The sequence below is a fragment of the Rhineura floridana genome, chromosome 1 (assembly GCF_030035675.1).
Source record: "Rhineura floridana isolate rRhiFlo1 chromosome 1, rRhiFlo1.hap2, whole genome shotgun sequence".
In the NCBI taxonomy this organism is placed as follows: Eukaryota; Metazoa; Chordata; class Lepidosauria; order Squamata; family Rhineuridae; genus Rhineura; species Rhineura floridana.
In genome coordinates this window covers 79,069,035-79,213,213 of record NC_084480.1, presented here as the reverse complement: position 1 = coordinate 79,213,213, position 144,179 = coordinate 79,069,035, and the positions used below count along the sequence as shown (strand labels likewise).

At 41.2% G+C, this 144,179-nt stretch overlaps 1 protein-coding gene across 3 annotated transcripts; it reads right to left on the bottom strand.

Annotated features, from left to right (window-relative positions):
* Positions 1-28,858: 28,858 nt before the first annotated feature.
* On the bottom strand, positions 28,859-143,795 carry HSD17B4 (hydroxysteroid 17-beta dehydrogenase 4). 3 transcript variants are annotated; one of them, XM_061624666.1, is made up of 26 exons: positions 143,405-143,795; positions 135,976-136,029; positions 125,880-125,987; positions 123,053-123,112; positions 120,050-120,071; positions 119,909-119,955; positions 118,857-118,941; positions 117,915-118,102; positions 112,001-112,092; positions 110,810-110,834; positions 109,944-110,072; positions 101,072-101,178; positions 99,577-99,813; positions 94,584-94,635; positions 93,538-93,609; positions 89,566-89,669; positions 88,676-88,741; positions 72,037-72,106; positions 68,976-69,082; positions 68,134-68,220; positions 64,517-64,594; positions 62,660-62,798; positions 50,761-50,888; positions 41,540-41,635; positions 37,529-37,732; positions 28,859-29,148 (listed from the first exon to the last, which is right to left on the bottom strand). In XM_061624666.1, exons 1-25 carry the CDS (start codon positions 143,460-143,462, stop codon positions 37,673-37,675), a joined length of 2,271 nt encoding a protein of 756 aa, XP_061480650.1. In that variant the 5' UTR covers positions 143,463-143,795; the 3' UTR covers positions 28,859-29,148; positions 37,529-37,672. The 3 variants fall into 3 exon arrangements, with proteins under 3 accessions (XP_061480650.1, XP_061480659.1, XP_061480669.1); XM_061624675.1 differs by lacking the exon at positions 135,976-136,029; XM_061624685.1 differs by lacking the exons at positions 28,859-29,148; positions 37,529-37,732; positions 41,540-41,635 and adding an exon at positions 46,238-46,653 and having other exon boundaries at positions 143,405-143,784.
* Between the last annotated feature and the right edge of the window lie 384 nt (positions 143,796-144,179).

Here is a 144,179-nt window from a genome sequence, read left to right as displayed (position 1 = left end):
TTGTCTCCAAAGTGAAGAATTTCCAACCACTATGAAACAGAGAGAGAAAAAAAATGAATATAAACTAATCAGTAAGAGGTGGTAAAAAGAGGGGGGAAACCCTTAATCTTAGCATTGGGCAACCTGTAAAAAGTAGTAAAGAATTGTTTTGGAGAAAATATTTCCTTCGATTGAACTTATGTGTTCCAGACTTTAATTCTAAGCTACAGATTGATGCCTGCGACTACTCTTCTTTCCTTCTGTTTCATCAAAGCCATTTTTCACTATTATTGTCAGTACAACCAATCAATAGTCATTCGTATTAATCACTTGACCGTTTTGTGTGTGTGGTTTTGTTCCCAGTGCTCATCCACCCAGGATTAAGTCAAGCAATACCTTTTAGGTTTTAGACCGTCTTTCTTTCTTTCTTTCTTTCTTTCTTTCTTTCTTTCTTTCTTTCTTTCTTTCTTTCTTCTTTGGTGGGAGGTTTGACATTCAGAATCAAACACAGGGCCAAACTAGTGATGTGACACACTGTCACTCTCTTAATCTATCTATATAACTTTAAATATATATAGGCATCACATGGCCCAAGTTGGATCAGGGCCCAGGCCATTAATGCTTTGTCCTGCTTCGATCCACAACCTTCTTAGCAGCCCCTGCGCCAGCTATTTGCAATGGGAGCAATGGTCCCAATCCTGGCTCATGCACCCTACCTTGTGTAATCTATTTATTTTTTAAGAAATGCATTAGAGTTATGAATAATGTCATATCTACATTTGGCCCACATGTTGTCATTTCACAACTTATGTCACATGTGTAAAAAGCCTGTTTAATCTCCTCCCCTTTTTGTGATATATTGCGCAGTTTCAACTAATACTAAATCCTTCCTTTGTCATTGGTACTTTACCCTTTTTAAAAGATGTGTTGTTTCTTGAATTATGAAGCAATGCTGGAAAGGAAGCTATCATGATGACCTCCTGTACTTCAGAATTTACTGCTGATCCCTGTCCATGGAAAGGAGCACAGCTTGAAAGATTACTTTTAAAAAGTAATAAATTACAGTTACAATTACATGGCCCAAAAAAATAGTAATTACCATTACAATTATAATTGCTCTGAAAGTAACTGATTACTTTACTTTTTCTCAAACGTAATCACTACAATTACATTGCAGATGTTTGCATGTCAAACCAAGTGCAACCCCCCTACTCAGCCAGTAAGCATAATCTCTCTCACTTAACCACCTCCCAGACCCTGCCCTGCTACCAAGTAAGGGACACTCACCCAAGCAAACATTTTCCCCTGAGATGCAAAAAAGTTAAAATACTGCAAATGCAGCACAGTAGCCACAGAGGGTGGTGAAGGCCACTTTGTGTGCCAAGTGCAAGCACAGTATTCACACAACACACACGTTGTCATCTTTCACCTCCACAGTTCTATATCTCCATTCTGCTGCTGCCTCCTTCTCCTTTATCCATGTTGTTGCCCACCGGCTCCTTTTCCCTCCACTCCATTCTTCGCCACCACCATACATTTTTTTAAACAATTGTTTTCTCCACCCCATCTCACTCTCCACCTCCTCTCTCATAGCCTCCTACCCACCCACAGAGCATGAAGGAAGAGCGATGCTGCACAGAAGCCCAGTTTGAGGCACATGATTTTCATCCACAAATCAGAGGAGCAGAAGACTTCCCCTGCTTCCCCCCGCCAAGTAATGCCCAAAAGTAATGCTGGAAACATTACAATTACTCCACAAAAGTAATAAAATTACTCCTAGTTCTATTACAATCAAAGTGTAAAGGAATGATTCTGCATGACTCCACAGTATGTCCATTTGAAACAGATGGAGGCAGTCTCAGAAATGGGGGAGTGTATCCACACTAGGGATGGGGTTCGCTGCCCAGTTCAGATCCACTTGTATTCTGATAGTCCATCACTCAAGCCCAATCCACCTTTTTTTTTGTTTCCGCTTGCTTTTGCACTTGCCGATTTGATCCGCTGTTGTTGTTTTTGGTGACAAAAATATTATGTAATTTTTAACATAAATGCTTATGTAAATCCATGGAAGTTAATGAATAGCGATTGTAATTACAAATATAATTTTGTCAAATCAGGGGGATTGAAAAAAAGCAGTGCCGATGACAGCTGTGGCCCACTGCAAGAAATCAGTGCCAGTCCAAAAAGACAGCGGACTGTCGGATTCAGTCAAAATCCGGTACTAAATCCAATTTAGCAGATATTTTTCCCCATTCCTAATTCACACCTACCCAATGACATTGTGGATGGACATATATGAAGTTCACAAGCACCTTCTTCATTCACCTGGGCCATATGCAGGGATGAAAGGTGTGGACAACCTAACCAAGGGGAGGGTTTTCAAATGTGCATCAAGTAACCACACCCACCACTGTGGACAACAGGATCCAGAATCAATCTAGATTGAAAGCAGCATGTTAAGGACAAGCATGAATGATTCCAGATTGAGAAAAAATACATATTTGGGCTGCAAACGGGTTAGTATGCACATAGCCTAGCAATTTGGGGTGGGTGGTGGAATTCACCTTACTGACAGCACAACTACAAACACTGATGGGTAAATATTCAGATGTCCACACACAAACTGACAATTTTGTAAATAGTGGCTTTCCAGATCATAAATTTGTTTAGTGGACAAGGAAAGCATGCAAAACAGAGAGCTATGTATACTCCAGCTTTCTTCTAAGAGAGCTGGATTTATGGTGAATATTATTGTTTTAGAATGTGATCATTTCCAACTACAGAAGTTTTGAAATGAGCGTAGTGAGATGCCAGCATAAATGAAAAGTTAATAGCTTTCCACCTAGAGCAGCTGTGTAACTCAAGAGCTTCAGCCCACTGTAAATATAACAGCTGGTCCAGTCAGCATTCATTTGCAAAATGGCTTCCATCATGTCAAGTAATGCTAATATAAGGGTTCATATAGAGAACACATTAACATTTTATGTAGAATGAACAGCAGCTTCAACAGAGATTTGAAGAAATGTATGCTTTCCTCAAAGTCACAGGTATTAGAAACATTCCTCATCTCTTTTTTTTATTATTTCTGTCCTCCATCACCCCAAAGTGTATTACAATACAGTATTATTGCAATTCTTCCTAAGCTGATAGCTTAAGACAATTGAACAAGATACAGCTCATTCAATTATTTCTCTAACCAGAAATGAGCAACCTATTGTATGTCTGGGGTTTATTTTGATTTTCTTCAAATTACGCTATGACATTATGGTATGTACACAACCTTCATTTAGAGCAATGCATGCTACCTGAAAAATACAAACCAAAAATGGAGAGATGCTTAGTTACAGAAAATATTTCTTTAAAAAAGATGGGATGATTGAGATACCTTATTGGATGCACTAGTAATTTAAAGAAATTTAAACATTTTCATTTCATGGAACTACTAAATGAATATTCAGATTATTAAAATGCTCTTACACATTCCCTTTAGATTTCAGATCAGTGGATCAGCTTATTGAATTAGATCACATTCTAGAGTTAATGAAACAGATAAAACTAATCCAGTTAGATGTGGCTCAATAAACCAATGCATTGTGTCTGTCTGTTTTTGTTAGATTTGTATCTTGCCTTTCTACCAAATGGTGCTCTAGGTGGCTAACAGGAGTAATACAAAAACAAGTGCTTTCCCTAAAACATGTGCTTTCCCTAAAACATATTATTCTTTCCTAAAGACGTGTTACAATGGGATATTTTCCCCCAGTCTAAGAGTCATCTCAAACCTTCTTGTTGATTTCCTTCTTGGTTTGTGCTTAGTAGGCAGGATGTAACAGGAAGCTTCCCTTTTCTTTCTTTTACTCAAACCTGAATTGTCACAGCAACGCACTCCCCGTCCAACTGCAGTAACTCATCTAGAGTGTGCATCCAGGTCTCACTTAGGCAGATGCTGAGCATGGTTTGTTCCAAGGGCAGCTGAAATTGCCATAAAACGCTGTCTCTTCTTACCAGCACCACGTTGTTTACTCCAAGTGACCATGGGAAAGCCATGGCTTTCAAGTCTCTGTTTACAGCTTTGCAAAATAATATTGGCAGCTTATGGTAGAGCAATGATTATTGTTTCCACCTCATTAGCAAATCATTTCTTCTTTGTTATAATGGTGGCTTGTCCTCAGGGTTCCCCAGCTCTCCTGTAGATTGTACCTTGCTTGAATAATACAGAACTAAAGTTTTGTCAAGTACCCTTTGCCATGGAGTAACTCAGCCTTTGCCAACCTGGTGCCCTACAGAAGTTCTGGACTTCAATTTCCATCAGGCCTGGTCAGCATGTCCAACAGTCAGGAATGATGGTAGTTGAAGTCCAAAACATCTAAAGGACACTAGGTTGGTGAGAGCTGGAGTAACTTGCTCATACTTAATGGCATTTGAGGATTGTATAATCTGGACCTGTATAGGAAATCAATATGGTGAACCTTGTTCTAAAGTATGGAACTAGATTAAATAATCCTCTGGAAACTTTCAGTATGTGGTTGTAATGGTAATTTAAATTAACTGATAGCAAGGCTATCAACGACTACTAGCCATGATGGTCAGAGGCATGGTCAGAGGCAGCATGCTTCTAACTACCAGTTGCTGGAAACTGCAGGTAAGAAGAATGCTCTTGCACTCAGGTCCTACTTACAGTCTTCCCATAGGCATCTGGTTGGCCATTGCTAGAACTGGATGATGGACTAGATGGGCCACTGGCCTGACACAGCAGGATCTTCTTATGTTCTTATAAAAATGTGTAGCATTTTTATTCCAAGTGCGTTTTTGTGATTTCCTCACTAAGCGGGATTCACAAGTTCCACCTCTTAAAGAAGATATTAGAGCAAGTGAAAGAGGATTAGATGAGTTAAAGAGTTTTAAGGCAGGTATGCACTGGATCTTGAAATAAACTATATAGAGGAAAACATAATGCAAATATGAAAAGGTAGCATCCTAGAAGATCTTTCATCTTAAAAAATGTCATGGGAAATCATTATTATGCCTTCATTATTATGCATCCTTCATCAGACAAAGCCAGCAGAGTTCAAGGCTGGTCTCATTTTCATTGCTTCTAAAGGGAGAAATTCCAGCCAGCATCTCTGCATAAGATGTGAGTATCACACTTCACTCCTTATGATTTGCTTCCATTACACTCTCCATTCATCTGTCAGACCTAGAATGTAATTCTAACCGGAAAAGACTGAAAGGTGTGCACATGTGCACACACAACCCATTACTGAAGGAACTGAAAACTAGGATCTTCAGTTGTGTACATTCTGATTTCATGCAGCAGAACCTGTCACTAAATAGTTGAAAACACTTCCTGGACAGTATCGGACATTTATAAAGCAACAGCTGCAGGGCTGTGAATAGCCACTAGTATTTGTATTCATGGATGAGGATGAGGATGAGGATGATAATACTTTCACATCAGTTTTCTTCTTCAATGTATGATCGGAGCATCTGCCCCCCAGGAGCAACCAGCCTTCCAACCAGTACTCTGCCTGATTGGGGAAAATGGGCTCTCTTCTGTCTTTCTTTGAACAAGAAATCTTGTGCACCTCCAGGACAAGTGCTGTTGAAAAATTGTTTCATATTTCAGTACACAACAGCCACAGGGAACCAAAAAAACAAATCAAAACAAAACTTGCCACTTTTGACTTCCAGACACTTCATTGCATGGCAAGACTGATGTGTGTATCTACCACTTCACTCTGGATTCTGTTTTTGGCACACCTACAGCAAATTACACTTTTTGAGCTTTCACAGCCGATCACTGAAGCCAACTCCTGACTTTGCTGGCAGATGCAATGCCTGTGAACAATTAATGGCACCAGCAGCCAAAACAGGTAAGGTATTTCTCATGGATGCTCAGATGGAAAGCTTGCCTCTTCAAAGGCCTCTCTGCAAACAGACAGACAGCTTTCATGCTGCCACACCAGGTAGTTACAGCTGAGAGCCAAATTACTGTTTGGCCATGATCAAATGCTTGGGGAGGGCTGGTGGGATTTTTGACCATTCTTCATCTTTTTTGGACCCCCCTCCAAAAAAAACCACATCACAATACATTTTTAAAGTCCTTCCAGTATCAAAAGCAATTTGCCATATGGCATGCGGGAAAGGAGCAAAATTCCAGAGCTATCTTGAACATATGCAGGTCTGTTGCCAGCTGTTGGCCAGGTCAGGCACCAGCTGAGGGTCCCAGAGGCTCAGAAGATGCCCTCAGGAGAAGCCCAGGAGGAGGGCGGTGAGTGGTATTGCTGTTGCCACAACAGCAGCAACAGAAGAAAAAGAAATACTGTGCAGTGGTATGGGGGGGCATCAGCAGCACCATGCTGAGGGCCTCCTGAAGTGTGTTGCTGGCCCTGAGCATGTGAAATTAGTTAGACGTGAGACAAGGTATTATATCAGCTGTCATTGTGCAATTGCATAAACAGGCTGGTCTAACTCTCACTTCTAAACTCCCAAACTTGACACAGAAGATCTTAAGATCATGTTTCTATGCATAACTCTGTTAAATCAACTATGTCCTGCTCAGAATAGACCCACTGAAATTAATAAACCTAAGTTAGTCATGTGCACTAAATCCAGTGGGTCTACTTCAAAGCATAAAATTAAGGAAGACAATTTCAATACCATTACATTATTCACCATTATTTTCTATCCTTATATACTTTTAGGTATCAAAATATATAAAATGACTATCACGAGGTAGCCAAGGACAGCCCCACCCCACCTTGGTCTTGCTAGATTCAGCAGAGCTGGATGTAAAAATGGACTGGCTGGACGGGATGCAATGGAGGAATAGCCTCCACCATCTCCCACATACAGAAGAAGGCAATGGTAAACCACCTCTGAATACTGCTTACCATGAAAAGCCTATTTGTAGGGTCGTCATAAGTCAGGATTGACTTGAAGGCCATTTCCATCCATCCATCCATCTCCCACATATGAGGCAATGGGCATGCTGGGGAGATAGAGAGGCAAGCAGCAGCAAATGAGTTTAGGGGAAATCTTACCACAGCCTCAGTGGCAGCAAGGACAAGAGAAAAGCATATAACATGGATACAGCTAAAATAGAGGACTGTGTGTGGAGTAACTACAGTCTTGGGCACTTTGAGATGCCCTGAGTATATAATTTTGGATAGTGGTTAATACTGTACAATGAAGCTGCACATGAACCTTATGATGAGAAGAATTCCAGACCTCCTTTGTAAAGGAATAGAGAACTCAGCAAGCCTCTATAATACTGAGTAGACTTAGGGCTCTGAAAGAATCATGTAAAGCTGCAGCATTTTTCAGATGCTATAACTAACGGCAATGACCAAGATGTTGTGAGCAGCCTGTCTAATCACAGATCTTTATTTGTTCCATTTCAACCACAATTTAAACAGTACATACCTTGCTTTAGAGAACCTGTTCTTCACCATCTTCAAAAATCACACACAAACAGCTCTGATGTCATCGAATACAATATGTATATGTGTGGCAGCTCAAGACATTTTGCTGCCTAAAAGCCCCACCACTGCCACGGGGCCAAAAGTCTTACAAAATCATTCAGACACCAGTTGCTGCCTTAATATGTCCCCACATGATGCTGCCGCCTAAACCAGTTACTTTACCTTGCTGCATGGCATGGCCAGTCCTATGTATACACTGACTATACAGTAGCCTGTTTACATTATAAATATGTTATTGCAAACTCTAAATTAATACGTATTTCTGGATTTTACTTCCCCAAACAGAGTGAAAACATTTGTTTCCTGTTAAGCTTTATTGTTGGCTGGCTATGAGCTTTGGTTTTCTGAGTACAAGCAAGAGAAAAGCAGATTAGCTACTAACTCCATCATTGCTACAGGTCTGCATAATGTATCAGACAGTTTATGCTGTTCCTGTTTGTCCAGCTCCTCGAATCAAATGAAATGTGTGATGGCTAGTGTTTGAGCTAGTCAATGTCATGTGAAGGACTATTATTCATTCTCACATATCTCTTGAGCAATGCACTAGTATACTTTGTGGTGAACATGTTGGCAGTGGTGATGAAGCTTCTAGAACTAGATGTGGCAGGAGACACATGGCTGTTGCTATAAAAATCCACCTTGTGTCTCTTCTTGTCTTTGCTAAGAACACAAGAAAAGCCAGGTAAGATTAGACCAAGGGCCTGTCTAGCACACCACAGACCTACAGTTGCCTCTGGAAAGCCCACAGCAGAGGGCAATAGTGTTATCCCAACATTGCCTCCTCTGAATCTGGAGATAGCATATAGCAAAGATTACCGTATATTCCGGCGTATAAGACGACTGGGTGTATAAGACGACCCCCAACTTTTGAGAAGATTTTCCTGGGTTAAAAAGTCGTCTTATACGCCGGAATATACGGTAATTTCTAGAGCTACAAAGTGTGTGTGGCATCACAATGCTACAAATACTCCAGGCCTAACAAGTTCCGTCAAGGAAGTAGAGTGAAGCCAGGAAGCATGGTGATACCAAATCACACCTTTCGTAGTATTCATTTGTTTTATTTACCTGCTCTTCATTGTTCACAGAATCCTAGAGTGAGGGACAACATTAAAATACAGCAAAAGAATATTACATTTAAATACATCTTAATATTAAAAAAATCAAAGAATATACTAACAGAATAAGAACATAAGAAGAGCTTGCTGGATCAGGCCAGTGGCCCATCTAGTCCAGCATCCTGTTCTCACAATGGCCAACCAGGTGCCTGGGGGAAGCCCGCAAGCAGGACCCCAGTGCAAGAATACTCTCCACTCCTGAGGCATCCGGCAACTGGTTTTCAGAAGCATACTGCCTCTGACTAGGGTGGCAGAGCACAGCCATCATGGCTAGTAGCCATTGATAGCCCTGTCCTCCATGAATTTGTCTAATCTTCTTTTAAAGCCATCCAAGCTGGTGGCCATTACTGCATCCTGTGGGAGCAAATTCCATAGTTTAACTATGCGCTGAGTAAAGAAGTACTTCCTTTTGTCTGTCCTGAATCTTCCAACATTCAGCTTCTTTGAATGTCCACGAGTTCTAGTATTATGAGAGAGGGAGAAAAACTTTTCTCTATCCACTTTCTTAATGTCATGCATAATTTTATACACTTCTATCATGTCTCCTCTGACCCGCCTTTTCTCTAAACTAAAAAGCACCAAATGCTGCAACCTTTCCTCATAAGGGAGTCGCTCCATCCCCCTGATCATTCTGGTTGCCCTCTTCTGAACCTTTTCCAACTCTATAATATCCTTTTTGAGATGAAGCGACCAGAACTGTACACAGTATTCCAAATGCAGCCGCACCATAGATTTATACAACGGCATTATGATATCGGCTGTTTTATTTTCAATACCTTTCCTAATTATCCCTAGCATGGAATTTGCCTTTTTCACAGCTGCCGCACACTAGGTCGACATTTCCATCGTGCTGTTCACTACAACCCCGAGGTCTCTCTCCTGGTCGGTCACCACCAGTTCAGACCCCATGAGCGTATATGTGAAATTAAGATTTTTTGCTCCAATATGCATAATTTTACACTTGTTTATATTGAATTGCATTCGCCAATTTTCCGCCCATTCACTCAGTTTGGAGAGGTCTTTTTGGAGCTCTTCGCCATCCCTTTTTGTTTTAACAACCCTGAACAATTTAGTGTCGTCAGCAAACTTGACCACTTCACTGCTTACTCCTAATTCTAGGTCATTAATGAACAAGTTGAAAAGTACAGGTCCCAATACCGATCCTTGAGGGACTCCACTTTTGACAGCCCTCCATTGGGAGAACTGTCCATTTATTCCTACTCTCTGCTTGCTGCTTCTTAACCAATTCCTTATCCACAAGAGGACCTCTCCTCTTATTCCATGACTGCTAAGCTTCCTCAGAAGTCTTTGGTGAGGTACCTTGTCAAAAGCTTTTTGAAAGTCTAAGTACACTATGTCCACTGGATCACCTCTATCTATATGCTTGTTGACACTCTCAAAGAATTCTAATAGGTTACTGAGACAGGACTTTCCCTTGCAGAAGCCATGCTGGCTCTGCTTCAGCAAGGCTTGTTCTTCTATGTGCTTAGTTAATCTAGCTTTAATAATACTTTCTACCAGTTTTCCAGGGACAGAAGTTAAGCTAACTGACCTGTAATTTCCGGGATCCCCCCTGGATCCCTTTTTGAAGATTGGCGTTACATTTGCCACTTTCCAGTCCTCAGGCATGGAGAAGGACCTGAGGGACAAGTTACATATTTTAGTTAGCAGATCAGCAATTTCACATTTGAGTTCTTTGAGAACTCTCAGGTGGATGCCATCCGGGCCTGGTCATTTGTCAGTTTTTATATTGTCTATTGAGCCTAGAACTTCCTCTCTCGTTGCCACTATTTGTCTCAGTTCCTCAGAATCCCTTCCTGCAAGTGTTAGTTCAGGTTCAGGGATCTGCTCTATATCTTCCACTGTGAAGACAGATGCAAAAAATTCATTTAGCTTCTTTGCAATCTCCTTATCGTTCTTTAGTACACCTTTGACTCCCTTATCATCCAAGGGTCCAGTCGCCTCCCTAGATGGTCTCCTGCTTTGAATGTATTTATAGAAGTTTTTGTTGTTGGTTTTTATGTTCTTAGCAATGTGATCCACAAATTCTTTTTTGGCATCCGTTATTGTCTTCTTGCATTTCTTTTGTCAGAGTTTGTGTTCCTTTTTATTTTCTTCATTTGGACAAGACTTCCATTTTCTGAAGGAAGACTTTTTGCCTCTAAGAGCTTCCTTGACTTTGCTCATTAACCATGCTGGCATCTTCTTGGCCCTGATGGTACCTTTTCTGATCTGTGGTATGCACTCCAGTTAAGCTTCTAATATAGTGTTTTTAAACAACTTCCAAGCATTTTTGAGTGATGTGACCCTCTGGACTTTGTTTTTCAGCTTTCTTTTTACCAATCCCCTCATTTTTGTGAAGTTTCCTCTTTGAAGTCGAATGTGACTGTGTTGGATTTTCTTGGCAATTGGCCATTTACATGTATGTTTAATTTAATAGCACTATGGTCACTGCTCCCAATCAGTTCAACAACACTTACATCTCGCACCAGGTCCCAGTCCCCACTGAGGGTTAAGTCCAGGGTTGCCGTCCTTCTGGTCGGTTCCATGACCAACTGGTCTAGGGAATAGTCATTTAGAATATCTAGAAATTTTGCTGGAGCACATATGCAGCCAGTCTATGTCCGGGTAGTTGAAGTCACCCATTACTACCACATTTCCTAGTTTGGATGCTTCCTCAATTTCATATCTCATCTCAAGGTCTCCCTGAGCATTTTGATCAGGGGGACGATAGAGCGTTCCCAGTATTAAGTCCCTCCTGGGGCATGGTATCACCACCCACAACGATTCTGTGGAGGAATCCGCCTCTTTGGCGGTTTCGAGCTTGCTGGATTCAATGCCTTCTCTCACGTATAGAGCGACTCCGCCTCCAATACGTCCTTCCCTGTCCTTCCAATATAGTTTATATCCAGGGATAACCGTATCCCACTGGTTTTCTCCATTCCACCAGGTCTCCGTTATGCTTACTATATCAATGCCCTCCTCTAAGACCAAGCACTCCAGTTCGCCCATCTTGGTTTGGAGGCTTCTAGCATTAGAGTACAGACACTTGTAAGCAGTGTCTCTCTTCAAGTGTCTTTGGCACTTTTGGTTTGGCCTGTGGTAATTTTGCCCTTCTGAATTGATACCCTGTGCCCCTGCTCTCACAATGCCTACTTCTAGGCCTAACCCTTTTAAAATTTCATCATTTCTTTGGTCTTTATCCCAGGGGGGAGGTTTATTCCGAACCGGACCTTCCTCAGCTCCTGTCGGGTTTTCCCCCTCAGTCAGTTTAAAAGCTGCTCTGCCACCTTTTTAATTTTAAGTGCCAGCAGTCTGGTTTCATTCTGGTTCAAGTGGAGCCCATCCCTTTTGTACAGGCCCGGCTTGTCCCAAAATATTCTCCAGTGCCTAACAAATCCAAACCCCTCCTCCTGACACCATCATCTCATCCACACATTGAAACTACAAAGCTGTGCCTGGCTGACTGGTCCTGTGCGTGGAACCAGTAGCATTTTAGAGAAAGCCACCTTGGAGGTCCTGGCTTTCAGCATCCTACCTAGCAACCTAAATTTTGCTTCCAGGACCTCATGGCTACATTTCCCATTTCACTGGTGCCAACGTGCACCACGACCACTGACTCCTCCCCAGCACTGTCTACCAAACTATCTAAATGATGGGCGATATCCGCAACCTTCACACCAGGCAGGCAAATCACCTTGCGGTCTGCACACCCATCACACACTCCACTGTCTATGTTCCTAATGATCGAATTGCCCACTAGAAGGATCCCTCCACCCTCCAGAGATATATCCTTGGCACAAGAGGATAGCTGCTCATCCGCCAAGGAATGGGTCCCTTCTAAGGCATCGTTTCCCTCTTCCTCGGCTGGATGCTCTCCTTCCCTGAGACCATCATCCTCCATGATAGCAGGAGAGCTATCATCCTTGGAGTGGGAAACAGCTATAATATCCCTGAAGGCCTCCTCCACACACCTCTCTGCTTCTCTCAGCTTTTCCAGGTCAGCCACCTTGGCCTCAAGGAAATAAAGTCATTCCCGGAGAGCCAGGAGCTCATTGCACCGAGAGCACACCCACGACTTCTGTCCAACAGGCAGATAGTCGTACATGCTGCAGGCAGTGCAAAACACTGGAAAGCCCCCACACCCCTGCTGGCTTCTTACCTGCATAGTTTTGTTTAAGGTTTATTAAGTTAATGAGTTGGAAACTGCGGTTTAGTTGAGTTCAGGGAACAGATGGGCAGAGTGGGGGGCAAGGGTTCTCTGAATGTATATGTGTGGCTGGTCCCTCCCAGCTACTCTGCCAGCCAATGATGTGTTAATTGAGGCTGATGGCTCAACTGTCAACTGGGGCAACTCCTTAGGATTATCTCAGGCTTCCTTCCTTTGAAGGCAGGCAGGGAGGCTTCCTTCCTTAGAGAGAGGGGGGCTGTTTAAGGACTTTGACTAGTGGTACTAAGAAAGGTTAACTAGCTTTAACTCTATTGTTATTTTATTTGCTGACAACAACCACTTTTATCAGTGCAAATTCCCCTGTAGTTGTAAGTGGTGCCTTGCACTCTGGCCTGGACAAACTAGACTAGCTTTTGGCTGCTTTTAATCTAAGCAGGGGGCTGAGACTTCCAGGCAAGTCTTTTTTGTTTTCCCACCTAGAACAGCTTGACCTTTTTTTAACCTAGGGAAACAGAGCTTGTGGTTGTGTTTAAGGAAGGCTAAAGCTGCCCTTTTTAGCAAAGACTGAGCTGACTCTCTCCCTGTATGTATTGGTGGAGTTTCCTTTTTCCCCTTCTCTCCAACTGGAATTTAGCCTTCTTTATAGTGTCCCCTGAAGCTTTCCTGCTAGGGTGGTGTTGAAAACTAGCTTTCTATAGGCTTCCTACCCCTAGGATCTGTCTCCTAAGATATAGGTTCTTTCAGGATTTGGCTCCTAGCTCATGGTGACCCCAGGCTGCCCTTATTACTTATTACTCTGAGCTGTTTTAATTCAATTAAATAATGAAATAAATGGGTGCTACTTACCCTCTTTTCACTCTGCTGCTTAACGTGCCTTGACGCTTGTCAGCTGGGGGCTCCCTCTAACTCATGGAGCAGTCAGCCACATGAGGAGTACCACTTTAGCCAAATACTTGAGTAATGGGAATAACCATGTTTTTACCTGATGTCAGAACTACATTGGTGTCAATGCTGGCTGTACTTGAGAGGGAAGGTTATGCCAAAGTTGGAGGCCACTACTGAGCATACCCTCTTATGGGTTGCTACATACTATATCTCAGAGAGCGGTGATATCCATGAGAAGAGCAGTTCTCCCAATGATTTCAAAGTCTGGGCAGGTGTATAAAGGAGCAGATGGTTTTTCAGGCTTTATATATCAAAACAAGAACTTTAATTCCTTCTTTGAAGTATATTGGCAGCCAATGCAGAGTTTTCAACACCAGGGTTATATCTTGATTGTGTGCTGTCCCCGCAAGCAGTCTCACTGCAGCAGTCTGCACTAAGTGCACCTTCCAAACCAGACCTAAAGACAGTATTCACTAATAGGCAAAAAAAACCCTTGCGGTTTAAGAATGTACCTATAGCCCACAGATATTTCTATCAAACTTTAAAAAGCCGGGAAATTGGGCAGCTATAGTGAATGCACCAGGGGAGTAGGACACCTGATCTCCTCTCTGAGATATTGGACTGCCCTACAAAGTTGTCAAAATGCAAACACCATTTGGGTTGGTCTTTCACAGTCCAATCCACTTGCTGTGTAGTTTGGAAGAATTTGGTAACGTGCCTCTGAGCATATGATAAGCGGTGGCAACACCTGCAATCAGCCCAAATAATAGAAAGAAGACATGTGCTGTGCTGATCTTGTTTTAGCAGGAACAAAGCAACATTATTAAGACAGTTGATATAGTTCAGATGGTCACTTCAAATATGTCTGATTTCCTTTGCAATTTCAGTGTAGTTTCCTATAGTAAATCATTCTCTTTTGCTTGTGTTTCTGTGAATATGTGAAGTACAGCAACACTAAAAAAAAAAGCTCCAAAAACAATTGTGGAATAATGGCACTCGCTGTTCTGCAGAATAGTTTCCAATGGACATGAGGAGTGTCTCAGTTTGCACAAGAATACAGTGGGAGGTGAAATATATTCTAGCAAAATTCTAGGTGTGCTCTATGTTTTTAATTGACTGTGCCCACCTTGCCTTAGATGAAGTGGTTTAAACGTAGCAGGCTGAAAACATGCATCCTCTTTTTTCCAACAGCTAGAGTCATTGCTGAAGTAGCAACGTCTTGTAATCTGTCTGATTTTACATCAGACTGCAGTTTCAGTTTCAACTGTTAATGCACCCAAAATAGAAATAGAACATAACCTCCAATTTGAAACACAAAAGGCTGAGGGCAGTGGGACTACCAGGAGGGCCCTTTCTGGCAGTCTTAACACCGAAGAAGGTCTATAGGGAAGAATGTGATCTTGCAGGTATTTGTGGCCTACATTATTTAGGTCTTTAAGCACTAACTTGAGCACCTTGAATTAGCCGGGAAACTAACTGGCAACCAGTGCAGCTGTTTTCAAAGAGGACTTATATGAATTCTAAATGGAACCCCCACCAGTAATCTGGCTGCTGCATTTTGGACCAGTTAAAGTTTCTGAATCATCTTCAAGATCAGACCCACATAAAGCTCAACGCAATAATGCAGTCTGGAATTCATTAGAGCATGGAATTCAGTGGCCATCATCTCTGTCCAAAAATGGCTTTATGTGGTGAATGAGCTGGAGCCAAAAAGACCACCTGAGTCTTCAGTGACAATGTTGGATCCAGGATTACCCCCAAGCTATAGACCTGCTCCTTCCGGTGAGTACAGCCCCATCCAGAAGAGGCCTCCTCCCCATGTCCCAGACTAGTGAACTCAGAACATAGAATACTTTTTTTTCAGGATTCAGCTTCAATTTATTGTAGACCACCACCACCCCAACATTAAACAAATAATGGAAGCAATTTTTCTTTTGTTTCCAAGGCACCCCATGGAACAAAATAAAAACTTGCTGGAATGTTATTATCCCAAACATCTTCCTTGCCTGCCAGGAATTACCAGCACCAAAATCCTAACTGAAAGGGAGTGAGAACTGCATTAATTTGTTCATGTTTTAGCAGATTTTTGTAAGAAATCACAAAAATTAAGCTATAAACAAAACTACCATAATCTCATAATTACTGGATGTGGATTTGGAAAGATATAACATAATGTATTGTATGCTTCACACTGAGTCATTAATGTGACATTGTTTCTGCTGTGCTGCTAAGAAAAAAACCTATGCCAGTGCAAAGGCTGAGGTCCAAAGAACTAGAGAACTTAAGAACGCCTGGTGGATAAAGAAAGCTCAAGAAATCCAGCATTTTGCAGATGCTCATGATGCACGGGGCTTTTTTAATGCCACAAAGGCCATCTATGGACCAACAAATTATGGTACAAATCCCTTACGTTCAATAGATAGTACCAAACTTCTGCTTACGGTGATATGATCAAATCACTGGTTCTGATTCGAACAGATAATGGAATTAGCATATGGATCAGTAAAACTGTGAGTAGATATAATTGCTGTAATTGCTTAATACATAGTAGGCAAGCATATTATCACCTAAAATTTATCTCTAAAGGACATCTCCAGAGAGCATCTCTAAGTAAGTCATTTTAACACTATAAGAATTCACGATGAGATTTCTTGGATTTCCCTGCCTCTCTCTCTCTTCCCTCTCCCCATCCGTGAAGGATTACATTTAACTATTTTTCAGAATTGAGGATATCATTTTAGACATATGTTGTAGTCATTATCTTGGATGAAATATTTAAGAAAATTATGAAATCAATGCAATGCAAACACAATGGAGCAATTCTCTAGCATACAGCAACATATGTAAAACATTCAAATATTAAAATTCTTTTTGAAATATAAGGCCTTTGTTGCCTTGTTGTGGCCATTGCTTGCAAGGTTTAGCTAGGTACATAATATGATAAGCAGGAAGCCAGTGTGATGAAATTGGTAGAGTTCTGGACTTTAACTTAGACAGATGAAAGTGCAAGAGACTGAATCTCCTAGGATGGCTGAGGACAAGTTGATGTGTCCCAACCGTAGCTAGCTTTTGATAGTATGATAATGACACACACAATATCCTGAGCTCTTGGTCAGAAGGATAAATTTTTATTTCTTTATAAAAATATTTATATACTACCATCTCTCGAAACATCAGAGCAGTGTACAGCAACATGAAAGATTTGAAAGCAATATAAAACAATCATTAAAATGACTGGTTACTTAAGAGACATTTTAAGCAGCTTCATCACCCTATTGGCACTCAAAGGGTTCAAGAGATGCCTGAAAGTCAAAAGCAAGGATGTCTGTTGAATCCCAGAATACTCCTTTTGGGGGCCTTTCACCAACTTCCGCCAGCTCTCCATCTGCAAGACTGGGCTTCCCCAGTGGACCCCTGGCTGAGCTGGAAAGGTCCCTGTGGAACAGCGGTTCTGTCAGGATGAGGGGCTTGTGCCGGTGGAGCCCAGCAGTGCCAGGAGCCTGACGACTCAATCAGGGGTCCACCACATCCAACCAGAGCTTGGAAAAGTTACTTTTTTGAACTACAACTCCCATCAGCCCAATCCAGTGGCCATGCTGGCTGGGGCTGATGGGACTTGTAGTTCAAAAAAGTAACTTTTCCAAGCTCTGTATCCAACTCCCTCCAACCTAGTGCAAATACAAGTTGGATTGCACCCAAAATCTCTCAAGAAACAAAACCTTATACTTCCAGAAATATCCCTATCTCTCTCAAGTCTGTACCCTATCTGTCAACTGTCATTCAGTCAACTATAAACACCACCCCATTCTCTCAACCAATCACACACAGCATTCATCAGTGTTCCATTTCATTCACTCCTCCCTTGGTTAACTACTTACCATATACAACCTCTTACCATATCTAATACCAACCTCTACCATAAACAGTAAGTTGTTGTTGTGCCTTCAACTCGATTACAACTTATGGCAACCCTATGAATTGGCAACCTCCAATAGCATCTGTTATAAACTACCCTGTTGAGATCTTGTAAGTTCAGGTCTGTCACTTCCTTTATGGAATCAATCCATCTCTTGTTTGGCCTTTCTCTTTTTCTACTCCCTTCTGTTTTTCCCAGCATTATTGCCTTTTCTAGCGAATCATGTCTTCTCGTGATGTGTCCAAAGTATGATAACCTCAGTTTCATCATTTTAGCTTCTAGTAACAGTTCTGGTTTAATTTGTTCGAACACCCAATTATTTGTCTTTTTTGCAGTCCATGGTATGCACAAAGCTCTCCTCCAATACCACATTTCAAATGAGTGGATTTTTCTCTTATCCACTTTTTTCACTGTCCAACTTTCACATCCATACATAGAGATCGGGAATACCATGGTCTGAATTATCCTGTCTTTAGTGTTCAGTGATACATCTTTGCATTTGAGGACCTTTTCTAGTTCTCTCACAGCTGCCCTCCGCAGTCCTAGCTGCCTTCTAATTTCTTGACTATTGTCTCCATTTTGGTTATTGCAGAGCTTGGAAAAGTTACTTTTTTGAACTACAACTCCCATCAGCCCAATCCAGTGGCCATGCTGGCTGGGGCTGGTGGAAGTTGTAGTTAAAAAAAGTAACTTTTCCAAGCTCTGGGTTATTGGTATTGGTTTTGGTATTGATAATCCTTGACAAATTCAATGTCCTCATTGTCAACATTAAAGTTACATAAATCTTCTGTTGTCATTACTTTAGTCTTTTTGACATTCAGCTGTAGTCCTGCTTTTGTGCTTTCCCCTTTAACTTTCATCAGCATTCATTTCAAATCATTACTGGTTTCTCTCAGTAGTATGGTATCGTCTGCATATCTTAACTTATTGATATTTCTCCCTCCAATTTTCACACCTTCTTCATCTTAATCCAATCCCGCTTTCCAGATGATATGTCCTGCGTATAGATTAAGCCAATAGGGTGATAAAATACACCCGTCTTACACCCTTTCGGATTGGGAACCAATCAGTTTCTCCATATTCTGTCCTTACAATAGCCTCTTGTCCAGAGTATAGGTTGCGCATCAGGACAATCAGATGCTGTAGCACCCCCATTTCTTTTAAAGCGTTCCATAGTTTTTCATGATCTACACAATCAAAGGTTTTGCTGTAATCTATAAATTTCTTCTGAAATTCCTTGGTCTGTTACATTATCCAACATATGCTTGCAGTATGATCTCTGGTGCCTTTTCCCTTTCTAAATCCAGCTTGGACATCTGGCATTTTTCGCTCCATATATGGTAAGAGCCCTTGTTGCAGAATCTTGAGCATTACTTTATTTGCATGGGATATTAAGGTAATGGTTCGATAATTACTGCATTCTCTGGAATATCCTTTCTTTGGAATTGAGATGTATATTGAACACTTCCAGTATGTGGACCATTGTTTAGTTTTACATATATCTTGACAAATTTTTGTCAAAATTTGGACAGATTCAGTCTCAGTAGTTTGTAGCAACTCTATTGGTATGCCATCTGTTCCTGGTGATTTGTTTCTTCCAAGTATTTTAAGAGCAGCTTTCACCTCACATTTTAAAATTTCTGGTTCTTCATCATACGGCTCCTCTGTGAATGAATTTGTCATCCTGGCTTCTCTTTTATAGAGTTCTTCAGTGTATTGCTTCTGTCCTCCTTTTATTTCATCTTGGTCAGTCAGTGTGTTCCCCTGTTGATTATTCAACATCCCTACTCTTGGTTTAAATTTCCCTTTCATTTCTCTAATCGTTTGGAATAGGGCTCTTGTTCTACCCTTTTTGTTGTCCTCTTCTATTTCTATACAATAACTATTGTAATAGTTCTCTTTGTCCCTATGTACTAGTAGATGTATTATTGCATTTAGGGTTCTGAACGTGTTTCTCCTTTTGCTTTTGCTTTCCTTCTCTCTTTAACCATTTTAAGAGTTTCTTCAGTCATCCATTGAGGTCTTTCTTTTTAACTATTGTCTTTTTGAATTCTTCCCTGATGATGTCTCTGACTTCACTCCATAGTTCTTCTGATTGTCTGTCAACTAAGTTTAAAGCCTCAAATCTGTTCCTTATTTGATCTTTATATTCTTCTGGCATGTTATTTAAATTGTATTTTGGCATTATGATTGCTTTGTTCTTCTTCTTTAGCTTTACTCTGATTTTTGATATGACCAGTTCATGATCTGTACCACAGTCTGCTCCTGGTCTTTTTTTCTCAGAAAGTATGGAACTTCTCCATCTTCTGCTACCAATTATATAATCAATTTGATTCCTATATTGAACATTTGGTGATGTCCACGTGTACCTTCGTCTTTTCGGTTGCTCAAAAAATGTGTTCGCAAGAAACAAATTATTGGCTTCACAGAATTCAGCAAGTCTTTCTTCCTCATTTCTGTCTCCTAAGCCCATTTTCCCACAATTCCTAGTTCTTCTCTGTTCCCTACTTTTGCATTCCACTCCCCCATGATTATCAGCATGTCTTGTTTTGGTGTGTGATCAATTTCTTCCTGTACTTCTGCGTAAAATCTCTCCAATTCCTCTTCTTCTGTGTTTGCTGTTGGAGCACAAACTTGGATGATGGTTGATAGGTTTCCCGTTTAATCTCATTGATATCACTCTCTCAGAACTTGCGTTGTAGCTCCTAATTGCTTTTGCTACATCACTTCTCACTATTAAAGCAACCCCATTTCTGCTTAATTTCTCATTTCCTGCATAAAATATTTTGTAGTTGCCCGATTGAAAATGTCCCATTCCCGTCCATTTTAATTCACTCACGCCAAGTATGGTAATGTTGATACGTTCCATTTCTTGCTTGACAATTTCTAACTTTCTCTGGTTCATGCTTCTCACATTCCATGTTCCTATTGTGTGTGTCGTACAACTCTGGACTCTCCTTTTGGATCTGTGCGCACCAGCCTTTGGGCTTCCTTCTGGCTTTGACCCAGCTGCATCATTAGTCACAGCGCTACTCGTACTTGTCCTGTGTTCTTCCCCAGTAGCTCGGTGAGTGCTTTCTTACCTGGGGGGTCTCATCTTCCAGCACTATCTCGTGTTGCATTTTGGATACTCTGTTCATAGGGTTTTCGTGTTAAGAGGTATTCAGAGGTGGTTTACCATTGCCTTCCTCTGAGTTTGGATGCATCTTAGTCTGGTGTCTCAGCTTTGACCATTCCACCTTGGTGCCCCTGCTAGGAGTCTAGCCTCTTGGTCTAGACTCCTGACGGCATTGCTCTCAGCTTCTTCAACTCTCTCAAACCCCCTCATCATGTTAAGGTGTGTATCCTAGAGGGGGATAAACAGTATAATATATGTGTATTGACGCATCACACACACACAGCTCTGGGCCATTAAAAAAAAATTGAATGCAGTGTTTCCACAGTTTCTGGATACAAACAGCTCAGATGGTGAAATATTCTGGTCTGAATAACATTGGAAGCTGCCTTATACTATGTCAGACCGTTGGCCTGCCTAGCTCAGTACTGTCAACAATGAATGGCATTGGCTCTCCAGCATTTCAGTCAGGAATCTTTTCCAACCCTACCTAGAGATACCAGAGACTGAACCAGGGACCTTCTGCGTGCAAAGCAGTTGCTCTACCACTAAGCTACGGCCCCTTCTAGAATAACATGAGAACCAGTAAAATTTCATGGCCTACCTGTCACAGAGCCGTAACAATGACATTTAGCAGTAAGGATTAGGTTCCATTTCAGCCATCATTCTCGTATAGCATTAGGCCCTGTCTACACTATACACTTAAAATGGTGCTATACCATTTGAAACAGTCATGGCTTTCCTCAAAGAATCCCGGATAGTATAGTTTGTGAAAGGTGCTGAGAGTTGTTCAGAGACCCCTATTCCCCTCACAGAGTTACAATTCCCAGAGCCAACAGGCCAAGCAATGGTCTCCTAGTACTACTTTTTTGGCAATAATCCTACATGTAGGAGGGGAACTACCATAATACAGTGCCTCCAACTCCCACCCCCCATGAGTCCTCCAGAAGGACACAAAAACCACTGAGACCAAGGAGAACCAACAGGGTTTCACTCCCTGTGTCTCTCCCAATGAAGATCATCAATCAAGGGAACTGTTTCAAAAAACAGGCCTGAAACCAGGCTTAAAAGGGTCTAGGTAATCCAGGCATACCTGCAGAATTTTGAATAAATCCATGCCACAAAAAGGAGATTAATGTAAGCCAATCTTCTCACTGATAAACAGTCTCCCATCTTTTGTAAAATGGCTGGAGATATCGCATTTCAAGTGACACAGTCCCTTTTTCTGGAAGTCATTTCTTTTGTCAAGTCCCAGACCTATATTTCCAAAGTATGCCCAAAGTTAATTCACTGTTTAATTAATTCCTCTGATTTCACATATCAATGCTTGTTCAGCTAATTAGAATTACAGACTGAGTGTATATTTGCATAATTTTTTTCCATTATCAAAAAGGAACCAAATAATATATCATCTTAAGGTGCAGCATTTTTCTCTGACTCAATTAAAAAGGAAAGATACTCTATTTCTGATTAACACAGTAACCAATATTTATAGCATGGAATATATTAATTACTGATAACATTCATGTTCTGTTGCCTTCTCAGAAGAATGTAACTGAAAACTAATTACACTGTAGAATAATCTCTTATCAACTTCACACATTTCTCTGTGTAAACCACCACAGTCACTGCCATAGACAATGAGGGTGGTCGGTGCCATCAGAAGCATGAATGAAAGCTGTCCCTATTACATATGCACAACACAATGAAAAAAAGTTTTGAGTCTAATTCAGTTTTAGTGATGCTCGCTGCTTGATAATGACTGCATCTTCAAAGTGCATCTCTAAATGCTGCATAGCCAGAGCATCTCTCTCACTTTTTTTTTTAAAGTGCAAGGGAAGTGGTTGGGTGTTGCTCAGTCTCCTCACTCTTGTCCCTGAAACATGAGTAAAATAATCCAGACCCCTGTTGGACTTTTGTCTGTCAGTAGTCCCATAATTCATTGGAATTAATTAAAAATCAGCCATGTTCATGAAGTGCCTATAATCCTATTACTGACCTTGCCCCATACTCTGACCTTCGTCTTCTGCAGTTTAAAAGTTTTTTTAAAATGCTATTTTTTATGCATGACTGATTTTTAATTAATTTAAGAAAATTAACCTTGGTGTCTATGATAGCACAGGCATGCTTAGTAAGAACCAACTGTCAATGTCCTAAAAGCCAGACTGTTTGGCTTGGCTAATCGAGGGTCACACCCATACCAGACATTTATTCCACTTTAAACAGTCATGGCTTCCCTTTGAGAAGTGTCGTTTGTAAAGGGTGCTGAGAGTTGTTAGGAGAGTCCTGTTCCTCTGACAGGGCTCCAGTGGCTAGAGGGGTTAAACAGTCAACCCCTCTTCCCAGAGAATTCTGGGGTTTGTAGCTCTGTGATGGGAAAAGGGTGTCTCCTAGCAACTCTCAGCATGTGTCACAAACTATACTTCCCAGGATTCTTTGGAGGAAGCCATAACTGTTTAAAGTGAAATAAATGTCTGGTATAGATGTGGACAGGGACAGCTTTGGTTTACATTTGGGTGGGAGACTACATGTGTCTGCTGTGGAATAAAAAGGTGAAGCTAACCCCCCCAAATAATGATACTGTTAACAATGTTTTCCTTTTGGAATGGAATGGAAAGGGGTTTTCCCTCTGGCCAGTGCCTATCCACCCAATCTCCTCCCCTCCCCCTTCTCCTCCCCTTCCTTCCTACCCCTACCACCTCTAACCTACACCTTCCTTCCTCCCCTTCCCCTTCCTCCCCTCCCTTCCCCCTCCCCCTACTTGCCCCTCCCCCAGGTCAGCTCACCTATCCTAAGCGTGATTGCCCAGGAGTAAATCCTACTGAACTCAATAAGCTTGCAAATGATCAAACGTGCCCTCTCCCTTTCCCCTCCCTCTCCCTTCCTCCTTCTTGTTCTCTTTCCCCATGGTCAGTTTAACATTTCCTAAGCATGATTGCACTGGAATAAATTGCATTGAACTCAATAAGTATGCAAATGATCAATCCATTCTCAACAAATCTGCACAGGATCCCATTTCTTGCCCGGATTAAAAAGTAGAGAAATTTACTAATAGGCAAAACAACAACAATAACAAAACAACCTTGCAGTTTAAGAAAGTACCTATAGCCAACAGATATTTCTATCAAACTTTAACAAACAGGGAAATTGGGCAGCTATAGTGAATGCACCAGGGGAGTAGGAGACCTGACCTCCTCTCTGAGATATTGGACTGCCCTACAAATTTGTCAAAATGCAAACACAATTTGGGTTGGTCTTTCACAGTCCAATCCACTTCCTGTGTAGCTTGGAAGAATTGGTAACATGTGCCTCTAGCATAGTGGTGGCAACACCTGCAGTCAGAACTGCATCTCCAAAGATGGAGAATTACATTTTTGGCATGTTGGTATTCTTCTCACTTTGCTTCTTTCCTGTGTTAGTACTGTTTCTACAGAGAATCTAACTCAGAAAATTATATTTCACTCATTTTTCATCCTAGAAATCTGTGTCAAACTTATTTTTATTCATTTCAAAGCCTTGTTATTGGTCAATGTCATCTGACAGTGAAGACAGCCTTTTGTGTTTCAAACTGGAGATTATGCTCTATTTCTATTTTGGGTGCATTAACAGTTGAATCTGAAACTGCAGCTTTGATATAAAATTAGACTGATTACAATATATTGCTACTTCAGCAATGACTCTAGCTATTGGAAAAAACAAACTTGGCCTGCCCAAGATGCATGTGTTCAGCCTGCTATGCTTAAACTACTCCACTTAAGGAAGGGTGGGCATGGTCAATTAAAAACATAGAGCACACCTATAAACTTGCTAGAATATATTTCACCTCCCACTGTTTTATCTTGTGCAAACGGAGACACTCCTTGTGTCTACTGGAGACTATTCTGCAGAATAGTCAATGCCATTATTCCACAATTGTTTTTGGAGTTTTTTAGTGTAAATTATGCAAAGTGTTGCTGTACTTCACATATTCACAGAAACAGAAGCAAGAGAAAATAATTTACCATAGGAAACTTCCCTAAAATTGCAAACTAAATCAAACATATTTAAAGTGAATATTTAAACTACATTAACTGTCTTAATATTGTTGGTTTCTCCCTGTTAAAACAATATCAGCACAGCACAGCACATAGCTTGTTTCTGTTATTTGGGCTGATTGCAGGTGTTGCCAACAGTCACCATATGCTCAGAGGTACGTTACCAAATTCTTCCAAGCTACACAGGAAGTAAATTGGACTGTGAAAGACCAACCCAAATTGTGTTTGCATTTTGACAAATTTGTAGGGCAGTCCAATATCTCAGAGAGAAGGGCAGGTCTCCTGCTCCCCTGGTGCATTCACTATAGCTGCCCAATTTCTCTGCTTTTTAAAGTTGGATAGAAAGACATGTGTTGGCTATAGATACATTTTCAAACTGCAAGGTTGTTTTTTTTTTGCCTATTAGTGAGTTTCAACTACACTTGAAACTGCAGAGAGAAAAAAGGAAGGAGGTACAAAGGTATGTTCAAAAATAGCTGAGTCCACTTGGGAAGCCACATTACTATTCACACAAACAAGTTGCCAGGTGGGAGCAGTCTTCAAGCAACTGAGTTTCAAATTGACTATAGCAACTGTGGTAAGTGAATTGGGACACACATGCTATCCTTGCAATACAGGTATAATTTTAAGAAAAAGCATAGATCCCTTGCAAGAAATGAGTACACTGTGTATAAACTGAAACCAGATAAAGAAAGTCAGTGTAGTCATAGTGTCAGACTAAAACCAGGGAGATCCAGATTCTAATCCCCACTCAGGCCATGAATTTCACTGGATCAGTCACTACCTCTCAGCCTAACCTACATCATAGGATTGAAGTAATATAAAATGGGGGGAGAAAGTTCACTTTCCTAGAGGAATGCAGAATATAAATGGAACGAATGAATAAATAAATGAGGAGTGAATGACGATGAATAAACTGGACATATAGGAACTTTGAGCACCTTGAGGACATTTTGTTTTGTTGCAACAAGACTGATTTTCTGGAGTTAGTAATCAGAGTAATAATAATAACTGCAGGAGCAATAATCATCATCATGGCTCTTTCGGAGTAAATATGACTGCCATCTATTTTCACGGTTGTGCCAACACCAGTATTTCATCCTAAAGCACCCTTTCTCTATATGTTTTGAACTACAACCCCTATCAGCACTAGATAGCACAGTTGACACTGTGGTCCAGGTAGGGCTGATGGGAGTTATAGTCCAAAACATCTGGAGATCATCAGGTTGGGGAAAGATATAATATCATGGCGTTTGCCGACTTCATAAGTGCTGCCCACAACCTCAATTATCCTTTAGCTACAATGCACATAAATGAAAGCTGCAAATAATACAACCATGCATCAGGATTGGAAGCCTGCACATGTCACTTGAATCACCACTACTTTCTGGAGATTGTAAGTAAAGGACCTGAATGGAATGTTTTAGAGAGAGAGGACTTTTGTATGCATTCTGAGAGCTTGACAGTTGGTGAATCTAAAATTGGAGAGCTAACAAAGTTCTTTAGGTTTTTTTTAAAAAAATGGTTATACTTCCTGACAGAGGCTGATTCCTTTTGTACTGCCTACATTCTTCCTTAAGATGAATCTTTCTAATGCAAGAATGGCCATCCAATAGTGTGACATACAACTGACACACTAGCTCTAGGGATATTTGCTAATTTGTACACTTGAGTTGGGTTCAGTCAAAAGTTCTCTAGTCAACATACTTGCTGTGGGAAAAATAAAATTGTGCTATGGCCACTACTAATAGCAGGTCCCAGTCCTGAGCAACTGCTGGAAAAATTCTCTTCCTTCTATAGAAATTTGGTGAAATAGTCCCACAATTTTCTCCCGCCCACCAAATAGGATGGAGAAGTGTGAGAGGCCATTTCCACACAACTCTAAAACTAACTAAACTATACATTAAACAGAAAAAAAATATTATTCTGCTGTTTTCCTTCACCATCACTTTCCACCAGTCTATTGAAGTTGGGGCAGGAAGCTGTATTTTTTGCTGTTGCTGTCCTAGACATTCTCTCTCTGTCTCAAAATCAGTAAACTTCATCATAATAAGGCTGTTTCCCAATGACTCAAGCATTACGTTTATTCATTTGTTGCCCTATAACCATGTTCCCAGGGTGGTTTACAAGATAAAAACAAATTAAAATACACAAAGTAATTCAATAAACTGTTTTTAAAAAAGCAGCCCAGATAAAATCAATATAATGAAGAAAAAGCAAAAAGCTTTGGAAAGCACAAAGGTCTTTGCCTGGTGCCGAAATTACATCTAGGTAGATGTTAGGCAAGCCTCTCTGGAGAAAGCATTCCAGAGTCGAGTGATACCACTGACAAAGCCTTTCCCCAGTTGCCACATTTCATCTGGTGTGGATATCCAGAAAAGGGCCTCTGAAGGAGATCTAAAGATCCAGGCCCCATCTGCACTATACGTGTAAAGCACTATGGTACCACTTTAATAGCCATGGCTTCCTCCAAAGAATCATGAGAACTGTCATTTGTTAAGGGTTCTGAACGTGGTTAGAAGACCTCTATTCCCCTCACTGGTTTTACAATCACCGTCTCTTCCCAGGCAGCTGTGGGACTTGTAACTCTGTGGGGAATAGGGGCCTTCTAACAATGTTCAGCACCTTAATACCCAGGATTTTGGGGGGAAGCCATGGATGTTAAAGTGGTATCGTAGTGCTTTAAATGTATAGTGCAGATGGGGCCCCAACCAGTAGCATAGAGACACAGCAGATCCTTCGAAGTACCCTGGTCCCTACCCTAGCCATGAAGGGCTTTGAAAGGTCAAAAACAGCACGTTGAATTAGGCCCAGAAACAGAACAAGTCATTTTGAACCCACTTTGTTACCCTGAACTTAACAACAACAACTTTTTAAATGGATAATTATGACCAATGAAACCTGTTACCAGGAGTGTAGTCATCTGCGGTCACAGGGGGTCATAGACCCCTTACTTTTTTAGAAGCAGGGTCCCAGCCAGGTCCCTGTGTATGAGCCAATCAGCATGAAAGGGGAGCATGTCAGCTACTGAGAAGAGTCCTTGTCCTTTTGCACTGATTGGAACCAAACAGAGTGAAAGGAGGTGAGTCAGCCACTAAGAAGACTCTTCCTAGTAGCTAACACACAGCCTCCCCTTTCATGCTGATTGGCTCCTAGGTCATCTGTTGTGGTGGAGTGTGGACTCACAGATGATATTGAGACCAAGGGAGACGACGGAAAGTGGAAAGGGGTGTGTGGTTGTGAGGGGGCATGGTCTGACTTATCATGAAGGGACCCTGCACTTCTGCGTTTGCCAGTACATTATTGCCTATTACACAAGATTATAAAGGTGTGCTAGTGTATTATAAACACAAAAGTTCAAATGTAGTACAAGGCAAGTGAGGAAAAAACAAACAACCATGCATGACACAAAGACGCAAAGATAAACTGACTTGAGCTCTTACTCTTTCCCCCTCTTAGAGTGTTATTCATATATTAAAAGGCAGGAGTCAATGAAAATATTTACACCATCCTGAAATATTAAAAATAAAAAGGTATATGTTATATTGATTGTTGTATCAGTGGAGGGAAGAGAACTGAAGCAAGGCCACCACCAGCTCTCCTAAGAAGGCGACTATCACTCAGCAGCAGGAGGGAAGAGGAGGGATGCAGGGCCTCTCCAAAAGCACAGCTGAGAGACAAGCAACTTTGGGTGCCTTCTCTTCTTCAACGTTTCCATCCGAGCTAATCATGAGAGCAACTTGTTCCTATGAACTTGAACCTGAGCATACTTATTTCGTTCTCCCAATCCACTTTTGTTTTGTTTCATGTCTTTTCACATTACAAGTCTGAGGACAGGGGGCTGTGTATGTGTGCATATAACAAAATTATTTGGAAAAAAGTAGTGGGAGATTTCATGTGTGTGATGCGTACAACACAAGATCTAATCTGCAAAAAGTGCTCAGATGAGCCCCGCAAAGGATGATAGTAGCAACAGCATCATATGTGGAACTGGGGCATTTTGCTCTTGAAGAAAGAATGTCATGGTAAGGCAAAGAGAGAGAACACAAATCCCAGACAGGGAACATTAAAAAAAGAAGCGACACTCTGCTCTTCCAAAATTTAATTACCTCAGGAATGGCGATTGACATGCACTGCAATCAAATTCTTATACCAGACCAACAATTGTTCAGTGTGTACCACTACAGGAAGATTCTCCTTAAAAGCATCTGGAAATGCTAACAGGACTGGGGAATCAAGTGTAAAATTAAAATGCTGGTGTTCTTTCTAAGGCTGGGTGATTCTAATAGAAAGAAAGAAATCCTAACCATATGGCAAGATTGTTTCTTTATACATCAGTCCTAAATAAATCTATTTGGAAGTAAGTCCCCATGAAGGTTTGTTGTCCTGTGGGTATCCAGTTCTGCTGAGTTATAGGATGATCTTGCAGAGAAGAGCAAGCTTTCCTCACACCTGTATTCATAGGAGAAATGTAACATGTGAGCCAGTAGCTAATATTCATTATGTCAATCACAGAGCACCTCTGCTTCCTAGAGCTGATGTAATAGGTTGCCTGCTTGTCTGTTCTTTTTCCAAGAATAGCTTGGTGGTGACTGTAATAACAGCAAAGAAGAAAAAAAAGAAAAGAATAATACGAGCTTTCAATTCTTTCAAAAGATAACCAAGGCTACTTTCCCACAAATGAAATTGGTCCAAACACAGACCAGCTTCCCCGACCAATTTCCTGCCATTCATATTGGTAAACACTTGGAAAGATGCCAATCAATAAAGGGCAAGAGAAATAAATGTATGTGTTGAACTTTTGCTGTCTTACATATCTACAGGGTGTACAATACAATATTGGGTTAGGCCACACAATATTGGGTCATTTTAAGGCAGCTTATAAGCATGTAGATTTATCTCAAGATGAACCGTGAATTTTCACAGGCTGGGGAGGAACAGGGGTGGCAAATGTGAATGAGAGGACATATGAAAGCTGTATTTTCTTGTAATAAGTTCTTATTCTTATTATATTTATTGTCCAGTATTCAGCAGTAGGACCTAAGGTGGGTTACAGCAATTTAAAATCCAGTATTAAAAACAATTAAAACTCATTACATTACAGGAATAGGTTGGGTCCTGAAAATATATTGGACACTAAGAGCTTATTCACATGGGAATATTACTTTGTACTAAAAATGCTGTTTTGACCTCCATTTTCTATTTGCACCCTCCATAGTAAGATCTCAATGCCAGCTGCAAACACAGTGTTTTGTATTTACACTGAGGGGAAGGATCAATCACACAGTTTCCTAATACCCTCTAATTTAACATTTCCACTTCCTTTGGTTACTTGACAACCAAGCATGCTCAGTTTGTTCTACCAGTTAGTTTCATTTAAAAAAAAAACAACCCGGAAGTGCAATTCTTTGTATTTTCACTGGTACAATGCAGCTGAAAAACAAATCTTTATGTGAGCAGTGTTATGCTTTTGTGCACAAGTTGGGGGGGGGGAGAAAAACCAGACATTGTTTGCAGCAACATAAAAAAAAGCTTGCAGAATGGGGGACAGCAGTTATTTGTCAGTCCGCAGGAAATGAAATGAACGAAGGGAAGAGGAGGGAGTGGGCATGGAGAGGGGAACGATTGACACACCCACCTAAAAGCATCCGAGCATAGCATTGGCAAGCACTAGAGATACGGAATGAAGACTTTTTTCCTTCCCCTTTTGTATTATCAGAGCACTGGATTAGTACAGATTTACAGGGGGGAAACGGCATGATAGCTTCTGTTCGCCAGTAAAGTCATGTGAACCATGCAAATTAAAAGGGGACAAGAGTAGCACCAAACACACACTAAACCACCATGTAGATGAGCCCTAACACTTGCCACCAAAGCCTCCCAGTTCTGAGTGGTCAGACAGGTATTATTTATTTATTAATTTTGTTTCATTTATGAATCACTTCCTATGAAACATCTAATACAGATACTACATGTGATAAAAATCTCCATTTGTTGAAAAACAAAAGTCTTCAATAGGCACCAGAAAAGACAACAGAGATGGCAATAGTCTAAATATGTAATGGAAGGCATGCTGCCGCACTAAAGGCCTGATTCCTACATCACATGGACCAGACACCTTGATGAGATGCTATCTGCAGGATGTCCTCTCCTGCAGAGTGCAATGATCAGTTATGTATATAAAGGGTGAGATGATCTTTTAGGTATGTCAAGGAGTTTCAGATTCTACCAGCTTAGAAAATCATTCATCTCATTTAAGAACATAAGAAGAGCCTGCTGGATCAGGCCAGTGGCCCATCTAGTCCAGCATCCTGTTCTCACAGTGGCCAACCAGGTGCCTGGGGGAAGCCCACAAGCAGAACCCCAGTGCAAGGACACTCTCCCCTCCTGAGGCTTCTGGCAACTGGTTTTCAGAAGCATGCTGCCTCTGACTAGGGTGGCAGAGCACAGCCATCACGGCTAGTAGCCATTGATAGCCCTGTCCTCCATGAATTTGTCTAATCTTCTTTTAAAGCCATCCAAGCTGGTGGCCATTACTGCATCCTGTGGGAGCAAATTCCATAGTTTAACTATACGCTGAGTAAAGAAGTACTTCCTTTTGTCTGTCCTGAATCTTCCAACATTCAGCTTCTTTGAATGTCCATGAGTTCTAGTATTATGAGAGAGGGAGAAGAACTTTTCTCTATCCACTTTCTCAATGCCATGCATAATTTTATACACTTCTATCATGTCTCCTCTGACCCGCCTTTTCTCTAAACTAAAAAGCCCAAAATGCTGCAACCTTTCCTCGTAAGGGAGTCGCTCCATCCCCTTGATCATTCTGGTTGCCCTCTTCTGAACTTTTTCCAACTCTAGAATATCCTTTTTGAGATGAGGCGACCAGAACTGTACACAGTATTTCAAATGCAGCCGCACCATAGATTTATACAACGGCATTATGATATCGGCTGTTTTATTTTCAATACCTTTCCTAATTATCCCTAGCATGGAATTTGCCTTTTTCACAGCTGCCGCACACTAGGTCGACATTTCCATCGTGCTGTTCACTACAACCCCGAGGTCTCTCTCCTGGTCGGTCGCTGCCAGTTCAGACCCCATGAGCGTATATGTGAAATTAAGATTTTTTGCTCCAATATGCATAATTTTACACTTGTTTATATTGAATTGCATTTGCCATTTTTCCGCCCATTCACTCAGTTTGGAGAGGTCTTTTTGGAGCTCTTCGCCATCCCTTTTTGTTTTAACAACCCTGAACAATTTAGTATCGTCAGCAAACTTGGCCACTTCACTGCTCACTCCTAATTCTAGGTCATTAATGAACAAGTTGAAAAGTACAGGTCCCAATACCGATCCTTGAGGGACTCCACTTTCGACAGCCCTCCATTGGGAGAACTGTCCGTTTATTCCTACTCTCTGCTTTCTGCTTCTTAACCAATTCCTTATCCACAAGAGGACCTCTCCTCTTATTCCATGACTGCTAAGCTTCCTCAGAAGTCTTTGGTGAGGTACCTTGTCAAAAGCTTTTTGAAAGTCTAAGTACACTATGTCCACTGGATGCTTGTTGACACTCTCAAAGAATTCTAATAGGTTACTGAGACAGGACTTTCCCTTGCAGAAGCCATGCTGGCTCTGCTTCAGCAAGGCTTGTTCTTCTATGTGCTTAGTTAATCTAGCTTTAATAATACTTTCTACCAGTTTTCCAGGGACAGAAGTTAAGCTAACTGACCTGTAATTTCCGGGATCCCCCCTGGATCCCTTTTTGAAGATTGGCGTTACATTTGCCACTTTCCAGTCCTCAGTCACGGAGGAGGACCCAAGGGACAAGTTGCATATTTTAGTTTGCAGATCAGCAATTTCACATTTGAGTTCTTTGAGAACTCTCAGGTGGATGCCATCCGGGCCTGGTGATTTGTCAGTTTTTATATTGTCCATTATGCCTAGAACTTCCTCTCTCGTTGCCACTATTTGTCTCAGTTCCTCAGAATCCCTTCCTGCTAATGTTAGTTCAGGTTCAGGGATCTGCCCTATATCTTCCACTGTGAAGACAGATGCAAAGAATTCATTTAGCTTTTCTGCAATCTCCTTATCGTTCTTTAGTACACCTTTGACTCCCTTATCATCCAAGGGTCCAATCGCCTCCCTAGATGGTCTTCTGCTTTGAATGTATTTATAGAATTTTTTGTTGTTGGTTTTTATGTTCTTACAATGTGCTCCTCAAATTCTTTTTTGGCATCCTTATTGTGTTCTTGCATTTTTTTGCCAGAGTTTGTGTTCTTTTTTATTTTCTTCATTCGGACAAGACTTCCATTTTCTGAAGGAAGACTTTTTGCCTCTAAGAGCTTCCTTGACTTTGCTCATTAACCATGCTGGCATCTTCTTGGCCCTGATGGTACCTTTTCTGATCTGCGGTATGCACTCCAGTTAAGCTTCTAATATAGTGTTTTTAAACAACTTCCAAGCATTTTTGAGTGATGTGACCCTCTGGACTTTGTTCTTCAGCTTACTTTTTACCAATCCCCTAATTTTTGTGAAGTTCCTCTTTTGAAGTCAAATGTGACAGTGTTGGATTTTCTTGGCAATTGGCCATTTAAATGTATGTTTAATTTAATAGTACTATGGTCACTGCTCCCAATCGGTTCAACAACACTTACATCTCGCACCAGGTCCCAGTCCTCACTGAGGATTAAGTCCAGGGTTGCCGTCCCTCTGGTCGGTTCCATGACCAACTGGTCTAGGGAATAGTCATTTAGAATATCTAGAAATTTTGCTTCTTTGTCATGACTGGAACACATATGCGACCAGTCTATGTCCGGGTAGTTGAAGTCACCCATTACTACCACATTTCCTAGTTTGGATGCTTCCTCAATTTCATATCTCATCTCCAGGTCTCCAGCATTTTGATCAGGGGGACGATAGATCGTTCCCAGTATTAAATCCCTCCTGGGGCATGGTATCACCACCCACAATGATTCTGTGGAGGAGTCCGCCTCTTTGGGGGTTTCGAGCTTGCTGGATTCAATGCCTTCTTTCACGTATAGAGCGACTCCGCCTCCAATACGTCCTTCCCTGTCCTTCCGATATAGTTTATATCCAGGGATAACCGTATCCCACTGGTTTTCCCCATTCCACCAGGTCTCCGTTATGCTCACTATATCAATGCTCTCCTCTAAGACCAAGCACTCCAGTTCTTCCATCTTGGTTCGGAGGCTCCTAGCATTAGAGTACAGGTACTTGTAAGCAGTGTCTCTCTTCAAGTGTCTTTGGCACTTGTGGTTTGGCCTGTGGTAATTTTGCCCTTCTGAATTGATATCCTGTGCCCCTGCTCTCACAATGCCTACTTCTAGGCCTAACCCTTTTAAAATTTCATAATTTCTTTGGTCTTTATCCCAGGGGGGAGGTTTATCCCGAACCGGACCTTCCTCAGCTCCTGTTGGGTTTCCCCCCTCAGTCAGTTTAAAAGCTGCTCTGCCACCTTTTTAATTTTAAGTGCCAGCAGTCTGGTTCCATTCTGGTTCAAGTGGAACCCGTCCCTTTTGTACAGGCCCGGCTTGTCCCAAAATGTTCCCCAGTGCCTAACAAATCCAAACCCTTCTACCCGACACCATTGTCTCATCCACGCATTGAGACTGCAAAGCTGGGCCTGTCTGGCTGGTCCTGCATGTGGAACTGGTAGCATTTCAGAGAAAGCCACCTTGGAGGTCCTGGCTTTCAGCATCCTACCTAGCAACCTAAATTTTGCTTCCAGGACCTCACGGCTGCATTTCCCCATGTCATTGGTGCCAACGTGCACCACGACCACTGACTCCTCCCCAGCACTGTCTACCAGTGTTTCCTTCTGTCTATCCTGTGTTTCCTTCTGAAAGGAGGCACAACACAACTGACAATAAACACAAATATCAAAATTATAGTCCATAAACACAATATATGTCTAAACAGTCAATCCATCCAGTATTGTGCTAAATGCAAAATGATTTATGAACTAATAAATATGAAGCAACAAATCAGGGCAGAAAAGGAGGGACTCCATCTGTGCAAAGCTACTTGTTTAAACTAAACTGCAGCAGCGTAAAACACATGCTGTTCCACATAGTTTGTTATTCATGTATTAAACCCATTCATGCATTATTCATGTGCAGTGAATACCTATGCTGGTGATAGTGCAGGGCCACACTTTTAGTCCTGTCCCCACCATTGGGTCTTTTTTCTGTAACTACCTTGTGTTGGTGCATGGTTGTCTGCAGAGAAATTCAAATGCATGAGCACCTACTAGCTGCAGGACCTGGGCGCCGTCAAAACACCCACACAATCAAACAAATTATTGCACTGAGTTATTGGCACTGAATAAGTTAAATCCATCTCATCTGGGATCCAGCATTTCTGGAATTTTTCCTTTTGAGAAAAAATTTCGTAATTATGGCACCCTAGGCTTTAAATGCAATTTCAAGGATGTTATTTCTTCAGCTTTGAATTGTGCTTTCATTAAAAAACCAACAACAACCATTTGAACTACTTTACAATCATTTTTACTTTCTATAGCCACTTTCTTTTTTAAGCCTCGGAAATGCCTGTGACATTGTGTGTGCGTGTTATTCTACATGAAGGAAGAAATGGGAATCACTGGGCAAACAGCAAACCCATCACAGAGCATGTTGTGAGCCTGTCTTTTTTCACTTCGCTCTCTCTTTTACTAAAGAGGGTGGCTGCATGATCAAGTATGCTAGCCATGTTTCCCTTGAGAACTTGTATCCTTCAAATTCACTTCAGCACTGCTTGACAAGCACACATCCAGGGGAGTATTTGGGGAAACATTAGGGCCTAGATACATGTGCTAATTATGTCACTTGCCCAGTATCTTTCTTCCCCCTTTATTTAATTACAGGCATGGGGGTGCTGCTCATTGGTAACATAGCAAGCTGAATAGTGAGGCTTAACCCTTTGCCCTGCCAAGATCTTGGAATCATAGAACATTAGAGTTGGAAGGGGTCTATAAGGCCATCAAGTCCAACCCCCTGCTCAATGCAGGAATCCAAGTGAAAGCATAACTGACAGATGACTGTCCAGCCACATTGTCCACAGTGAAAATCACCCCCTTTCCACATGGCTACAGTTAGGCTTGAGGGAGTAAGACCCCCATGGGTGACATCACTGTCCTCACTGCAAGAGTAATGGGCTGCATAGCTTGCATAGGTCCTATGCTGGACCCTGACAACTACATAGACCAGGAGAGGATCAACGTCTTCTCATACCAAAACTGCAGGGATACAAAATTCTGAAAAAGCACTCCAGTTTCTAGAATTATAGCCATCTCCTAGATAGTTCTTAACATTGTCCTGAAATCTAAGGTCGCTTCCAGATGAGCTGTGTATTGAGTATTCATTCTGATTCGTTTGCACAAAGTTTGCAAGGCAGTTATATAACACCAGCCATTTATCGATCATGCATTCTGATTTGTGAGGAAGTTATACAATGTTGTGTCAAAAAATTGTTATCACACACTTTTCAGTGCCTTTCCCCATTACTTTCCTTACTACAAAAAGTCAGATTTTTTTAAACCAGGCTTGCTGTGCAATTCACTTTAATTATGAAACCTGAGTCATGTAACTTTTAATTATGTGCTCTACTGAAGACCTTCCTCTTTCAACAAGCCTTTTTAGTAGAGACCTTATCCCAGTCTGCATCTGTGTTGGAATTGCTTTTAAAGATGTTTTTAAAGCTTGTTTTTTTAAAAGATGTTTTGTTTTAATATATTTTAATGTCTGTTTTTATGAGGTTTTATTGTGTTTTTAGTGTTTTTGTTTGCCATCCTGAGCTCCTACTGGGAGGAAGGGCAGAATATAAATCTAATAAAAAATAATAATTTGCAGTATCTGTCATCAGCTTCACTTGACAATTAAGACACCATGAACATGTCAGCAATACTAATCTAAGGAAAACAGAGACCTGGAGGGCTAATGGAGCTCTGTTGCAGGGCAACATCGTTGAGCACTACCAACAATTAAAGCAAAGCAAGAAACTGTCAAAGAGTCTGCAGAAGTGATGCTTAAAGATACTTGCTCTGATAAATCCCCTGCTATCATAAGACTTCAGGCTCCAAGACAGAAATTCATGCTACATTTCATCAAGAAGAGATGTAAAAGGCCAGGTCAGTAGTAAAGTGGAAAATTAATGTCAAACTAGCCACAAAATGGTATGTTTGACCATAAATATCAAGAACTCCCTCCTGAGAGCTCTAACACTAGATCATATTGAACAAACAGGACCACAAAGCCTGTGGGTTTAAGAATATGAGGAAAAACAAATTTCAGAGTGGCATCATAATAAGCAAATTGGGACATTTAGCCTTGTGAAGCATGCAGTTCACATTTTGTATCTTTTTTTTATTATACACTTGTCCTTAAACTCTCTGTATTATAAATTTACCACCTGGAGTCATGCAGTCTCAAAATGTCCAGAACAAGTTATAGTTGAGAAACTGGTGGCATAAACTGGCATATATACTGGGATTGTTAACCTCTGTTTGCTATTTCAGAGAACATTTCAGTGACTATAGCCTACAACTGGGCTCCTGCTGGGAGGAACGGTGGGATATAAATCAAATAATAAATAACTAAATAAGATAAACTTATGTGATTTGGTAGTGAACATGAAGATGCAATACAGTTTGAAGCAAGTGTGCAAACTTCCCCTGTAGGATAGACAGGAGATTCCCCCTCCCCAAAAACCCCCACACATACCAAAAAACAGTATAGAAACAGTACAACATTATGGATTATGTCTCACACATGTCTTTTCTAAGCTTATTGGATTACACAGAAATATCCTTTAAGTGTACCTTTTTTATCCTTGGGTAAAAGAAGCAGAATCTCAGAACTTTGGCTCAGGTGGCTTTAAGCTGCATGAAGTTAACCTGCTTATCACAGGATCTTCACTTGGAAACACTCATTGAAATTCCATACAAGTGATCTAGAAGTTTCCTCTAAAAGTGGAATTGCAGTCTCAAAAGCGACTCTAGCAGTTTGCTCAGAATCTTGAGAATCTATGAGAAAGTTAAACAAAAACCCTTCAAATTCTACGATGCTGAAGTCAGTTCCTAGTTCCCAGTTCTTTATTTGCTTGAAAGTTCAAAGGGCATCTGCTGGGTGCAGGGCATGGATAAGGGCATCTATGCACAACCAAAATGGACAAAAAGAGGCAGAAAAAAAATAAGTAACGGGGGGTGCCCACCCCAAAATGTGCTCTGGGCCAGGACAAATCATACATCCCAGGAAAGGGGAGAATGTCTTATACAAGGTGCCACTGCTTTCCACCTGGCCCAGAGGTTCTGTTGGGTGCAGGACACATATAAGGGCATTTATGCACAACCAAAAGAGACAAAAAGCACAGGAAAAAAAGTATTTGGGGATGTTCACTGCAACATCTTCTCTGGGCCAAGACAAAACACTCCAGAAAATGATAGATGTCCCCTATGATACTCCAGTGATTATGGCCAGTGCTTATGATCTATGCAGAATTTTTAATGTTTAATTTTTGTGTTGGTCTTCACTGTTTCTTACCTTGCTATAGCTCAATTATTATTATTTTAAAAAGCCATTGATGTTGGTGACAGAATGACCCGTGGCAGGGTCAACAAACAGTGATGTCTTGAAGAAGATATAATTTCAAGAAGACACTCGTAACGTATGCATGGATGGCATCTCATAGAACACACTCTCCCAGATGCATGGAAGTATTATTTGTGGTGCCTCAAATCCTCTTTTAGGATGGGCACCCCAGTTTCTTATTTTATTTCCTCTACATATTCACTATTTTTCAAATATATATATATCCTTATTTGTACAATACACACAAAAGAAGCTCTGAAATGGGTGGGAACTCTCTCTTGCATGCATGGATGTATGATTTGTAGTTCCCAAAGCATGTTTTTGGGTGGGAACCTGTAGTTCCTTATATATGTTCTACATTGCTTATTGTGCATAGATGCACATATCCATTCTTGTTTCCACAATAAAATCCATGCCAGGCCCATGCAGTGGCATCTCACTAAGGACACTCTCCCCTTTTCTCAGGTGAATGATGTTTCATGGCCACAGCAGATATTGGAGTGGTCCCCCAAATTACATATTTTTCTCTGCTTACTCTTCATCATATGATCCTCCATGGCGCAGAGTGGTAAGCGTCGGTAACGCAGCCGAAGCTCTGCTCACGGCCGGAGTTCGACTCCAACGGAAGTAGGAAGTCGAATCTCCGGTAAAAGGGCTCGAGGTCCACTCAGCCTTCCATCCATCCATGGTCGGTAAAATTAGTACCTGGCATATGCTGGGGGGCAAAGAAAGACCGGGGAAGGAACTGGCAATCCCACCCCATATATACGGTCTGCCTAGTAAATGTCGCAAGATGTCCCTAAGAGTCGGAAACGACTTGCACTATAAGTGCGGAGACACCTTTATCTTTACTCTTCATTATTTTAGTTCTGCATAGATGCCCTTATGAGTACGCTGCACCGAGCAGAAACTATGGGCCAGGTGGAAGTACTGGCATCTTATAGAGGACACCATCCCACTTCCCATGATGTATGAATTGTCCTGGCCCAGTGCAGATTTTGGAGTGGGCACCCCCCATTACTTATTTCTTTTCTGCCTCTTTTTGTCCATTTTGGTTGTGCGTAGATGCTCTTGTCCATGCCCTGTGCCCAGTAGATGCCCTGGGTCAGGTGAAACACACTGGCATCTCATAGAGGACACCCTCCCCTTTCCTGGGGTGTATGATTTCTCCTGGCCCAGAGCAGTTTCTGGTCACCCCCAGTTACTTATTTTATTCTGCCTCTTTTTGTCCATTTTGGTTGTGCGTAGATGTCCTTATCCATGCTCTCCGCCCAGCAGAAGCTCTGGGCCAGAAGGGAAGCAGTGGCATCTTGTAGAGGACATGCTCCCCTTTCCTGGAGTATATGATTTGTCCTGGCCCAGATAAGATTTTGGGGTGAGCACCCTCAGTTACTTGTTTATGATTTTATACATCATTATGTATTTACGACCATTTCAGAAGCCTGATTATTTTGATTGAATAAATTTATTGTTATTCTTGATGGGGAGAGTCTCCCGATCACAGAGATATATCATATGGGGTACCCCAACATATATTTTGGGGTTTAGAGATATGTTAACTTTGGCTTGAAGTTGCTGTAGCTGTCAACTTTTCTTCTTTTTTAGTGTTTCAAACTTTCAAGCAAATAAGGAACTGGGAAATTTCTATAGTAACAGGAGGAGTCCTCCACAGAATGCATCACTATAATTTAAACCATGGTTTAGTGCTATGTGCATGAGCTAGAATTAGCATGAGCAAAACCTTGGGCCCGCTTGCTCATGCCTCTTCTAGGGTTGTCTGGTTTTCAGGGGTTTTGGGGGGCCTCACTGGGTCTCCGCATGCATCAGCTTAATCTCTGGACTCTAAACTTTCATTTAAAAAAACAATTAAGTTGCTAGGTGGTCTGGTTCTCAAGATACACACCAAAATGTCAGCAGCCCTCCTACAACTTCCGTGAAATTCTCTTCGCTGGCTGCTCTAACCCCACCCTTTCAGGTTTGTAGCCAATAAGTGAAGTCAGGGTTGTGATTGACAAGGGATTTCTGGGCCTCCAGGCAGTACTTAGACTCCATCGCAAAGGTACAAAACTATTGTTTTTTCCTGTTACTCAGTTTATGAGATTTTCTGATAAAGTATAAAGCTTTCAGCGGTACCAAAAGTCTTTTTTCTGTTGTGTGCAGCAGTAAAACAAGTTTAAATTTTCCTGGGCTGTTGAAGATGGCAATATTTTGAAAACCTTCCCAATATGAAGCTTTAATCCAATACTTGCTTTTCTGGGAGTAGAGCTGCAATGCTAATCCACATACCCAGAGAAAACCCCATTGAATTCAACAGGACTTACTTTTGAGTAGAAATGGTTAGGATTGTGCTGTAAATTAATGGGACTTTTGAGTGAACATAGCAAAGGACTGTGTTTGTGTTGTAAATCTTTCTATCCCCTTCCAATTCTATTTTTAAAGCAATTAGGCAGGGTTTACATAGATATCACTGCTTTTATTATGTAGGAAACTAATACTGATTTTATTTTTTTTTAAAAAATATTGTGCAATGACCAACTCATTTTGACAACAAACTATTATATAGAGTGTATGTATTTTTACATCTCCATTGTGAGTGTGTATATGGAGTCTTCATAACAACCCTGTGAGGTAGGATTGCTGATTGGAAACCAAGGCAGCTCACAAGAAGAAATAAATCCTTTAAAATCCAATAACCATAAAAAGTATAAACAGTTGCAAAACAGTTTAAAGTGGCATGATTCTGAATTTTGGGTTGGGTGAATGTTCCTTATCACTTGAGACTACAGTTCTGTGCACGCTTTCCTGTTTGAGTAAGCCCCATTGACTACATTGGGACTTGCTTCTGAGTAAACATAGGATTGCACTAGAAATATATTTACAGGTTGTGTAAATAATAAACTTATTTGACAGTCATGCTTATATAAACATTTCTTCATTTAAAGCACATGACTTCCCCTAAAGAATGCTGAGAAGTGTAGTTTCCCCCTCACAGTTATAGTTCCCACCATTCTTAACAAACTACAGTTCCCATCACTTTGCGGTGTGATTCATGTGCTTCAAATGTGTGTTGAATGTGTTTTAAATGAATGGTGTTGATCTGCCCTAGGTATGATATGCATTCATTAGTGAACTGAAAAGAACAATTTTAAAAGATACTTTTTTAAACAGGGGAAGGGCTGTAGCTCAGTGTTAGTGCTTTGCATGCAAAGGTCCAAAATTTAATTTCTGGAAAGGTTGATTGCCTTGAATCCTGGAGAGTCAATGGTAGTCCATGTCATCAGTACTGAACCAGATGGTTTCAAATGGCCTGTGTCAGTGTAAGGCAGATTCCTTTGTTCCTAAAAGGGGAAAGAGACCCAAGGGCTACAGTGACTCCAAAATTTATGTATTTTATTTACAACATTTATATACCACTTGATTGTAAAACACCTAAATGGGGTTTATAGAAGAAATTAAAACAATAAAATTATTGGCAAAAACAGTTAAAGACAGGTAGTTAAAAACATTCAAAATAATAAAACCAACAAGTTAAAAACAGGAAAAAAACACAATAGCTTCTAATAGGCTTGCCTAAACAAGAATGTTTTTAGCAGATGCTGAAAACAATACAATGAAGGTGTCTGCCTAATGTCAATTAGTGCTGCCACACTAAAGGACTGATTTCTTTTTCTTTTTGCATTTCATTTACCTTTAACCTCACTCCCTTACAGCCATAGAAGCAACAACAGTGGTTCCATGCGCTCTGCTCAACCCCCTTAAACCCACTGAGGATGCACCTTGTTGGCTGCATGACGGTTTGTTTCTTGCCCAATAGTGGGCAGTGTGGCTGCGATTGTTGTTGTTCCCAAGCTGCTGTCTGTGAAGGTAGATCAAACTATGTGTGTTTTCTCTCTGTCAATTATTCTCACTGGAATTGGATTGGCTGTCAAAGTGCGTTTATAGTAGCCCACAAGGTAGACAGAAAAGGGTAGATAATCTTCTTACTCTTATTCATTTCTCAGACCTCTTTCGGAAGTGAACGGTCAAATCTGTAAAGAAGTTTGGAGCAGCCATGTTGAAAGGTATGGGCAGGGCATTGCAGGCAGGGGGGTTGCCAACCCTGCTTGGATATGGATATTGTTGCAGAGGATCCCTAGTCAAGCTTTACCAGCAGCACAATCCAAACTATATTTACTCAGAAGTAAGTCCTATTGTCTTCTATGGAGCTTAGTAAGTGTGTTTAGAACTGCAGCCTTCAGGGCATCCATCACTACTCCTGAGTGCTCCCATCTAACATCTCCACAGCACTAGGCTCCTTTCTTCCCACAACGGCCTTCTGGTGACCGGGCTGCCCTGAGGGCAGTTAAATCCTTCTTGCTAGAATCAAAGAAGGCTAGATTAAATGTTCCTTGCCAAAGCTGTATCTTTCAGCTACGATTTCTATCTTAATTTCTAATCAGATGTTTTTGTTGAATTCTATGCTCTAAGCAACTGTGGTTGATGCTTAATGTATCATGCTTAATGACATCACTTGGGCCCACCCATGTGACATCACAACGACCCATACCCATGACATCACTATGACCTGCTCCATGATATCACTAAGGCCCGCCTGAAATCTCAGGCTTTGGAATGCTTCTGACCTGGCAATCCTAGCCTCTTCCTGTCTTGTGACCGAAAGAACTTCTGCTATATTTACTTTCAGTTTCCACACATTCTGGGTTGGTACATACAAAATGGAGATTGTGATTTAAAATTAACTCTAGTTTAACAGTTAAACAATCCAGCTTCATGGTGACCCATGGTTTGAAGTTGGTTTATTCTGAAGCTTACAACAGTTTGTTTTAAACCACAATCTTTGGTGTTCTGGGAGAAAGCCAGAAACCCCACAAAGTCCAAATTCCTTATGACTGAAAAGTTTGGTCAAGGTAACCATCTTGGATTGTTCTCTGCCTAGGCTAGGAGAAGCTGAGAAACATGAACCCCATCCTGGAAAGGGGCCCAAATCTCATGAAACATGGGAGACAGGTGTGAAAGAATGGAGTAATACAAAGCAGATACTTCCTAAGCTAGAAGACTCACCGGTTGGGTGATTTCTTTGCCACATACTCACTAGGTATGATGTTATGCCCCTTACTTTTAAAATAAACTCAAAGATGAGGATTTATTTCACAGATTGTACTTGGCCGGTCATGAAGTTAATTATTTAGTATTTCAGTATAAATCAGCTGGGAAGCTAGGACTAAGGTACAGGTAGTGTACTTCATTTATTCCTTTATAATAATACTTTGCGCTTGGGTTAGGTGGAATGGGAGAGTATGATATGCTGTAGGGTTTATTCTAAGCTTTTTTCCCTACTGCACATGCAGCCAACACACTGCCTACCTCCAAACTAGTCAAAGAATTTGTCCCATAATATACTATTAACAGGATGTGGGGTTGTTTTGTAACAGTACTCACTAGTATGGAGTACCTGCACCTCTTTTTTTGCTGCCTGGGCCAACCATTTTGTGTTGGCACCCATAGTACGTTTATAAATATGAGTACTGGCACCTCATTATTTTACCAAAAAAGCACTGACAGGTGAAGATTTGAAAGGAACCAATAGCTATTTTCATTTTCTATTTCTTTTTAAGTTGGCTCATCTATTTCTTTTTTAGAAACTGCCTAGCTCCTTATTAAATCCAGTATGTTCAACTGCACAAAAACTTATTTCACATTGCACAAAATTTTTGACACTGCACAAATTGTGTCTGGCTGCACATTAATAAACCTCAATGTGCTGTATGAGTTTTCACCATGTGTATTATATAAATAAATTATGACCTGAGTGCCTTGTTGCTGTAGTTCTGGATCTTTTGGTCACTCTCCATGTGCTCACTAGAGCACATATAGAGAGAGAAGGAATGAAGAATCCATTTTTCAGTAACAGTAATCCAGGATTTGTGGAAACAGTGTAAACACAGTATTACCCGTCCTAAGTAGAACAAGTATGTGTGTACAAGCCTAAAGAGTTTACTCTGGTTTGCTCTAGTTGTCCACGTAATGCTAACCCATGGTTTAGCACTATCTGCACACCAGTAATAAAAAGATTCTTTCTCTAGTCACTGTCAGTCACTTACTCTTATTAAAGTTATTATAGCTCTTGTTGGCTTAGTAGTTCTACTGTTAAAGTAATTCAGTTTTTCAGAGAATAAAAGGGGAAAAGAGCAATTTTTGTTTATCCATTTCCTATGGACTTCAGATACCTTAAACTCTTATTTGCTAAAAAGCAACATGTTTTACAACACAACATAGCCTTCAGAGGTACACAGTTAACACTCCCTAATGACAATAATATGGAGCCTATTTTGAAGACTTATGGGATTTTTTATGTAATGTATTTTAATCACAGAAAATTATAGCAATTCTAAAATGACACAAACTCCAGAATTGCTTTGCAATCTGAATTGCATTGGCAGTAAATCAATGAAAACTGACTTGAGCCTTAAAAATGATAGAAAAATTAAGTAACCCAATTGATTTATCAATTGGATACACTGTTTTTACAAACTCACACTTCTTGGTTCAGGGGTAGTCAACAAGGTGGACTCCAGATATTTTGGACTCCAACTCCATCACCCTTGACCATTGGCCATGCTAGCTGTGGCCATGCCAGAGCCAGTTCAGTGTAGCAGCTACAGTGTTGGACTAGGGCTCAGAGACCAGGGTTCGAATCCCCACTCAGCCATGAAGCTTACTGGGTGACTTTGGGACAGTCACATGCTGTCAGCCTAACCTATCTCACAGGGTAGTAGTCAGGATTAAATGAGGAGACAGAAAACCATGTACACCACCTTGAGCTTCTTGGACAAAAGGCAGGATATAAATGCAATAAAGAAACAAATAGCTGGGGGCCAATTGGAGTTGTGGTCCATAACATCTGAAGGGCATAATGTTGCCTACCCCATCCTAGATACTATTATGATTTCCCTGTGTTCCCAAATGTTTGATTCAGACTATGCCAGAGGTCGGCAATTATACTGCAGATGAACAGTTTTTCCAGAGCTGGTTTGGTGCCTATGCTTGTGCTGCTTATGAAAAGCTGGACAAGGTGTTTAATTCTCCAAAGGAAACAAGGAAGAAACAAACAGGGAGGAAGAAGCAGAAGAGAAGGTTGGCAACCAATCCAGTAAGTTTAACACTGAGTTGTGATGGGCAAGTCATCAGCAGAAACCCATCTCAGAAGCCATTCCAGGAAACCCACATTTGCTGCTGTTTGTGCTCTGGATGTGCCATGACACTATACAAATAAGTGATCTAAGTTTTTCCTAGTGGTGGTTCAGTGTCCTATTTCACAGAAAAATTAGGTCAGAACCTGGATTCAGTAGTGAGGAGGGAGAAAAGCAGAACTATGTGGCAAGCTAAAAATATGGAGTGACCAGAAGGAAGATGTACCTTATGTCCTTCCTCTTCTCTCACATGCAACATTATTTTAATTATCAGCCTGCAGGCAGAACCAGGTTTGTGACTGTAACCTTTGCATATTATCCAGCCCACTGTTCTTCAACCTTGGGTCCTCAGATGTTGTTGGATTACAACTCCCATCATCCTTGACCACTGGATGTGGTTGATCAGAGTTGTAGTCCAACAACATCTGGGGACCCAAGGTTGAAGAGTAGTGGTCTAGCCCAACCTACAGCTTCCAGATGTTTTAGAGAAGAGCTCCCAGCATCCCTGACCATTGGACATGTTGGCTGGGGCTGATGGAAGCTAGAGTCCAAAACATCTAGATGACATCAAGTTGGGGAAGGCTGATTAATAATAAATAGCTCCAACTGTTGAGGAGAGGGTTGATTGTTCCTGGAAACAAGTACAGTCCCAAAAACCTTTCAAATTCTTTGGCTTTTTTTTTTTTTAAAAAAAGAACAGGATCAATATAGCTTAAGCCATTGAAAGACCATGACACAGAATCAAGAGAATGGTATCAAAGTATGTTTTATTGAATTATGTTTACATTTTATATAGAAATATATTAACTGAATGTTTTAATTAGAAGAAGCTCCGAGGAATAAGTAAAAGGAAGGTATAAAGGCTTGCAATGTTGAAGAAAGGAGCGAGATCATGTTAACCCATCACATTCACACCAGCTATCTGTACCTGCAAGAATCAATGCAACTTGCGTATTAGCAATAAAGTCTATTAGAAGTTCTCTAATACAGGATTTGCATAAGGATTTCAGGTTGTTGATCTGAAAAAAGAAACAGCTCCTTTTTCATTCCCAGGCAATCTCAGTCCAGCAGGGAACTCACAGCTTTGCATATTGTTGAAGGATCATTCTCAGCTTCTGGCTCAGCATAATGTTGCCTTTAACTTTTAGCTTACCAGAGATGAATGCCTACAGCAAACGGGGGGGGGGGAGGAAAGACACTTCGAGGTAGTCTCGTCTGTTCTCCTAGAGTTGCATGTTTAAAAACAGCTACAAGAAAGTAAGACTTAACACTTCCGGGAAGGGTGACTTAGCCTGTGCCTGCTTTTGAGACGGGCTCCTGCCTCAAAAGAAGCTTATTCAGATATATCAGTCAGTTTTTTCTTTTTTTTTGACTGATTAAACTTCTCCCGGGTAGGGAGAAACGAAGAGATTAACCTCAAAGCCTATTTTTGTTGGGACGACCAGATCTCATTAATTTATGGGACGAGGTCCAGCCGACGAAGGTGGGACGGATTTTCAACAGCAAGCTCTATCTGGAAAAGCGAACGTTCACCTTATCTTCTAAGAGAGAACGCACTAACAGGCAAGCACCCTTCTTTCTATATTTTTCTTTTACTTGACTTAAATTGTTGCTGTTTAAAAGAGATTTGCCAGATTGATCAGTTTTTGACATCTCACTGGGGAGCCATAACTTCTCTCTGCTACGCACTAATTAATAGCTTATCTCTGTTTTTGTTGCAAAAAGCTGTCCTGGATTTGCATTCTAAAGATATACACAGAAGAGGGATTTCTATTCCAGATTTTTATTTTGAAAAATATTATATTGTTTTGAGACTACTCTCTTTTTGGTCTATTTTATTTTGACGAATCTGTTTCTTGACGATTGCCATTAATTGTTTCGATCCTGGGAACTGCATTTTGTTTACTTAACTATTGGAGAGATAAGGCTGTCTGCTCTGTTTATACTGTGATGTCACCAAGTTTGGAGTATTAACCCAATTGTTGCTGAAATAAGAAGTGGTTTTCCTATATTTTTCTTTTAAAATGGCAATTAAGAAAGTGGCTGAAAATCTGGAAATAACTATGTTTCAGAAAATAATGGATGAGATTGAGATAATGAAAATTGAATTGAGTAAAATGAAGCAGGAGATTAAAGATATAAGGGTCCCTGTGAGAGAGGTGACCCTGGAAGGGGTCCCTGTGAGAGAGGAGACCCCAGAGATTGGAACAGGGGTCCCTGTGAGAGAGGTGACCCTGGAGACTGGAATAGGGGTCCCTGTGAGAGAGGAGATCCCGGAGATTGGAACCAACGTGGAACAGGAACAAGATTTGGAGTCTATGGACTTTAGAAATAAAATCTATTGTTTGGAACTCAATGTTATCTCTGAAGAAATGAATGAAGATTCTAGAGATAAAGTTATCAATGGCATGGATAATCTTCTGGACTGGAATGATGTGATGGAGCCCAATATAGAGAAAATCTATGGAATTAACTGCAGCCATGTGACAATGGAAAAACTTTTAAGAGATGACCCAGTGTATTTTGAAAAAAAGAACAGAGATATGATTTTACAGCAGTATTTCAGCAACCTATTCAGAATGGATGGCAAGAAAATATTTGGGATAGAGGTAATCCCCATCAGACTCTTACTATATGACTATGGCTTTGACAGCAAGATTATTATGGAATACTGATAATGGAAGATTGGATATTGAAATTACTGGACTTAACAAGACTACTGAAGATGGAAGATGGAAAATGGAACTAATAGAGATAATAGAACAATGGCTACTGAAATTATTGAACCTAACAGATTCTGATGTGATGGATTAATTGAAATGTTTATTTTGACTATGGTTATGACAATAAGATTATCATAATTAGTAATGAGATGGATTAATCGATATGCTTATCTGGAAAAAAAAAAATTGATAGATATATTTCTTAAAGAATTGAAACCTCTCTTTGACTTTTTGTGGAAAGAATAAAGTAATGTTTATGAGATTTGATGATTAAGTAAGATAACTACTGGAGGAAAGTGATTTTATAATATGACTTAAGAGACAGGATTGTTATATATTATAGACTTATAACTGATTTGATCTTTGACAAATGGGAAGTCAATATTTTACTCTTTATTTTTTATTTTTGTTTTTTTTTTTTCTTTTTTTCTTTTTGTTTAACTATTTTTGATTTTGTTTTTTGTCTTTGAATGTTTTATGATTTTGTCTTGTATGTTTTATGAAAATCTGAATAAAAATTATTGAAAAAAAAAAAAAAAAAAGAAAGTAAGACTTAACCAGGAATTAAACGGGGATAGAGAATCTACTTTGGACGAAGTCTCATATTGCCCACTGCAAAATGTTACAAAAGGCTACATCATCAGTGCTTAATCCTTAGGCTAAACTAAATCAGTCTTAAACAGCAAGTAGAACATGAAGAGGCAAATTCTCAGCAATCTATCACTTTTAGAGGGCACAAAATGCATATGATTAACATATACTATCCTAGTTATGTATTATGGCTCGATGCACACCATTCTGTTGTTGTCATTTATGATGTCTTTATCCCACCCTTTTTCCAAGGAGAGTATGCTGTTCTTTTCCTCCCCAATTTTATCCTGTGAGGTAAGTTAGGCTGAGAGAGATAGGGCTAAGATCACACACTGGGCTTCACAGCTGCGTGTGAATACAAACCTGGATCTCTTTTGTCCTAATCTAGCACTCCAACCACTACACCACAATTGGCTCTCTCTTTCACCATTTGGGATTGGGCATATCTTCACATTTTGAACTTAAATGCAGGATGTTTCTTCTCTCCTAGTCTAAGAAAGGCCCACCACCACCACCAGCCCACCTAACCTGGGACATTTCTGGCAAACTAGATTACCTCCAGTAAGTCATCTGCTAAGGAACCTAATGAAGATAGCAAACAGAGGGAAGAAGTATCTCCTCCTTCCTTCAACCCTGCTCCCGATCACAGGTCCCAATTGCTTTGTAGCATTAATAATTAAAATGATAGAGAAGAATTTACAATTGTGTAGTATCCGAGATCCATTTAATCTGTTAGTTTAGGCATTATGTTTTATAGTCTTGCTGCATAGAAAATCAAATCCTGTACCCTATTTAAATTCCACTATTTGATGCCCACTGTAAACAAAATTAGGATCCAGAAAAGAAAAAGTGTGATATGCATCACATGCAGGGAGCTCCTCCGCGCGTGGTCTACCTAGTCACATTAGTGAAGGGGACAGCTATATACATTCCCTCAGGGCCGGAGGATGGCTAGGTTGGGCCTTGGTCAAGGGCACCTGAAGGGCACCTCCTTACGGTGGGTGGGTAGCGCTCCCATTCCATGATCCCCGGCAGCGTCAGCTCCCAACCCTGCTGTGGATCGCAGAGAGGGAGCTGCCAGGCACCCCTCCTACAACCGTGCAGGTCTGCAACGTTGACTGCGTTTTGTGCATGCCTGCCATCAACCAATATGGCGACCAAGGCTTCCCTAAGGGGCTGATACCTCTGCCGCCATCTTTGTTGATGGTAGTCATGCACGTACAGCATGGGCAGCATTTGCCGCAAAGGGAGAGGTACGTGTGGGCGGGTGCCGTGGGCCTCAGGCAGGCTGGTGCCCAAGGGCCCGGTCATGCCTGGCACCAGCCCTGCATCCCCTTTTGCACAAGCAAAGCTGTCCCTTTTCAGTTGAAGAGAATGGAAAGCACTTGTAGTGGATGAAGCTTTAGAGGCTGTTATCAACTCTCTTGTTCTTTGCTTTGAATCCTCTTTCTGTCTTGTGACCTCATCCCAGTTATCCAAGTATGTGTGAAGTTGTGGGAATCAGATCCAGCCTAAGGGACATATCCTTTATCTCCCTCCCCCCCCCAACCCCAGGGAAAATTTGACAGATAAGCAAGGTCACTTACCTACCAATCACCTGACATCACAATAACATCAGGTGGCTCATTTTTGCCGGAGTGGTTTGAAATTGGCAGGTGGCCAAAAGTGTCACAGGCCAAACAGAAAGGCCTATTTAGGCCTGCATGCTGAATGTTCCTCACTGCTGTTTTAACATATGATTTATGGGTCTTTTTATGAGTGTCAGAATTATAGCGATACAGTCCTAGAGAACTAACAAGTTAGGAATTTTCTTAATATGAGAAGCTGTTCTTGCCATAGCCATCTTTGAGCTTCTGTTAGCATATCAAGTATCTGTGAATTAGAAGTTATTACTAATGCTAACGTTCTACTGTTAACAGGTGATAATTTGCTATGGCAGCATTCATTCTGTGTCTGTACCTTTTGTGGATTGATCTTGCCTAGCACCAAATCTACGAAGTCGTCATCCGACAGGGTGAAAATAGTGTCAGCTTTTCCATGGGCAGGTCCTTGATACAACTCTCCAGAGCCATTCTTTAAGTCTATGGCTGGGGAAAAGAAAGTTTTTTTGTGAAGAAAATGGAAACAGCTATGTGATATCTTACTCTCTTATGTCTATATATTGGCTGTTTGGATAAAGGAATCAAATTATAGGCAAAAATTAAAAGTCATATGGTCCCTTAAGAATTTTTCATCAAGATGCAAGTGATACAGAACATTGGGAAACAGAAAGATACAAGAAAATAGTGGTTAACAGCAATGAGTGTAATTTCTGAATTAGTCCAAACACTTTAAAAATGTGCACACACATACACCAGACCTCAATGCACTTAAAATAGAAAAAGACAATGAAAAATAAACATTTATTTTACCACTATGCCAAGATTCCTAACAATATAAATTAATGTAAATTAAATTAAATTATTTTAATTTATTAACAGAGAAGTAATGAAGTCTACCTAATTACCTGCATCCTGTGGTGAAACTCTACCAGAGAGTGGCTAGATTTATGGGACAAATACACCTCCCCTGTCTAAGCTTGTTTTCTCCAGGGACTTGGGTCCTTTGGGCTCGTTCACAATATGACAGTCTGTGTAGATTTCCAGGGTATCCTGCAACTTATTCTTATTAAGTATCTGAGTGAAAGGCTATACATGTGCTTTAACAGCTAATTACTGGGGGAAATTGTTTCTACTGAAAACCGTCGGCTTGATCCGGAGAAGCGTGCCTTTATTCCTCTGCAGTAGTCTTAAAGGATTTATTTCTCAAACCATTTGAGATGCGGTGCTAAGGGGAGAATCAGGGTGATGTTTGAAGAAGATAGTAGGTTCAGGACATACAAAATTAAGTATTTCTTCACATAACAGGCTTCTAAAGAAATTAGGATCTGCGCTGGTCCCATTCCCAAAGTCACAACTGCCCATTGGCTCCACCCCCAGGCGTCTACAATATATATTAGGCAGAAGGTCTGAAGGGGGAACCTTGGCACATTCAGCTGTATATGATAGGTTCCTCTATGTGATCTGAAGTCCCAAATTGCACAAGCTTGTGTCCATTCATCTGAACAACGGAAGGTTCCCCCATCAGATCTTCCACTAATGTGCAGAAGGTCTTGGGTGGAGCCAGTGAGGACAGTGATGTGTCTAGTATGCACACCTCCCCTCCCAGTGTTCTTTGGACATGCAGAACTTGATTTCTAAAAGGGACTAACACATAAATAAACTTAAGAAATTCACTGTCACAAGATGTAGAGATGGAAATTGTCTTAAGTGGCTTTGTAAGATAATTAAACCAGCCTTTCCTAAACTTTGGGTCCCCAGATATTGCTGGACTACAGTTCCCACAATTCTTCACCATTGGCCATACTGCCTGGCGCTGATGGGAGTTGTAGTCCAGCAACATCCGGGGACCCAAAGGTTGGGAAAGGCTGAAAAAGACATTTCTTCCATAAATTTGTCTATCAGTGGCTTACTGCTAAATAGCTACATTTAAATAGCTAGCATATCAAGTTTAAAAGGCAGTATACCACTAAACACCAACTGCTTAGAAGCAACAGTGGTGGGAAGCTATTCCCTCCATGTCCTGATTCTAGAATTCCCAGAGCCCAATGCAAGAAACAGAATGCTGGACAAGATGGACTAATCCAGCAGGGCTCTTCTGTTAGCCAAGGAAAAGTAATTCTTGTTATTCTTCACCTGCTCTGTTGGGTATTTAAACTGTTTCCCCGATTTTGTATGGCTGTATTTTTGCACTATGAGTACACCATCCTGGGATCCTCTGGGAGGAAGGGCAGGGTAGATAGAACAACAATAAATAAATGCCTATACAAAAAAACGGTTGTACAGTTTTTTCATGTCTCTCCTCACTTAAGCATTTTTGCACTATACTGCTGAAGTTGGCAGGAAAGATGTAATCTTTGATTGGTACTCTCAAGAAGTATCACATTAGAAAATGAAGAGGAAGACAGAGACATACTAAATTTCTCCGTCAGTACAGGAAGTTATCTGCTCAGATTGCTTATTACTGAACTCTTGTGTTAGAAAAAGTCACAGTGTAAAGATAATATTAAGTACTTCAGTATCACCAATTTCCATAGTAATATGCTAGATTCTTTCCTCTGCACCCTGTTAAAATGTTACCAACAGGAACAAGAAATTGCCTATGTGTATGAAGGCAGCGCATTTAGTATGAATTTTTCCCCTCAATAGTTACTGCAAAAAATGACAGTTCACATATAATATTTTTGTGATACATTTCAGGGCCACCTTTTTTTAAAAAATAAGTGTCCTAGTTTCCTTTAGCATACAGGCTTTTCTTTCTGAGCTAACACACACATGGATATGGTGCTTTGTAGTTTAGTGCTTTTTTTAATGTTCCACTTCAAGACTATCTTAAATCTTAGCCGAATATCTCTCCTTTCTTTATGGAACACCAACAATTTCTCAAAATGTCCGTTTTCCCAAAGTCCTATTTCCTGCACAAAATGCACTGCCAAAATGATCTACTACAGGGCACATAAGCTGTCAGGTATCATGTTGCTTGCAATGGAGAATGTTATGACAAGATTTTGCTTTGCCAATTCATTTTCACATTTTGCAAATTTCCAGAGCCACTCTCTTCTCCCTGGCCCCCGTCAGAGTGTATAAAAACAAAACCATTGCCAAGTTAATGTTCCCATAAAGACCTGACATCTTTAATTATGACATCTAAGCAATTTTACCATTGATGAGACAAGCTGGAAGCTGCTTGCTTTGTTTGTAGGGTGTCTTCACAAAGAACAGGTTGTGCTTGTGTCTGTTTTAAGAATTGCCTTTGCAAGACGTACACTACACAATAGACTGTACCTCTGATTCAGTTTAGGAGGAGAGAACCCCCAGTAACCGCAAGGCTAGTGACCAGGGCTCAGAAGGAAGGTCAGCAGTATTAACACAATTGTTTTTTATAAATAACAAGCAACTGAGGAGGACAAAGGCAGGAATGGACTGGGATCACACCGGAAGGAGCATCAGAAGTCTTGGCTCCCATGCATTCCTGCCTTTGGACACTAAGTGGTGTTAATACCCTCCTGATGGCATGCTACCTGGGGAAAATTGCCTTTGCAAGACGTCCTCTATACACTACAAAATAGACCATACCTCTGATGCAGTTTTACATGGAAATTTAATACAGAAGACTTTAGAATTTGGTTTAAGGAACCTAACAGGTTCCAATTAATTTAGTTCATTTTAAAAAAACTTCCTTTATTTCAGCATAAACCTGGGGTAAAAGTTTGGAAGGTTTTTCACACAACCCTTTCCGGAGATGAGAACTTTGTCAGTGCAATATCACCATATTCATTTATTTAAAATGAAGTAATTATTCATTGATACATTTGCAAAAAAGGTTCCCATGTGGAAATACTGCTAGTTATCCCAGAGAAAAATCAGTACAAGACAAATACTGTATCCATTTTATGGTGTAGTGGCTAACTGCTTGGTTCAAATTTCAATTCACCCAAAAACTCAATAGGTGGCCTCGGACAAGCCACTTTGCTCTCTGCCAGTCATCTGTAGTATAAGACAGCACTTGCCAAGCATCCAGGGCTGTTGTGCAACTGAATCTGCAATCCTATACCTACTTACCCGTGAGTGAGTTTCACTAGGACTTAAGTCAGAATAAATCTGCACAGGATTGCACTGTTTATGTTTATATAGGCAGTGCTTTGGATGTAACATGCTATATAAGTGCTAAATAGTCTTGCTTTCATTACCACACGGGGGCCCTTTTCACAAGACAAGTTTACCTTTAGAGAAAGATGTCCCTAATTTAAATGGGGGAGGGGAGCAATGAATTGCCTTGGTATGATCTCAAATTCGTTCAATGCAGTATGTAAAAGGAAATCTTATTGTTATTATAATAAGCTGTTAAACATTTATGTAGAAGAATTCCCATTTCCATTGCAAGCATTAATTCCAGTTCACATGTCCCAGCCGCTGAGGAATAGTAATGAAATGAAGAGGTTGGCCTGATATAGAATGATACAAGGGAGGAGGTTATAGTCAATTGCACAAAGCAATAAAAGCTTTTTTGGCACTTGTGAATTTGGGAAGAATAAAATTATTGGCCGTGTCAACCAGAACTGCAAATCATTTCCTTAAGGGCTGCTTCTCATCATTTTTTCCTCTGACATTCAGCCCAAGGACATCAGATGAAGATGCCAGAGTTTCAGTCATCACCCACAACAGCTATGAGCTGCAGGGGCCCAGAAGGCTGCTAGTGCTGTCAACAGCAGCAGATTGCACTAAAGCAGAAAGCCAGGGGAGAAGGGACAAGTCAAAAGATGAAGGGCCAAGGCAAGCACATCTGCCATGCAAATTTAACAGTGGAAAGAGTCCTAACATTTAGACTCCGTTCGTCGAATCTCTTGGGTCCTAGACAGGTAGGTCTTGAGAGCCCTCCAGACATCTAACGAATGCCAAGACTTCTCGAGAGGATGGGTAGGATTCGGGCAAAAGGAAGGCAAAACAATGTCCTGGTTGCAATGAAAAACTGAATCGACCTTGGGACGAAAGGAAGGATCAGTCTTCAGCACAACAGAGTCCTTATGGAAGACGCAGAGGTGTCGAGCAGAAGACAATGCGCCCAACTCCAAAACGCATCTGGCAGATGTGATTGCGATCAGAAACAAGACCTTGAAGGACAGCATACGTAGGGGCACAGTCCTGATGGGTTCAAACGGAGGGCGTTGCAAAGCCTGCAGAACTTTCGGCAAACTCCATGAGGGAAGCCGATGGACAACAGCCGGAGAGCGAAGGGCGACTCCCCTCAAAAAACGTTTGATGAATGGATGTGAGGAAATAGGAGCTCCAGGGGAGGACACTGAGAGAATGGACGACAGAGTGGACGCATGTCGACGTAGAGTGTTGGGTCGAAGTCCCATCATAAAGCCGCTATGGAGAAATTGCAGCACCTGATGCACAGTGGCCTGGGATGGATCATGGTGGTGGGACTGACACCACTTGGAGAAAGCCACCCAGGTATGTTGATAAATACGAGTAGTGGATGGTCTTCTCGAGGCCAAAATAATATCAATCACAGCGTCAGACAGTCCAGCTGACCTCAAATGTCCCCGTTCAAACGCCACGCTGTTAGATTGAGCCAAGTAGGGTCCTGGTGCAGTACTGGACCCTGGGATAGGAGGTCTGGCCTGATTGGAAGTGTCCAAGGATCCATCATCGACATTGCCAGGAGATCTGAGAACCAAGGTCGGCGAGGCCAAAATGGTGCTATCAGAACCAGCTGTGCCCTCTCGGCTCACGCCTTCCTCAAGGTTTTGGCTAACAATGGTATGGGAGGAAAGGCGTACAAGAGACCGTCTGGCTACGGTATTGTCAGAGCATCCATTGCTTCCGCTGTTGAATCCAGGTATCGGGCAAGGTACCTGGGAAGCTGGCAATTGCGACTGGAGGCAAACAGGTCGATTGAGCATTCGCCGAACCGACTCTGAAGACGATGGAAAATGGCTAAGTGAAGTTTCCATTCCCCCGGAAACACCTGTTGTCTGCTGAGCCAGTCTGCTGTCACATTCCAAATCCGTCTGAGATGTTCTGCTTTCAGGGACTGTAGATGTTGTTCTGCACAGACGAAGGTGAGGGAGGGTAAGTCCTGCAGAGGACGAGACCTGGTGCCCCCCTGTCTGTTCAAATGTGATTTTACACGCGTGTTGTCCGTTCGAATGAGGACATGGTCCAAAGGGAACAGAGACTGAAAATGAATTAGAGCTAAATGTACAGCTTTTAGCTCCAGCCAGTTGATGCTTTGAGTCTGCTCCGTGGTGGACCAAACCCCCTGAACGTACTGGGAGTTGCAGTGGGCTCCCCAGTCTATGAGGCTGGCATCTGTGGTTACAACAGATCTGTGTGGTTCTCTGAACGGCGTGCCCTTGGAGAGGTGTTGGGACCTCGTCCACCAGCGGAATGATAGGCGCAGTGCGGGGATCAAGCGAACTTTGCAATGGTTGGAGCTGGCAATGTCCTGTTGAAAGGGCAGTAAAGTCCATTGCAGATGCCGAGTGTGGGCTCGAGCCCATGGCACAATATGGATTGTAGAAATGAACATTCCGAGCGCCCTGGCTAGAAGCATGACGTCTGCTGATGTTTGTTACATCAGGGACCTTGCGATGCTTGTGATGGCAGTGATGCGATCTGGAGCCAGGAATACCATTGCCTGCAGGGTATCCAACATTGCCCCTAGATGTAGTAGGCGTTGGGTTGGTTAGAGATGGCTTTTGTCGACGTTGACAAGCCAGCTGTAGGTCTCTGCCCTGGAAGCGTCGGTTCCAGGAGCCCCTGGATGAATTGGGGTCATAGAATCTGACATTGTGGCCTCGTCCTCCTGGCCACGTTCCTCGAAAGGGCTGGTTAGTACGGAAGGAAGGAAAGCGCCTGGAAGGCCTATGGTCGATGTTCTGGACAATGGCCAGAACCGGTTTGTGGGAGTCTTTGGGATCAACCAGCACTGCCTTTAGAGCTTCCTCGCCGAAGAGTAACGATCCGGAGTAAGGAGACCTGGCCAGATTCATTCTGGCCGCTGAATCAGTCTGCCAGTGGCGAAGCCAGAGGGTCCCTCGAGCGACTATCTGAGCCGTCATGGCTCGTGCCCCCAAATGAGTGGCATCCAAGGTGGCATCGGGCACAAAAGCTGCTGTCTTACGCAACTGTACCAGTGACCTTCTGAGGGCGACAGGATCAGGGTTAGTGTCCTCTAGAAGACCATCCAGCCACATCATAGCTGCTCTGTAGAAAATGGAGGCTGAAGCGGAGGCACGCGTGGATAGGGCAGTGGCCTCGTGGTTTTTGCGGAGGGTGAAGTCTATTCGACGCTCAGTAGTGTCCTTTAGTTGGGATCCCCCTTCCCTGGGCAAAAGGGATCGTGAAACGAGGCGAGCGATTGGTTCGTCTATGCCAGGGACGTGTAACTTGGTGGCAAAGTCCGGAGCTAGGGCATAAAGCCTGTCAGCCAGGTTCTGGAAGTGGCGAGATTGAAATGGTTGAGCCCATTCTTCAGATACCAATTTGGCAATTGGGTCCGGCACCGGGATGTAGTGTTCAATAAGTGCAGGAGATTTGAGAACCTTGGCCCCTTTGATGGCTGGTGCGGAAGAAGTTGAAGGCGCAGTCTGTAGACCAAGGGTATTAACTACCCTGCGTGCCAGGGGCTGATAGTCTGAGGCATTAAACAAGCGATACGATGTATCCTCCTCATGATCTGAATCGTCGCTCCAGTCATCTCCTTCAACGTGGTCAGTGAAGGTTGACTCCTCCGCATACGAGGCTTCATCAATACATCTGCCTCTGGCTATATCGAAGGGATTTGGTGAGCAGGAAGGATGAGCTTCATGACACGCACGTTGGTCCATGTTGAGTTGAGGTATGGCCGGAACTTGTGGTAGTGACTGCATTTGGGTGATAAATGCCAGCATGGCTTGAGGTTGGGAGGAGAAATCAGGGGACAGCTGCAGCCCGGTTGTGGCAGATGTCTGTGCCTGAGCCGGTATTGGAGCAGATGTTTGGGGCGGTAAAACGGAGGGAGGCTGGTTAGGGTGAAAGCTGAGTGGAAAAGCCAGCAAAAACCTCCTTGTCAGAGAAAGCAGCAGGGGAATGACGTATATCGTTTATGTGTGCCTGAGTTGCTGTGGTAGTGGTGGTGGTTGGCACAGAGGCATAGCGTGGCCGCTTTGGTTTGTTATGGCTGGAACTATGTTTTGTCTTAGCCATTACTTTAACATGCTTAGACTTAGTCAACTTGGAGTGTTGTGGCTGGGCTGTTTGTGACATGCCTGGCTGATCTGGCATCATATTGGCTGATTGCGACATGCCTGGCTGTTCTGCCATCTTATATTAACTTGGGTGCAGTACACTGCCACGGAGGGGGCAGGATGTAAAGACCCGAACTGGCACAGCGTACGACCACGGAGGGGGTAGAATACACTGGCAGATGGCTAAGTGCACTGCCACAGAGGGGGCAGAATGCACTGTGGTATCAGCGTTAGTATAATATAGGCTGTATTTTAGGTTTGGTACACGGCCACAGAGGGGGCAGGATGTACAAAATATAGTTCAGATTAGTGCTGTAGGCTGGATTTCAGGCGTGGTACACGGCCACAGAAGGAGCAGGATGTACTGAATATAATTCGGATTTAGTACAAGTCAGCACTGATATTAAGGCTCCAGCCTTGATGATACTGAATATAATTCAAATTTATTACCAGTCAGCCACTGATATTAAAGCTCCAGCCTTGATAATACTGAATATAATTCAGATTCAGTACAAGTCAGCCACTGAAATTAAAGCTCCAGCCTTGATAATACTGAATATAATTCAGATTTAGTACAAGTCAGCCACTGATATTAAAGCTTCAGCCTTGATAATACTGAATATAATTCAGATTTAGTACAAGTCAGTCACTGATATTAAAGCTCCAGCCGTGATAATACTGAATATGATTCAGATTTAGTGCAAGTCAGTCACTGATATTAAAGCTCCAGCCTTGATAACACTGAATATAATTCAGATTTAGTACAGGTCAGCCACTGATATTAAAGCTCTAGCCTTGATAATACTGAATATAATTCAGTTAGGGGAAGTCAGCCACTGATATTAAAGCTCCAGCCTTGATGATATTGAATATAATTCAAATTTAGTACAAGTCAGCCACTGATCTTAAAGCTCCAGCCTTGATAATACTGAATATAATTCAGATTTAGTACGAGTCAGCCACTGATATTAAAGCTCCAGTCTTGATAATACTGAATATAATTCAGATTTAGTACAGGTCAGCCACTTATTTAAAGCTCCAGCCTTGATGGTACTGAATATAATTCAAATTTAGTACAAGTCAGCCACTGTATTAAAACTCCAGCCTTGATGATACAGTCACAGTAATTTTGTGTGTGAGGAAGCCCTGTGTAACTCTGTCTACAACACACAGACAACACACATACAGATAGCTTGCAGGGAAGGTATCCGATGGTTAATAAAGGGGTAACAAAAAAGGCGGGAAATTTGAATTCAACAAAAATGGCGGGGAAAAATGATCTAAAAATGGAGGAGAAAGACAGAGCAATGGCGGCCATCTGGTAACAAACTGGGGGAAGGGTAGCTCAGCACAGCCTCGCAGGGGGAGCCGCGGGGCCGATGGCCGCACTAGCGGCTCCAAGAAAACCCCCAAGAAGAAAGAGCAGATAGAAGCCTGTGCGGGATAAGGCAGCAGTAGGCAAGCCGCTGCCGCCGCCGGGAACAGGACTCTCCGCGGCGAAATGAAAGTGCCGAGAGAAGCCTGTGAGGGATGAGGCAGCAGGAGGCAAGCCGCTGCTGCCGCCGGGAGCAGGGCTCTCCACGGCGAAATTAAAGTTGCGGAGAGAGAGCCGGATCACCAGGCTCTAGGGAGGCAGAACCCCGGCAGGTAAAAAAAAAAGGTTGGAAAAAAGGCAGGGAGCCGCAGCCGCAGGCTCCCTCCTGGGAGAGAACCGCAGCCGCGGTCTCTCCAAGGGCTCCACAGAGCGCGGCTTGAGACAGGGAAAAACCGCTACGGGAGAGAAAGAGCTGCGATCTCCCGAAGCTCAAAACGGCCAGAAAACCACAGAACACCGCAGCCGCGGTCTCTGAGGAAAGAACCTCAAACAAGCAACAGAGATAAATGACATTTAAACACAAAGTAAACAAATACGAAAACAACTTAGCTAAATTCTACGCTATAGGATCTCAATGATAGGATTTCAATCTTGTTCGCAGGAAGGCAAGAATGAACTGGAGAGTGGGAGGGGCCTGACGCCCCTAGTCTTGACTTCAAAGACATTCTTGCCTTCGCACGATAGGTGGAGCTAATACCCGCTGTGATGGCCGGACTCATAGGGAAAATTAAAGGATAAAGTTAGATAAAGTAGAGTTAGCTGCCATTTATCCGTCAAAGCCTCAGTGTATTTTAAACTTTTGGATATTTAAGGTTATGAGAAAGGGAGAATGATAGGAATACATGGCTGGTATAGGAAGACTCATTGATATTCAGGCTGGAGCTCAGATACATAAAAGATCTTGAACAAACTATCACCCTTAGTCAGACATTATGCTCACATGTAAAACCTACATGCAAGCGGACAGCATGGATGAGCAGACTAAGGTCCAGGCTACCCCTCACCTTTCAACTCATGGAGGATGAAGGGCTCTTCTACATGTAGAGACATTCCCCAAACAATTTAGAACCCTCCATTAGTACAAAATGCTTCTGACCACCACTCTCCACGAGCTGAAAGGCAACCAAGATGGTGATGGGACTGGAGCTTAGCATGCTCGTCCTTGCTTGCAGGTAGGTTTGACACATGAGCAGAATGCCTGGATAGGACTGATATCAAGCCCAAATTTGTCCTACACTGCTTGCTTATATGATAAAGAATCGAATAATCAGTCAGTGCAGCTGCTTTCTTCGCTATCCTATGAGAGTTGTTGACCTAGACAGTTTCTGCATATGAGGCCTTGGGTTTTAAACCAGAAGGAAATATATCAGAAGACAGGGATCTTTCTGCTTAGTTCTTAGTGTTAAAAGAAGGGAAATCCCAATGCTCTATATTTTAATGGCTTTCTGCTAGGAGATTTCCAAAAACTTTGATTATTCTTAAAGTTTATTTTTTATTATAAAAAAGGTTTTTTGGTATAGTTTATACAGACTGGTTTTAGGTAAAAAGTCTAACTTAAATTGAAATCTCTCAGACACATACAGAGAGAGAGAGAGAAAGAGAAAGAGAGAGATTCCATTTATTTCTGGGTCGACCAACAAAATTAAATTAACTCCTTACATGATTTTTTTTGTTTCTGTATTTAAATTAACCTTGGTAACTTTCATTTATGGCTGATAAATGGCATTTTTGGTTGATGTATTTTCTTTTTTTGGAGTATTTAGTAGAGTTTATTAAATATCTGCACTGGTTATAATTCACTGAAATCTAAAAAACACAAGTTAAAAAATATGCTGAGGAGTTGGTCCTAGATAATCTATACGTCATTATTTGCAACAAAACTGTACACTGCAGCCAGTATTATCCCCATGTAGCAATGCTAATGCTGACACTGAGGGATAGTGGTCTGCCTAAGGACACCCTAGTGATTTGAAGGTATCTGAACTAGAACTTCTCAGTCTTTCCTTAGCCAACACACTGCACACCAGCTGTAAGGTGTCAAGATGACTGCCTATTCTTTAATGCTGAAGCCCTACTTTTAATGCCCCAAGTCCTCTGTAATGAAATATACCTTCACTGGATTAGAAAATCAAACCTGTAGTTGCTGCCGTATTCCTTTCAACTATTTATTTATTATTTGTTTTATATTCCACCCTTCCTCCCAGCAGGAGCCCAGGGCAGCAAACAAAAGCACTAAAAACACTTTAAAACATCATAAAAACACTTTAAAATACATTAAAACAAAACATCTTTAAAAACATTTTTAAAAAGCTTTCAAGACATCTTTAAAAAAAAAGGTTAAAAACATTTTTTAAAACAAAAAGATTTAAAAGCATATTAAAAAGCAATTCCAGCACAGAGGCAGACTGGGATAAGGTCTCAACTTAAAAGGCTTGTTGAAAGAGGAAGGTCTTCAATAGTTGCCAAAAAGATAACAGAGATGGTGCCTGTCTAATATTTAAGGGGAGGGAGTTCCACAGAGTAGGTGCAGCCACACTAAAGGTCCGTTTCCTATATTGTGTGCACTAGCAGGGCTTAGAACAACTATAAGACCTCTCACTTCATTAGAGGATGCAATAAAGCATGTTTTAATTAAACATGTGACTTACTCCACTGCACGGCAGTCTTTTTGTCCTTAGTGATGTTCCACTGAAATACAGCATTTACTTTCTTCACCAGCTCATTTCCAACCTCTTTGATGCGACGACCAATTTCTTCAAATACAAGGTCACTCTTCAGTCCTACTGCCTAATATATAAGTGAATGAATATTGAGGGGCTTCACACCAAAACCCACATCCTACAATTCATTACTGCATACTCAGCCATATAGTATTCTAGCTTCCTATATTTTGTGTCTTGTTGTGGTGTCATAAGCACAGGAAAAAAATCAATATATTCCTCATCTTTTTGATACAAATATGAAAAGGATTGAAGGTAAGTGACAGATTTCTAGATGAAAGATTATGGGAAACTACTCTGCAGTTGAACTTCATGTCCATCACACTCACACAGCTGCTAAAACTACTTCACAACCATCAATGGCATGTTTTACAAAAATTAAACTCTTTATTCAGGTGAACTTTACAAACAAGATTTTATTTTTTAATTTCACTTATCAATCACGTCCCATTTATCAAAAACATCCCAAAGCGATTTAACAATAAAAAATCAACAATAAAATAAATATATAAACACAATTTCAAGTCCAAGACAAATACAAACTGGGATAAAAACTTCCATTGAAAAGGCTTGTTGGAAAAAAGAAGGTCGTCAGAAGGCACCAAAAAGACAGAGAGAGTCCTTGCCTGTCTGACATGTAACAGGAGGGAGATTGCAAGGGTAGCTGACACAGTAAAGGCTCAATTCCTACACTGTGTGGGATGGCTCTCTCAATGAGATGGCATCTGCAGGATGCCCTCTCTTGCAGAACACATTGCTTGGTTGGGTATGTAAGGGGTGAGACAATATTTTAGGTATCTTTTAGTTATTGCCCAACAAAAACCCCAAACCCTCCCATCTTCCTATCCAAACAACATAATAAACATGTGCAAGGCAGTCCAATGCTATTGGGGGCAAAATACAACATCCTGAGAACACTCTGCTTTCATTTACAAAAGACGTCACATTCCAAGCCCTGATGGCTGCTAGGAACATGGATTTGAAAGTTTGTGGCAGCAATGTCTGCTGAAAACTGGTAAGTTTGGATGGGGTGCCTGAGTGGCTGCACAGCAAAATTTCTAGTGAGCAATGGCCTCAGTGACTTGCACATGTGAATTTCCTCTCCTGATGACTTGCAAAGGCAAAATTTATGCAAAGTAAGCAAATTCATGCAAACTGGACAAACTTAAATAGGTCACAAAAATTGACTTTTGGAAGGACGAAGGATATGGGTCACAAAGAAAAATGGAAATGGAGTGCGTTCAAGTCGATTCCGACTTATGGCTACCCTATGAATAGGGATTTCACGGTAAGTGGTATTCAGAGGGGGTTTACCGTTGCCTCCCTCTGAGGCTAGTCCTCCCCAGCTGGCTAGGGCCTGCTCAGCTTGCCACAGCTGCACAAGCCAGCCCCTTCCTTGTTCACAACTGCCAGCTGGGGGGAAACTGGGCTCCTTGGGACTATGCAGATTCCCCATGGCTGCACAGGTGGCAGGGCACGTAACCCTGAGCCACTCACTGTGGGGGTAACCTTTAGCTGGCCCTTGACACCCAAGAGACACGAACAGGGATTTGAACTCACAGACTCTGGACTCCCAGCCAGGTTCTCCTTCCCACTGTGCTATACCAGCTGTCATGGGTCACAAAGAAGTTGTTGTTATTTTCATGACTAACTTAAGTCCCAGTAGTTTCAATGGGCATACTCTAAGCATGACTAAGTTTGGATCCAACTCACATCATTATTTAATGTACCATATACACAACTATTAAATTGGTCATACAAAGAAGCCACTTATACTTCCCCTACCTTAGCTGAAGGCTGGTCAGAAGATGGGGTGAGATCCACATATGCTCCTGTAATCGCAATATCCCCAGTCTCTTTGACCTGTAAAAAAAATAAAAATATACCTGTAGGTTTTTAGAAAGTGTGAACATGATAATTATAACCAGAATAATAATAATTCAGAAATCCTCTTTGCATCTTAAATCACACAATTCAGATCAACCAAATATAAGGCTCTAACAAAGGAACAGCTAATGGGAAAGGAAGGGTTGAAATAATTAGAAATCATTAAGCAAACAGTTCTAAAACCAGAACAATTGTGCTTGTGCATCTTTTTATAAATAAAAACCAAGTATGATTTAATGAAAGAAAATCTAAGAACAATCAATGACAATGTTCCAGCGGGTAAATATCTACAGGAACAGAAAAAAAAAAATCAGCTCCAATCATTTCAAATATTAAACACAGATGTGTCAGTGAAAGGGCAGCATGTTTTAGCCATGCCACTCTTTCACTTTCATACTGTGTATGAATAAACATCAAGGGCAGGGTGCCAGTGTCTATGCAGCTATTTAATTGGCTTTATAAAATAATTTTTTTACATCTTTACTTTTAAAGCTTTGGGGCATTTGTTTTTTGTGTATCTCTCTGGGTCTTTTATGAAATTAAGGGAAGGAAAACTATAAAATAAACATAGATGATAGAACCACAAAGTGTGTGTGTGGGAGATTCAAAAAGACTCAAGGCCAAGGGCAGTATTACCCCCCCATTTACATGCATTTTCAAAGATGCCAACAATGTCAGTCTTTTTAAAAGAAAAAGTATGTGTGTGGGCAGAAAAAGATGCAGCACACTGAATCCAAGGTTTTGAACAGCTATTCTAATTCAGCTTCCAGATTGCCAATCTTGTTTCTAACAAGAACTTATGAGACAGGATAAAACTCTCTGGAGCAAAGAAATTGGGGTAGCTATTTTAAGTACTGTGAGAACAAGTTATGGACTGTAATTCAGTGGCTAAGCACTTCATGCAAGAAGGTCCCAGGTTCAAGCCTTGGCTTCTCTAGTTCAAAAGGTATCAGGGAGCAGATGATAGGAAAGCCCTTTGCTGGCAGTCAATTAGATAATACTGCACTAGATAGACAGATAGTCCAACGAGGTAAAAGGCAGCTTCCTGTGTCACTACACCTGACCTGTGTGTGTTCCAAGACATCTTTAGCACAGCACTATTTCTTTTTTTTTTTTTTTTTTTCAATAATTTTTATTCAGATTTTCATAAAACATACAAGACAAAATCATAAAACATTCAAAGACAAAAAACAAAATCAAAAATAGTTAAACAAAAAGAAAAAAAGAAAAAAAAAAACAAAAATAAAAAATAAAGAGTAAAATATTGACTTCCCATTTGTCAAAGATCAAATCAGTTATAAGTCTATAATATATAACAATCCTGCCTCTTAAGTCATATTATAAAATCACTTTCCTCCAGTAGTTATCTTACTTAATCATCAAATCTCATAAACATTACTTTATTCTTTCCACAAAAAGTCAAAGAGAGGTTTCAATTCTTTAAGAAATATATCTATCAATTTTTTTTTCCAGATAAGCATATCGATTAATCCATCTCATTACTAATTATGATAATCTTATTGTCATAACCATAGTCAAAATAAACATTTCAATTAATCCATCACATCAGAATCTGTTAGGTTCAATAATTTCAGTAGCCATTGTTCTATTATCTCTATTAGTTCCATTTTCCATCTTCCATCTTCAGTAGTCTTGTTAAGTCCAGTAATTTCAATATCCAATCTTCCATTATCAGTATTCCATAATAATCTTGCTGTCAAAGCCATAGTCATATAGTAAGAGTCTGATGGGGATTACCTCTATCCCAAATATTTTCTTGCCATCCATTCTGAATAGGTTGCTGAAATACTGCTGTAAAATCATATCTCTGTTCTTTTTTTCAAAATACACTGGGTCATCTCTTAAAAGTTTTTCCATTGTCACATGGCTGCAGATAATTCCATAGATTTTCTCTATATTGGGCTCCATCACATCATTCCAGTCCAGAAGATTATCCATGCCATTGATAACTTTATCTCTAGAATCTTCATTCATTTCTTCAGAGATAACATTGAGTTCCAAACAATAGATTTTATTTCTAAAGTCCATAGACTCCAAATCTTGTTCCTGTTCCACGTTGGTTCCAATCTCCGGGATCTCCTCTCTCACAGGGACCCCTATTCCAGTCTCCAGGGTCGCCTCTCTCACAGGGACCCCTGTTCCAATCTCCGGGGTCTCCTCTCTCACAGGGACCCCTTCCAGGGTCACCTCTCTCACAGGGACCCTTATATCTTTAATCTCCTGCTTCATTTTACTCAATTCAATTTTCATTATCTCAATCTCATCCATTATTTTCTGAAACATAGTTATTTCCAGATTTTCAGCCACTTTCTTAATTGCCATTTTAAAAGAAAAATATAGGAAAACCACTTCTTATTTCAGCAACAATTGGGTTAATACTCCAAACTTGGTGACATCACAGTATAAACAGAGCAGACAGCCTTATCTCTCCAATAGTTAAGTAAACAAAATGCAGTTCCCAGGATCGAAACAATTAATGGCAATCGTCAAGAAACAGATTCGTCAAAATAAAATAGACCAAAAAGAGAGTAGTCTCAAAACAGTATAATATTTTTCAAAATAAAAATCTGGAATAGAAATCCCTCTTCTGTGTATATCTTTAGAATGCAAATCCAGGACAGCTTTTTGCAACAAAAACAGAGATAAGCTATTAATTAGTGCGTAGCAGAGAGAAGTTATGGCTCCCCAGTGAGATGTCAAAAACTGATCAATCTGGCAAATCTCTTTTAAACAGCAACAATTTAAGTCAAGTAAAAGAAAAATATAGAAAGAAGGGTGCTTGCCTGTTAATGCGTTCTCTCTTAGAAGATAAGGTGAACGTTCGCTTTATCAGATAGAGCTTGCTGTTAAAAATCCGTCCCACCTTCGTCGGCTGGACCTCGTCCCATAAATTAATGAGATCTGGTCGTCCCAACAAAAATAGGCTTTGAGGTTAATCTCTTCGTTTCTCCCTACCCGGGAGAAGTTTAATCAGTCAAAAAAAAAAGAAAAAACTGACTGATATATCTGAATAAGCTTCTTTTGAGGCAGGAGCCCGTCTCAAAAGCAGGCACAGGCTAAGTCACCCTTCCCGGAAGTCGCACAGCACTATTTCTACACAGTCTATTTATTATTACGTGCATTTCTTGTAAAAGGAGTTCAAAGTGCCATACCGCTCCCCTTTTATCTTAACAACAATCCTGTGAGACAGATTAAGTTGAGGGAAGGTGACTGACCCAAGGTCATCCAGTGTACTTCATGGCTGAGTGGGGATTTGAATCAAGTTCTTGTGAAACACTCTAAATGGTAAAGCACACTGGCTCCACCTACAATGCCTCCTAAGCAGAATACCATCCTGCACCTAATTCAATCCATAGCCATATTTGCACAAAAATCTGCACCTGATTCTCTAGAGCTGGCCTAAGACATTTTGCATTCTAAAAAAAGAAAAGAAAATCTGCACTGCAGCAGCTGTAGCAGTGTGCATCATCAATTCTTTGCTTCACCATTCTGACCTTAGTTTGAATATGAATCCTGTTTCCCTCCTTCCACATCTCTGTTTGCAAGGTTTGTCCTGGGAAAACTGGTTTCGCAAAACGAATCTATCACAAGGAAAGATTAGATATGCTTTAACTGGGAGAAAAAGGAACCTAAGAAATATTTGAAACATTTGCTATCCCCACTGCTACCCCTCATTCAATGTAAGCATTCAGTTGTGAAGAGTTGCAAAGTTCAGATGACGCAATCCAAGCATTGTCACCGATGTTGACAAGCTTCACCCCCTGAGGATTCTGGCTGCCATCAAGAGAGCTGTGGGAAGAACTGTGGGGCAGGAGCAGACACCGTTTCCAGATCTGGCAGGGGGTGGGTGTTGCTCTTTGCCCCACTGCAGAGGACAAGGTAGTCAGAACCTGAGGAAGCATCATATGTAGGGTGAGGTGTCTGTTCCTTTATTTTAAGGGAAAACAACAACATGCGTAAGTCTGCCCCTGCTGAGACTGTAAAAAAAACTTTATTAAAACATATTTGTAAGCCACCTTATACTATGTAAGCCACTCAGAGAACTTTTCTGTTGTAAAACAATAAATACTGTAGATAAATAAAAACAAGGAAAAGAAAAACATAATCCATAAGGCTACATTAGAGGGTTGTGTTTGTTTTTTTAAAGTACATTAATAGCAAACAAAAACATACAGTGTACATAAAAGGTGTCAGGTAACATCAAATCAAGCATCACTGTGGCACAACAAATTATATTTTGTGTCGACACTTCTCCAGACTTCAGGTAGTGCAATTAAGAGAACTAGTCTTTAGCACACAATGAACACAAAATATCCCCAGAGAAGCATGAACAGACCTTAATTGCCTTGAACTTGGTCACATCGTTATTTGCAAAGTGTTTCAAAACATGCCTGGCAGCAAATCCAAAAGAACAAAGTCCATGCAGTATGGGCTTCTGAAATCCTATTAAGAGAATAAAAGTATAAGCATTCCATTCCTACTTAACATGCCTGCATTTAGACACTTGCTCCTGAGTTCATGTGTGCTAACTTGTACTATGTGGTAGCCCTTTCTGGGTGTTCTTGGCTTGGAGAGGCAACATGGATACATTGGGTGGTCCCTAGAGGACACACAACCCTACCAGCATTCTCATGATGAGAAAAACCAGATATTCCAAGGCTCTCAGCTGCGCCCACAGATACAAAAGGCTCCTCACTGCAGAACTTCATCCTCACCATGTGAGGGGCTAGGAGAAACGGCATGACCTGAAGGCTGGGGCTAAATGCATGGCTCCACAACCCTGCCAGACTCATGTTGCCTCTTCTAGCCAGTAACACATACACAGAGCTTGTATTCATCCAGCAATCTTTGTGTTATCCAAAAAAATTAGGATAAGCAGAGGTGCTCGGATAAAATTACCACAGTGCTGCATGCTCTGATACCCTCTGTGTTAGTTTACCAAAATGATTGTGGGCTGCCTTTATAAAGCACTCAGAAACTTCACCTCATTCAGAACACAGCAAACTGGTCATTAGCAAGGGGCTATATTGCTGGGGTTAAAAGACATTCCTTGGCTCACAGCTTGATTCTAGATACAATTCAAACAGTGCTGATCTTGATCTGTGTTAGCTTGCGGTATCATAACGCGCTCTCTTATATGAGCTTGCCTGCTTCTTATCAGCTTTCAAGGTCTTTTTCTGGATATCCCCATCTTTGGAGATTAGTATACAGCAGGGAGGGGGAGGGAGAGACCCTAGTGACTTTCCATTAATGGAATGTTGTTCCCAGAAAGACTTGTATGACACCAATTTTATAGCCTTTTTGCCAAAAAAAATAATTCCCCATGTTTTAGGTGCTTGAAGGTTGATTTCATCACTCTTGCTATTTCTGCTGTTTTAGGCAATTCTGATAATTTCTTGGTTTAGCTTTATTACTGGATTATATGTTTTGCCTTAATTATTGATAATGGCCTTTAGTGCTCTTACAATAGAAAGGTGGAATATAAATATTTTAAAACAAGCAAACCAATGTAATTATTATACAGAGCCGCATCAATAAACAAAGGCTTGGGGGAAAAGATACTGAATGTGGATAAAACTGAGTTTCAGATAGCTGAGGTACCTATCAGCCATTTTGATGGATCACAAACAGCGGGGGAAGGAATAATCTTTTGCTCACACTTTATGCACCTATATAAAGCAAAGTGATAGAACAGCATGCTAGTATCTTCAAGTTTAATCAGTTTCCAGAAGGGTAGCTGTAAGCCTGCTGTAGCAAAAACAGTAAAGCATCTTGTGGCCCCTTGAAGAGTAACAAATTTATTTTAGGGTAAGCTTTCATGAACCACAGTTCATCTTAGCAGATCATAATAAATTTGTCACAATTGTATTCAGTGTAGTGCTATATGAATGTTCCATCAACACAACAATTTCTGCATAAGCAATGGAATGTTCTCCCCCTCTCCTCCCCCTGCATGCCCCTTAATCTGTTCTAGGGCTTTCCCCAACCTGTGAAACAGATATGGGGAGGACACAGGGATCACATGGGGTAAGTCCTGTTGCACAAGTGGAAATCCTTATGCTAATGGGACATGGGCTTCTGTTGGGAGGAAGGGATGGATATAAATCAAATAATAAATAAATAAATGTTAGTTGAATATCATCCTTAGTATTTCAAGGTCCACAAGATACTTTGTTGTTTCAAATTTAATTATTTTCTCAGTTTTGAGTTGGCACCAAAATATGACACACTTATGAATTGGAAATATTCTTACATCATTCTCTATGACCACTACTGTATTCTAAAATGGACAGAAGATTTTAAAAGAAATATTAAAATTATTCTACCAAGAACATACAGTCTGCCACCATACAACTGGTTTTATGTTTAAATTCTCCAAAATTATCTGTGCTCTATTGGCAACTCTCCATATAGTTGTCAGGCAGAGAACAAAGTGGTCAATTTTTGATGTATGGCATCCAAAGACTTGCAAAGCTATTTCAGTATATCCAAGGGAACTGTGTCAACCTCTCTTTCTTGACCTGTAGCCTTTCTATGCTACACAGAAAAACACATTTGAGAAGCCTTGTTCACGTTACACTGATACTACACGTGTGTGAAAGAGTGTACTGTACACTTGTTGATTTGTACAGCTCAGCTATTGAGTACACAGATACAAAGGCCATACTCGTTAAAACGTTAGATATGAATAACTGTGAAAGGAGTGTACAGCTCAACTATTGCATTCACAGATTGCACACTCATTGAACGTAATGTGTGAACACCCGTAAGCTATTTCTGATGCAGCACAGAGGTCTGCCATTCAATTTTTATATATGGAAATATAAAATTAGAAATTCCCAGTGCCTAAGAGCAGCTCTTTTAAACCCTGGTTATATATTCTACATGGAAACAAGATTCCGAAGTACAGTAGGATCCCGCTTTTCAGCGCCCTGCTTTTTGGCATTCTGCTAATACAGCGGCACCAGCGGAGCAATCAGCTGTAGCGTGGGGAGCTCCAGCCACCGCGCTCCAGCTGACAGCAATCAGCTGGAGTGCGCGAGCTCCCTGCACTCCACCTGATTGCACGCTACAGCATTTAAATTACAGTAGGGACCCGCTTTATGGCAGGGGCCTGAAACGTAACCTGCCGAATGAGTGGGGCCCTACTGTAATTTAAATGAAAAGGTAGCTACAACTTACAATCTTGACATCTGGACAGTGAGAGAATAAAATAAGTTGTTTAAAACTCAAAATGATGAGAAAGCCACCTATTCTTCAAAAATATCAGTTAATGGCTGAGAACTCAAGACTTTGTTATTGTTACTTTTAGGATAGCAGTTGTCTATTCTTAAACCTTGAACACAAATGTAACTCCTATCAATGAAATAAAGCAAAAGGGGTTCCTTCACACTTACCTCCAAGGGCAGCAAAACCAGGTTCAATATGTAAAGGATTCCAATCCCCACTAAGCCGATACAAAGCAGCCTATGGATAAAAATTAGGAATCATTGAATAAACACAGTTGTAACATTTTTTGTCACCAAAAGCACAATTTCATTTATCATTTATTTATTCACACAAAAAATAGCATTCTTTCCACATTGACTAGAAATGTTCAGGATAGCTAACATCATAATCAACATCCAAAAAATTCACAACAAATTTCAACAAACAAAATACAGATAGACGATACCTGTCATAAGACACCCCATAAAACAAAATGAGCTCAATACAGCTGTTTTCCTTTACCAAGTAGAAAGGCTAGGGCAAAGATAGTTCTTAGAGGGGCACATGGAAGTTCCTTTCCCCATAATGGCCCAATACAGTGCCTGCATGGATGTCCATCTGCATGTGCCAAAGCTCAACTATTGCATTCACAGACTGGTGGTGGAGAAAGTGTTTCTACAGAACTTTTATTTTAGTTCAGCTTCCCAACCACATTTATTAGTGAGCAAATGCAGTATGGCCATTTTTGTTAATCTTAATTCATTGTCTCCCTCCAAATGTTGTTGCACCAGTTTGAACAATTGTCATAGATCGAGTTACAGATATTTATTTTTGTGAGTGGGATCTGCAACAAATTGTTGTGGTTCAGGGTGCTCCTGGTCAGGATTCCACCCAGCCACTGGATTCCATCCCCCTCACCCCATTTTCCTCCTCTTCACAAGAGTCAGTGTATACCAGGGCTCCCCATCCCTGGTATCAATCATCAGAAAAACTGGGCGCATGTATTTTACCTGTGTTAGGAAGCAAATCTAACATAAGAATGTAAGAAGAGCCTGCTGGATCAGGCCAGTGGCCCATCTAGTCCAGCATCCTGTTCTCACAGTGGCCAACCAGGTGCCTGGGGGAAGCCTGCAAGCAGGACCCCAGTGCAAGAACACTCTCGCCTCCTGAGGCTTCCAGCAACTGGTTTTCAGAGCATGCTGCCTCTGACTAGGGTGGCAGAGCACAGCCTTCACGGCTAGTAGCCATTGATAGCCCTGTCCTCCATGAATTTGTCTAATCTTCTTTTAAAGCCATCCAAGCTGGTGGCCATTACTGTGTCTTGTGGGAGCAAATTCCATAGTTTAACTATGCGCTGAGTAAAGAAGTACTTCCTTTTGTCTGTCCTGAATCTTCCAACATTCAGCTTCTTTGAATGTCCACGAGTTCTAGTATTATGAGGGAGAAAAACTTTTTTCTATCCACTTTCTCAATGCCATGCATAATTTTATACACTTCTATCATGTCTCCTGTGACCCACCTTTTCTCTAAACTAAAAAGCCCCAAATGCTGCAACCTTTCCTCGTAAGGGAGTCACTCCATCCCCTTGATCATTCTGGTTGCCCTCTTCTGAACCTTTTCCAACTCTATAATATCCTTTTTGAGATGAGGCAACCAGAACTGTACACAGTATTCCAAATGCAGCCGCACTATAGATTTATACAACGGCATTATGATATCGGCTGTTTTATTTTCAATACCTTTCCTAATTATCCCTAGCATGGAATTTGCCTTTTTCACAGCTGCCGCACACTGGGTCGACATTTTCATCGTGCTGTTCACTACAACCCCGAGGTCTCTCTCCTGGTCGGTCACCGCCAGTTCAGACCCCATGAGCGTATATGTGAAATTCAGATTTTTTGCTCCAATATGCATAATTTTACACTTGTTTATATTGAATTGCATTCGCCATTTTTCTGCCCATTCACTCAGTTTGGAGAGGTCTTTTTGGAGCTCTTCGCAATCCCTTTTTGTTTTAACAACCCTGAACAATTTAGTGTCATCAGCAAACTTGGCCACTTCACTGCTCACTCCTAATTCTAGGTCACTAATGAACAAGTTGAAAAGTACAGGTCCCAATACCGTTCCTTGAGGGACTCCACTTTTTACAGCCCTCCATTGGGAGAACTGTCTAGAAACCCCCACACAGAAGATGTTGATGTCCAATTAATGTCATCAGATTTTGATATGCATTCACACAAAGAAGGATTCATGCAGGTGTGGCACTAGTATGGCATGTGAATACAGCCTGGTTTTTCAACCTGAATTCAGTTTGCCTATCGACATAAGCAACAACCTCTGCATTTGGAGGGCAGATTGCAATCCACCCTTCTTTACCCCTTGAGATGGGACCAGTGTGAGTATGCATGCACAAAGCCCCTAACCAGGGCAACAGGCATTTAACGTATTTGCTAAAGTTAACAAGGCATATCCCAATTGGTTAGTTAATCTTTGTGCTGCTACTATCACTATGCCAATAATGCCAAATGGGGAATGAAATTTTCTGAATTATGTTTTAATTAAACAAGTAAGTATTCTAAAGGCAGATTTTGCAAAAGCAGATTTGCAAAAATCTCTGACTTCTGCACTCCTCCAACAATGACATTATTTCAACAGTATACAAGAACTGATCCATCTTTGGACCATGACAAAGTCAATTGATTAGCAGCATTAGACAGAAGTCAATCATAACATTGTTGGATTGTCCACCAGTTAATAACACAAACTGACAAGTTTTATTTCGTAACAGTTTCGGAGTTCTGCCAGATCAAAAGAGGAAAGGCAATATTCAACCTGTCTGCACCCATTTTTCAGTATTGCCTGCTGTCAACAATAAAGGTCACTGGCAAAACTAATGGAAATGGAAACCAGCTATACAATCACACATACTTTTACGAATGCGGAGGCAGGGTTTGTCATTAATATAAAGTGTTTTAAAATATGTTCCCATACCTAATATAATGTATCTCTGAAAAAGCAAGCACTACCTTTGGTAACAAAGCACAGATAAGCTGATAAAATGTACCAGTTCAGAGTGTAGGGGAGCTGTCATATCTCTGAATGCTTCCCTGCGTAATGAGGCTTCACCATGTAGTAAAATTAGCACAATAGCGAGTAGGCTATGCTAAATCTTTATTTTCTTTACAATATACTCATTTACAATATGCAGGGGTAGGAAATGCAACACACACACACCTCACCACTACTGGCAGTCTAAAGTGGTAAAATGCAGAATTATGTCGCCTCCATCAAAAGATTTATTTTGCACAACGCACAAGATGGCTCTCAGCTCAAATTGTACTGGAGGCATGGAAGCCATTGCACACCTACCTGTGCTGCCAGGTAATGAGAAGCCCTGCAATACACAGGAGTCCACCTTGCGGCTGCTTCCCATCAACTCATCTCAAACAGAGTTAACATAGGCATTGGGAGGAGCTACAAGATGGGCCCCTCCCACATAGTTCAGGATTTCTTACTTTACCTTGGGTTGCAGGAAGTAGCAGTCCTCCAGCAAGTTCCTCTGCAGGTCCTCCTAATGCCCATGTTAACTCTGTCTGAGATAAGTTAACTGGCTGAAGATTTATTCCTGAGCACTGGTAGAACATTTATGCCAAAAATAAACTCGTTGAGTGCACAATTCTGTATGTGAGTAAAACCTTTTTATCTATGATTTGTATATTCCAGGTCTGAGTGATTCTTGCATCTGCTATTCCCAATTCAAAGTGCCCATTATTTTCTACTATGCAAACACTTGAACCCAAGCCAGAAATAAGCTTATCATCTCAATTCTGAGTAGCAATACAAAGAGAAACAGCAAAGTAATCCAACACTTGGTTAAATTATCAACAAGGGTAAGATTAACAATCATCGTTTCAAGTTAAGCATGCATTTAATTTTTTTGCTGTGATATCGTATAAAATATTCTAAATTAGATTAATTGTTCATTTCTGCATACAGCCCAGTGCTACTGGAGGCATTTCTGCTTTTTCAGTTGGGTTCTATTGGTGCTAGTATTCCTTTTGCTGTCACAGAAGTCAATACTAACAGGGATAAATGCAGTCATGTTGAATGGGATTGTTAGTCACAAATGGCCCTTTAATCATTGCTGCTGTTTATCAAGAACTAAGGCAACAGTCTTGGAGTTGATGAGGCAGAAAGGCAGAGGTAAAAATAACAGCAATACATTAGATTTCCCCCCCCAAAAAAATATTTTATTGAAAAATAACTATGGAAACCACTATGAAAGAAAATATGCTTTCAGGGTTTTAAAAATAAAATAAAAGGCAGTAAGAACTTAACATAAGAAGAGTGATGCTGGATCATACCAGCAACTCTAGTCCAGCATCCTGTATTCACAGTAACCAAACAGATGCCTACGGGAAGCACGGAAGGAAGACTCTCCCCACCTGTGATTTTCAACAACTGGTATAACAACAGCTGGAAAACTAAACAAACTTTGGAAAAACAAGTCATGGTTTGCTTGACTGTTTGTCAGACAACTCATGGTTTACTAGTGGTTTGTTAAACAGCCATGGCTTAGTATCACGTGAAAATCAAACCCGTGAGCAACCTCATACAGCATGATTGCAGCACCAATGTGACAACAGTCTAGCAGGACCTATAGGGATCATAAATGCATCCTGGGGCAGCAAGGTTCAAGTGGCAGAAGGAGAGTACATAGTTGAGCTGCTTCCTCATGTTGGATGTATACATGGAGGCATGCAGCAGGACTATCCACACATGACTCACTGGCCCTTTCCACTTTCCTTGGGCTATGCTCCTAGCAGGCAGGCATTTTATGTCAGTGTGAAGGAGAGGGGCTATGAGCGCAAGACCACTTCATACTGACACAGATCTTACAGCTGCTGTGGAGTAGTGGCTAGTGCATGCATCATTGTGGAGGGGATATGGTTAGTGGCCATATTACCATTCCCTTTCCCTTCCTCAGAAGTTGTTAAACACTTGAGAAGATTTGCTTGACCATCCTCAGTATTTCTATATCAAGAACCAGCTTATTTATTTAAACTATTTATATCCCTCCCTTAATTCAAAGGGCAGGTAACAATGCAATTCAATAAAACACAAATCAGGAAAATCACAAAAATACAGGAAAAATACTGTAAAAATGTCATTTAACACAATGTCAGCTGAACAACAACTTCTAAAGGTGAACAACCAAGTTTTAACCTTGCACCTAAATATGAGCAGCATAAATGCCAGCCAATTTAAAGACGAAGGGAATGCCAAAGCTGTGATATCACCATGGAAAAGTCTGCCTGTGCATTATCAAGATAAACACAAAATGTATAGTTCCCAATGAAGGAACATTAAGGACAGCCTCTCCGGCTGATCTTAACTCCCAGGTACAAGCAGAAGTGCTTCCTCAAGTACTTAGATCACAAGTAGTTGAGAGCTTTATAAGTAATCTGTAAAGGCTTAAATTCACTATAGGAGTAACATTAGATCCTTATCAAAACATTCCTGAACATCCTGGAATTTGGCTGTTAAAGTTGTGTGCACAGTCTTAACTGTGATATTTGCATCCATTTAGTACCAACCCTATTTACATCCAGCACTGCAACATTATCAAATCTGGGGAAAAAATTCTGCAGTACAAGGTGATATGAAAGCAACAAGGTGGAGGTAGATAGTAACAGTGGATTATGTCAGAGTTCAGGATAAACCTGGTGTAAATTGTGTAGTTTATAGAGTCTTGGATGTGGTTTATTTTGAACGTTAAGAAAAGTTGTACAAGTTATTAAAGATGTCTTTTTTATTAGACTCATCCAGTACAACTATGCATATTCCTGTACATTCACAGGACTATTGGACAACTACAGTGCATGAAGCATAGTTAATTTGTAAACATGGAGAGATGGAACCGTTTTACCCACCATAAAGGTGTCTCTCTGTGGGCACCAGGACACCGCCAAGTGGGTACTGTCTTCCTTTGCTAGTGCTTGAGACAGGAAAGAGTTAACACTCCAACGGACTGTTACCACAGCCCATCCCACGGAGTGCTAGTTCACTGTCTGGCCAATCTTAAAAATATAATCTCATAATACAAATAGAAACACTGAAAACATTAAATCAACCGTAACGTGAAACTAAAAAGTTGTACACTGCTAGGTTTGTTCACTGACCCTTTAGTCTCCATCTATTTTCTTTATAATCTTTATTGTGTTTACATCCCAGGGTGGGCCTTGGCGGTGTCCTGGTGCCCACTGAGAAACAACTTTCTGGTGGGTAAAACGGTTCCTTCTCCAGTGGGCACCAGTACACCCTCAAGTGGGATGTTCCAGAGCTGATCTATTGTATAGGTGGGCCCATAACCATTTAATGATTTTTCAGCACCTGTTAGATAATTCGCCTACCAAAGGCTGCTTCTGCAGATGCGTAAATGTCTAATTTATGTTTAGTCAAAGTATTTGGGTTCGCCCAGGTAGATGCCCGACAAATCTCTCGTAGAGGTGCATTTGTTGCATATGCTGCAGTAGCAGCTGCTGCTCTCGTTGAATGTGTCACAATACCTGGTGGCAATGGCATGTGCAACAGAACGCATGCTAAAGCTATATACCCCTTAATCCATCTTGCTGGAGTAGCAGATGACGCCTTTTTACCCAGAGCAGTTAGGTGATAAGAAAGAAATAACGAACCTGTCTGCCCTATTGATCTTGACCTATTAATATAAACCTATAGGGACCCTTAAACTCCTCAAGAATCGATAAGATATATGTAATTATCCATTCCTTCAGCTATTGAGGACTGCAGCAAACTTGTACTATGTGCTGCTACTCTTGGAAAATACTTCCAAACAAAAGGGTCATCTGCTAGAAATAACCTTCACGTTCTCATGACGCTTATGAAGCAACTGATATTTACTTGTATGCCTCTGGCCCTCTAGAGAAATCAACAGACTCTTCACAAAGGGCCAATATTCTGGTGTGTTCTGAGGGGAAAACCCTAACAGTCTCTACAGACATGTCTCTATAACTCTTCAACACTGTATGAACATTCTCAGGTCCTAATAACTCTGAACTGAAACTTTTAGGAGCGTTAAAGATGTTGACCTTGTAGCTGGATCTTATGCAACACTCCTGAATGACTGATGTGACAATCCTATAATTACTGAGTGGCATCACCTTATTAAAGGTTATTATCATCATCATTGTCCTTATCATTTTCATCTTAGGCTCATGGAGCTAATAATGGCCATCAGGGCAGTCTGTCAGAGAAGAAGAAATGCATTAGAATATGCCACTGTGGCCTGACCAGTTTCTGATATATATCTATGTAACCCCATACTAGGTTACACATACCATATCTAACCCCAACTGATCTAATGCTATATTAAGCCAGCAAAGGCTGCCTTGACAATAAGTAACTGGACTCTCCAGTATGGGACATTATGGAAACTACCACTCACATTACAACAGAGTTGCCTCTCTGCCTTTGAGAGGCTGACTGCAGCTTCTGATTACTGAACATGGAGGTTGGAACCCAGTAACTCTTCACCTCCTTACATGGAAGTGCCCAAATCGGTGCCATATACAGTACTTGGCAACTGTGGCCATGCAGTGGAATGGAAAGTAGTAAGATGTTGCTGTGGAATAGCATGAACCTAAAAACAGAATTGATGACTGTTAGTGAACAGTAGGATGCACTTCATGCACCTAAGCTATTGTTGTAACGGTCATGTCCGATGGTTGTGCTATCTCTTTTGGTAAATGAGCTTTGGACACTAAAGTGGCCAAATCAATTGATTAATTAATTAATTAACCACTGGCAAATTAACTGCTGGTAGTCACAGTTTATGCACAAACTCTGGGTCTGGATAGTAGTATTTATTTGCCAAAACCATTAGTCTTTCAGTCTGAAGAAGTGTTTCACATTCAATCTTAAGTCTTTTATTTAGGAGCTGGAGCAGAATCACCTTGTGATTAGTACTAGGTTCTTTTGGAACCTCTGTGCTCTTGATCAGTTAATTTGTCAGGATGATCCAATGCTGCTAACATTCTACAAAACAAATGAATAAAATGTTCATCCTTAACAGCATGCCAGATACTTTGTTTTCAATCTGTAGCAGGAAGTTACTTCCTTCTTAATATCTGTCGACACCTCAGGATCAAGGGAATCAGTGTTCATAGCAGCATCTGGCTGCCTACTAACTTGTGAAGCCACCCTGAACTCTGGCCCCTTGGAATTGCATGCCAGTCTGGGAACTTAAACCCTTCCTCATCTGAAGTGGAATTGTGCCCATGATATGGCTTTTTCCCAGAGCTTGGAAAAGTTACTTTTTTGAACTACAACTTCCATCAGCCCAATCCAGTGGCCATGCTGGCTGGGGCTGATGGGAGTTGTAGTTCAAAAAAGTAACTTTTCCAAGCTCTGCTTTTTCCTAACCAGACTAGGTATCAGACTAATTTATTTTACTTATTTATGTTATAATAATAATCATCATCATCTTTGCATGGCCTGGCAGCAACAATCTGTGGATAACCAGGCTGAAAAGGCCGTCTGTTGCTCGACTAAGAAACTACACACTGTGAATTAGAAAACTGCAGTGCATCCAATGTGCCACTATACGGCGCTGTTGAGTGCACTCAAGCCACTGTATCTCAGCAAATGAGAGATTTAACATCTTCCAGTCAAACTTCTCTTATCTGCTACAAAAACAGACACAGATCAGTTATGTCCTGTTCAGAGCCTGGAAGTAATTTGTTACAAGTAACAAATTACTTGCAATTCATTACTTCTTTGAGGAACGAGTGGGTAATTCCTTTACATTTTGATTGTAATAGAACTAGGAGTAATTTTATTACTTTTGTGGAGTAATTGAAATGTTTCCAGCATTACTTTGGGGTATTAATTGGGGAGGGGGAGCAGGGGAAGTCTTCTGCTCCTCTATTTGTGGATGAAAATCATGTGCCTCAAACTGGGCTTCTGTGCAGCATCGCTCTTCCTTCATGCTCTGTGGGTGGGTAGGAGGCGACGAGGGAGGAGGCAGAGAGTGAGACAGTTTTAAAAAATGGATGGTGGTGGTGAAGTTGCCAGAAGACAAGAACATGGATAAAGGAGGAGGAGGCGACTTCCCAGGAGGATCGCTCCGCCTGTGACTGCCTCTGAGACGAGCTCCCGTCTCAGAGGAAGCTTTTTCAGTTTTAAAACCAGTCAGAAGAATTTTTTGACTGGTAAAAACTTTCTCCCAGGCAAGGGAGAAACGAAGAGATCACCTACAGAAGCTTTGTTGTGTTTGTTGGGGACTGGAATTCATCACCTATGAACGAAGGTGTAACCAGCAGCGTCGGACGGAGTTAAGGAATTCAAGCAAGCTCAAACTGACTAAGCGAGACTTTTTTTTTCTTTAAAGAAAAACGGATTTTAACAGGCAAGCATTCTTCTGTCTACTCTTATTCATTCTTATCAGTGTTACAGTAAAAGAGATTTGTTAAAGAATCAACAACAAAGAATCCCTAGGTGAGTTATAACTTTCTTTTTTATACACGGAATTAAGGAGGAAGAAAATCGAAATAGTTTGTCTTTGTTTTTATTGCAAAAAGCTGGCATGGAATTGAGCATTATAAAGATACAAACGGATGAGGGGCATCTAATCTGAGGAGAAAAATCTGATCAAGATGAACATTTGAGTATTATATGTCTGGGACTATTTTTTCTGGTTTACTTTATTTTGACGAATCTGCTTATTCTTTATGCCACTAACTATTTTGACGCTGTGAATTAAATTTGTTTTGCACTCCTGGTAACATAAGAGATAAGGCAGTTTGTGCTGTCTAGAAGATGATGTCAACAGAATATTAACTCCTTTGTTGCTGGAAAAAGAAATAAATTGCTCTTTGCTTGGGAACAGTGGCTATATTGGAAACTGAAGGGTTTTTTTTCGGTCTTAAGTATGACAATCAAGAAAGTGGCTGAGACCCTGGATGTACAGGAAGGGGTTCTCTCTCTAAATATGTTTCAGAAAATAATGGATGAGATTGAGATAACGAAACAAGAATTGAGACAGGGCAGACAAGAGATGAAAATTGAATTTGGCAAAATGAAACGGGAGCTGAAAGAAATAAAGGATTCTATGAGAAAAGAAGATATAACTGGACAAGCAACAGAAAATGAAAGAAAAATTAAAGGGAAGGTGCAAGTCCTGGAGATTGGAATAGATATATCAAATGTGGAATTGGAAAAAGATTTGGATTTTATGGCTGTGATGGATCCTAATGACAAAGATTATTGTTTGGAATTCAGCGCTGTCTCTGAAGGAATTGGTGAAGATATCAGAGATAAATTTATCAATGTTTCAAAAAAAGCCCTGGACTGGAATGATCTGATGGAACCTGAAATAGAGAAAGTTTATGGAATTAATTCCAGATATGTGACAAGGGAAAAACTCTCAAGAGATGTGCTAGTGCACTCTGTAAAAAAGAGGAACAGAGATATGACTTTACAACAATATTTCAGTAACACAGTCAGAATTGATGGCAAGAAAATATTTGTGATGAAGGAAATTCCTATCAGACTCTTACTATATGACTATGACAGCAGAATTATGTGTGCAAGGATGGATGATGGATGGAAGATGGAACTAACATTGATAATGGAAGAATAGCTGTTGAAATTACTGGATTTACTAGACTTGGATTAATTGACATGTCTATTTGGAGAAAAATCGATAGATATATTTCTCAAGGACTGGAAACCTCTCTTTGACTTTGTGTGGAAAGAATAAAATGATATGATGAGATTTAATGGTTAATCAAGATAACCACTGGAAGAAAGTGATTCTGTATTATTTTAAGGGACAGGTTTGTTACATACTATAGACCTATAGCTGATTTACGACAAATCGGAAGTCAATTTTTTTATTGTATTAGTTATTAATTTGTTTTTTTTCTTTTTGTTATGTTTTTGAAACCTTGAATAAAAAAAATTATATTGATAAAGGAGGAGGCAGCAGCAGAATGGAGATAAAGACTGTGGAGGTGAAAGATGATGTGTTTGTGTGTGCACGCGTGTGTGTGTGAATACTGTGTTTGCTCTTGGCACACAAAGTGGCCTCCACCATCTTCTCTGACTACTGTGCTGCATTTACAGTATTTTAACTTTTTTGCATCTCAGGGGAAAATGTTTGCTTGGGTGAGTGTCCCTTAGTTGGTGGCAGAGCAGGGTCTGGGAGGTGGTTAAGTGAGAGAGATTATGCCTGCTGGCTGAGTGTGTGTGTGGGGGAGGTGCACTTGGTTTGACATGCAAACATCTGAGTGGTGGCCTCTGCCTCCCTCCCCACTTCCTTACCAGCCAAGAGACCACCATTGCTATCTTATGGATCAAAATAATTCTTTTACTACTTCTGTGTGTTTATTTTTAATGTTGTTTTAGGCTACTTAGATGTGCAGCAGCCAAGGCCAGCACCTTGTAGAAGGTTTATTTTAAAAAGTAACTGAAATGTAATTGTAGTGATTACTTTTGAGAAAAAGTAATCAGTTACTTTCAGAGCAATTGTAATGGTAACTGTAATTACTATTTTTTTGGCCATGTAATTGTAACTAATTTATTACTTTTTAAAAGTAATCTTCCAAGCCCTGGTCCTGCTTAGCTGATCTGAATGTAAGCAATTAGCACATATAGCTCCTGCATTTTCTCTGTAGACCACAGTGTTGTTTTCATTATTAATGAAGTGTCTTGTCTATTGTTAGTGCCCACAAATTCATCACTTGATGAAGATAACACACATGAAGCAGCCCCTAGTACTTGCGTTTGAGGTGGGCGCTGCAGATTTGACAGGAGCTCAGCTGCATGCTTGATTGCAGATTGCCAAGCTCAGTGTACTTCAACTGACCAAGGCATCCAGGCCACGCTCCACTCATATAGCGTGTCTTCCTGGTCTGCAGCAGTTCAGCTGCCATTAGTTGCTGCCCAATCATTGCCCCTTAAATGAGGTGGATGTTGCACCCTCCACAGGACTACCTAAGACTATTGAGGGAACGCAGCAGGGTTACTCAAACCAAACAGTTAATTTACAATTCCATAGACATCAGGAGTTGACTTTGCCATCCTTTATGGAAAAGCCTCAAGGTAGACTGCTCTTCCACCTGGCTTGTCGGGTCTGTGTGCTATGAACCCCCACGCTCTCCCTCTGACCACATCATGTTGATCTGGTGAGTCATTTGCACGTTCTCTCTGTAGCCCAGTGCTCATCGGAAGGCACACTTCCCTGAACCATCTGAGGACTGCACTGCAACATATGGGGTGGCAACTGACTATTCCCTGTTGCATAATGTGATTGTTTTGTACAGAATTGATTGATTTGTACAGAAACTACTTCAAAAGACTGGCGAAAAGCAGCTAGTTCTCCTGAAATGCCATCCAACAGAGCTCTTCCAATATGATTTAATTCAGCAGGACTTAAATGAAAGATTCCACCTGCTGGAGTTCCTGATTGGAACAAGAGGTGGCAGCAGAGACCACATTAACTGAGCGTGCCAAATCTGTATGGTGTCACTGGTGCTTATGCGTATTAAGTAAGCATCTGTGCTGCTGTTGCTGATTTTGACCAGAGGTGGTAGTATTACACAAAGGCACTGTGCCCAAGCACTTCTGTGCAAATTCAGGCTGCTGTGTATTAAATCCTGTAAATTCCTCTTCCTCATTTGAATCTGAGCTAAAACTGACTGAGGGATCTGAAGACCTTTCCTCCTCTGAGAGCCTTTCCTCATTTACTACCATCCACTGCTGGCTTTGCTCTTCCACTTAAGTTGCCCTTCTGCACTATAACGACAACGTTGGTAAGACGGCACCATTATTACTCTCTCTATTCTTCTCAGCATGATCCCTCCCTGATTGCTCTGCTACCACACTACTTACAGGGTTCACTTCATTTTTGGTTTTGGCAACGTGTTTCCTCCCTGATTGCTCTGCTACTGCATTGCTTACAGCATTAACAGCTCTCTGACCTTTCTCTGTGCTACTGCTAGAGTGACTGGGCCACATGCCGACTGTGAGGCTGTTTGCTTTGATGAAAATGGCGGCTGCCTGTGCGCGTTGCTGCGGTTTGTCTTTCTAACCTTCGTCTTGCCTGAGCGGACTGTAGACGCTACCGCACCAACTGCTCCTGCCACTTTGTGACCTGATTTTAACCTTTTACAGCAGAGACTTCGTTATGATCCTTAGGCATTCTGCCGTTTAATTTTTTTAAGCCAAAAGTACTGCTCTTTAAAAAATGGAGGAATCAACCCAGCAAATTCATTAACTGTAAGGGGAATAACTTAAAACTTCTCAGTTAATCACCTGGGTAATTAATTCAGGGTTTCAAATAAGATAATTAATTCTAGAATAAATTAATTAATCAATGGACACTCAACAGTCACTTAGACACTCACACCAATTCATTAAAAAAAACTGTCTGAAATCTTCCATATACATTCACACACAATTTTCAACACCAAAGAATAACTTAAACTTAAATAAGGATATAAGCTAACCAAAGTGAAGAGCAAGGCGAAAATAAGTATTGCTCAAGTGAGGCAGGAAAAACAAATTAGCACTCAGTGGGAGGGGCTGTGGTGACGGTCTGTTGGAGTGTTAACTCTTTCCTGCTCAAGTACTAGCAAACGAAGACAGTACCCACTTGGGGTGTCCTGGGGCCCACTGGAGAAATATATTCTGTCAGTTAGGGCTTCTTAGATCAGATTGGAACCAAAAGAAGAGCAAAGTATTGCAGTATTAGAATCAGAAACGAAAAGGAACAAAGACAACAAATTCAGACTACTACCAACATGATATTCGTGAAAATTTCAATTTATCACTGTCTATTACAACCAACACTAATACTGCAAGTTCTGAAGAAAGTCCCCTACTGAAGTTAATGAAAACTCCATTAAGCTTCAAACCCATTTCCTACGAGAGAAACAGACTATCACACAAGACATGTATTACAGTGGCACAATCTTTCCTTCTGTACTCTGAGGGTGCAAAATAGTGATAGCTTCATCTCCCCCCCCCTTCTTATTGTAAATCACTATTTGAGGGTTCTCTCCATTGGTCTCCAGTGAAAAATGTTTCTTAATATACATTTTGGAAAGGGTTAATGGGAAGAAATCAATTGGATATGGATCACAGAATGCATATTTCAATAGTGTGATTGATCCTGTGGCAGAATAATTCTTTGTTCATTGATTTAAAACATCAATCTGATAATTGGCAGGAAAGAGTAATGAGATGATATACTTTTAAACTCTATAGCCAGGTAGAGTTCCCTGTGGGGCTGAAATTGATTGATTCATCTCTCCACAAATTGTTAACAATTTAAATGCTTTTGGACTTGGATTTTGATCTTCTGTCAACACACGCTTTTTACTGAAAGATTTATGGAAGCAAACACAATAGAACAGTGCTCACTTCACTGGAGAAGGAGAAAGAACAGGAAAGGAGTGCGTGTACTTGTTCCTTATAAGAAGATAAGAAGAGCCTGATGGATCAGGCCAGTGTCCCATCTTGCAACACCTAGAAGTGTGTGATACTTCTTATGGATATAAACCCGTTAATTTAAGCCGGAGGTTTGGTGGTGGGGTGGAACACAGAATTGTACTTCCTAACTCAGTGTTACAGTTTGCTATGTTTTGTGGCATAGTCCAAATTACTAATTTTTTTTAAAAAAAGTAAGCTACCAAACGGGGCAATTCATGAAGTTTACCTTGCATCCTTGTAAGTAAGCCCACAAAAACTCTAGTCAGATGAGATGCTATTAGCTTGCTAAGAGGCTATTAGCCTTTATTTCCATACTGGTTGAGGAGGAAAAGGCTTTCCTTCCTCCACTACTAGTATGGAAACCAAATGGGCTAAAGAAGGATAGAGTGATCCATCCTCCCTCCATCAGGCTAGTCACTTGCCTGCATATGAAAACCCTGGTCGCCAATGGCTTTGAGGTGACCTGTTAAATGCATAGCTACATCCCACACCTCTAACTTCAATACAAAACCAGCTGGGACTCCCCATAGGTATATTTAAATATTTTTGGTTTGCTGTTGTTCTTATATGCCTTCGAGTCAATTATGACTTTTGACAACCCTATGAATCAGTGACTTCCAATAGCATAAACCACCCTGTTCAGATCTTGTAAGTTCAGGTCTGTGGTCTCCTTTATGGAAGCAATCCATCTCTTGTTTGGCCTTCCTCTTTTTCTACTCCCTTCTGTTTTTCCCAGCATTATGGTCTTTTCTAGTGAATCATGTCTTCTCATTATGTGTCAAAAGTATGACAACCTCAGTTTCACCATTTTAGCTTCTAGTGATAGTTCTGGTTTAATTTGTTCTAACACCCAATTATTTGTCTTGTTTGCAGTCCATGGTATCTGTGGCTTTCTGTATGATATGTTCTGCGTATAGATTAAATAAATAGGGTGATAAAATATACTCATCTCACACCCTTTCCGATTGGAAACCAATCGGTTTCTCCATATTCTGTCCTTACAGTAGCCTCTTGTCCAGATTATAGGTTGAGCTTCAGGACAATCAGATGCTGTGGCACCCTCATTTCTTTTATTCCATAGTTTTTCATGATTTACAGTCAAAGTATAATCTTTGCTGTAATCTATAAAGCACAGGGTGATTTCCTTCTGAAATTCCTTGGTCCATTCCATTATCCCACGTATGTTTGTGATATGATCTCTGGTGCCTCTTCCCTTTCTAAATCCAGCTTGGATGTCTGGCATTTTTCGCTCCATATATGGTAAGAGCCTTTGTTGTAGAATCTTGAGCATTACTTTACTCACATGGGATATTAAAGCAATAGTTCAATAATTACTGAATTTCCTGGGATCCCCTTTGTTTGGAATTGGGATGTATATCGAACGTTTTGAGTCTGTGAGCCATTGTTTAGTTTTCCATATTTGTTGACAGATTTTGGTCAAACTTTGGACAGATTCAGTCTTAGTAACTCTACTGGTATGCTGTTCCTGGTGATTTTTTTCTTCCAAGTATTTTAAGAGCAGCTTTCACCTCACATTCTAAAATCTCCGGTTCTCCATTATACTCTGGGAATGAATCTGTCATCCTGGCATCTCTTTTATAGAGTTCTTCAATGTATTGCTTTAATCTCGGTCAGCTAGTGTGTTCCCACTGATTATTCACCATACCTACTCTTGGTTTAAATTTCCCTTTCATTTCTCTAATCTCTTGGAATAGGGCTCTTGTTCTACCTTTTTGTTTTTCCCTTCTATTTCTATACAATAATTGTAATAGTTCTCTTTGTCCCTATGTACTAGTTGCTGTATTGTTGCATTTAGGGTTCTAACCATGTTTCTATCTCCTTTTGCTTTTGCTTTCCTTCTCTCTTTAACCATTTTAAGAGTTTCTTCAGTCATCCATTGAGGTCTTTCTCTCTTTTTAATTAGAGGTACTGTCTTTTTGCATTCTTCCCTGATAATGTCTCTGACTTCACTCCATAGTTCTTCTGGTTCTCTGTCAACTAAGCTTAAAGCCTCAAATCTGTTCCTTATTTGATCCTTATACTCTTCTGGGATGTTATTTAAATTGTATTTTGGCATTATGATTGCTTTGTTCTTCTTCTTTAGCTTCACTCTGATTTTTGATATGACCAGTTCATGATCTGTACTGAAGTCTGCTCCTGGTCTTGTTTTCGCAGAAAGTATGGAAGTTCTCCATCTTTTGTTACCAATTATATAATCAATTTGATTCCTATACTGACCATTTGCTGATGTCCACGTGTACAGTTGTCTTTTCGGTTGCTAAAAAAATGTGTTTGCAAGAGTAAAATATTTACCTGATCTACGGTAGTGACATCAGTGATGGTAGCATCTGGTGGTCTGTTGGGTGGGTTTACTGTGATCTGGAAGTAAAATGAAATAAATAGTATGCCTCTATTCTTAGTGACACTAATACCACAACACATGTTATGACTGGATATTTTGAATGTTATTCAGTTTCAGGCCTCATCCTCTAAAGAAAGTGGGCACCACCACCCAAAAGCACTGACACCAGTACAGCCAGCCTGGATGCTTATACAGAGGATCTACCAACATTAAGGGGCATAGGGAATATAGTTTCCACTGTCTGCTAGTCTAGTCCTATATTCCTTCATGGAAATGGTCACTCTTGATGCTTGAGAACATCTCGTGCCTTATATCATGAGGCCTCTGCTGCCAGCTGTTATGACCAACACAAATCACTCTTGCCTCACAGGATTTTAGGAAAGGGAGGAGCTGGATGTTAGACAGCTTGTGAGGAGCTGGAGAAAAAGTGCAGGGAAAAAGCCAAGCCAGAGGGAGCTTGCCACTTGCTAGCTTCATAGCTGGTATTGTAAGACACGCCCCTTGGACAGTCTAAAGCAGGATGGGGAATGTTCTTCAGCTTGAGGGCTACATTTCATTTTGGGTATCCTTCTGAAGGGGACATGCCAGTTATGGCTGGGGCCAGAGAGAAAAGTGGGTGGAGCAACCAATTTAAAATTTGTCTTTGTACAGTAGGCTAGTTTCTACACACACCCTCTCTATCCCCCATCCTGAGGGGTGTGGCCTGGGGAAGAGTTCCAAAGGACAGACAGAGAACTGTAGGGCCTGAGGTTCCCTATTCTTGGTCCAAAGCAATTAGCAATAAATTTTAAATTCACTTACTAATACATACATGTGTTGCTCAATATAAAGTTCAGATTACCTTGGCTTTCTCGGAAGATCGTTTTCCACCAAAACCTCCAGCTCCAACAACAAAGACAGAAAATTGATTATAGCACAAAAGGTCCTTTCCAGAGTATGTGTGGACTAGGCATGAAGACAAAACCAAGAGAGAAGCATTTAGTTTAAGTGGAAGCAACATACCTCCTTTTCAGGGGGGAAAAAAGGCTACAATGTTATAACTGCAGGATACTTACTATGGCTGTTTTACAAGATGCTAAAGTAATAGCTGATGTAGTATACAGTCAAAACAATTCAATGGAGAACTTTTGACTTGAGTTTTGAGGGAACTGAGTGAGAAGAGCTCCACAGTGGCAACCTTTCACTGCTTTTACACCATTTCTTCTGCCTAAAAATTGAGATGTCCCTCCTTTTGACTGCCCACACCCAGGTGCCTTTACCACATGAAACTGCCTGACCCCTTTGCAGTCATCTTCTGGGGTTCTTTTCCATGTTCCCCCACCTTATGAAATCAAGTCTGGCCCCAGGCACAGATATTTTTATTTGTCTAGCTTTTGTCATTCAGTGTAAGCTGGTTATAGGGCTTGTTTTACTTACCTTGTTGAATTTTATGGTTTGTTATTAATGGCTATTTTCAGCAATTCTATCTGTTTGTTGCTGTTTAAAACTGTTTTTGTGAATTCTGATTTATTTATTGGGTGGTATCCAATACGTCCTCTCCATGGATGGATAGCAATGGTCAGGGGAACAGGAGAGGAAGGCAATGCATGGCATTCGCCACCCCCTCCACAGCCCTCCCAAATTTGCTCCTGATATGACTTCCCAACCTTCCAGGCCAGATTTTGAGGGAGCGTGGGAGACAGCGGGTGGTGGTAGAGGAGTTTCCAAAAATTGCCTCCCACCCCTCTTCTGCTAATTGACTGCTTTCATCAGCAGAGAAAAGGCATTACCATCCATATTATATATTCACTAATAGGGGGAAAAACTTTGCGGTTTAAGAACGTACCTATAGCCAACAGATATTTCTATCAAACTTTAAAAAGCAGGGAAATTGGGCAGCTATAGTGAATGCACAAGGGGAGCAGGAGACCAGACCTCCTCTCTGAGATATTGTATTGCCCTACAAATTTGTCAAAATGAAAACACCATTTGGGTTGGTCTTTCATGGTCCAATCCACTTCCTGTGTAGCTTGGAAGAATTTGGGAACATGTGCCTCTGAGCACATGATGAGTGGTGGCAACACCTGCCATCTCCAAGATGAAGAATTACATTTTTGTATGTTTGTTGGTGTTCTTCTTACTTTGCTTCTTTTCTGTATTACTACTATTTCTATAGAGAATCTAACTCAGAAAATTATATTTCTCTCATTCATCCTAGAAATCTGTGTCAAATTTATTTTTATTAATTTTAAAGCTTTTTTATTGGTCAATGTCATATGATAGTGAAGACAGCCTTTTGTGTTTCAAACTGGAGATTATGCTCTATTTCTATTTTGGGTGCATTAACAGTTGACTCTGAAACTGGAGTTTGATGTAAAATCAGACTGATTACAATATGTTGCTACTTACGCAATTACTCTAGTTGTTGGAAAAAACAAACTTGGCCTGCCCAAGATTCATGTTTTCAGCCTGCTATGCTTAAACTACTCCACTTAAGGAAAGGTGGACATGGTCAATTAAAAACAGAGCACATCTAGTATTTTGCTAGAATATATTTCACCTCCCCCTGTTTTATCTTGTGCAAACTGAGACACTCCTCATGTCTATTGGAAGCTATTCTGCAGAACAGTCAGTGCCATTATTCCACAATTGTTTTTGGAGCTTTTTTTAGTGTTGCAAAGTGTTGCTGTACTTCACATATTCACAGAAACAGAATTAAAAGAATGATTTTCTACAGGAAACCTCACTAAAATTGCAAAGTAAATCAAACCTATTTAAAGTGACTATCTGAATGATAATAACTGTTTTAATATTGTTGCTTTCTCCATGCTCAAACAACATCAGCACAGCACATGTCTTGTTTCTGTCATTTGGGCTAATTGCAGGTGTTGTTACCACTCACCATATGCTCAGGGGAAAGGGGGGAGGAGATCGGGTGGGTGGGCACTAGGCAGAGGGCCCCTTTCCTTTCCAAAAGGAAAACATTGTGAACAGTATCATTCTTTTTCAGGCTTTCCCCCACCTTTTTATTCTACAGCAGACACATGTAGCCTCCCACCCAAGTTTAAACCAAAGCTGTCCCTGGCCACATCCACACCAGACTTTTATTTCACTTTAGACAGTCATGGCTTCTCCCAAAGAATCCTGGGAAGTGTAGTTAGTGAAGGGTGCTGAGAGTTGCTAGGAGAGGCCCTATTCCGCTCACAGAGCTACAATCCCCAGAAGAGGGTCTGACTGTTAAACCAGTCTGGCCACTGGAGGTCTGTCAGGGGAATAGGAGTCTCTCCTTTCAGCACCTTCACAAACTACATTTACCAGGATTCTTTGGGGGAAGCCATGACTGTCTCAAATGAAATCAAAGTCTGGTGTGGGTGTAGCCCCCTGATTAGGCAAGCCCAGCAGCTGTGAGTCTGGATTTTAGAACATTGACAGTTGGTTCTTACTGAGCATGCCCGACATTATCATTGAGTTCAAGCCAACATTTCTTAAATTAATTAAAAATCAGCCAGGCATTTTTTAAACTTTTAAACTGCAGAAGATGAAGGTCAGAGTATAGGGCAAGGTCAGTAATAGGATTACAGGTATTCTGTGAAAATGGTTGATTTTTAATTAATTTCAACAGATTATGAGGACTCTGACAGAAAAAAGTCCAAAAGGGGTCTTGGTTTTTTTCCTCTCTCTGTTTGCAGTTTGAACTCTTGATTTTCTCTGACTGTTTTGTGTATCACCACGAAAACTTAGACGGTTGTTAAGTAAGCGTTTCTGAGTTCAGAACTGTAAGTTTTGTAAGGTCTTGTTTTGGAATGTGCTTATGGGGGCATTAGAATGGCATGGGGGTATTTTCAATTTAACATTGCAGAATGCAAAAAATCCATGCCGGCTATAGTATACAGCCACTCTCGTAGCTGTATAATTTATTACAATTATTTATCTCTTGGTTTCAGGATAAAAATCCTACCAAGACAGTTTAGAAATAAAATTAGGATTAGCATTAAACCACATTTTTTAAAACCGCAAGAAGCAATATCAACATATAAAATGTTATCAGAATCTTTTTCAAAGAGCAGTTGATGGTAGAATGGCCTGGGAGGGGAGGGTCCAAGTACAGCAGGCTCTCACACTGTCTACACCTCCCATCCTCTCTATTAGGATCCTTCCCATAGAGAGGAAGTCCCACTGGAGGAGGCTCTGAGGTGATCATCAGCTGTGTCCCTCTATTTCCTGGAACTCTGTTATTTTCCATTATAAGGTGCCCTAGAAATTTTTACTGAAGGGTAGCACAGTATATTCTAAATAAATTAATCATCTTTGAGCTACTTTGAGAGTAGGCGACTGCTTTTAGGGTTTTTTTACTATTTTTAGAAGGCTGTTTTCAACTGTTTTTAGAAATTTCAATTGTATTGACATGCTTGCCACCCTGGGCTCCTTTTGAGGAAGGTGCAGGTTATCAATCTAACAAACAAACAATAAATACCAAGAAAATACAATAAATAAAGGGGGAGTGGGGAAAACTAGGCCCTGAAAGCCTTCACTCTAAAAACCAGAACTCCTACATTCTAAATCTACAGGCATTGCAGAGCATACATACATATACTAACTGCTCTTCGGGCTTATAACCTAGGTTGACAAAATATCAAGGCCACTGCACATGCATTAGATTTTTAGATGTATGGGAAGCCCAAGTAATACTGAAATTGCCCTCAAGACAAGACAAGATTCCAGCAACTATTACAAAGCCTTCTTCCAAGGTAGCTTCACAGTACTGTTAGGAAGGTTAATTCCATTTTAATTCCTTTCTCTGCCATTTGCCCTTAACACAAAGCAAGGAAGTTACCATCTAAGACTATAACTGCTCCTGAGCCTTTATCAAGGATGTCCGCAATAGTGGCTTCTGAAGTAAGTTTTCCTAAAATTAAAAAAAAGAAAAAAGGAAATGGCACAGAAGTAATCAACAAGAAGAGAGATTTTACATACCTCAAAAGTAAATCAATAGCTACCACTGCTAAAACATGTAACATAAGAAGAAATGCACACCAAGTAGTATGGCACAATTAGAATTTTGGATCGAGTGTCCAATTGGACAACATAGTAAACAGTGAAAACTGAGCTGAAAGGCGCTTGTCCTGTCCCTTAATATACCCACAGTAGACTAAAAACATCTCCATGAAGGGAGAAGACATAAGAATCAGTTCCCTGAACAGGGCCGGCACCAGACATGATTGGGCCCTTGGGCACTAGCCTTCCCCGGGACCGCATTGCCATAGCCCAACACACACGCTCCTATACAGTTGACATGGGTCTAATAAGCCCACCCATGCAACCCCTTCCTCTTGTATCATGTGAATGATGTGTGCGCATAGTGCACATGCCTACCATCAACCAAGATGGTGTCAGGGGCATCAGCCCCTTAAGGAAGCCCCTGTTGCCATCTTGGGTGGTGGCAGGCAAGTGTGCACAGCATGAATGGCATTCACACTGACGGGAGAGGCAGGTGGGATGGACAGACTTACTGAAGACTGCACTGTTAGTACTGGGAGGGGTGCCTGGGAACTCCCTCTCTGCGATAGGGTCGGATTGCAGGACTGATGCCACAGGTCATGGAACGGGAGCACCACCCTCTCACCCAAGGAGGGGCCCTCAGCCAGGGCCCAACCTGGCTGCCCCCTGGCACCAGACCTGTCCCTGAGTACAGCTCTAGAATCTTTTGAGGATTATTTTCTTTTTTACAGCCACAGAACCTCTGTGTGGAACTGCACAGGCATCAAGAAGAATACTAACTACTGTTGGCAAAAGAACAATTGAGTAATGTACTGTATTTATGAGAGTGCAATTTTTTTTAAAAAAAACACCAAGAATTAATCAGGTCTGCAGTAGTCTTACCTGATGTTGGTAGCAGCTTATACAACTCCAGATATTGCTCGCCGTGTAACACCTATAGTAAAACAGCAGTACCAATAACAGAAATTAATAACACAAAACTGCTTCAGTCTATACTGCTATACTGGGTTTTTTTCTGTAAGAAAGACATTAAGTGTGTTTATTTCTTTTACTTTGTTAACACGTGGCAACAGAAGATAACATCATTTCATTACACTGGCTGCCCATTAGCTACCAGGCCAAGTTCAAGATTCTGCTTTTGGTGTACAAAGCCCAATGCAGCTTGGGACCAGGATACCTGAAAGATCATCTTACCCCTTATATACTCAGTCAATCACTGTGCTCTGCAGGTGAGGGCCTCCTGCAGATACCATCTTATCAGGAGGTCCGTTCTGCACAACATAGGAAGGGGACCTTTAATATTGTGGTACCTACTATTTGGAATTCCCTCCTCTTAAATATTAGACAGGCACCATCTCTGTTATCTTTTCAGCGCCCACTGAAGACCTTCCTCTTTCAACAAGCCATATCCCAGTCTGCATCTGTATTGCAATTATTTTTCTAGATGGATTTAAAGCTTTTTTTTAAAAAAAAAATTAAAATATATTTAATTCAATATGTTTTGTTTTAATATGTTTGTTTTGTTTTAATATGTTTTAAAGTGTTTTGCTATTAAGATGTTTTAGAGAGCTTTTAGTGTTTTTGTTTGCCGCCCTGGGCTCCTTCTGGGAGGGAGGGTGAGATATAAATTTAATAAATAAATAAAAACTCCACCACAATTATATTGTTGCAACAGAAGTCGGACTGCTCCTCTCTAAAAATTACTGTAGGGAGAAATTAGGCCCTCAAGTAAAGACAGTGTATCGTTTTATCTGGAAATGTGAATCAAAGCAGAGGCCTGAAGTTATAGCTCAAATCAGTTTTTTTTTCCAAAAGGGTTTGCTCTTTGCCTGTAAGAAACAATGAAAGTAATAAGGGATTACTGTTATCTACATTTTATGGCCTTGTAAATGTTCACAATCTGAGGTAGATATACTATGAGCTACAGAGCTCTCAGCCCTCATATTTCTCTAGACTCCCATTTAAAGAGTAATTCTTTGTTTAATTCACTCCTTGCTTCCCTTTTGCTAAACTTGTAACAGATTAGGTAAAAACCCACACACTTCATTATCCTCTCCTGTCTTTGTCCTTTGACTTTGAAGGTATAGGCTTAGGCAGAATGAATGGAGCCTGTGGATACTTTCCCCGGGCCCCCTATGGGTCATAGGAGAAATATGCAAGTCATGGATGGAGAACTTGTGGCCCTTCAGATGCTGTTGGACTCAAACTACCATCAGTCCTAGCCAGCGTGGCCAATGGTGAGGAATAGTAATCCAATAACATCTGGAAGGGCCACAGGTTCCCTATCCCTGATGCAAGTGGAATACACAGCACAATGAATTCAGTTTCTTTGCTTCTTCTGTGTATCTTGATTGACATTAGAATCTGTGATACTGAGGAAGTAATAAGTTCAAAGGAGGGCAACAAGGATGATCAGGGGACTGGAAACAGAGCCCTATGAGGAGAGACTGAAAGAACTGGGCATGTTTAGGCTTGAGAAGAGAAGACTGAGGGGAGATATACACAGAGGAGGGACAGGAGCTCTTCTCAATCATCCGGAGTGCAGGACAAGGAACAATGGGCTCAAGTTGCAGGAAGCTAGATTTTGACTTAACATCAGGAAAAACTTCCTAACTGTTAGAGCAGAATGACAATGGAACCAATGGAAGGGCAGTTTAGGGATCCTGCTCGTGTACCGCCCACCCCGCTGCACGGCAGACTCCCTGGCCGAGGTGCTGGAGGTGATCTCGGATGTGAGAATGTTGTCCCCGGAGCTATTAGTTCTGGGTGACTTTAACATACACGCCGAAACCACTCTCATCGGAGCCCCTCGGGATTTCCTGGAAACCATGGCTTCCTGGGAACTGCGCCTTAGTAATATTGAGCCCACCCATGTAGCCGGTCATACTCTTGACCTTATGTTTGTCCCGGGGGGGAGGGTAGTGTGCTGAAATTAGGGGTTATTTCTTCTACCCCCGTGTCATGGTCAGGCCACTATCTGGTAAAGATGGATCTCTCGATGCCACATGCCCTCCGCAGGGGTAAAGGTCCTATTAGAATGGTCCGCCCCAGGCGCCTGATGGATCCAGATGGTTTCCTGACGGCGCTTGGGGAATTGAAACCTGCTGAAGGTCGCCCGGTCGAAGCCCTGGTGATGGAGTGGAACGAGAGGATCGCCGGGGCGTTAGACCGAGTGGCTCCGAAACGTCCTCTCCCCCGGAACAGAATTCAAGTAGCACCATGGTACACACCACGGTTGCGTACTTTGAGACAGGAGGTGAGACGACTAGAGCGCCGGTGGCAGAAGTCGCGCTCCGAAGATGCTCGGACACAGGTTAGAGCAGCAATAGCTGCCTACCAGGTGGCGGTAAGGGCAGCAAAGAGGGAATTCTTTGCTGCCTCTATTGCATCAGCAGAGTGCTGTCCCAGGAGGTTGTTCCAGGTGGTCCGAAGCCTGGTCGGTCCAGTTGCTCAGGAACCCTTGGAACAGTCCAAGGCCTCCTGTGACAAATTGGCAAAGCACTTTGCTGATAAAATCGAGCACCTGAGGAGCTTGATTCCGTGCGCCGTGGATACAGTGAGTGAGCTAGAGTTGGCCAGTTGCAAACCGGTCAAATGGGATCAATTTCGGCCTCTTCCATCTGAGGATGTGGACAAGGTGCTCTCATCTGTAAGGCCTACCACTTGTCTACTTGATCCTTGCCCGTCTTGGCTCCTCATGAGCTGCAAAGAGAGATTGGGCGAGGGGATCAAGGCAATGGTCAATGCATCCTTGCAAGAGGGTGTTATGCCACTAGCCCTCAAGGAGGCTATTATAAAGCCCATCTTAAAGAAGTCCTCCTTGGATCCCCAAATATTAAACAACTTTCGCCCAATTTCGAATCTACCATTCTTGGGCAAGGTCATTGAGCGAGTGGTGGCTAATCAGCTGCAGACACACTTGGATGAAACGGATTATCTAGGTCCATACCAATCGGGTTTCAGGACTGGACATGGAACTGAAACAGCCTTGGTCGCTCTGGTGGATGATATGAGGAGGGCATTGGATAGGGGAGAATTCACCTTCCTTGTCCTCCTAGATCTCTCAGCGGCTTTTGATACCGTCGACCACGGTATCCTTTTAGATCGCCTGGAGAGTTTGGGATTGGGAGGCACGGTTTTACGGTGGCTCCATTCCTTTCTCTCCGATAGGCATCAACAGGTAGCATTGGGTGATGAGGTTTCAGACCCTTGGCCTCTCAATTGTGGTGTGCCACAGGGTTCTATCCTCTCTCCCATGCTATTTAACATCTATGTAAAGCCGCTGGGAGCGATCATCAGAAGATTTGGGCTGCAGTGCCACCAATATGAGGATGACACTCAGCTCTATCTCTCATTCAAATCTTCACCGGAGAGGGCTGTGGAGACCATATCCAAGTGCCTGGAATCCGTGAGTGGATGGATGGGCAGGAACAGGCTGAAGCTGAACCCTGACAAGTCCGAGGTACTACTTGTGGGAGACAAAGGAAGGTTGGGAGATGTTGACCTGGTGTTTGGCGGGATGAGGCTGCCCCTACAGGACCAGGTCCGTAGCCTTGGGGTCATTCTTGATTCCAAGCTGTCCATGGAGGCTCAGATTTCGGCCGTGAGCCGGGCAGCTTGGTATCAGTTACACCTTATACGTAGGCTACAACCCTACCTCCCTGTTCAACAGCTCCCACTCGTAATACATGCCCTGGTCACCTCTCGATTGGACTACTGTAATGCGCTCTACGTGGGGTTACCCTTGAAAACGACCCGGAAATTGCAACTTATACAGAATGCAGCGGCGTGCTTACTTACCAACAGCCGCCGCCGTGATCACATTACGCCGGTGTTATTTGATCTACACTGGCTGCCGGTTGTTTTCCGGGCCCGATTCAAGGTGTTGGTATTAGCCTTTAAAACCCTGTACGGTTTCGGCCCAGTTTACCTGAAAGAGCGCCTCCACCGCCACCAATTATGCCGCCCGACCAGATCAGCCACGCAAGGCCTTCTCTCAATCCCACCAACCAAAACAGCTAGGTTGGTGGGTACTAGGGAGAGGGCTTTTTCTGTGGTGGCCCCCACTCTCTGGAACTCCCTCCCGTTTGATCTCCGACATGCCCCTTCCCTGGATGTATTCCGCAAGGCCCTGAAGACGTGGCTATTTCAACAGGCCTTTGAGATCTTTGGGATGGGTTAATCTCCATGATTTTGTCATCTATTATATCCTGTATATGTAAATGTTTTTATAAATGTACTGATGACTGTCCAGTATTTTAATTATTGAGATTAATGTGACTGCATTTGATACTATTGTATTTTATCCCATTTTAATGTACGTCGCCTAGAGTGGCTATCTGCCAGATAGGCGACACACAAATTAATTATTATTATTATTATTATTACTAGGGAGGTGGTGGGCTCTCCAACACTAGATGCATTCAAGAGGCAGCTGGACAGCTACTTGTCAGGTATGCTTTAACTTGGATTCTATATTGAGCAGGGGGTTGGACTTGATGGTCTTATAGGCCCCTTCCAACTCTACTATTCTATGGTTCTATGATATATTAAAGTATTTATTTACAACTGCAACAACTGACAGGGTTGCAAAGTCATCTGGATCTACCAGGTTCTAGATTCCATCACTGACCAACGCTTTTAACAGAATACTTTGCCTGGGGTAAGAACAAACAAGGCGAAAGCGTGGTGTTTTATTCTGAAGCCAAGCTATATTGACTCTATGTTTACTATTGATGAATATATGTTAGATCCCAAAACATCTAAAACTTTTTCCCAATTGCTAAATCTATACACAGTATTGGCTATGCAGGCTATTTTGTTTACTAACAGTTTGATACATGAAACCAATTCAATTGTAGTGGTTCATACTTACCTTTGTAAAATCAATATTAAGTCCTGGAATGCTAGACAATCCACCATCAAGCATAGAGGACTGAGCTGGTATAACCCCAAAGGTCGGAAGACAGCAAAACCCTTCGCTTCCTTCAAACAGGAATTTCAGGTGGTCTGGATCTTTTGTTGACATTCCCACACCAAGAGCATACAAGATGGGCTGCAAATGAGTGTATTCATATGTAATTGAAGGTAGCTTCTGGCCAATACTCTGTGCCTGTGGGTATTGAAAACAGGAGCACACATCAATATTATTAATTGAAATATTTAATTACTATCAAAAGCTCAGAGTGACTAACAACTCACGTTTGGTGAATGAGATCCACCTCCAGGAGATTAGAGAAACCTGTTACAAAAGGGAACTTCTCACTCAGGTCATGAGTATTGTACAAACAATGAACACAGATGTGTGTAAACCATACATAGGGGACTTGAAAACCCTAAAGAAGATTTTGGACTATAATCCCATTCATCCCTGACCACTAGCCATTGTCCAATAATATCAGGGAGTGCCCATGTTCCCCATCTCTGATATCAACTTATAAACTACTAATTTGCTTTATAGTGTAGCTCCTTTTGTTAGCTTGCATGGAAGGCTGAAATATGAAAGGTATCCAACCATTAAAAAGGCAGCCAAAGCAGGAAGTCTTAACACCACTAATTGATACCAGAACTTGGGAAAGAGTGGAGGGTTTGTTCAAGTGGCATACATGTGAAAATATATTTAGTTCCTCCTTATTATATCATATGCAGACACATACTAAACCTGAATACCAGTCAAGAACCAGTAACTCACTCTTGACTGATCTTCAAGATCATGAAGGCGCACTGAGAAGAGCAAGTTAAATATTTTGTCCTGATTCTCAAATTACTTTTAAGGCAGCTGTTGTATGTCTACACTAATAATGCTACATTATCCTATAAGATAGTTACTGATATTGAAAAACATTTTTTGTAGAGAAAAATGTTAACGAGACAGCCTATTAGGTACAAATAACCATAGGGCAACATATATCTCGTTTCCTCAAATTATACTAAACTCTTAAATATAAATACACATATTTAAAGTGAAATATGAAGTTATGATGCTAGATTTTGTGTTGCATTAGAAGCCTGCAATACCAAACGAAATAGAGGAATCATTTTATTTTTTAACTTGCTTTGTCTTACAGGCCAATGCCTAGAGAAATTACAACTAGAAAAACTGAAGGACCCAAGTGTCCCAAGTTTTTAGAAAACACACAGTAGATTCTCTAGTCTAATCTGTTCTCCTAAATGTTATTTTACACAACTGTATACAACAGAACAGTAGGAGAAAAGCACTCATTTCCCCCTTTCTTCTAGCTCACATTTTAAAATTGACCTTTCAAGACTACACTCCATCTTCCGATTCATGTGTCACAGTAGTTTTTCACTGGCTTCAGGCGACTGAATGTCTTCAAGCAGAGTACCTTGCAGAAGCATTTTTTACTTACGGGTTCAAAGCCTGTAGAGGATCTTGATGCACTATAGCTTGTGGGATTTGGGGAGACATCCTGAGATTCTATTCGACTTAGCACATCATTCAACATGCTGACTGATTCTGGAAATAGAGAGGAAAAATGGTTTTGAAACAATTACAAAGGAAATAGTCTTTACACAGCTCCATTTGGAGCAAAAATATAGCCATCACAAACTGCTAACATGGCATTTCAACCTCACTTGTGAAGAAGTCTCTTAATTTGAAGTTAACACAATGCCTTATTAGCATGCCTGTGTTTTGCATTGTAGTTGTTAATATGAACTCTTATCTGTTGAAGGGGTTGCCATTACAGCATCTTGTACCTCCAATGCCCCCCACTAAGGGTCTCAGTAAATATTCCCTCAAAAATATACAATGCATAAAAGACTATTTGCTCTTCTGCTTAGTTCCTGTTTGCAATGAATTGACCTATTCAATACTGAACACACATACCCTTTAAACATGCCAGCATTTCATTGGATGTCAAGATTGGACACCAACCCAACTTCAGTTCTCAACAGAGGAGAGGTGTAAAGACACGAATCCCAACATGAATCCACCCATACACTACGCTCAACATCAAAGGTCCTCCTCCGGGTGCCTACTCCAAGGGAAGCTCAGAGGATGGCAACAAGGGACAGGGCCTCCTCAGTGGTGGCCCCCAAATTATGGAATTATCTCCCTGACGAGGTGTGCCTGGCACCACCACTGTTATCTTTTCGGCACTAGGTCAAGACTTTCCTCTTCTCCCAGGCATTTTTTAACAGCGTTTGAATAGCATTTTTTTTTACTTGCCTATCGGTTTTTATGGGTTTTAATTTGATATGGTTTAAATTTATAAACTTGTTTTTAATGTTTTTAATTGTTGTAAACTGCCCAGAGAGCTTCAGCTATGAGGGAGTATATACATGCCGTAAATAAAATAATTAAATAAAATAAAAAACTGCAGTGGTGGCAGATAGAGAAGCCTTTTTCCCCACTGATGGGCAACACACTAGCCCCATTTTATGGTCCCGTCTCTTTTTCTGCTCTTGTAGATGTGGCAATTACTTTGTGTTATTCCACACACCCCACCACTGCCATTTTCAAATGTGCCCACTGGCCCAAAACGTTTGGTGATTCCTTTGTTATGAGATTATATACAGTAGCTTTGACAAATTGTGGAAATGTTTCCAGACTGCGGACGATTAAGAAGCTGTCCATAATAATCATACATGGCAGTGTTTCTCAAACTGTTTGAGGTTCTGCAAAGCAGTACAAGGGGTTTCACGAACCTAAAAGTTTCAGTGGTGAACAAACATGCACAATGTGCATTTTCCATTGAGCTGCAGCCATGGGTATTAAATGCATGGCTAATTAAATTAAATTAAAGCAGTTGTCCTGAGAATGCCTTCCCCTTCTTTCCTTCCCTTGCTGAGCTTTTCAACGGTTAAATTTCAGTAGCAGCCAGAAGTGCATGCAGTATGCCTCGTTTACCTGGCTTCCCAATGCCAGATTAGCCAATGCCAACATTGCTGCTGGTTTCTGGAGCTTGGCAGGGCCAGAGCAGTGGAGCCTATCCCTCTCGGTAACCAGCAGCAACATGTGGTGTTGGGAAGCCAGCTAAGGAGTGCCACTCTGCCTATGCCACCCAGTTTCTGGGTTAAATGTGCTGCTCAAGCACTTGTCATGGGAATCCCTCATCCCCTTCTCAGCATCTTCCATTGAGCTGCAGACTTTAATGCTGACCCAGTGATAAGAGCTGAAACCTTAAGGATGACAAACAAAACAAAGTCCATCAAAGAGATGGACATCAAAGTTCTTCAGAGTCTCAAACTTGCTGCTTTTTAAAAAGTTGGCAGTCTGGCTGGCTCTCCATTGGTTGCTCTCCCAATAATCAACTCCCGCCCTTCCCAAAAAAATTACTGCAAAGGTTCCACTGAAGTTTTGTGTAAAATGAAGGGTTCTAACAATGCAAACAAATTGAGAACCACTGATATGGGGGATAGATTAAGTTCACTGTAAACATAAATTGCACATGCCTGTTATATTCTACACTCAGAATATATGTATTCTATTATGCATCTTAAACCATCACTGGAGACATCTCTGAGATTCAATAGCTTGGTACACCAGTGAGCTAAGGGCAATGAAATAGGCTGGATGACGGCTAGAGCTTAAGTGGCAAAAGACGTGTTGTGAGGCTAATCGGGCACTAGTAAAACATCATAACCATGCCTACTGTGTGGCAGTGAGGGTGGTGAAGAAGGCCCAATTCTCTGCCACCATCGCATCCTGAAGTAGCCATCCAGTGCAGCTTTCCCATATTGTCAGGGATCTGTTGATATCAACTCCAGGAAATTGAGTTTTAGACCCTTTGGAGGCCCACTGTGAATTGTTTGCAAGGCACTGTGAGAGTAAAGTTGCTTGCCTTTGTAGCAACCTTGATACGCCATGCATATCTAATGTGGTCCCCAATGAGATGTCCAGTGCAATTTCTTGGGATTGGTTCCAGTTGATGCAGCCTGATGATGTGGATGAGGTGCTTGCGACAATGAGGCCAGCAACGTGTCCTCTTGACCCATGCCCTTCTTGGCTTAATAAAGCTTGCTGAGGGGGGTTGACCAAGTGAATCCAGCGTGTGGTCAACACATCATTGTGGGAGGGAGTGGTTCCAGCCACCCTGAAAGATGTGGTGATCCAACCACTCCTGAAAAAGCCCACCCTGGACCCATTGGTTTGCGACAACTACTGCCCGGTTACAAATACCCCCTTCTTAGGGAAGTTGATTGAGAGGGTTGAGGAGCAGCAATTGCAAGTACTCTTGGATGAAACAGATTATCTTGACCCATTCCAGTCTGGGTTCAGGCTTGGTTATGGGACTGAATCAGCCTTGGTTGCCCTGATGGGTGACCTTTATCGGGAGAAGGACTGGGGAGTGCGACCCTGTTATTCTTACTTGATCTCTCAGAGGCTTTTGATAACTTTGACCATGGTATCCTTCTGGGCCGACTTGGTGAGATGGGTATTGGAGGCACTGTTTTACAGTGGTTCCGATCCTATCTCCAGGGTTGTTTTCAGAGAACAGCATTGGGTGATTGTCTTTCGGCCCCCTGGCAGTTGTGCTGTGGGGTGCCGCAGGGTACCATCTTGTCCTCCATGCTGTTTAATATCTATGTGAAGCTATTGGGAGCAGTCATCAGGAGAGTGGGGCGAGGTGTCAGCAATACGCTGACAATATCCAGCTCTGTTTCTCTGTAACATCTGAATAAGGAGAGGCTGTGCAAGCCCTGAACTGTTGTCTGGACTCGGTGGTGGGCTGGATGAGGGCCGATAAACTGACTCTGAATCCTAACAAGATGGAGACGCTGTGGGTTGATGGTTCCCGAGTTCGGATAATGCTTTGGATGGGGTAGTACTCACTCTGAAAGAGCAGGTCCGTAGTATGGGGGTGCTCCTGGATCCATCTTTCTTGCAAGAGGCCCAGGTGACCTCAGTGGCTAGGAGTGCCTTTTACCAGCTTCGGCTGGTAAGACAGCTGCGGCCGTTTCTGGACAGAGATAGCCTGACCACTGTTGTCCACGCACTGGTAACCTCCAGGCTGGATTAATGTAATGTGCTCTATGTGGGACTGCCCTTGAGGTTGATCTAAAGCTGCAGCTGGTGCAAAATGCAGCAGTGACACTGCTAACTGGGGCAGGGTATTGCCAACATGTCACCCCACTGCTGAATGAATTGCACTGGCTATCTGTTAGCTACTGGGCTAAGTTTAAAGTGCTGGTTTTGGTCTACACAGCTTGGGACCAGGATAGCTGAAAGATGGTCTTACCTCTTATATACCCAGTCAATCTCTGCACTCTGCAGGTGAGGGTCTCTTGCAGATACCATTTTATCAGGAGGTCCATTCCACAATGCATAGGAAGCAGACCTTTAATGTTGTGGTACCTACCCTTTGAAATTCCCTCCTCTTAAATATTAGACAGGTACTATCTCTGTTATCTTTTCGGCACTTATTAAGGAACTGACCTTCCTTTCAACAAGCCTTTTACGTAGAGACTTTATCCTAGTTTGCGTCTGCGTTGGAATTGCTTTTTAATGCGTTTTTAAAGATTTTTTTTAAAGTTCTTAAAGATTTTGTTTTAGTATGTTTTTAAGGATGTTTTGTTTTAATATGTTTTAAAGTCTGTTTTTATGATGTTTTAGAGTTGTTGCGGTGCTTTTGTTTGCTGCCCTGGACTCCTACTGGGAGGAAGGACAGGATACACACACACACACACACAAATAAATAAATAAAGATGAACACTGCAGAAAATCAAAAGTTAAAATTATACACAAAGGATTACAAGATTACTTTTTAAACAGATGGGCCTTTTATTTTAAAACCAGAAAAGTCTTTCTTCTTAGAGCTATTCATTTTAGTAGAAATGCAGCAATTGTGAAAGCTAAAATTAAAATCAGAAATATTCAGTGTTAAGTTAGTAGTGGAGAGGTGGAATAAAATGTACTTTGGTAGATTAAAAATACTTCCTGGTCAGATTAGCATTACAACGTTTCTGAACCCATCTTCCAATGATGGTATATTTTTATTCTTCCAGTATTTTACCTAAGGTTTTTTTTGCTGTGATTAGTATCTCTATTAACTTGTATTCTTTTTTCACGCATAACTTATGAGTACAGGAATCTGCTTTGCACCGGAAGTGAGACCACTGGCTCGTCTAGTATTGTCTCCATTAACTGGCAGTGACTCACCAGGTTTTCAGAGAGGAGTCTTTCCCAGCCCTACCTGGAAATGTCAAGGACTTATCCTTGGACCGTCTGGATGCAAAGTGTGTGCTCTATCATTAAGCTATGGCTCCTAGTATTATTCAAAAGCGTAGCTTCTGGTATAAATAGTGATTTGTCACCCATTCTATTTCTTTAGGCCCACTGATTGCCTGGTAGGCAATTTTGTTCTCTGATTCTTGTGAGTATTTTCTACTATATATGAATTTTCACAAGGAATACAAATAAGAAAAAATAATAAAAGGACTGCTATAGCACTGAGAATTGACCTTCTGCTGTCTGGCATAGGAAACAACAGTCCCACCTCCAGCATTAGATTTACAATTGTATTTTAGTAATTGAAAAAGCTGAGTCATTCGTGTTATGCAAGGTCAAACTTTCAGTCTCTAACGAAGATTTGAAGGAAATTGGATTACATGAATTGCCTGAAATTTAAGTGCCTTGTGGTGGTTATCAGCTTGGACTTTAAAAGTAAAAACAACCAAACCCCACACACTGTGTTGGAAAAGTTGCAATGAGCAAACTTGGTGGATAAGGAAAGAGCACAGCATCAGCATCATAAAAAGTATTTATTAAATTGCTTTTCTTCCCAAAAGGAGATATACAATAGAATTTAGTATGTGGCACAACTCAGGTAGAATCACCATATGCGCTATGATGGCTACAGTACTGAGCTTGCCTTGGGAAATTCAGGTTCAAATCTCAACGAGTGTTCTCTCTTAACCTCCCTCACAGAATAGTTATGAGGCTAAACCATGACAATGAAGGACAAGATTACAAAGGACAGAATTAAGTATACTGCCTTCCATGTAGTGATTCTGCTTTTCTACTTTTACATGTAAGTTTTCTGCAGTTTTTAATACAGTTTACAACACTGAGCCTCTTTGGCCATGTGATGTATATTTCTGTAAGTTATGTCAAAGGCCTGACCCCTTCGTGATTCAGCAGACTGAGCATTAATCCAGAGACTAAAGCAAGGGCGCACATGCAAGTCTCACCCCCAACGTCCCCAGGCATGGCAGGTGTTCTTTACATCTTCCCACAATTAGCGGAAAGGTCTGAAGGGTGCTTTAAGCATGTTCATGCTTAGAACTCTCCCTACAGTAGGAAACCCCAATAAACCAGGATTCTGACTCACAGGGAGGTTTCCAAATGTGCTCAATCAAAGATGCTTAAAAATCTCTCTTCAGACCTTCATGCTAATTGTGCAAAGATCTGAAGAGCAAAGCATGTGGGGGACACTGGGGGCGGAGCTTGGAGGTGTGCCCCTATCTCTGTCCCCAGTTTAACCCTTCACATGTTAAGGTAAATGCCTGAATACACCTATAGCAGCTTGTCAGAAGCTATACAGTGAATTTCAGAGCCAAGAAGAGATTTTTAAACCTTAATTTCTCATGCAGAAGCCAGCATACCATTCTGGCACCCAAGATGCTGCTACAATAAATTTGTGAGGTCTTTAAGACATCACAGGGCTCTTTTTACTGGCCTCCAAATGAGCTTCAATCTGAATGGTGGGTGTCAAGTATAAATTAATTGAGCATTAATGATTAGTTTCTTTAATAGTGTTTGGGGGCAAAGATGCTACAACTCCAGCAAGGATACATAGAAAGCCTCTCATTTTGTCCTCCTACTAAGGCTTAAGTCCAATTAAGAGTACAATCATTATAGAGGTAGAAATCACTTTTGAAAATGATACTGTTCAAATTTCAGTGCTTTTTAATCTGGGGTAAATGAAAATCAGGCCACACATTCAGCATCTAAATAGCCATACACCATTATAAGCCACACTTTATGGTTCTAATTCTATCCTATTCTTGCAAATGATAGGTAAATGCTAACTGGTATTTTTGCATAATTATATATGATGGTTTAGTATATAATAGCTTTTCACAGCATTAAATTACTTACATTAATGCTGGTAATAGTTTTTAATGAAATCTTCTGGGACAGCTTGAACTTGCAGATATAAAGTAACATAGCTCTCATTTTTAATGTGACTACTCTAATTAGTTTTCCTTACTTAACAGTTCAGTGCCTTGAGGCACTAAGGAGAGGGGCTTTCTTACCAAGAGCAACCTTCTAATGTTGTTCTACCAAAAAATTAAAAGAATTAGGATGGCAGAGATTTGCAGCATTTTTCTTTTGCTAATTCTCCCAGATGAGAGATTAATCAAATACATACTCCCATCTAAACCACAGCTACGTTGCAGAAAAAACACAGGTGAATTCTTGAGCTAGCATAAAAGGTAACACCACACTAGATCCAGCAGGATCCAGATTCTTCTTGGTATGTTAACTTTCGACAAGCAAAACATAAGAGTACATGTAGTGGTTTTGTCTATGAGCTCGTCAGGAGTTTATTCTATCAGAATATTCAGTGTATATTTACCATTATATGTAAAAGCAATTGAGGAAAGGTTGCAGCATTTGGGGCTTTTTAGTTTAGAGAAAAGGCGGGTCAGAGGAGACATGATAGAAGTGTATAAAATTATGCATGGCATTGAGAAAGTGGATAGAGAAAAGTTCTTCTCCCTCTCTCATAATACTAGAACTCGTGGACATTCAAAGAAGCTGAATGTTGGAAGATTCAGGACAGACAAAAGGAAGTACTTCTTTACTCAGCGCATAGTTAAACTATGGAATTTGCTCCCACAAGATGCAGTAATGGCCACCAGCTTGGATGGCTTTAAAAGAAGATTAGACAAATTCATGAAGGACAGGGCTATCAATGGCTACTAGCCGTGATGGCTGTGCTCTGCCACCCTAGTCAGAGGCAGCATGCTCTGAAAAGCAGTTGCCGGAAGCCTCAGGAGGGGAGAGTGTTCTTGCACTCGGGTCCTGCTTGCGGGCTTCCCCCAGGCACCTGGTTGGCCACTGTGAGAACAGGATGCTGGACTAGATGGGCCACTGGCCCGATCCAGCAGGCTCTTCTTATGTTCTTAATTGGCAACTAAGCCCACATGTGAAATGGTAACATTATGGCCAGTTCCCACATCTGGGGACCAGCCTGGCTTTGCAGGGATGGAGAAGGGCTTAGCCTGCTTTCTCCTGGTTTCAGAAAACAGTGCTTGGTAAAAGATCTGATGCTGTATTAGGGGATCATATACTTCACCATGCCTATGGGGGGGGCAGAGAGGAGACAGCAATAGGGAAGCTGCACCCTCCTCCCCTTCCCCTTCCATCGGGCTCCTCTTCCCTCAACCTTCAGTAGTTGGCATCTATGTGCTCACATCAACTGTAAAGACTATCCCAGGGGCATGAAGCATACAGTATATATACGCTATTTTGAGAGGAGCTTGGGTGTGTGGCTGGAACTCCACTTTTTTTTTTAACTCTTTACCATTAGGAGATAATTTTTCCGCCAATTCCCAGCACACTGTCTATAATTAGGCATTTAATAATGCCCAAGGTTAAACCCTAAAACCTAAACTTTCTTGAAACTGATCAACTAGAAGATCACTCCAGATCATATAATCAAGAATTCCCTTCACTAGAAAAGGGCATGAACAAAGGGTAGAATTCCTGATTCTGACAAACTCAAAGGCCCAACAAGTCTTCTCCAGCTATGACTTAGCATTCTACAATTTTTATATAAGGGGGAGGGGGGAAAATCCCCTCTAGATGTTTCACTTGTCTGCTATTGCTTTCAGTTCCTTAAATCAGGAGTATATGCTCTGAAATGGAGAAGAGTCTGCTTATGATGTTAAAATACTAAGTATTACATCTTCAGATTGATATGTCTGATTATTTTATCCCCACCAATTTGTTCAGCACAGGTGTAACTGAGCAGCTAAGAATCTCACTACTAGACTATTCCTCTTCATGAGAATACAAACTCAACAGTCAAATTTCTAGATGGCTCTTCAACCAAGCTAGCAAACACCTGGGAAAGAGTTAAATATCTTTCCTTCATACACATTATGATAAAACCTGACAGTACGAAAAGTGCTACATGAATAATGTAATATGTGCAGCTGTCATTTTTTTTTAAGAATAAAATACAATAAGGATATTATTTCTTCTTCAGTGAAAGGAAGATCACAGTATGATTTCAGAAAGCATTATGAATTTTAAGTTGCCCATACCCTGGATGGTCTGAGGTTTGTTGGCATCACTGAAGTCGCAGATCTTTGCCCATTTATTCTGCACATCTTCTGGTGTCATTGGTTGGTTCTTCTGTCTGACAATGGCTCCCAGGGATCGTTCCCAGCGTACTAAGCAAGCAGCGATAAAAGGAGATATTAATCAACAACTGAAAATGATGTCTAGTCAGAAACAGCAGGGATTAATAGTTTCTTTTAAAAATAGTGTATTTTCCTATCAAAACCAAACATCTAGATTATCCCTCCCTGCCAACAACAAGAATGGAACATGCCATTTGGATATTTTAGAACCCAATGTATAGCAGAAATTCTAGCTTAATCCTTTAAGTAAGACAATGTTACTGAACTTGAGGCTTCTTGCCATATGTTTATCTGGGTTCATAGCCTGCACTATTCTAAATGCTAAAAGGATAAGTGTAAAAGTGCCATTTTCCGTTTTGAATAAAATAAAACAAAACCACACAACCCTCTATTCAGTTACCAAAAGGCAAGCTCACATAGATCAAAATTCCCCTAAGACACTAGGATGCTAAGACAGAGTCTCTGAGGAGATGTTTCATGGATGTGGCATGTACTGCAAACTGAACCACTATATGCCACTGCAATATAAACATGGCACTCAGTCCAAATTTACTTCAAAAAATGTGGTACTGCTAAGGCAGTTTAAACATAGCTAATGAAATAAACCAATTCCTGTAAGTCAGTAGAATTATCATAAATATCCACTACTCTTAATAGAAAACAAATTGTATTTTCTATATTCTATTCTATTATGAGATTAATATTACATTTTGTATTAAATTCAGATTCATTCCTAACCATTAGACCAGATGCGTAAAAGGACTTACATTTTCCAATCCATCCAGCTCCGACCTGTGATATAAAATTTTAAAAGTCAACATAACCTCAAAAGCAATTGATAACTGAAAAGAATTGTATTTCTAGCTACACTGGAGAGAACAGTATATCTTTCACTTCAATAGGAATGACAATAATAGGCCAATTCAAATTATAGTATCTTGACTTAATAAGCAGATATATGAATGAGCCTTTTGCCCACCCATGCAACGTCTTCAGTTCTCCTTTCCCAGCTATCACACCAAGGATCCTCTAATTAACCATCCTTTCCCACTTTGTCTGAAACTATGGTTACCCACTTTACAACACGTTGTAATATTAAACCAGCTTCAAACCATGGTTTACTTCTTGGCTTGACCCAAAGAGGGAATCACAACTTCCCAGCTCAGTCAAAGTGGAAAACTATGGTTAATCAGAGGCTTGTTGGTTTGTTTGTTGTGAAGGGAAGAGCTAGGCTGCTGAATGGTTAGGCAAAGGATTTGTTCATTATCTGTTTATTAAGTTATGATAATCAGAATGTGGCCAATTCATCAAACCTTTTCAGCTCCATGGGCTAGATCCTTATCAGGATAGGCCTCGCAGGCCAAATTTGACAGATAGACAGGGCAGCCTACCTGTCAGTCATCTGACTACACAAATGATGTCAGGGTTTTCTGCCCTTTAAAGTCCCAAAGTCAGGACTTCAAAGCATGTAGCAGACAGCAAGATGCTGCTTAAAGCAAGGAAAAAGCTTGCTTGTGCACCTGAACCAAGCAGGATAGCCTTCCCTTTGCATCAGCCTATCTGGGGGGAGGGTGATCCTGCTTATCACTGAGTTCCTGCTTTGTGCAGTACTTCAAAAGCTGCTCACAACCAGCTGGGAAAGCCTGGTGGACCATAATTGGAACTGGCTGGAGGTTCCTCACCTCTGCTCTATATACTCTTTATGTTTGCATTTTATTTCTTGCACACACTGTATCTTTAACCATAGCACATTATTTTCTCATCATCAAAAAAGCAGTTAAGTGGGTGGACAAACCCAATATTGGGTTGTGTACATTCAGGTATCACTTACTGCTGATTTGCTTTTTCACCCTAATTCACACATGAATGTACATCATTTGAAATATCATTTCTCAAAGATTCACAACTGACAATGTGAACAAGTAATCGCCAGGAAGGGGCAAACATCAAGGTATTACCTCAAAGAGTCCACTATTCTCTTGACAACTTTCATGGCAAAGCCAAAGAACCAGAGGAGCCACATATTCTGGCTTGAAAGCATCCAGCATATCTAGGTTAGATGAAATTTAAAATAGTGTAAGTTTACACATTACATGCTCTAGAATAGTCATTGTATTACATGTTCTAGAACAGACATGGGGCTGATGAGAATTGGAGTCCTACAACATCTGGAGGGCAACAGGTTCTCAATCTCAAGTACCAATTTTAAGTGATACATGCAAGTTCCAAGTTGTTTAGGACTTTAAATATCACAATAAAAACCTTGAACTTGGTTCAACAGCAAAGAGGCAGCCAGCGCAGTTCTTTCAACACTGGTGTAGTATGTGTAAAGCTGGGTATCCTGCTACGCACCCTAACAGCTGCATTTGCACTAAATGAAACTTTCAGTCTAGATGCAAGGGTAACCCTGCATACAACACATTGCAGTCCATTCATGAGGTTACCAATGTGTGGACTACCATGGCAAGGCTATCCCAGTCCAGAAATGGTTGTAGCTGGTGCATGAACCGAAGTTGGTAATGGGTACTCCTACCCACTGAGGTCACCTGGGCCTCTAGTGACAGCAATGGCTCTGAGAACACCCTGAAACTTAGCATTCCCTCTGAAGAAGCAGGTGCAAATACATAACCCCAATTTCCAGATTTCGGAACCACCCATCCGTAGAATCTCTGTCTTGTCAGGATTCATTCTCCGATCCCTCTCCATCAGGGCAACCAAGCTAGATTCTGTCCCAAAGCCAGGCCTAAACTCATACTGGAATGGGTCTGAATAATTCAGTTTAATCCAACTGCAGCAGTTTTAAAAGTAGGTCACAGAACAGAAGATTGGGAGCTATGGGATTGCACTCTCCTCCCCTCCTCTAGCTCCAGCTTCTTTTGCCAGCTTTAACCCTACAGCCTCTTCTCAAAAGAAATCACTGGAATTATCTGTATAGAGAGAAGGGAAGATATGCAATCAGAACCATCAACACTGTTAATGGGAGGTCCATGGCTCTGGTCCGTGGCCATGTGTGAAGACTAGCTCGAGAACAGCTGTTTCTGTGCTATTGTTACTGTGGCACCAGCCATCCAACTGCCAGCTCTTGCAATAGTCTACCCCTGGAAGCATTCCAAATGAACAATCCAAAGTATTCCACTACACGCATAATTATTTATATGGAGTAGAAAAGGCTAAATGCAAGTTAGGTTTTTAACTTGTTAAGCAGACATAAATAGGCTTCAGGAGACATCCGATACACATTCTAAAATGTCAGGAATTTTTTTTTTGAAAGCAGTAAATGCAAAAAAACCCCATCATTCCCTAATACTAGTGTCTGAAGAGAAAGCAAAATAATCTATTTTCTAATCCTTTGGGTTTTTAAAGACTTATTTCTGAAAATTTTATGCAGGTGGTTTTGGAGAAAATATAATAATACTTCATACTCAGATATGACATGGAAAAAATAGTAACAAAAACTCCTTATTAAATAAGAACCAAATAAGAAAACATATTAAAATTTACAAAATCAGTGTTAAATGTGTAAATGTTGCAAGCTATGGTACAAGAATTAAGCATTGGCCCATTTCAGATAATACATGAAGCCAGAGGTAGCCAACATTGTGTCTTCAAGATACTGTACAGTACATTTCCCATCATCCCTGACCTTTGACCATGCTGGCTGGGGCTGACGGGAAATAAAGTCCAAAACATCTAGAGCAGCCTTTCCCAACTGGTGTGCCTCCAGATGTTGTTGGACCACAACTCCCATCAGCCTCAGCCATTGGCAATGCTGGCTGAGGCTAATGGGAGTTGTGGTCCAACAACATCTAGAGGACACTGGTTGGGAAAGGCTGATCTAGAGAGTACAATATCTGCTACCCTGTGCTAAACTATTGTTTATCCACAAAAAAACAAGATGGAGCTTGCTTACTCCTTTTCCTCTCTTATTCTAGTGCAGCTGCAAGGAGGAGATTGGAAGCATTCACTTCCTGGTTTAAATAAACTGCAATTGGTTGCTCTGTCTAAATCTGGAACTATGGTTATTTAAAAAATGGTTTATTTAAACAAGTCAGGATCAGAAACCATGGTTTGATCTCACCTTGCTACATTAAATTGAAAATCCTAGTTCAGATGTAATGACAAACCCAAGTTAAACAGGGTGCTTCCAATCACCATGCCAGAGGAGAGAAGGGCATGCGAGCCCGAGTCTTGACTAGACTTCTTCACATGGTGCTAAACTATGGTTTAGCATTACATTGGAAATGAGATTAAGTAACAAAAGTCAACCACAACATTGGTTAAAGGCTGTTATCACAAATTAGTAATACATCTTTTTGATGTGATGATGTCCTAGCACATGTACAAAATGTAAAAACACTTCAAATTAGGTCCGCCTATACTAACTTTAATCTAGCATGCAGTTTCCTCTTTCTACTCCTTGTGAGGCAAAATTAACTGCCCAAAGAAAACATCATTCTGAGCAAACACATTTAATAACTATAGGTCAGTAGCAAATGTTCCATTCCTGGGCAAAGTCCTTGAACAAGTGGTGGCAGGCCAGCTCCAGACACTCTTGGATGAGACCGATTTTCTGGATCCATTTCAGTTGGGTTTCAGGCCTGGTTTTGGCATGGAAACAGCCTTGGTTGCCCTGTATGATGATCTTTGTCAGGAGAGAGACAGGGGGAGTGTGACTCTGCTGATTCTCCTTGATCTCAGCGGCTTTTGATACCATCAACCATGGTATCCTTCTGGAAAGACTGGCTGAGTTGGAAGTGGGAGGGACTGCATGGCGGTGGTTCCGCTCCTACTTGGCGGGTCGGCTCCAGAAGGTGGTACTTGGGCAACATTGCTCAGCACCCTGGACTCTCCAGTATGGGGTTCCGCAGGGGTCAGTTCTGTCCCCCATGCTGTTCAAAATCTACATGAAACTGTTGAGTGCGGTCATCCGGAGCTTTGGAGTGCGTTGCCATAACTATGCTGATGACATGCAGCTCTATTTCTCCTTTTCATCTTCTTCAGGTGAGGCTGGCAATGTGCTGAACCAGTGTCTGGCTGCAACAATGGACTGGATGAGGGCTAATAAACTGAGGCTCAATCCAGACAAGACTGAGATGATGCTAGTGGGTAGTTCTTCTGACCGGATGGAGGATGTCCAACCTGTCCTGGATGGGGTTGCACTCCCCCTGAAGGAGCAGGTTCGTACCTTGGGGGTTCTCCTAGAACCATCTCTGTCACTTGAGGCTCAGGTAGCCTCGGTGGCACGGAGTGCCTTCTACCAACTTTGGTTGGTGGCCCAGCTACGCCCCTACCTGGACAGGGATAACCTGGCTTCAGTTGTCCACATTCTGGTAACCTCCAAGTTAGATTACTGCAATGTGCTCTATGTGGGGCTGCCTTTGAAGATGGTTCGGAAGCTGCAGCGTGTGCAAAATGCAGTGGCCAGATTGGTAACAGGGACCAGACGGTTCAAACGTATAAAATCGATTCTGGCTTGCTTGCATTGGCTGTCTGTATGTTTCCGAGCTTGATTCAAGGTGCTGGTTTTAACCTATAAAGCCTTACACAGCTTAGGACCACAATACCTGATGGAATGCGTATCCCAACATGAACCCACCCGTATACTACGCTCAACATCAAAGGCCCTCCTCCGGGTGCCTACTCCACGGGAAGCTGGTAGTCTGACAACAAGGGAGAGGGCCTTCTCAGTGGTGGCCCCCAAATTATGGAATGATCTCTCTGACGAGGTGCGCCTGGCACCAACACTGTTATCTTTTCAGTGCCAGGTGAAGACTTTCCTCTTCTCCCAGGCATTTTAGCATGTGTTTTTAAATTGCTTTTTAAAAATGTGTTTTTAAATTTGTATATTTGTTTTTAATGTTTTTAACTGTTGTAAGCCACCCAGAGAGCTTTGGCTATGGGGTGGTATACAAATGCAATAAATAAATAATGTGGTCCAATGTGCACAGACTAAATTCTTACTTTGGAAGAATGCATGCTGAAGACTGAAATTTTGGTTAAATAGCTCAGTAATGTAGTGCTCATATAAAACACGCTTCCTCTTATAGGCTTGCATTAGAAGTCACCCATGTGGCATTAAGTCAAGAACAAACTCTTTGGCATCCACTTTTTATAAAACATGCACAGTGCATTTCTGCCCTGACACTGAGCACTTAAGAGGTTGATGTCTACTCCGGATATGCTCAAGTAAATGTCAACTCTAAGCTTAATCAGAAATGAAATAGGAGTCTGTGGAAGACATTAAAAAGAATATCTGTATGTATGGAACAAGATGACAAAGTAACTCCAAAACGCATATATTGAGGAATAGTGGGGAAAGGGAACTGGAACCCACGATATCTCATATTTCTTCTTAACATAAGAACAACAGCCATAAACATGCGGAAATCCATATGCAATTAAAAATACAAATGTAGTCCGCAACATTTCAGGAGGAGGAATCTCTCTCACATACTAACATTAGTATGTCCTAAACAGCCTTTTCTCCCCATTTAAAAGCAATTAACTCTACTTGTGTCAAATGTAAAAAAGGTTTTAACTGCTGTCTTCTAAAAGACCCTGCAACTATTAAATAGGCTGAGATGGTTCATAAAAAGCACTGCATGCTGCATTGGTGAATGTGCTTCCAAGAAGAGTGATAAAACAGTGAAACAAACACACATGCAAAGGGTAAATAAATTAAACTCTTTCCATTTTGAAAAATAGAAACACAAGATTTGGCTGAATCACTCAGTTAAGAATTGGGCTCCAAATTCTTAATGCATTTTGAAAAGTTATCTAGCTTATCTTTTGCATACAGAATGATCCACTTTATGTGTAATCAGAGTGTTCAAATGATAACACATCAAAGGCCAAAAACATAACTGTTTGCATGCATCTCTGAAACACCTGAAGAACATTTTAAAGATGCTCACAGAATTAAAATGAGCTTCACACACAAGCGAATATATTCCAATACCACAAGGTGAAACAAAGGGAAGTGATGGAACAGAAGGCCCTTTGAAAACTGCAAAATCAACAGCACTGATCGTTTTGTACAGAAGCAGTCAGATCCATCACTCCCAGGCAAGAGGTGGTCAAGAGAAATATATCCAGGAATGGACAGGCAATTTCTCAGGCCTCTCATCGAGCCTGGGCTCAACTTATCTCCAGCATTCTCTGTGAAACTAGTATTCAGTAGTTATTCAGGGTTTTTTCTTTTAAATATACATATATACCTGTAATATACATATATTCTCTAAAAGTCTGATCCACAACTTAAATTGAGTGAGCTATAGAGATTAGTTCTCTTTGAAATCTATGAGAAGGTAGATCAGATCAGCTCATCTCCAAGTTCCTTGATGGACTAGACCAAAGGTTTATTTAGTCTAGAGCTCCATTTAGTCCCACACACTATATCTCCAACAATGGCCAGCCCAATGTCCTAGAAAAATCTATCGCTGAGTGACAGGGACAGCCATCCTGCTACTGCAATGTTTCTTGTAATCAAAAGTAAACTGATCCGTCTGGAGTTTTGATCTTTAAATAGCATAGCCAATAGTGAATGGTAGATCTATTCCCCATTATCTTTCCTGTTTCTTTTTTTTAATCTATACTTGCCAATGACTAGCAAAAGCAAGAAACTTTTTAATATTTAAAGTTCTCTTTTCTTCTTTCTTCAAGGTACCAGAGTGTAGAGTAGTGGTTAGAGTCTCAGATTAGGTCTTCGGAGATCAGGGTTCAAATCCTCACTCAGCCATGAGTACCATTTTGCCATCTTTGCAGTAATTTAATGCAAAGCACATTCAAAACAAAGAAAATTCAGAAGCAGAAAAATGGGCAGTTTCACAATACTAAATCTGCCAGTTTGTTAATAATATTTAAGTTGCTTACCCTGAGGCATGATTGTCTGTGTCAATCGGGATCCTGCAGTGGGAGCAATGGTGTTGCAATGGATGTTGTACTTCCTGCCTTCAACTGCAAGCGTGTTTGCAAGACCCAAAAGACCAAGTTTGGCAGCGCTGTAGTTTGCCTGACCAAAGTTGCCATATATCCCGGCAGCTGAGGAAGTCATAATTATTCTTGAAAACAAAAGGTAATGAACTCCTGTGTCAAAACTATCACAGCAGCAAAATCTCTGAAAGGCGGTAAGTAAAGTATGTCAGTTGAAGCAATGGAATCGGATCCCATTATGTGAAGGAACAGCTGGCTAACAGCACCAGCCTTTTCATATAGCAGCAAAGTGGTTTTCAGACTTACAGTATCTAGTAAGAGAGCAGCTAGGTTATTTAGCAAGGTCTGGAAGTGCCAGTAATTCACCAGCAAACTGGAGATACCTTATTCTCAATATCTTCTCCTATTCTATCTTAGGGTGGACTCCCACAAACTACCTGACAATCGGCAGAACTCTGGCGCTTTGCAGGCTGTGCCTTTATCCGCATGGTTTCATTTGAAATGATATGGGCAAAATGGACAGGGATGATGGAGTTATAGTTTAATAAAAACTGGAGAGCGCTACTTGGTTACCTCTGCCTTCAAGAGTTGTCCAAAGTGCAACTAGATAACACATATGAAGCACTTTGAACACTTGTAAATGCTAGACGAACATGAAGTATTATTCTTAGTATTATTAACAATTATTGTTGATAATTAACAACCATCTCATAATTGTTCTGGTTGTTGTGAATTGCCTTGGGGCTTGTTTTTCTTTTTGTAAAAAGAAATGTGACATTTTAATCTCCAAAAGAAAAAAAAATTAAGTAAGTAACATGGATTTTACAGAGAAAGAGATAATGTAACATAATCTAAGTTCAAAGACCAATCAAATCTATTTACCTTCCAAAGTTCTGGTTTTTCATATGGCTCCATGCAGCTCGGGTTACCAGAAAGGACCCCCTCAAATGAACTTTATGAATTATATCTAGAAAGAATCCAAGCAGTTGAATGTGTGCTTTTCTTGAAGAAGTAAAATAGTTTTAAAATACAATATGAATCAATTTTCTATAGAACAATGGCTTGGATGCTAAGTAGCCCTTCATTAATGGAAGGGTTCCTTCTTTTTGCAGAAGGAACTAAGATCCAGTGGAGGCTTCTGATGTATGGGGGCAGGATGGTATTATTTGCTGATCTCAAACTTGGGCCAGTCACTGCCTCTTAGCCTCAGAGGAAGGCAATAGTAAACCACCTCTGAATACCACTTACCACGAAAACCCTATTCAAGGGGCTTGCAGAGGAAAGGGGAGCTTCTGCTCCTGCTTCTGCTGGAGGATGCATCCCATTTGTGGAATTCTACTCCCTGGATGCTCCCACCAGTGGAATCATAGTTAGGATCTAAGCCACTAGTAGGAACCTTGGCCTGCCAGGCCTCTCCATGGGGCCCACAAGGTCATTTCTGCCAAGCCGCACACACTTGGCTGGCACCTGACATAACTTATGATGTCACTTGTGCGGGAGGTAAACACACAGCTCAGCTGAAAGGGGGTTTGTAAGCACCACTGATCAGCTGACTGGGAGCACCTGGAAACCTCTGTGATAAGCACCAACAGGTTGTCACATCTTGTGAAGGGCTGTGCACCAGGCTTCACAAGACCCAACAATCAGCTGATCATTGAATCTTACTGAAGACTATACATAGGGCTTTGCAAGACCTAAAAACCAGCAGAACTTTGGCACTTTGCAGGCTATGCCTTTACCTGCACAGTTTCATTTGAAATGATATGGGCAAAAATGGGTCCTCTGCCATCATTGCCACATCAGGCGATTGACTGTCAAACTTTTTCTGTGGGGTGTATGTGGAGGGGTAGGGAGATAATGGTCTGGCCCTCTGGCCAGATTCTGTTCTCCACCCCTGATCTAGTCAATTGAACTTTGCTATTTAATAAACTCACCCCAGTCTTCATCACTAATTCTAGTGAATGAACGGTCCCTCAGTATCCTAAATGGAAGAAAAAGAAGCAAAATTATCACAAGGGTCACAATATAATGAACTTGTGGAGGGAAAACAAGATTCTTCATTCAGATCTACTTACCCAGCATTGTTGATAAGTATATCTGCAAAATGAATGCACACAATATATTAATAAAAATGTGTATCTACTGTAGTTCAGACATGAGTGATAAAATCTTTACTTTATTTGCATTTAATTTTGTCTTTACCAAAACTGGCCAGTCCTGAGACAAAGAGAGAACGCACTTCAGGAATGCAAAATGCTTGTACTTGTCAAAGGCTGGAAGCAACAGTCACTGGCTTCTGCACACGGGATCAGGCTTTCTAATAACTACTTAACTGTAGTAATGGACTAACAGAGAGAAAGGAATATCCCACATTTTTATTTGGAATGAATTCAACAGTTACTGAAATTTGGACAAATACAGAGCATGTTCATTCCCTTGCTTTTTCGCACAACATAAATGACCTAACAGACTCATTCTAATTCAGGTGCACTTGCACATCTAAATGAAGTAATGCCTCTAAAACAAAGGTCAAGGACATGCTGATGCATGCTATCCTAAGCATTTGCTGGTACAGGAAGTCCAAGGTTTAGGCCACCAGACAACTTAGCATGAATATGTGAAGTTGCTATATTATGAAAAAAAGAGAGATTATTAAAATTCCACATATTTTATGTATTTTGAAGGGGTCCCATAAACTTTGCATTGCCATTTCATGCATCTATATAGTAGCATTAAAAAGTGTGCATGATTGGATTCCAGTGAATAAGAGATTAATATTCCTGCCCTGATCACTGAAGCGTCAATACAGGGCTCCTCAAATGCCCTGATGTACATATGGAGCTTCCACGTGAGCTGGAATCCCTCTTCTCATCAATGGGATGGGTGGCTCCAGACACACAAAAGGATGCCTTCATGAGACTGCCTGCCATTCAAGTTTTTTTATGAAGTTCTTTCATGAGCTGGATCCCGCAGATCAGCGCAGTTATGTAGAATCAAAGTCCCTCAATTTCAGTGGAATTTTAAACTTGCATTTAGGACAGAAATGCTGTGCCACAGAATGCAAAGTTTTACACATTTATAGAAATAGCTGAGTTGGAAGGAGACTAAGGCCATTGAGGCCATCCCCATGCTCAGTGCAGGAATCCATCTTAAAGGATACCTGACAAGTATGCCTCTTGAATGCCACAAGTGTTGGACAGCCCACCACCTCCCTAGGTAATTCCTTTCATTGTTGTACTGCTCTAACAGTTTTTCCTGAAGTTCAGTTGAAATCTCGCTTCCTGTAACTTGAGCCCATTATTCCATGCCCTGCACTCCAGAATGACTGAGAAGTGATGTCCTTTGTGTGACAATTTTTCAAGTATTTGAAGAATGCTATCATATCTCTCCTCAGTCTTCTCTTCTCAAGGCTAAACATGACCAGTTCCTTCTGTCTCTCCTCACAGGGCTTTGATTCCAGTCCCCTGATCATCCTCATTGACCTCCTCTGAACCCATTCCAATTTGTCTGCATTCTTCTTAAAGTGCGGTGTCCAGAACTGGACGCGGTACTCAAGATGAGGCCTAACCAGTGCTGAATAGAGGGGAACCAATACTTTGGAAACTATACTCTGTTAATGCAGCCTAAAATAGCATTTGCCTTTTTTTGCAGCCACATCACACTGTTGGCTCACATTCAGCTTGTGATCAATAACAATTTCAATATCCTTCTTGCATGTAGCATTGCTAAGCTAAGCATCCCCCATTTTATAACTTTGCATTTGGTTTCTTTTTCTCAGGTGTAGAACTTTGCACTTATCCCTGTTAAATTTCATTATTTTGTTTTTAGCTCAATGCTCCAACCTATCAAGATCACTTTGAATTTTGTTTCTATCCTCTAGTGTATTAGCTGTCCCTCCCAATTTTGTATCATCTGCCATTTGGGAAGGAACCATTGGTAAGAAAGAGTAGCCAACTATGGATCAACCGGGTAGTTGTTCCATCCAGCCCTACTTTGCACAGTAGTAAGCTAGTAGTGTTAAAAAAACCACCTTACTCCAGCTAATGGAAGCATAACTACCACCATATACTGCTGGGGTATAATCCAAAATGTACTTCAGTTTTAGAACTTTCCACAATTAGTGAACAAATACTAGAAACTTATTTTGGTTAACATAAAATATGTTTTCACAAGAACTGAAAAGTAGTGGGAAACTAAAGACGTTCTTTGGAGCGACATATTTATTCTTATATTGTGAATTCATACAGAATTATTTTTCTTTATTGACTCTTTTATGCACCATTTATTTCTTTCAGACAGGTATGTGCTAATGCACATAAATCGTCCTACTGCTTTACAACTGCAGTAGCTACACAAATAAAGAAAGCAGAATGAAACAGGTTCTTGGAAGGAACCTGCCTTCCAAAGCCATATTGACAATGTGTGGCCATTTTTAATCCCTAGTATTTGTTTTTTCTCTAATTCTATGTTAAATGCTTTCACCTCTTCATCACATGATGGTTACAAGTCTGCACTGTCAAATATTACTAACAGTCAATAAACTGGAAAAGTGGTGGCAGTTGAGTGAAAAACTTTGGAAAAGGTCTTGCCCACTGCTAGCAATATCTAATAAGTGCAGATTTTCTACAAATAAATTTAATTTGTAAAGGGATCTAAAAGTGTTCTGACAAGAGTTACTTTCAAACATTAGGTTGGAGTCAGAGCGTGATACCATCACAGCTAGTGTCCCCTGATTGGGGACCCAGTCCTCGGTGGGAAAGGCATCTTAACCCATTTTCCTTTCACCTGCAGCCCCCAGTTCCACCACACTGCTCTGGCATGGGACTCCCAACCCTCCAAACCTGGATTTTCAGGGGCCTGCAAGTGAAGAGGTGTGTGTGTGTGTGTGGGACAGAACAGAGGAAAATCACTTCCGTTCCCATTCTGCCAGCATGATTCTTCTGGATCCAGAAAGTCTGGATCAACCCATTACCTTTTTTTAAAATGGAGTAATAGGATGCGCATTGCAACATGGCTAAGGCAATGGCCTCCAAACATCTTATCCCACTGGTTATGTAGATTAATCTCAAAAATCATACCTATCCTTCCAAAAGCTTCCAGTGCAGTTTGTACAAGCTTCTCACCAGCTTCCACTGAATCTGTAGAAACAAGTTACAGAAATAACTAAGCATAAATTAGTTTTATAAAATACAGACATGGTGGTGGACAGGGGAACACTAGAAAACATTAATGTTATCACTAAGGCCATTACACCTCAAATTTTGTTCCAAGTTATGCATTTGCATGAACAAGTTTATCATCAATATAAACAGCAGTAACTCCAGCAGCTACTGCAATTTCTTCCAGCTACATTCATGATTACCAGAGACATTATTCACACAAATAGATACTGGTGGTTAGATAGAAAAGCCAAAATGAAGAAGAAAACACAGGCTTGGATCCTAGGTGTTTTTTGTGTGGGTGGAAGATACTTTGATTTGTTCATAGCAGAAAGTGGATGCCAATACCCATCCAGCTGCAGCCGCTCCAATGCATGCCATTCCAGAAGGGTCTGCTGGCTCTCAGAAATGCCTTGGCAGTGTTGAGCCTCGGCTTTCCCTTCAGGGGCAGGAAGGGGGGAGGCATGAGTTGCAGGCGCCTCAGCTGTCAGAGGGCGCAGAAGACCCAGGAATTATTGAGTCTGAGCAGGACCTTGAGGAAGCGAGCCTGAATTTGAGCCAATTCCCACTGATAGCGCGCTCTCAGAAGAAGGGAGCGTGCCGTCCCCAGTTGTCACAGAGGAGCTGTTGGGGGAAGCTCAGGAGAATGTGCCAACTCCTCCCTCGCCAAGCAGTTCTCAGGATGCCACCAGCATGACGCAGCCTCCTGACCTCGAGCCTACTCTGGAGCAGGTGTCTTCCGATGAACTGATGGAACAACGCCCCCCATCGCCTCGCTCCCGCCGCCATGAGAAGCGGACAGGGCAGAGACAGGACTTGCGAAGGAGTCAGATTATGCTCAAAAACATTCCCTACTTAAGCTGGCAGCATATGGGGGGGGCTTGCTGAGTCAACTTTCTTCACACGTAGTAGAGCATGTGTAGAGTGTAGTTAGGGATTCAAGTGAGCCAGTATAGGTGTTTCTTATGAAGTGAAATGCTTTTGATGTATCCATTACTTTAATAAAATGAGATTTAATTGCACCCGTGTCTCAGTCTCGTGGTTCCGGCTCTGGACGGGACAGGCAGATAGGCACAATGGACTGTAGGGTCAGGGTAGGGAGCACAAGAACCCTGGTACACTGTGTGTTATTGTTGTCTGAATGCAAGCCATTGCATATGTCCTTGGGAGACATATATTATTTATCTATTTATTATTACGTTTATATCCCACCTTCCTCCAAGAAGCTCAAGAGGGTGTACGTGGGTCTCCTCCCTCTTCATTTTATCCTTACAACAACCCTGTGGGGTAGGTTAGGCTGAGACACTGTCTGGCCCAAGATCACCCAGGAAGTTTCATAGCTGAGTGGGGATATGAACCCTGGTTTTAAAGTTTTAAATACCCACTATGGGAACAAGCAACATTTTGGGTGGTTTTTAAAGCATCAAGTAACTTTTGATGCCTGGGCTTCAGACATCACAACTTAAAATCAAAGAAGCAACAAATTGCTTTAGTATGTAAAGATTATTGCATGTGTCACCAAACTCATTAAAAAACACCAACCCATGATCTTCAGTTCCTGGGTGTACATGGAAGCTAGAAGAAAGTAATTGATCAGTTTCACATAACACATTGCAAATATTTTCTGACATTCTTTTGACACAAGAGTGTCTCAGTGCCACCACATAACAAGCATGTGTTTGCCATAGCCTACACAAATAGATGGGACCTGCAACTAATTACACATGTTTATCATGTGCATATTAAGTTTGTATGGGTACACTTAAGTTTTGTAAAATGCATCAGAAGCCACTTTCAGAAGGCATCTGCAAAGCACTGTGAATGCACAACAGTACACTCAGCCTAAGATCAGGAACCACTAAGAAACTATCAGACAGAAAACATTTAATGAAATATGAAATGGACTGCCTTCAAGTCGATTCCGACTTATGGCAACCCTATGAATAGGGTTTTCATGATAAGCGGTATTCAGAGGGAGATTACCATTGCCTTCCTCTGAGGCTGAGAGGCAGTGACTGGCCCAAGGTCACCCAGTGAGCTTCATGGCTGTGTTGGGATTTGAACCCTGGTCTCCCGGGTCGCAGTCCAGCATCTTAACACACTGGCTCTCTACAAAACATGTAAGCAGCCCTCAAGTGTTTGAAAAATAAAGAAGCAGAGCTACTATTTAAGTACTCAGCAGAAATATTATCTCTCATGATCAACATCAGGTAATGTAAACTTGAACTTCTTCATTTAATACAATTTAGAGCATGCTTCCGAACAACACTGGCTACAAAAATAAAATCTGGTAGGAAATGAATCACACAATTTCAGATTCTTTCAAAATACATGGGTTCATGGTTCATGGCTCCTAATGCAGAAAGTCACAGATGGTGCACCACACCCCAATAATATGGAATGACACTCAGCCTATCAGCTGGGTGATGATACTGTACAAATCGAATTTTGTTTTCAGGTCTGAGATTAGAACCATTTGGCAAGGCTCAACCCAGACCAAATTCTATTGGTTGAAATGACTAATCATGCGACCATCATGTAAAATTTCATGGAAACTCCTGAGGTAGTCTAGGCTCCCATTCATGATCATATATAATTTTGCCAAAGCATTAGATCCTTCCAAGAACCTCAATCATGTTTACATATTCCAATAGTTACAAACAGTTTTGGCAGTATACCACAGTGTACCACAGTGCACTGGGAGGAGAGACATGACATGGGGGAAAGAGGAAGGGGAGAAACATACCATAGTTAGCCACTGCTTTTCCACCTTTGGCTCTTATTTCCGCAACAACTTTGTCAGCAGCTGAGGAGCTCTTTCCATGTCCTTTGAAGTCACCTCCAAGATCATTCACTGTGTAACAAAATTAGATAAAAGTAAGAACCGACTGGTACTTACAGGCAAAGCATTCTTCAGATTCTCTGGTCTCAAGAGATGACCCAGGTGGTGATCTAACATCTGAATGCCTTTCATCACGTTGGTGAGACAAATGGCCTGGCACACACCTGCAACAATACTACTGGGTTCCTATGCAATACTTGCTATACAGTATGGCAGATTCACATCTTACTGTAACTGCCTTGAACCTTGCTATGCAAACGTAATTTTTATACTACAAGCACACTGAAATGAAGCTACTGATCATTACCCCAGATAACTTTATCCTGGTATATCTTTGCAGCTGTTAAAGTGACTGAAATGGGGAATGAGTTGTCTGTGCACATGCTCCTGCAGCTGACTATTCTTCACCCTACTCAAAGTGTGAACTCTTGGAAGTAGAGCTAGAGCAAAGGTGAAAAAGACCGGAGGATTTTCAGGACCTTCCCATTTCCATGGACAGGGAAAGCAGCACTGAGGCTGCTTCAGGCCTACAGTATACTGCCCCTCTCATCTTCCTGCCTCAGGGGCAGAGAGAGTGGAAAGAACCACCAGCCAAACTGGACCACCTTTCTTTGTACATCTATGGAGCTGGAACAATAGCAAGTGTACTAGACCCAGTCAAACCAACAAGGTCTTTCAACAGAGGCTCAAGATGGCTTTGTTGGGTGGCAACAGAGTTGAAATTACATCAAGCAGATTACACCAAAGTTTTACACCAAAGTTTGTTGTATGTCGCCCAGAGTGGCAGACTGATCTCTGACAGATGGGCATCTAATCAAATCTAATAAATAATAATTACTACTATCACAAAACAATAAAAAAGCAATGTCGAATATGACAGAAAAACAAAAGTAAAGAGCAAATCCCATTTCAGTTTACCTGATGGGCCTACTTTGAAATGCAGGTATATTCCAACAGTTCCATTCCAGTCAACGTATACTTTGGAATTTGCAGGTCAAGATTTTCAACATCTAATTCTAAAGAGGGGATGGGAACCAAGCATACTGGGCTACACTGGAAATGTATAACAAAGTGGAAGGCTGAAACTAATTTGCATAAAACATGGTCTCATTTTTTTAGGACCTACAGAGTTGACATTCAAAAAAACATGTTCACACACCACACTACGTGAAACGATGACTTAGCATGACTATGCAATCTCCCAAGGAGAAGACTGCAGATGCTTTGCTCCTCCCTGGGCTTCTTAGCTCAAGGTGGCAGCTAGGCCAAGGTCTAGCTTAGTGCATCATTTGAACCCAGGATTGTGGTTAAGGTCTTTCTTTCTTAACCATAATCTCTGGTCAAATTTCATCCCAAGGTTACAGATTGTGGTTACTGATCCTGGGTTCAGATGGCATGCTAAGCCAAACTTTGACCTAGCTGCCATCCCGCACTGAGCTAAAAAGGAGGGGAAGGAGCAAAGCAGGCGAGGGCTTCTTGTCTGGAGTATGTTTCCACACTCACAGCAAGCCATACTTACTGTGATATGTGAACCAGACCTAACACGTAAAGGCAAAATGTCCAGAATAAGTGTGCCTTTAGTTTTCAAATTATACGTTTTAAATGAGGGATAGAGAACTTGTGTCCCTCCAGCCAGCATGACCAGTGGTCAGAGATAATGGGAACTGGAGTCCTGCAACTTCTGAAGGGCCACAGGCTTAGGAACAGAGGAAGCTGCCTTATACTGAGTCACACCATTGGTCCATCTAGACTGAAAAATCATGAGCAGGCGCATTTGGGATTTTTATATTAGTGTTTCTGGCCCTATGAGCGTTTTTGCTCTCAGATACCTTTGCAAACGGAGTGCTAAAACACTTTTAAAAATACATAAAACTTAAAGCTGATACTGTCCTGACAAGAGAGTGCAGGATGAACTAAAGTATTTTAGGGTTATATGAAGACCATCTGTTAGCAGTCCCCATTTAAAAATCTTACTCAGTAGTTAAATATAAATCCCTAATATTGTGGATGTAAACTGTTACTTTGCAAAATAAAAATAGAAAAAATAAATCTATAGTGCACTAATTATACTTTATAGTCAGGCAGAAAAAAAGTTTTATTTTCATCACTGCAATTCAGTGCTTTTGAACTGTGAGAAATATGCATGGATTATTTGTATGTTTTCAGCCATGGAACAAGTGCATGCAGACAATTCAGATTGTATAACAATAATGCAAAGCAGCTCATCTACAAAAAAAGTTCAAAAAGGAGAGAAAATTGTACTTGAAGATTTATTAATTTTTAAAATGAAGCAGCATTACCCCCATGTGGCCAAACAAGAGAATGCAATTTAATGTTTGACTTTGTGACTAGGTTCAACCCTTCTTCATGGTTAATGAAGTGCATTAAACAGGTGTCCATAAAAAAATATTCTGACGAATAAACTGAATCGGGGCAAAATAAATTAACATCCTCATGCAGAAATCTAATTATTTGTTTAAGATCATGTTACTAACTAGCCCAAATGTCGTAAAAGTGGCTAAGGCGGCAATCCTAAACCCATTTACCTGGAAGTAAGCCCCACTGTATTCAACAGGACTTACTTCTGAGTAGACAAGGTTAGGATTGGGCTGTAAGCTACATGTTATCTGGCCGAGGGTGATGGAGACAGCTGTAAATAATCCCTCTTGTGTATCTCAAATGTGATCAGAAATTAGACTTGCAACACACAAGAACTAAGAAATTATAGAGTGCAGAAGTGGCATACACGGAGAAACCTGCACAACAGCAAACAAAAATCTGGCTGCATTTCTGTACTGCAGGTCCCGCTGCTAAACAAAACAGGACAGTTTTGACACCTGCAAATGTGCCTTGTCGCTCTGGCAATGGCAACTGTTGTGGCATGGCTGATTAGGCAGCTAAGCAGGCAGATTGCACAGACACATTGTTACAATTCCTTGGAAAATATTTGCTTATCATATTATAATTGAGCCTCTCTCATGGCCCAGTATCATAATTTGGAAGTCGCTAAATCTTCCAAATATAGCCAAAACTTTAAGTTTGCATCTTTTCTCTGCTGTCATGCATTGATAACTTCTTGTTAATTTCAGAGGCAAACCTAGTTGATGGCTCAAGATTCATCTCCATAGGACAAAGTATTTCAAAGGTGCCAGGTATCCACAAATATCCAGGACTACAATAAGAGCAATTAAGACTGATATATTTAATGCAATTCCACTGTGTGAAGAGTGTCTGGGATAACTGAGCTCCACCCCCACCCCAACTGCATGGATCTCTTGCAAGTTTTATTTAACACAAAGAGTTTATCCACACATTTAGCAGGGCATGCGGTACAGTTTGTGCGTTGACTGCAGCACCTTGAACATGCACACAAGTCATAGTGAGTTTGAATGTGCCCTTTCCCCATGTGAAAATAATTTTTTAATTATTTGTAACAATATTTAGAGACCACACCCTCATAAAAAATAAGGCAGTTTACAAAACATGCAAGTACAAGAAAACATAAAATACCATAAAAACACTACAAAAAATCATAAAAATGACTGGCTCATCTTGAAAAAGTTTAAACAACCCAATAGGCCTGTTGACATTAAAAAGTCTTCATCAAGAGCAGTCAAATGTAAAACTATCACATTGAAAGGAAGGCTTGCCTGTCATCTTCATTGTCAGGATCCAAGATGAACACACTGACTGACTTTCCTCCCCCCCCCCAAAAAAAAAACCCTGTGTCTCTAGAATGATTGGCTGTGTTTGGACAACTAAGTCTCAGCTTAATAAGCCAGGATATGCATGACTCTGTGTACCCACATTCTGCCCCTTTGCTCCCATTTCACTCTTCCCTTTTTTGTGAGCGGAGAAATAAGCCAGGAACCCACAGTTAACTGTAAATTTATGTTATGTGCAAGTGGGAAACACTGGCTAATGGCTTTCAAAGAAGCCAGGATACAAAGCCGTGCTTTAAAAATTGGATTATGAATCCTGGCTTGTTTGGAAGACATTAACCATAGCTCCCAGTCTGAATGTCACCAGGAGCTGTAGTTTGTTTCCTCAATCACCAGACTAGAGGAGCAAAGCAGAAGCAAATCAGCAATGTGCATGGAGGTCATGAATTGCCTGGCTTATTAAGCCATGATTTGGTAATATGAACCAGGTCAATATGGAACTGACTGTAATTCATCAAAAATACCTGTACAAAAGTAATATTGACATATACATTAAGAGATTATTCTTAAGATTACTTATAAGAGTCGAATAGGCCGTGAATGCAAGAATTCATTCTGAGCAACAAAGAAAATCATTTAAATTCACAATTTGGCAAGTACAGCCCTTGCCTGAACTAGGCCATGTTACAAACCAATAAACAATTCACTAATAGCAAAAAACTTTGTGGTTTAAGAACATACCTATAGCCCACAGATATTTCTATCAAATTTTAAAAAGCAGGAAATTGGGCAGCTAGAGTGAATGCACCAGGGGAGAAGGAGACCTGACTTCTCTGAGATATTGTACTGCCCTACAAATTTGTGAAAATGCAAACAAAATTTGGGTTCGTCTTTCACAGTCCAATCCACTTCCTGTGTAGCTTGGAAGAATTTGGTAACATGTGCCTCTGAGCATTGGATTGGATGGGTGGGCACTGGGCAGAGGGGAAGCCCCTTTCCTTTCTAAAAGGAAAACATTGTGAACAGAATCCTTCTTTTTCAGCATTTCCCCCACCTTTTTATTCTACAGCAGGCAAATGTAGCCTCCCATCCAAATTTAAACCAAAGCTGTCCCTGGCCACATCCACACCAGACCTTTATTTCACTTTAGACAGTCATGGCTTCCCCCAAAGAATCCTGGGAAGTATAGTTAATGAAAGGTGCTGAGAGTTGCTAGGAGACGCCCTGTTCCCCTCACAGAGCTTCAGTCAGCATGGCTGACTGTTAAACCAGTCTGGCCATTGGAACTCTCAGGGGAATAGGAATCTCCCTTCAGCACCCTTCACAAACTACACTTCCCAGGATTCTTTGGTGGATAACTGTCTAAAGTGAAATAAAGGTCTGATGTGGGTGTGGCCCCGATTACGCAAGCCCAGCAGCCATGAGTCTGGCTTTTAGAACACTGACAGTTGGTTCTTACTGAGCATATCCGGCCTTATCATTGAGTTCAACGCTAAATTTCTGAAATTAATTAAAAAATCAGGCAGTTTTTTTTTTAACTTTTAAACTGCAGAAGATGATCAGAGTATGGGGCAAGGTCAGTAAAAAGATTACAGGTACTCTGTGGATATGGCTGTTTTTTTAACTAATTTCAAGAAATGATGAGAACTCTGACAGAAAAAAGTCCAAAAGGGGTCCTTTCCCCCCTCTTTTTACACTTTGAACTCTCGATTCTCTCTGACTGTTCTGTGTATCACTATGAAAATATAGAGGATTGTTAAGCAAGCGTTTCTGAGTTCAGGACTATAAGTTTTGTAAGGTGTTGTTTTGAAATGAGCTTATGGGAAGCATCAGAATGGCATGGGGGGTATTTTCAATTTAACATTGTGGAATGTGAAAAATCCATGCTGACTGTAGTATACAGCCACTCTTGTGGCTGTATAATACAGATCACCAGTCAGGAGTGGAGCACAACGACATAACTTAAATTCAGGCATTTGCCAGCAAGTTATCTGAAGAGAGAATGGTCTTTGACCCAACAGTAAGCAGAATCATGTGTACATTACAAATCACAGTTTTGAGATCTTTAATGAGATATGCGGGTAAAGGAGCTGCAGATCTCCACAGATAATAGCAGCTAGAATTGCATAAAATGAAGAAAGCAAGAGAAGCCAATGAAATGTTACAGTAAGCTAATGTTCGGTTACTGACTTTCATTCTTTGCTGTTGTGACTGCTAGTCAGAAGGGCAGAGTGGAAAAGAACAGCTTGAATCCTATGTACAATTCCATTGCAAACCTGTACATGTCTAATTAGAAGTAAGCCTCATGAAGTTCTATTAATACTGTTTAGTTCAGTTATACCAGTTAAGAGGCTATCGGATTGCAACCTTACTTATCTATGGCTCAACCATGAAGAATAATGAAAGAACCTTCAATACTGCCAGCTCCAAAGCACTGAAAAAAATCACAGCAGTTCCAGAGACTGAGATGTTCTCTGTTCCACAAAACAGAGTCTTCTGTGTTTTAATTCTTGATTTCACACTGTTCCCCCCCAAAAAAAGGGCAGAATTCTGCAGTGGAAATTTAGAAGGAATTGGGTGTCATAGGAAAGCCCAATACATGCTCACAAAAAAGAAAAGCAAAGGGTGTTGGGCACACTTCGCTTCTGTTCAAATTCATTTAGGAAGTCTTCCTTGACTTAACAGCAGAAAGGTACCATTTGCAAGTGGGGGCTGTTTTTTTAATGTATACATTTATTGATTGTTTCTGTTTTTACAAGCACTTCTAAAAACAAAAACAGAGGATGAAGGAGGGGATGGGTATCCGCTTGTCTAAAGTAAGGCTTCAGCATACATATCCATGTAAGCAGTCTAAATATCAGAATAGATATTGATTAATTGTGAGGGCAGTAAGGTCTTCAGTCCACTGATGAACTGACAAGGAAGATTTATATTTCTGTTTGATAGTTTCAAGTTGCCATCTTTGGAAATCCACAACATAAGACTTTTTAATTTATTTATTTACTTTTGGGTGTTGATTATGATGCCTGTCTTCCATCACTGTAAGCAAAGGGGTCTACATGTAGTTCCCAAATGGTCACCCATCCAGCCACTGACCAGATCAGACTTGCTTAACATCTGCAATGGAATGGCCTCAGGTGCCTTCAAACCATACTCTGGGACTAGCACAAAACTAGGAGAATACTCACTCACTCACTCACCCACCCACCCACCCACAGAGAGCAACTACCTGCTGTAGATATTTGTAGTGTTATCAGCAAGAGGTTTACAGTTGTCTTCCATTGTAAATTATAAAACATTGATGGTTATATGCATAAACCATATGGAATTACACACAGAACATGAGGTAACAAGAGTAGATCTCCAGGATGGGGTTACACTCCCCCTGAAGGAACAGGTTCGTAGCTTGGGGGTCCTTTTCGATCCATTCCTGTCTCTTGAGGCTCAAGTGGCCTCAGTGGCACGGAATGCGTTCTACCATCTTCGGTTGGTAGCCCAGCTACGCCCCTATCTGGATAATGTTGACCTCGCCTCAGTCGTCCATGCTCTGGTAACCTCGAGATTGGACTACTGCAATGCACTCTACGTGGGGCTGCCTTTGAAGACAATTCGGAAACTACAGCTAGTGCAAAAAGCAGCAGCCAGACTGCTGACGAGGACCAGACGGTCCGCACATATAACACCTGTTCTGGCGCGTTTGCACTGGCTACCTATTTGTTTCCGGGCCAGATTCAAAGTGCTAGTTTTGACTTATAAAGCCTTACACGGTGCGGGACCACAATACCTTGCGGAACGCCTCTCCCGCTATGAACCTACCCGTTCACTACGTTCAACATCTAAGGCCCTCCTCCGAGTCCCGTCCCATAGGGAAGCTCGGAGGGCTGTTACTAGATCCAGGGCCTTTTCAGTAGTGGCCCCCGAATTATGGAACAGTCTCCCCGATGAGGTGTGCCTGGCGCCTACTCTTCTATCTTTTCAGCGCCAGGTTAAAACCGTTTTATTCTCCCAGGCATTTTAATTGCTTAATGTTAAGTTAATTTTATACCAAGTTGTTAAATGCTTAAGTTGTTTGTTTTAGGGATTTTATCTGATTTCTTTTTACTGTATTGTATTTTATTCCTTGCTGTGAACCGCCCAGAGAGCCATTGGCTAAGGGCGGTATAGAAATGGAAATAAATAAATAAATAAATAAAGTCCTCAGTAGAAAAGTCAGAAAAGCCAAAGGCTAACAATTGTTTTAAAGTGTATCATTTTAACCTAGACTGAAGCAGTTAGAAACCATGTAATGAAAGCCTTTCACTTCACAAGGACAAAAAGGTTTAGAATATGATGCCAACTTAAGAACAATATAAGGTCTGATTCAGTAGGTTTCTGTTCTACTGCTATAAAACATTTGTGTTTTTGAGTATATTTTGTAAGTTCTTACATTAAAAAATTATGGAGGCTAGCATTTCAAGTATTTTTAACCACTTCCAGAATAAAAGCTGTAATCCAAAACAGTTGTTAACTGAAATGAAACAGTACTGCATGCATTGCTGAAGCTTTTAGTGTAATTTGTGCTGGACCTGTTTTGACTACTGCTTTGTTTAAACAGCTTGTTACACTGGTTGCCGTACTAGCATTTACATGACTGCAACATGCTGTTTGCAAAGTGAAAGAGCACCCTTGGATTGCAAACTAAATTTCCAATCTGTAAGTCTGAATAGCTGCTTGGTAGAAAAGTAACAGAGAATTTTTTTTATTTGCAATTATCTACTCCTAGGGTTGCCCATTGCCATCAGCAATAAGATGGCTGTTCTGTAAAGTGTAAGGCCACTTCTGGCTACATTGCTAGTGGTACTTCTGGCTATATTGCTAGTGAAGCTTGCAATTCTGCTGGGTTTTGAACAACCTACATATTCTCCATGCCTTAATTCAGATTTGCCAACACTTTTTTACTAGTACAATTCACGAGCAGACTGTTATCTCCTTAAACATTCCCTCGTTCCCCTCCAACTTCCTTTCCCTTTCAGTTTCCTGTTCAGCGCTAACTATAGTTTGCTGTGATATTCAAGTGGGCAAACTATGGTCAGCACTTGTATTCCAGACCAAAATCAGAAACAAAGGTTTGAAGCGAACTCTAAAGGTATTGAAGGTTGAAGGTATATGGTGGAACTTTGCAACACACTTTGCAAACCAGTTTTCGTTGTGCTAAATTTAATACACAAAGTGGCACATTAAATGGAACATGCTCAATTCACTCCCCACTTGAACAGTCCCTAAATTTTGTTGCATAAACTGCTGATTTTTGTCCAGCGCTGCTAAAACAAAATATCTGGACATAATGGAACAGGATAGGTAGACAAGCATATTTCAATGGTATACAAGTGAGATCCTAGAAAACAAGAGCAAGCTACCAATTGGAGGAGCTCTCTGGCCATGTGATAAGCACTTTGCTCCTAATATCAAGGTTACAAATTATGCAAAGCTACATGAAAATTCAACGCACATTTAGAATTTGTCCATACAGGCAACTAAAAATTGTCGCACCAGTTGCTGCACAAAGCAGAAGTAGAAGGGAACTACTGGCAACTCAAGTTGAAATAAACATGACTATCAGGCCAAACCTAGGTCTTTCAGTGAGAAATAATTCCCCTCTGAATTTATTTATTTCCTAAAAATTCCTTAGGATTTATTTCCTAAAAAGTGTTGCTAATTAGAAATGACTGCTGGTATTTTAATGGGCAGAAGGAGATGAATATTCATTCTTCTGAAAACCTAAGAGCACTTAAATCTATAATATGTATTTTATATTCTCATTGTCTTTAATCCCTAGCTTAACTTGGCTTATATATTCAGGCATTTCCAGTATGTTACTAATTTTCCATTATGTTAACACCTATATACATACATGTGCACCCAGTAACTGCTCAGTTCCCTTTAAATGCATCACATTAAATAGATGCTACCTATCAAGGATGGCTACTGTCAAAACCTTGTGCCAAATAAACCAATTCATCAGTTAAGTACCACAAGTGCCTTTGTTTTCAGGAAACATTAATTTCCCAATAATTACCTACCACTCCAACTTAGCACTAGGTTCCCCCTAAATGTGTAGTGCCTGTGGGCAAGATGTACTGCCAAAATGCCAGCATGCTACATGCAATGTAAAACCCATAGCTGTCTTGCCATCTAAACTAGGTCAAAGAAATTAAAACAGAAAAGAAGCTCCATAGTGGATCTTCAAGAGTAAGGAATGTAACAATTAATAAAAAGTACAAAGGTTGATAGAACAAGCTGCAGCATTTTAAATCACAAAATACAAAGGTTGTTGGCAAGATCAAAAGTAAACAACTTACCAACCACAGAAGCTCCTCTTTCAGCAAAAGCCAGTGCATATGCTCTGCCGAGTCCTACCATGGATTAAAAAAAACCTTTTACAAACCAACAACTTAAAAATGGCACAAGAATTCAAATATGTGTGTGTGTGTGTGTGTGTGTGTGTGTGTGTGTATAACCCAACTAAAAAGCAAAATGTATTTCTGAAGTTGCTTCACATCCGTATTGTGGAAGATTAAGTAGAAACAGACAACTGAAACTACTGTCATCAGTACTCCTGGCTTACTTGCTGGTCCTGTTGCCAGGAAGGCCATTCCAGAAAATGCTAACTACTTAAGTCCTTTCATCTACAAATATACTTGGAATAATCTCCGTAACTAGACTGTGCAGTGGAGAAGAAAATTAGTCAGCCCTGGCTCATTCTTCTATGGGGGATGAAGTGAAGGAAAAAACTTTATAGATTAATATACTACTTTCCAAGTTAACATGGTAGTTTTGCAAGTTTAAGTTTAACATCAGCAGCCATTTGAGAATATGCCTCTGTCATGAAGGATAATAAAGCCCTTGATGGGGGAAGTGGCTTGAATGCACATTCTGATACATATGTTGTCAGGACGAAGAATGCAGCAAATGTATGTTCCATTTGAGCCACCATACTTTAGAACAGTGTTTCTCAACCCATGTCCCCTTTTAGCTATTACAAAAATCCCCCCCACGCACACCTTCAAACTTGGCTTCTGTAATAATGCCGAACTACTGAGCAGATCATGTAATAAGCTGCGTATGATCTTCTCACCTTCTGAACATAACATTTCCTATGCTTATATTTTAATAGTGGTAATTTTAACTAATATTATACATATTTTTTGGAAACACACACATATCCTGAGATCTTTGTATGCCCCCCTTGTTAAGAAAGACCACTTGAGAATGTATGCCCATGTTCACACAAAGCAGTAGTAGTAATAAACGTACAATGCAATCCTATGCCTTACTACACAGCTGTAAGTGCCAGTCAGTTCAATGGTAAGTGAGTATAAGATTGCAGCTTTACAGTGCAATCCTCACCATGCTACTCAGAAGTTCTGGGGCTTGCTCCCAGGTTTGCACTGCAGCCTTAGATTGCCTCTCTCATTTTGCACTAAAATGAGGGGCCTTTTGTTTAATAGGCACACAACAGCACTATAAATCAATCCAGTTTTGCTACTCCCCCCTCCTCTTTCAACCTTGATCCTATGGACGATCTAGCTACAAAAGCTATTTTAGTGGGAAATTATTCAATGATAATTGACACAAGTTTTTAAAATGCAAGAAGAGAACTTCAAGTCCTTTTTCATACAAATGAAGTGGTCTCAAAAACACTTGAACAGGACACTTGGCTAAGCAAAAGTTGTAACGTACAATTCAGAGAAGTGCTTTCAAAATAACAAACAATATCTACCTATTTGACTCATTCATGGCATCACTCTTGAGGTGCCCCATCCCCCCATAGATAAGTTGGAAATGCAATGTTCCCAAATCTAAGTTGTTATTGTCTTTTTAAAAAACATTTAGAAATCACAATAACTTATTCTCAAGTGTCATACACTGACCAATGCAGCATTTCGGTGGCACCCTGTTTTCAAACAAGTTTTCTGCGATTAGAATTGTTCAGTTATCAGGTGCACTGTGATCCTGGTAGCTTTCACATTTATATACATTTTGAAGAACAAAGAGTCTTGTGGCACCTTAAAGACTAACAAATTTATTATGGCATAAGCTTTCATGGACTTTATGAGCATTACAGGAAGGGCCATAGCTCGCCAGTAAAGCATCTTCTTTGCATGCAGAAGGTACCACGTACAATCCCCTGCATCTCCATGTGGGGCTAGGAAAGACAGGGATCTGAAACCCTGGAAAACTGCTGCTAATCATCATAGACAATACCAAGCTAGATGGACCAATAATCTGACTTAGTATAAGGCAGCTTCCTCTGTTCCTTAAGGCTACAGTCCACTTCATCAGATGCATGAAGTGTTATATACCTGTAACTCATGATAAGATACACATGGTGAGTGTGAGAGGAACTGTAAAAAGTGAGGTCAGAGGGAAATTAAATGCAATATATAAAATGAAAGGCACAAAAGCTTATGACACAATAAGTTTGTTAGACTTTAAGGTGCCACAAGATTCTTTGCTCTTTTTGCTAAAGCTGCTATACTGAGATGTTATATTTTCAATCTCAGTTATTCCATGGCTTATTCTGTCTATAGGCATCCAATAACTTGATAATATGTCTCCCCAACAAACTCAAAGTGGCTCAATACACGGATACTTTTCCCAACAACTTACCTCTATGCCGAAGCTGGTGAAAAATTATATTTATAATGTTAGTCACGTTCTAGATCTTGGGTTTGAATTCTGTTTTCCAAAACTTACATTAACAATTGTTTTTTCTTATCTAAATAAGCAATGGCAAAATGTACTTTATTTTGATAAAGATTGCATTGCAAATCAGTTACTAATTATGAAGAATTCAGTCCCCTCCCTCTGTTTCTAACTTTTCTTTTGCATGGCTAATCCAATTAAACAATTTGGCCAAAAATCCTAGTACCGAATCTGTACTCCCACACACCTCATCTGAAAATAACAATAATTGCACAGCAGTTTTATGCAGCACTTTTTTCTGATTTAGTTTATTTATCACTCTACTAAACTCATAGAATTAACTGCAATCTATTTAATTGGGCCAGCTATAGATCTTGGGAGGCCCTTGCAAGGCAGCCCACAGTATGACCGACCAGCTCTCTCCAGTACCTCCTTTCTTGCTCCCAGCAGCAGCTGTGCAGCTGTATGTACCATCCTCCCTTTTACTTATTTGCCTAGCACCTATAGCACTCAAATGGGCTGGGAGTCATTTCTGTACCCTGTCCTGGTATCAGCAGATGAAGGGCAGCTTAGGGATATCTAAAATAAATAATGAATTCACACTACAGTAGTGCCACCACTGCTTCTGGTTAAGCCCACAAGTGAAGGTAAGCAGGAGACTTGCGGCTTCAGCAGTGCCTCCACTTGGCACCCTTAAGGGGTGGTGGGCGCTAGGACTGGGCATCCTCCTGGAAATGTGTCCGACCTAGTGGGCTCTGCCATGGCACATGGGTCCTAACAAATGCCCCAGTGTGCTTGATTCTGGCCTGGATGATTAAATCTGACACATCAGAAAACCATTATTTATTGATTGATATAGGTGCTTTATAGCCACTTTGTAGCCCTTAAAAGCAGCTTCCAAAAGATTATCACAATAAAAACCCCGCTCAGGTACAGAAATAATATAGCACCCATATTTTGCCAGGTTTATTCACATGGTGTTTCCTGCACTCATCCTTGGTCTTCCCTCATGTTGCTCCACCTACTAGGCATCAGAGCAGAGGTCCTCTGAGGTAACGACTGGGCTAAGCACATGATGGAGGCAAACCTTCCCTTGTTGGCAGTTGCCACCCATGTCCTCTAAGATAAGGAAATGGGGCTGAGCAGCTGGATTTCATTCACCCCATGATGGAGACTAGTCTTTCCCAATTCTTGACAGGAATGTTGTTGTTGTTATGAGCCTTCAACTACGACTTATGGCGACCCTATGAATCAGTGACCTCCAAGAGCATCTGTCATGAACCACCCTGTTCAGATCTTGTAAGTTCAGGTCTGTCACTTCCTTTATGGAATCAATCCATCTCTTGTTTGGCCTTCCTCTTTTTCTACTCCCTTCTCTTTTTCCCAGCATTATGGTCTTTCCTACTGAATCAGGTCTTCTCATGATGTGTCCAAAGTATGATAACCTCAGTTTCATCATTTTAGCTTCTAGTGATAGTTCTGGTTTAATTTGTTCTAACACCTAATTATTTGTCTTTTTCGCAGTGCATGGTATGCACAAAGCTCTCCTCCAACACCACATTTCAAATGCATTGATTTTTCTCTTATCCACTTTTTTCACTGTCCAACTTTCACATCCATACATAGAGATCGAGAATACCATGGTCTGAATGATCCTGACTTTAATGTTCAGTGATACATCTTTGCATTTGAGGACCTTTTCTAGTTTCTCTCACAACTGCCCTCCCCAGTCCTAGCCTTCTTCTGATTTCTTGACTATTGTCTCCATTTTGGTTAATGACTGAGCCAAGGTATTGATCCTTGACAAGTTCAATGTCCTCACTGTCAACTTTAAAGTTACATAAATCTTCTGTTGTCATTACTTTAGTCTTTTTGATGTTTAGCTGCTTTTGTGCTTTCCTCTTTAACTTTCATCAGCATGAACAGCATTTTAAATCATTACTAGTTTCTGCTAAGAGTATGGTATCGTCTGCATATCTTAAATTATTAATATTTCTCCCTCCAATTTTCACACCTCCTTCATCGTGATCCAATCCTGCTTTCAGCGACTTGATGCTCCACCTACACCAGGCCGCTGCCGCCACCACTGCCTCTCGCGGTGGAGGGGACCAAGCCGGGCTGAAGCTGGAGATGGGCTGCGGCCTTTTGGTGAGCCTGGTACTGCGGCCTGTCCTCGGGTGATGCCGCTTGCTGTGATGATCTTTCGGTGGCTTTTGGGGGCCGGGAAGTGCCCCTGCAGCTGTTGTCGTTTTGCCATCCGGCCTTTGTTCATCTTGGCCTTCATCCACTTTGCCTTGGCATAGGCGGCGTTACGTTCCGGCGCTTTAGCTTTCGGCTTCTTTGAGAAGAACTTCCCTGTCAGTTTCGACTTCGAGTGGCTTGTCCATCCTGTCCCCTCTGTTGGAACAGCTGGATGTTAAGATCAAGAGGAGATGCTGCCTTTGATATTGCAGACGGACTATCACCCACACTGGTTTTTATGCCAGTGTGGGAAGACTTACGCCAGGAGCTTCCATTTGAAGATACATCTTTCAAACTATACAGGCGAGAAGCCTTATTATTGAAACTGAGTTGGCCTCTACCTATTGTTTAGTTTTATTGTTTAGCCTTTTGATGTTTTACATTGTTTATATTGTTATTGTTTTTGCTTTTGTACGTCGTTCAGAGTGGCTGGGTGTCCAGCCAGATGGGCAACTAATACATCGAATAAATAAACAATAAAAATTCAGTATGATATGTTCTGTGTATAGATTAAATAAATAGGGTGACAAAATACACCCGTCTCACACCCTTTCCGATTGGGAACCAATCGGTTTCTCCATATTCTGTCCTTAACAGGAATGTATCTCCCTTTAATTATTTGTGACTAGAAGCTGGTAATTGTTGAGTCTCAAAAGATGGCTGTTCAGATAGATATCTTTAATCAATACTGAAAAGATACGACAGCAAAGCCATTTATATAAAAGGACAAAATGCTGATCCTAAACCTAGAATCATAATACTTTGCATTCAGGGCCCTTATGCTTCATTTTAGTAAGGCTTTGACTGGATCAACAAGTTAGTGGCAATAGTACATATTATAAAACACAGGCTAGGCTTGTTAGTCATGTTTATCATCTTCCTTGGGAATTGCTTCATCCCCGAGTGGGCAGGCAGTGAAAGTATTCCCAGCCACAGCCTCAAGGATTTAGGCAATATTCTGATGTTCTGCCCAGTTGAAGTGATAATCATCTCTCCCTGCCCCGAAACAATACCACCAGCCAAGTACTGTGGCCTGCAAGTACTTCGCAACCTGCATTTTTGTAATTTCATATAGACAGCAAATAGTAGTTTTATCAAGACTCTGACAAACCACCCTGCATGGCTTATAGGCTTTTTGGTCACAGACTTCATAGGCTTGCTTGTCTTTGTCAGATGAGACTACTACAGGTAACTTTTATTGTTGTTGTTTTTTGGAGAGAACTCTTTCTTGGTATATTAAAGAAAAAAGTTAAGCAAGTCTATGAAGATAGATAGGAAGACAGGAAACTGCCTTATATTGAGCCCATCTTGCTCAGTATTGTCTACAACACTGACTGACAGCAGCAATCCAGATTACAGGCAAGAGTCTCTTCCAGCCCTACCTGGAGATGCCAGGAAGTCAACCTGGGATCTTCTGGAAGGAAAGCAGGTGCTCTGAACTACGGCCCTTCCTCATTTAAAGCCTATTTTCATCTAGAAATTTTTAAAAAAGCATATTGTGGTTTTAGAAACTCATTTCTTGAACATGCCTTCTCCACCCCAAGATTATGTTGCTAGAATAATAAAATGACCTTAACTCACATGAATTATTTAACTATCATTCTTTAACTATCATTCTTATATCTATTATTGTCATTAAATCCAGCCAAAGAAAGAAATTAACAACCTATTTTATCAAGAAAATTTTTCTAGAGTATCATGCAACCCAATCATATGCATGTTTACTCATAAGCAAGCCCCACTGTGATAATGAAGCTTACTCCCAAGTATACTAAGTTAGCTTTAACATGTTGGTGTAGCTGCCTTCCTAGCTGAGAAAATTGTTTCCTTGTTCGCTCCTCCCACAGCAGCAGCATCCATTCCCCACAGGGAGCAGATTAAGGCTGCAATCCAATACATGTCTACTCAGAAGTAAGCTTCATTGGGTCCAATGGAATTTACTCCCAGGTAAGTGTGTACTGGATTGTAGCCTAAATTTGTTAGAGAGAGAGAGAGAGATGTTTTCTGGGCTGAGTTTGACAGAGAAGACATTGCTTTGAATAATCTGTTGCTCATATAACAACCTGAAGCAACAAGCACCCATTTTCCTTCTGCCTTTGCAAATCATAATACTTTGCATCCGGAACACTTTCAGATTGGGTGGGGGGGGAATCGGAGGGAAGGCGAGAAGATCCCACAAACTTCTAAAGCCTGTTTTTTTAAGAAAGAGAAAGGGTACAATTCTTCATCCCTTTCAAATGCTTTGCAACTAATGTGCCCCTCCTCCTCTTCTGAAACCTGAACTGATCTATCACCTCTGGGAGAGGGTGAAAAAGCCAAGAAGCAAGCACAACACCCGATTCCTTCCTAGGCTGGGTGATTTGAAGTTAAAATAATCATTCCTGGGGTCCTAATCGCCTTCCACCCTCCCCATGTGTAAACTCCTCTCACCCTCCGTCATCCTCGCCACCGTTCTCTGGTGTAAACTTCTCTCAGGTGCAGAGTCCCTTCACGTCACCTCCCTCACACTGCACCGCTACAGATCGGTGGGCAAACATCTCCTTAATTCCGACCCCCCCTCCAAATTAAGCAGATTTTTCGCTTGCTTCTGCCCGCAGCCTGTCTCTTGCCCCGCTATGTTCGGGGCAGCTTTGCAGAAGCCTCTGCTGTATGGTTTGGCTAGGAAGCCCCCCTCCTCCTCTCTCTCTCTCTCTCTCTGCTTTTGTGTGTGTGTCGGATTGGAGAGGGCTGGCAGGCGGCCAGCTACGAAAAAAGTAACGGGACAAAGTCCCGACGCGCACTGCCCCCCCAAAAACACACACTTAAGAAGCAATCTTTGAAACAATCGAGGTCGCTGCTTACCTCCCCCAGCACCAGTCACCAGCACCACCCGCCCGTCAAACCTCAATGGAGAGGACATGGTGCTTCTGTAACTCAACAGACACTCCTCCACAGATTCTTCGCAGAGCAAAAGGTAAGTGACAAACAAGCCGAGCAAAGGGCGAGAAAAATGCGCCTGCGTGAGTTGGCTCGTTGCATTTTGGGAAGTGTAATTTGTTGAAAGTGTCCGTTGTGGAGCCAGGCATGGATTTTCTAGATATACACACGTGATCCGTTTCAACCGAAGCCCGAGGGCGGGACTGAGAACGTCCCTCAGAAATCAGTGGAGTGATCTCGTAATGTTAATGCAGCTGCACTTGAGCACCAGCGTCTCCGCTTCCAAACAAAAGCTAATGAAAAGCAGAGCCCTTCATGCTGTTTTTTCGAATGGAAAATACATGAGAGGATTTGAAAGCGACAACTTTTACTTCCGCCCCAGGAGACATTTAAAAATGGCTGCGCCCATGGGAACCAGGAAATCTCCTGCTCCTGTAATAAGATGCTGCGTGAGGAAGTAGAGCAGATGGAGCCAACGTGGTTTCCTCCAGATGTTGCAGAGCTCCCATCATGACTGACCATTGGCCATGCTGGGTGGGGCGTTGGAGTTCCACAGCGTCTGGAGGGCGCCAGATTGGGGAAGGCTGGAGTAGAGAGAGTGGTAGTGGAGGGGAAAATAATGGAAATAGCAAGGAACGTGCAGGCTATGCTGTGGATAGAAGCCCCTGTTGTACCTGTGCCTCGTCGTCACAACACTATC

Bases quoted from the DNA above. Each gene is read 5' to 3' on its own strand.
- HSD17B4 (XM_061624666.1), bottom strand. From the start codon at position 143,462: ATGTCCTCTCCATTGAGGTTTGACGGGCGGGTGGTGCTGGTGACTGGT. The intron at 99,814-101,071 runs GTAAGTAAAAAA...CAATACCCACAG, and splicing joins CCTCTACAGGCTTTGAACCC to GCACAGAGTATTGGCCAGAA. The intron at 37,733-41,539 runs GCAATCAACCTT...ACTTTCTCATAG, and splicing joins TTGACTCTCCAGGATTCAAG to ATTCTCAAGATTCTGAGCAA.